General features: G+C 35.9%; 17 protein-coding genes and 4 long non-coding RNA genes across 28 annotated transcripts; 9 read left to right on the forward strand and 12 right to left on the reverse strand.

Annotated features, from left to right (window-relative positions):
• Positions 1-879: 879 nt before the first annotated feature.
• On the reverse strand, positions 880-3,322 carry CSP4 (chemosensory protein 4). The gene is made up of 3 exons (XM_028176683.2): positions 3,179-3,322; positions 1,788-1,979; positions 880-1,204 (listed from the first exon to the last, which is right to left on the reverse strand). The coding sequence occupies exons 2-3, from the start codon at positions 1,966-1,968 to the stop codon at positions 1,002-1,004; spliced, it is 384 nt and encodes a 127-aa protein (XP_028032484.2). The 5' UTR covers positions 1,969-1,979; positions 3,179-3,322; the 3' UTR covers positions 880-1,001.
• Positions 3,323-11,948: 8,626 nt separating this feature from the next.
• On the forward strand, positions 11,949-18,254 carry LOC149500838 (glutamyl-tRNA(Gln) amidotransferase subunit B, mitochondrial-like). 4 transcript variants are annotated; one of them, XM_089735533.1, is made up of 3 exons: positions 11,949-12,169; positions 12,389-12,578; positions 18,140-18,254. In XM_089735533.1, exons 1-2 carry the CDS (start codon positions 12,098-12,100, stop codon positions 12,527-12,529), a joined length of 213 nt encoding a protein of 70 aa, XP_089591659.1. In that variant the 5' UTR covers positions 11,949-12,097; the 3' UTR covers positions 12,530-12,578; positions 18,140-18,254. The 4 variants fall into 4 exon arrangements, with proteins under 4 accessions (XP_089591659.1, XP_089591658.1, XP_089591657.1 ...); XM_089735532.1 differs by lacking the exon at positions 18,140-18,254 and adding an exon at positions 12,977-13,480 and having other exon boundaries at positions 11,955-12,169; XM_089735531.1 differs by having other exon boundaries at positions 11,955-12,578.
• On the forward strand, positions 18,140-21,090 carry CSP10 (chemosensory protein 10). Of its 2 annotated transcripts, none has more exons than XM_028172417.2 (2): positions 18,140-18,266; positions 20,579-21,090. In XM_028172417.2, the coding sequence occupies exon 2, from the start codon at positions 20,586-20,588 to the stop codon at positions 20,970-20,972; it is 387 nt and encodes a 128-aa protein (XP_028028218.2). In that variant the 5' UTR covers positions 18,140-18,266; positions 20,579-20,585; the 3' UTR covers positions 20,973-21,090. The 2 variants fall into 2 exon arrangements, with proteins under 2 accessions (XP_028028218.2, XP_089591653.1); XM_089735527.1 differs by lacking the exon at positions 18,140-18,266 and adding an exon at positions 19,658-20,050.
• Positions 20,813-23,661, reverse strand: CSP11 (chemosensory protein 11). Of its 2 annotated transcripts, none has more exons than XM_028172454.2 (3): positions 23,253-23,661; positions 22,041-22,224; positions 20,813-21,674 (listed from the first exon to the last, which is right to left on the reverse strand). In XM_028172454.2, exons 2-3 carry the CDS (start codon positions 22,216-22,218, stop codon positions 21,487-21,489), a joined length of 366 nt encoding a protein of 121 aa, XP_028028255.1. In that variant the 5' UTR covers positions 22,219-22,224; positions 23,253-23,661; the 3' UTR covers positions 20,813-21,486. The 2 variants fall into 2 exon arrangements, with proteins under 2 accessions (XP_028028255.1, XP_089591655.1); XM_089735529.1 differs by having other exon boundaries at positions 22,041-22,236; positions 23,253-23,659.
• A 293-nt stretch (positions 23,662-23,954) lies between these two features.
• LOC114241522 (EF-hand domain-containing family member B) lies at positions 23,955-25,848 on the forward strand. The gene has a single exon (XM_028172376.2). It carries the CDS (start codon positions 24,037-24,039, stop codon positions 25,612-25,614), a length of 1,578 nt encoding a protein of 525 aa, XP_028028177.2. The 5' UTR covers positions 23,955-24,036; the 3' UTR covers positions 25,615-25,848.
• CSP13 (chemosensory protein 13) lies at positions 25,605-28,732 on the reverse strand. The gene is made up of 2 exons (XM_028172462.2): positions 28,488-28,732; positions 25,605-25,893 (listed from the first exon to the last, which is right to left on the reverse strand). The coding sequence occupies exons 1-2, from the start codon at positions 28,666-28,668 to the stop codon at positions 25,712-25,714; spliced, it is 363 nt and encodes a 120-aa protein (XP_028028263.1). The 5' UTR covers positions 28,669-28,732; the 3' UTR covers positions 25,605-25,711.
• A 212-nt stretch (positions 28,733-28,944) lies between these two features.
• On the reverse strand, positions 28,945-33,827 carry CSP14 (chemosensory protein 14). 2 transcript variants are annotated; one of them, XM_028172429.2, is made up of 3 exons: positions 33,674-33,827; positions 32,348-32,547; positions 28,945-29,797 (listed from the first exon to the last, which is right to left on the reverse strand). In XM_028172429.2, the coding sequence occupies exons 2-3, from the start codon at positions 32,532-32,534 to the stop codon at positions 29,610-29,612; spliced, it is 375 nt and encodes a 124-aa protein (XP_028028230.2). In that variant the 5' UTR covers positions 32,535-32,547; positions 33,674-33,827; the 3' UTR covers positions 28,945-29,609. The 2 variants fall into 2 exon arrangements, with proteins under 2 accessions (XP_028028230.2, XP_028028238.2); XM_028172437.2 differs by having other exon boundaries at positions 32,348-32,553; positions 33,674-33,813.
• A 3,191-nt stretch (positions 33,828-37,018) lies between these two features.
• LOC114241545 (ejaculatory bulb-specific protein 3) lies at positions 37,019-41,189 on the forward strand. The gene is made up of 3 exons (XM_028172407.2): positions 37,019-37,159; positions 38,900-39,095; positions 40,887-41,189. Exons 2-3 carry the CDS (start codon positions 38,912-38,914, stop codon positions 41,072-41,074), a joined length of 372 nt encoding a protein of 123 aa, XP_028028208.2. The 5' UTR covers positions 37,019-37,159; positions 38,900-38,911; the 3' UTR covers positions 41,075-41,189.
• A 2,313-nt stretch (positions 41,190-43,502) lies between these two features.
• Positions 43,503-44,941, reverse strand: CSP6 (chemosensory protein 6). The gene is made up of 2 exons (XM_028176660.2): positions 44,767-44,941; positions 43,503-43,996 (listed from the first exon to the last, which is right to left on the reverse strand). Exons 1-2 carry the CDS (start codon positions 44,939-44,941, stop codon positions 43,812-43,814), a joined length of 360 nt encoding a protein of 119 aa, XP_028032461.2. The 3' UTR covers positions 43,503-43,811.
• A 3,233-nt stretch (positions 44,942-48,174) lies between these two features.
• Positions 48,175-52,265, reverse strand: CSP15 (chemosensory protein 15). The gene is made up of 2 exons (XM_089735528.1): positions 51,975-52,265; positions 48,175-48,359 (listed from the first exon to the last, which is right to left on the reverse strand). The coding sequence occupies exons 1-2, from the start codon at positions 52,189-52,191 to the stop codon at positions 48,175-48,177; spliced, it is 402 nt and encodes a 133-aa protein (XP_089591654.1). The 5' UTR covers positions 52,192-52,265.
• A 2,063-nt stretch (positions 52,266-54,328) lies between these two features.
• On the reverse strand, positions 54,329-58,803 carry CSP7 (chemosensory protein 7). Its single transcript, XM_028174563.2, has 3 exons — positions 58,649-58,803; positions 54,916-55,119; positions 54,329-54,603 (listed from the first exon to the last, which is right to left on the reverse strand). The coding sequence occupies exons 2-3, from the start codon at positions 55,097-55,099 to the stop codon at positions 54,419-54,421; spliced, it is 369 nt and encodes a 122-aa protein (XP_028030364.2). The 5' UTR covers positions 55,100-55,119; positions 58,649-58,803; the 3' UTR covers positions 54,329-54,418.
• A 1,714-nt stretch (positions 58,804-60,517) lies between these two features.
• On the reverse strand, positions 60,518-62,690 carry CSP8 (chemosensory protein 8). The gene is made up of 3 exons (XM_028173385.2): positions 62,532-62,690; positions 61,694-61,885; positions 60,518-60,895 (listed from the first exon to the last, which is right to left on the reverse strand). Exons 2-3 carry the CDS (start codon positions 61,878-61,880, stop codon positions 60,708-60,710), a joined length of 375 nt encoding a protein of 124 aa, XP_028029186.1. The 5' UTR covers positions 61,881-61,885; positions 62,532-62,690; the 3' UTR covers positions 60,518-60,707.
• Positions 62,691-63,986: 1,296 nt separating this feature from the next.
• Positions 63,987-69,832, forward strand: LOC149500840 (uncharacterized). The gene is made up of 7 exons (XR_016324735.1): positions 63,987-64,141; positions 65,547-65,598; positions 66,758-66,778; positions 67,360-67,389; positions 68,523-68,549; positions 69,601-69,621; positions 69,693-69,832. It is a non-coding gene; the product is annotated as an uncharacterized LOC149500840 (long non-coding RNA).
• Positions 69,833-71,996: 2,164 nt separating this feature from the next.
• Positions 71,997-72,868, forward strand: LOC114243192 (uncharacterized). Its single transcript, XM_028174596.2, has 2 exons — positions 71,997-72,180; positions 72,380-72,868. The coding sequence occupies exons 1-2, from the start codon at positions 72,139-72,141 to the stop codon at positions 72,734-72,736; spliced, it is 399 nt and encodes a 132-aa protein (XP_028030397.2). The 5' UTR covers positions 71,997-72,138; the 3' UTR covers positions 72,737-72,868.
• LOC114243203 (uncharacterized) lies at positions 72,856-76,797 on the reverse strand. The gene is made up of 2 exons (XM_028174607.2): positions 76,637-76,797; positions 72,856-73,550 (listed from the first exon to the last, which is right to left on the reverse strand). Exons 1-2 carry the CDS (start codon positions 76,667-76,669, stop codon positions 73,347-73,349), a joined length of 237 nt encoding a protein of 78 aa, XP_028030408.2. The 5' UTR covers positions 76,670-76,797; the 3' UTR covers positions 72,856-73,346.
• Positions 76,798-78,281: 1,484 nt separating this feature from the next.
• Positions 78,282-80,692, reverse strand: LOC149500841 (uncharacterized). The gene is made up of 2 exons (XR_016324734.1): positions 80,508-80,692; positions 78,282-79,171 (listed from the first exon to the last, which is right to left on the reverse strand). It is a non-coding gene; the product is annotated as an uncharacterized LOC149500841 (long non-coding RNA).
• A 452-nt stretch (positions 80,693-81,144) lies between these two features.
• Positions 81,145-82,652, forward strand: LOC114244725 (uncharacterized). Of its 2 annotated transcripts, none has more exons than XR_016324683.1 (2): positions 81,145-81,449; positions 82,292-82,652. It is a non-coding gene; the product is annotated as an uncharacterized LOC114244725 (long non-coding RNA). The 2 variants fall into 2 exon arrangements; XR_016324682.1 differs by having other exon boundaries at positions 81,159-81,446.
• A 7,957-nt stretch (positions 82,653-90,609) lies between these two features.
• Positions 90,610-92,957, forward strand: LOC114241479 (uncharacterized). Its single transcript, XM_028172319.2, has 2 exons — positions 90,610-91,010; positions 91,655-92,957. The coding sequence occupies exons 1-2, from the start codon at positions 90,996-90,998 to the stop codon at positions 92,036-92,038; spliced, it is 399 nt and encodes a 132-aa protein (XP_028028120.2). The 5' UTR covers positions 90,610-90,995; the 3' UTR covers positions 92,039-92,957.
• A 380-nt stretch (positions 92,958-93,337) lies between these two features.
• LOC114243516 (uncharacterized) lies at positions 93,338-94,228 on the forward strand. Its single transcript, XR_016324654.1, has 2 exons — positions 93,338-93,488; positions 93,814-94,228. It is a non-coding gene; the product is annotated as an uncharacterized LOC114243516 (long non-coding RNA).
• Positions 94,229-112,124: 17,896 nt separating this feature from the next.
• On the reverse strand, positions 112,125-113,304 carry LOC114243150 (uncharacterized). Its single transcript, XM_028174540.2, has 2 exons — positions 112,902-113,304; positions 112,125-112,790 (listed from the first exon to the last, which is right to left on the reverse strand). The coding sequence occupies exons 1-2, from the start codon at positions 112,923-112,925 to the stop codon at positions 112,233-112,235; spliced, it is 582 nt and encodes a 193-aa protein (XP_028030341.2). The 5' UTR covers positions 112,926-113,304; the 3' UTR covers positions 112,125-112,232.
• A 28-nt stretch (positions 113,305-113,332) lies between these two features.
• Positions 113,333-115,122, reverse strand: LOC114244701 (uncharacterized). The gene is made up of 2 exons (XM_089735497.1): positions 115,103-115,122; positions 113,333-114,636 (listed from the first exon to the last, which is right to left on the reverse strand). Exons 1-2 carry the CDS (start codon positions 115,120-115,122, stop codon positions 113,745-113,747), a joined length of 912 nt encoding a protein of 303 aa, XP_089591623.1. The 3' UTR covers positions 113,333-113,744.
• Positions 115,123-124,418: the final 9,296 nt, after the last annotated feature.

Below are 124,418 nucleotides of genomic sequence, written 5' to 3' on the forward strand. Positions count from 1 at the left end.
AACTGTTCCTGTATTGAGAAGTAATGTGATGACAATAATAAAGGCGAAACTAAATTCAAAATGTAAACCTTAACACTATATTTAACTAGTGGTCCAACAGCAGTCGAAATTCGACTATAATTAATTGAAATTATAATTATAAACATTATTATAGTTCTATTGACAAACACTATTATAGGTACTTCTATAATAAAATATAATCTATAACCGATTTCGCCAAACTACACTATAGATTTAATAAATAATATTAAAGTCAAACAATATTAGTCTATTCTCAATTTGACCACAGACTTTATACAATAACAAAAGTTTGACAATTGACAATAAACAAAGAGTATATTCATATGTATGTGTTATGTCAAATACATGGTGGTGTGTAATGTTTTTTTATTGATTTAATGTATTTCTATTGCATAATTTAAAAAAATATTAGCATTCTGCACTTCTTCTCTATATTCTCTATAAGTGTGGGAAATTTCATACTCGTCCGTCCGCGCAATTTTCGTAAAAAGGGGTACAAAGTTTTTGCTTTAGGTATTAATATATAGATAATAAAATGAATAATTGTACATACCTGTAAATTGTACATGTAAAACCTGAACTGAGTTAGAAAATCTAACCTTAAAACGTAATTATTTTATTTCACATTCGAGAGAATTTGAGTTCAATCCTCATTTCTTTCAATTCCTCCTTGTGTTTAATGTAGCCTAAAGACAATACAGAATAAATGCATACTTAAAGTGGCAACATAAGCTGATGGATTCAATACGTTGCTAATACGATTAGAATCCTTTCAGAACGGCGAAAATAAGTAGTTATTTGGAGCTTACCTGTGCGGGATAATGAAAGATCCGGAAAAAACAAACATAAAACGCAAAATGAATTAAGAAATTTATTTATTTAAAAAACGAAAAGTACAAAATCAGATTTCATAACAATAAAAAATTTAGGATTCCGTTGTTGAATTAAAATTCTAGTTAGTGTTCAACTTTATTGAAGTTTTATTCAGGGATGACGATGCCCTTGGCCTTAGCGCGGTCTTCGTACTTCTTCCTCCATTTGCCGTCGGGGTCGAAATGGGCTGTCAGCTCTTTCCAAATTTCCAGTTCATTCTTGATTAAATAATCAATAGTAGTTTCAGCGCCCTTTTCTTGGGCTTCAGTGCATTTCTCGCAACCAGTCTCTAGAGCTTCTTGAAGATGATCTAAACAAACAAAGTTGAATTTAGGTTTAATCCATAATAATTGATATGTGATATTATGTTAAAGGATTTTTTTTTGTACTTATAACAATAGAAGAAGTCAAATACGAAATATACTAAGCGTGCTTTAAGCTTTGACTGGTGGTAGGACCTCTTGTGAGTCCGCACGGGTAGGTACCACCACCCTGCCTATTTCACCCGTGAAGCAGTAATGCGTTTCGGTTTGTAGGGTGGGGCAGCTGTTGTAACTGTACTGAGACCTTAGAACTTATATCTCAAGGTGCGTGGCGCATTTACGTTGTAGATGTCTATGGGCTCCAGTAACCACTTAACACCAGGTGGGCTCATCTATGCAATAAAAAAAAAAGCCTGAAAAACCATCAGGGTACATTTTAGTGGGATTCCCAAAATAAAAACCTTGGAATTGATTTTGAAGACTCAATATCAACTGGACAGTCTAAAACGTAACCAAAGCTGTAAAATCCCTTACCCATAACGGAATTGAAAGAACAATAAACTTTATGTTTAAAGAAATAAAAGTCATTATTTCTTTTACAATATTCAGCTCTGATATCAAACAACAAACCTTTCAGTTCCTTCCCTTCGGGAGTACACTTGCCCTTGCCGAGCACGCAATCCATATACGACTCCAGGAGCCTCTTGTTCTCCAAAATTTCTTGCAAGTTAATTTTGTCATATTTGTTAGTGTACTTATCATCAGCAAGTACGGCCACGAGTACACAGCTCAAAACTATAAGGACCTTCATGGTTGATGATCCTGCAAGAAAATTCATTTTCTGTTATCAAACTTACATAAATTGGTTATTTCAGTTTTCGCCCTCCAATGTGTTATGGGTGGTAGGATATGTCGTGAGCTCACATGGGTCGACCACCACCGTTTTTCGTATTTCTGCTGCGAATCCAATACGAGCTTAAAGGTAGGCTAGCCATTAATCCAATACGTGCAGACTTATTCAAGCGAAGCTTCGTTTGGGACCGCGGACCTGACGGATATATTATTGCTATGCCATCTATATTTTTTTATGTTTTATGAAGGTTATTTTTAGGAATTTTTTGAGATTGTTTATATAATAATATTTATTTTTCTACCACCATTCAACTCGCTACAGGAACAGCGTTCATTAGAGTGACGGTGACCATTGACTGGTTATCACTAAACCATAATCGTAAGTTCGTCTGTCCTCAAAGGCAATAAAAAAAGCGTTTGTCGCCACTGCGTTTTGTACGGTTGGCACAGACTCTATCCTAATCTAAGGCCGCCTTTGATCTAAATTAGGCGACATTCACTGTAAGTTTTTTATTCACCGCTTAATGTTAAGTTGGCTGCAAGCTGGCCTTCTACAGCAGCAGCAAGCTATTAAGAATAGATGCGAGAAAGAATAGATTTTTATTTTTCAAAAGCTTTAAACCCAATCTGGGACGAAAGATAGACAATTATAAAAGTTTGTAAACGACATATCTAAGCTAAATGATAAGAGGCAAAACCAAAGTCTAAGACCGTCCCCGATACGTCAACGACAGGTAATTTGCAATATCATCAAAAGAGCATATTATTTATCTTGGAGTTCTACGTAGACCAATCTGCTAGTCTCAATACCACAGGATTGATATCATAGAGGTGTACCTACGTCAGCTTGAAGAACCCAATAAGAAATAGTATAAAATCGGGACTAGTGGCGTTTTATCAATCGATGATCTAAGCCCACGTAGAGTTTTGGGGTTTACAAAACCGTGCGACTACGCTGGACATTGAAATAAATTAATCCACATAATCTCACCACCAAATGATATACTATAAACAATAAATAGCCAAAAAAAACTCACATACGAATAACATTATTAAAAATTTCACGAACACTAATTAACAAAAACAATGCAATGTTAAATTTATAATGTATAAATATTTACTTCATTCACAATTAAAACAAGAAAATTTTATGCAATTCAGTCACCTACCTGCTCAGCACGTAAGTGATTCCAGTGGTCTGCAGTGTCTTATGATGTTGAATGTAATGATATACCAGTATTTATAGTCGTCAGCGATGTGTTCAAAGCATCTAATTTGCTAGGTCGGTTCATTATTTCATCTGTCTTCGATGCATAAAAACCTTTTCGCATACAGGTTGGTTAAAAAGGTAAGCAGATAATGTTTTTTGTTTTTGTTCGTATTAATTTTTGTTGTCTTTTTTGACTTTGTTTCGGAATAGAATGAAATATATAATAAATAAAAGCATTAGTAAGCTAACTTTTAGGATGGCAATTAACTATTAGCACTCGATTAGAGAAATTAATGAGCATTGCAACAGGCTTAGTTGCAAAACTGATTTTTGTTTTAAGAATTTCTTTTGGATTATCTTCGATGATATTCGGAATCTTTGATGACATTCGCAATAAGACTTACACATATTTTTTCAGATTTGACAAACAAACTTATTTGGTAAAAATTTGGCTACCTTATTATTATTATTTTTTATTTTTATTTAAAGAAATATTCATGAAAGTTCTTCGTAATATAACTCATAGTTTCTCTACAGATTTTTTTAAGTTTCTTATGTGATATAAATGATATAAAAAATTAATATAAAAAATGTTTATTCGAAACATGTTCTTTGTTTATAATGCATAAGTAATTCCTGAAGTATTCAAGCCGATCTATACCGCTAAAGAATCCCTTCCCATTTAATCCTCTGTGACCATTTTTAGCATTGGTAATAGCATGCTACTATTTATCTGAGGACACAATGCCCTCTAGAGGTCATACGTATTTAATATTTTTAAATTGAGATTGTTGAAAAAATCACATAAAAACTAATACAAGTTTTGCAGGTTTTTTACATCAGCTTTGTGATAACGAGTAGGAATCTCGGGGATTCAGGCATTCATTGACGCCAACATAGATGTACCATTTCTATGATAAGCGAACCATATTGTGAGCACGTAGAGGAATGTAAGAGGTAACCTATTTCTGACGGGAAAAAATCACGCGTCCATTTTGATGGATCGTAATTATTCAATGTTATTGAAACTACGGGCCTTTGGATGGTGGTGTTCGCATTTGAGCTAGTCTATTTCGTACCTAATCGCTAGTAGCCTCGAGAAGCTATTCCAGCAACGCACGATGTGCTAGGTGAGCTCGTGGAGCTCAACCTGGGAGGACTTGTTAATACTAGCCTAGCAAGAACCGTGGGCTGTGTTTCCTTTTTTTTAATCGCTTAGATGAGATTTTTGTGAGTTTAATTTTTATTACATGATATTATACCTTCACCGTGGAAGTCTTTCGTGAACAATTTTTAAGTACTAAGTACATATTTTATTAGAAAAATTGGTACATACATACATGCGGGAATTGAACACAGGCACAGTTTCATCGCTTGATACGAATATCTTATGTCTTATCCTTTAGGCCACGACAACTTTAGAGTTTATAGCCTAAGTTGTATATCGAACTCTTCATCGCATTCGACAAGTTCAAAAGGACGACCGGTGCCTGAAGTGCCTAAAAACACCAAAAATGGATGGCGCTTAGGGCGACGGCGGCTTTGTTTCCCTCCATCGCCTGGGTCGGGTATATTAGCCATGGTCTCATTCTTCTTGGGAAAAAAAACAGAACAAGAAAGCAAACAAAAGCAGGAAATAACAAAACTGAAACAAGGCAGAAAGATGTTGGAAGCCCAGTTAGTTCAAATATAGACTTGAACATCTATAGTGGGTGAATATAAAAAAAAGAAATGTCTAACAGTGTTTAAAAGCACGCAGTATAGTGGACGTAGTAGTAGAGGATTTTGTTATAATCTCATTTTATTTTAAAATAAATAATATTTACGAACATCCTGTGTATAAAAAATAAAAATATTATGGGGAAACACAACAACATTACGAGTTCTTCCGTTTTCCATGACCATTTATTAAATTTCTTGAAACCGCGTTTACGTCATTTACAGTTTTTGTGGTTTGTTTTTTTTACTAATTTTGCTTTCCTGCAAACTCGGAGATAAAGTTAAGCGCAAGGTTATAATGGAATTAAAAAACAAAGAAAATGTATGTAGATTGCTTGATACTCGCGAGCCAATTAGCTTCAGTTTTACTGACTACACTTTTTTTATTTATGATAAATTAATAGGATTATAGCCTTGTGACGTGATTGTTCATGTTGACCACTAAACCTTCATGAATTAAGATCGATCAAGCTATGCTTTAAGGGGGCATCTTTTCAACGGAGTTGAGTAGAGACAGAGAAGAGTTCACAGCTCAGTTTCCGGGTCAAGTAGACATCTTAACTGAAATACCGTCTATCAAAGTCATTGGGAATAGAATAACGCCTGTCCTACCTACATAAATACCGACCCCCCTACCTAACGCACTTTATATTTGAGCGCATGTTTGTGGCAGAATAGTACCACCCAATGCAGTCTCAGCTGTACCTTTGTGAGTTTTATCACATGATATTATCCTTTAGTTAATCTTGTTTAAAAGTGGTAGAACATAGTCGCAAGGGAATACCCGATTTGAAGCTCATTACAAAACTTCAACTACATCTGGGCAAGCATTGTACATTATTCCAGAGGTTTCCGGTAGTATGGGTGAGCTCAAAAATGACGACGATTAGCTTCTTCTCCATCGCTCCCTCATTGCTGAGGATCGTGACTCCGTTTCAGCTTGTCGACTGCCAGTCGGTGCACAAGATATATTTTGGTCCTATTCGACGATTAGCACTATAGTAAAAATAAGAAAAAGGGTCCAGGCAAAGTTCCTCAGAATGCTTCACTTCATATAGTATGCAGAGATACCCAAGTCTCTCCACAATCGCTACGGCTCCAATTTAGCAAAGACACTGGGATCCCTGCTGATTCGATCAGCTCGTTTCTAAAGAAATCATTTATTTATTTATTGCTTAGATGTGTGGACAAGCTCACAGCCCACCTGGTGCTAAGTGGTTAATGGAGCACATAGAAATCTACAAGGTAAATGCGCCACCCATCTTGGGATATAAGTTCTAAGTTCTCAGTATAGTTACAAAGGCTGTCCAAGCCTTCAAACCGAAACGCATTACTGCTTCACGGCAGAAATAGGCAGGGCGGTGGTACCTACCCGTGCGGACTCACAAGAGATCCCACCACGAGTAATTACGCAAATTATAATTTTACGGGTTTGATGCTTATTACACGATGTTATTCCTTCACCGTTGAAGTCAATCGTGATCATTTGTTAACTACGTATTATATTTCATTAGAAATATTAGTACCCGCCTGCGGGATACGAACACCGTTGCATCGCCCCATACGAATGCATCTGACGTCTTATCCTTCAGGCCACGACGACTTCAAGAGTTAAAGAGTCAAGAGTCAAATAGAAGCTGGGATTTGGTAGCCCTGCTACAGAAGTGAGAGTAGAGCGCCACGAGCGATAGGACCTACGCTTTAGTCTAGTATGAAGCACCCACTCGCTCTACCGGACCCCTAATATTTTAAGGCCGTTATGGCTTCTAAGCGATGTCCAAACTGAACCTTGCTTAACAAATCGAACCCGGGGATCTCGGTATATATTAAAAATTTTTAATGTGAGCAAAAAAAATTAATGATGATGTGTTTTTCATGTGTAGGAGTAACGACGTGTAACTTAATGTGTCTGTTTACGTACTTCATTTGAATCGTTTCATATTTCATTTCCTATTGAAGTTAGTTCGTCTTCAATATGATGTTTAGTGACTAATGGTTTCGATTTCTTCTTTGGTATACCAAAAAAAATTATATTATTATAGTAAATCTATATATACCTAGTCAGGTCATAAGTATTGTCACACAGTAAAAACTTTTCTTTTAGAATGCTGGCCACAAAAAAGTTTATTGAATTCGAATTTCGAGTTGTTCATGAAAATAAAAATGTATACTTTTAGAATTTTACTCATTTTTAAATATGGAGTGGACGCTTAAAGAAGACCGTGTTGCAGTTATTGCGTTGCATCGTTGCGGTTACGCGCCAATTCAAATTTTTAACATACTGAAAAATTTGAATATAACCAAAAGATTCGTTTATCGTACCATCAAACGATACAATGAAGACTCTAGTGTAGATGACAGGTCAAGAAGTGGTCGCCCTCGGTCTGTTAGGACTCCAGCAGTGATAAAAGCTGTGAAGGCGCGAATTCAAAGAAATCCCGAACGTAAGCAGAAACTGTTGGCCCTTCAGATGGGGTTAAGCAGAACCACGGTGAAAAGGGTGTTAAATGAAGATTTAGGGCTTCGGGCATATCGAAGAAAAACAGGACATCGTTTGAATGCTCGTCTAATGGACCTGAGACTGAAGAGATGCCGCGCTTTGTTGAAGCGGTACGCGGGAAAAAAATATCGGGAAATTCTTTTTTCGGATGAAAAAATTTTTACCGTAGAAGAGAGCTACAACAAACAAAATGATAAGGTGTACGCACACAGTAGTGAAGAAACGAGCAACCGTATTCCGCGTGTCCAACGAGGTCATTTTCCATCCTCGTTCATGGTATGGTTGGGAGTTTCTTATTGGGGCTTAACAGAGGTACGTTTTTGTGAGAAAGGTGTAAAAACGAATGCAGTTGTGTATCAAAATACAGTCCTGACGAACCTTGTGGAACCTGTTTCTCATACCATGTTCAATAACAGGCACTGGGTATTCCAACAAGATTCGGCGCCAGCTCATAGAGCGAAGAGCACACAAGACTGGCTGGCGGCGCGTGAGATCGACTTCATCCGGCACGAAGACTGGCCCTCCTCCAGTCCAGATTTGAATCCGTTAGATTACAAGATATGGCAACACTTGGAGGAAAAGGCGTGCTCAAAGCCTCATCCCAATTTGGAGTCACTCAAGACATCCTTGATTAAGGCAGCCGCCGATATTGACATGGACCTCGTTCGTGCTGCGATAGACGACTGGCCGCGCAGATTGAAGGCCTGTATTCAAAATCACGGAGGTCATTTTGAATAAACTTCAGTGTCATAAGAATCTATGTTTTGTTAAGTTCATTTTGGTATATTAATGGTTACATAATGAATAAACTTGTTTCAATTATTTTACATTAAACATGTGACAGAATTTATGACCTGACTATGTATATATATATATATATATATATATTGTAAATCTATAGAATATAACATGTTATATATTTCAATAAAACTTTTAAATAATATGTACTTAAAAAAATTGCTTTGTTATTGATAATTACAAGAACGCAGTTTTTGGAAGTTGAGTTTGTACATGTCTCTCATTTTTTAAATTATGTTCGAAAAATCTCGACGTAAGAGATGTGATGTTAAAATCGTTGTTTTGATTATATTTGGGCTTAAAATTGGCTTATATGAAGGATCTTGTGGAATTAATAAATTTTCGTAAATATATAGAGTCTTTTGGGTAGATACCACGCAGCCTACCGGGACCGAACAGATGGAATATTCTGATTTGAATAATGCAACTTAGCCAATAAACAAAGCAATTATGTTTTGAACCCCATTGTAATATTAATTATGTTGGCTTTGAACACAATTAACGTAAAAACCCAAATGGGTATTCATACAGCAACAAAAGATCATTATTTATATCACTGAGTAGAGACAAAATAAAAAAATTAAAAATTATCCGTGACATTAATCTGCCACAGAGAGACGCAAGCAGAACTAGAAGCGACAACCGTGTTTTGCCAATTTTTCCGTGCACTCAATTGTGTAATGTAATGTGTATGTAATTGATTTTATGTTAATACGACGCAAACGATATTTGTCGATAACATAGCCATTACAGATTAAATAATATATAAGCTATCTATGCCAAAATTATAAATACAGGCGAATAGTCAAAACTATCTACATACTCGATCCTGTAGACCAAATGATAAACAGTCGACGTCGCCCAAAACACGTCATTATGAGTCCCCCCGATCCATGATGCTTTTAGGTACCACAAACACCGATCACCGTCCTCGTCGAACCCGTCGCTTGCGACGAAGGGCTCGACGAGCGAATGAACCCACAGACACAGCCCACTGAGTTTCTCGCCGGATCTTCTCAGTGGGTCGCATTTCCGATCCGGCGATAGATTCTGCGAAGCACTGCTCTTGCTAGGGTCAGTGTTAGCATCACTCCGGTTTAAGCCCCGTGAGCTCACCTACTAGCTAAGTTACGCTGAAATAGCCTCTCAAGGCTATCAGCTAAGGTAGCAAAAAAAAAACTATCTACACACAAATCGTTAGGTTCTAAAAATCAAAATATAGCTCCATATAGAATGGATCGATGGTGCAATAGTTAGCGCACCTGACAGTTGCGCCGAGAGTCGCGGGTTCGATGCCCACATCAGGCAAATATCCATATGATGAACAGGTTTGTTAGCTTTTGTCTGGGTGTTTATTATGCATATATGTATATATTTAAATTGAATACAACATATGCAACTGTCAGTACAACTGGTATTAGAGCGTCCTGTGAACCCGCACGTGTGGATTCCACTACCCTCCATAGTCCTGTCCCGAAGCAGTAATGCGTTTGAAGGGTGATGCAACCGCTGTGCGATAGAACTGAGGCTTAAAACTTAAGTATCAAGGTGGGTGGCGACAATTACGTTTTTGATATCTATTTGTTCCCTAACCACTCAATACAAGGTGAGTCATGTGCGCGTTCACCTAAGTTATATAAAATATGTTCGGGACTACAACAAACTACTTCCAGTAAAACAGGTTCATTCTCCCCAGGTTAGAGCCCCGTGAGCTCACCTATTCGCTCGGTTGCGGAGGCATAACGCTCTAAGATTACTATAATAATATAGTCTAGTTGTAAAACAATAAATAAAAAATTAAAACAGGTTCGAGACTACAACACATCTTACTTCCCGTACAACTTACTTACCTTACCCTTACTATCTGCATTGGAGTGTACGAGACCGAATTGATTGGGTCGATTTTCGAATAAGTGTCTTGTTTTAATTTTATTAATGGGTGATTGATTTATTAATGGCCTATTCCTGCCGTGAAGCAGTAACGCATTTCGGTTTGAAGTGTGGAGCAGCCGTTGTAACTATACTTGAGATCTTAGAACTTATATCTCAAGGTGGGTAGCGCATTTACGTTGTAGATGTTTATGGGCTCCAGTAACTACTTAAAACCAGGTGGGCAGTGAGCTCGTCCACCAATCAGAGCAAAAAAAAAAGATCTTACGGCTCACCCAGTTTTAAGTGGTTAATGGAGCCCATTAACCTCATAACGTGAATTTTGACTCTCAGTTTGAAACACGAAGTCGAAGTTTCCGGTGTATTATCTAATATGGATCCCACTCGACAAAACAACATGCATGTCGGCTTTGCTTTAGAAGTAGGCAATAACCTACCGGTGCGAGTGCGACTTCGCGAGACGCCCTATAATCATGTACACGGCATAACGCATTATCAAACCAATTAATTGATATCCCTTATTACTCCTTCACTCAAGGTATAATTTAGTTCTTTATATTAAAATTCTGCATTTGAGTCTACATGATTGTTTTATACCTAAGTGATATTATCAAGTTATTTTAGTCTAGCAAAAAGATTTACGTAACCTTGTTTTTATGACTTGCAGTCAAAACAAGTTTCGTCATCTTCAGCCCCTTTGTAGGTACTCACTGCAGCGTAGACTTCTTCTATATATATTTATATTAAGATATATAGCATAATGTTATGTGTTTTATAGCTTAATGTTAACTTTAAAATTAAAAATATATATTATATAACAAGTATAAAAGTTTTTATTAAACGTAATCCTAATTTATCAACTGCATAATAAATAGAGGAATTGTTCCTGTAGCCGACACGACAAAGTAATTTACGTATACAGAAAATTATTAAATTACTAGCTGACCCGGCAGACTTCGTAGTGCCTCAATCGATAAATAAAAGACCTAAACTTTTGTATAAAATAAACGTAAAACAAACAAAATTGCTATTTTTATTTAGTTCCGAGCATTTTCATATTTATCTACCTTTTAAACTTTCTCTGGACTTTCACAAATAATTTAAGAGTAAAATTAGCCAAATCAGTCCAGCCGTTCTCGAGTTTTAGCGACATTAACGAACAGCAATTAATTTATATATATACCTATATAGAAGATTAAATCAAACTAACCAACTAACCAGCCTACTAGAAAACCTAAACTTAAGCGAAGATATGCGTCTGAAGCATTCGTTTCGTGAAAGCTTGGACTTCTGTTAAGACTATTAGGGCAAGTTCACAGTCCAGCTGATTTTAAGCAGTTACCGAAGCCAATAGAAATCAGAATGTGAACGCTGCCACCTACCTTGAGACATGAGATCAGTCTCAATTGCACTTACTGTATATTGGCGGCTCTAACCTTCAAACCGGTTTACATGACTGCTTCACGATAAAAATAGAGATAGAAATAGAAAAAGTGCCGTCTGTGGCACCTATTCTACCACAATAATTGTGCACAATAAATAATAAATTCCAAAATGTACATTTTCATTCGCAATTCTCAATGTTAACATTTCAAGAATCATGATTACAAAATAATTTGTGTTATTTTGGCGAGATAGCATCAAACTACACAATTCACAACTAAAGAGATATGTTTCTTAATTTAAAGTATTTTTTCGACTTAATAACACGTTTTTATTGTCATTTTATTGTTTCTGACGTTCCGAATTCTTTACAATTTTCGTGGTCACACGCCGGTGTGAACTGAATCAGTCATGTTGATAATGCCCAGCCCTCCTTGACCACGAAAACTGTAACTGTATTCTAAAATTCGATTTAATTAAGTCTACTACTCGCTAAACCGAAGGTAATAAATACTAAATATGTTTGTCTTAAACTAAAGCTTGATCGCATATGTAATTGCACTTGAATGGAAAAATCTTGCATACATAATGAAGTCCGTTGCTGACGTAGTTGGTGTATTAGTGTTATTAAAGTTTTACCGTGAACCCGTCATAAAAATGGTGCGGCAATGAATTTATTTTACTTGTTTTTCTTAAAATACATTAGTGGTATCACATTATTTTGTTTTTTTTTCGGACGAGATAAACAATAGTTATGATTGTTTTTTGCTTTATTGCGTATAATATTTTTCTTGTTTTACAATGCCATTGTTTTAATTGAAGGCGATATTAAAATCACACAAAAATGCTAGGTAATTGAAATGATTTTGTATTTACCAGGGTTTTGCGGGCTACAGATTAAGAACATCGGTTCAATTAGAGGCGTCGCCGGCGCTGTTCGATACGAAATCGAACGCCAGAAAAACGTGCTTGAGAATGGAGGTCGTATCATCAACGAAACGCGAGCTTGGGACGCCGTAGGCAGAGCCACCATACCAATGAGGGACAAAGAAGTTGTACAAGACTATAGGTGAGGATTTAAGTATGTGAATCTATTCTCAGTCATTGCGATAAACCTTTTTGCCGATTGTCACAGAGTAATAGTGGGGTCCAATGCGACTGTTTTCCTATTATTAGAATATTAAATTTTTTTTTATTGTTTAGATGGGTGGACGAGCTCACAGCCCACCTGATATTAAGTGGTTACTGGAGCCCATAGACATCCACAACGTAAATGCGCCACCCACCTTGAGATATAAGTTCTAAGGTCTCAAGTATAATAATTGTAATAGGTACTTCGAATTGATATAGAACCTTCATGGTTTGAGATTTTTGAGTGAAACTTTTTTCAAATGGTACCTATGAGGTTCTTCTTTTAAAAAATGTGCAACATTCGATTATCGACTTTCAGTTGTTTTTCTTATTCAGCTTAGACAAGAAATATGGATACTTCGAAAATTCGAGTGATTTTTGAATACGAGTTCCGACGCGGAACTAACGCTGCAGAAACAGCTCGCAATATCGGTGTTGCATTTAGAGAGGGGACTGCTAATGAACGCACCGTGCGATTTTGGTTTGAACGCTTTCGAGATGGAAATTTTGATTTGAAGAACGATTCACGTAGAAGACCGCCCACACATGTGAATAACAATGAATTGAAAGACATGGTGGAAGCCGATCCGAGCCAAACTAACCAAGAATTAGCGGCATGTTTTAACGTTACCTTACCAACAATATTGCCTTATTTGCGTCAAATTAATAAAATAAAAAACATGAAAAATGGGCGCCCCATGATTTGACTGATCTGCAGAAAGAAGCGCGTGTTGAAGCTTGTGTTGCATTGTTGAATCGATACAGAAATGAAGGAATATTGGATCGAATTGTGACATATGATGGAAAGTTAAGAGTTAAAAGATAAGACTTAAGAGCTGTGTGAACTGGTTCACACAGCTCTTAAGTCTTATCTTTCTTATCTCGCAATTAATTATCAAGTAAAAAGCTTATCTAAAGATTTCTTAATCACGCAATTCAACTTAAAACAGTTGGTGAATGACGACGACAAAGCATAGTGAAAATGATATGTGAATGTATTATATACCCGTAGTCATATGAATCATGCCATCAATCCAATATAATTAGTTCGGTCCAGCCCTTTTCAGCAGATACGATTAGAAGGCAATATTCAACTATAGGTAACTATAGGTATCACTGGTGGTAGGACCTCTTGGGAGTCCGCACGGGTAGGTACCACCACCCCGCCTATTTCCGCCGTGAAGCAGTAATGCGTTTCGGTTCGAAGGGTGGGGTAGCCGTTGTAACTATACTGAGATCTTAGAACTTATATCTCGAGGTGGGTGGCGCATTTACGTTGTAGATGTCTATGGGCTCCAGTAACCACTTAACACCAGGTGGGCTGTGAGCTCGTCTATCCATCTAACCAATAAAAAAAAAAAGGTATGGCTACTTATAATCTGCCTTAGTAGTAAGATCTTTACTTAGTAGTAATTAAATTACGTCTTTTTTCCAATCGCGAACTTAGGATCCCTAAAAATTGACGTCAGACCGACGACCTGTTAAAAAGCTGTAGGTAAAATTAGTTAAATTACATCAGAAACACAATGGTTGTGCGGTGGAGAACATGACGAAAATATATATTATAAATGAAAAAAAATATTTTTATATGAAAGAAAAATACAGCGTACATCAAAAATACTAAGCCATAAAACGAAAAACAAGCTACATATGTTAGTAAAGGTCTAGTTGGCGAGAACGACTAAGACAAAATACGTAATGTGTATAATAATATGATAATAATTTTCGGTCATTGAAACCTCTACTAACCTTGGTTGTTTTTTTTTACTTTTTAGTTACCATTATTAATTCACTTAGAATTTTGGTTTCATTTGTAAAAGTATTTTATTTTGTTTCACACTTTTTACTTATTTTATTGTATGTAAAGAAAAAAATGTGTGTTCCATAGTATTATAGAAGACAATGAATAAATATTAATCAACAATTTCTTTTTTCCCGGGTACCAAATTGAAATAATACATGTTACGTCACCCCTACAAATTAATAAAATCTAATAACATCTCATTCGTTGAAATCTCTCAAAAGCTGTAGAGCATCCAAAAGAATTATTTTTGTATTTCACGGATCACAGTCAATATTTAACTTGTAATTTGATTGTTACTTGTGTTACACGTATACAACGATCTTTTTTTTTAGCTAACTCAAACAGGGAATTGACAGAATAGGAATATTTATACTATGGAAATTCTTTATACGTGATACGTGAAGCAAAAACTTTGTATCCCTTTTTACGAAAATTGCGCGGACGGAGAAGTATGAAATTTTCCACACTTATAGAGAAGAAGTGCACAATGCTAATATTTTTTTAAAATAATGCATGAAAGATACATTAAATCAATAAAGAAAACATTACACACACTACATACCATGTATTTGACGCACACACGCATGCATACTATTTATTGTCAAACTTTTGTTCTTGACGTCTGTTGTCAAATTGAGAATAGATTAAATATTGTTTGTCTTTGTTAATATTTTTATAGTGTAGTCTTGGCCAAATTTGTGATTATAGAAGTATAAAACACAATCATAATAGTATACCAACTATTCCAATTAATTATAGTCGAATTTCGACTACTGTGGGACTTCTAGTTCTTTATAAAATGTCAATGTTAGGTTAGGTTGCTTTCAAAATGTTTTATGGTTACAATAATAAATAAAATGCTTCCGTATTTTACTCATATTTTATTCAGAAAATATACCTTAAAACACTGAACCGTTCCTTTTAATTTACTATGTAAATTTAATAAATACAGGTAAGAACAAGTAAATCCGTTCAAAACCAAACAAAAAATTGTATTATGTAATTCGTAAACAAACAAGTGAAAATATAACGTGAATTAGTTCCAAATGAATATCAATATGAAATGATAATGAATTTTCACTAATAAAGCTATATGTAATCGTCAATCAATCGCTAATTGCCGAGCGTGTCATTGTCATATCGCTGAGGGAAAATAACGAGAAAATATTCCACTACTGAATACGCAGAACATGATTGACGACGTGCTTATGGCTATTGCATAAACCTGCGTATTCTAATGATAACTATGAAGTTCATTGATACAAAACGTTTTTAGAAAACATTTAAAAAAATTGTGTTGTAACTATATTTTAACAATTTTACTTTTTACCAGGTTTTTATTAAGTCAATTTCACATATCTCTTTTCCGAAGGAATTTTGTATATTATTTCGAATATAACTTACTGACGGCTTTGAAATTTTGAACATCAGAATTAGAAAGCATAATACATGGATAAATGTTTTTTATTATTGTTTCAAAAATATCGTATTGCTTAAACAATTATCCAAAGAAGTGGTAACATTTTCAGAGTTTATGTGTGTGAGTTTGTTTATTCCATCATAACTTTTAATTGTTTAAAATGATTTGTATGTATGAAGTATTATTAGAATCCTAAAATCATCGCGGGTGACAGTGTCTATACATTTTGTTTTAACTGGGATATATTTTGATAGTTTGCCAGTCGTGTTTATATAGCCTTATTTATTCAATAGAAGTGTATGTGTTAGGTATATTTGACTGACCTCTTTCTGAATTCGATGTAAATTCTTTTCTTTATAAAATAATTTGGATGGATGTTAAGTATCGAGCTTAGAGTATAGAACGCTTTTAATTCTGGTAGCGTATAAATAGTATTTTGTGTTCATGACTAAATTTTAAACAACCAATTATTGTTTATGCTGACGAAGAGAATTTGAAACATTTCCGCTGTATAATATTAATTCATTAATGCAAAAATGGAAGGTTGACTGAATAAAATGACCTTTCCTGGAGTTTCACTTGCCTTGCGATTATTATTGTGCTAATAGCATAACAAGCTTAAACCCTGATCTCTCTCACACATATTTTTATGTCTGATGGTATACACATAATGTTTAACAATATCTGGTTTTTTTTTTATTGCTTAGATGGGTGGAGGACCTCACAGCCCACCTGGTTAAGTGGTTACTGGAGCCCATAGACATCTACAACGTAAATGCCGCCACCCACCTTGAGATATGAGTTCTAAGGTCTCAGTATAGTTACAACGGCTACCCCACCCTTCAAACCGAAACGCATTACTGCTTCACGGCAGAAATAAGCAGGGCGGTGGTACCCATCCGCGCGGACTCACAAGAGGTCCTACCACCAGTAATTACGCAAATTATAATTTTGCGGGTTTGATTTTTATTACACGATGTTATTCCTTCACCGTGGAAGTCAATCGTGAACAGTACGTCTATATCTTAGGACCGCTTTCTATTCTAAAAGACACACAGACAAGTACAAGAAGACAGACAAGAAGAAGAAGAAGAACAAGAAAACAGACAAGAAGAACACACTTAAGCCGCGAAATGATTTTCTTAAAATTACTTCCAATCAAAAATAACGTCTACTAGAAGATCATACTTTTGATTTATTAACATATTTTGTCAGTCGACATAAAGTAATTTATGACAGCTACAAGCTCTGTGGCTATAAGCGCAGAAGCAATAAATAATTAAATTTATTAAAAAACAAAAACAAAGTTAATAAAATGACACAAAGTTAAGAAAATAAATAATTTACATAATACCTCCTTTGTATTAAACATTGGCTTGATTGACTCTGTGGTGCAGTACTTGGCGCCCCTTATTGTTCCGCCAAAGGGTCGTGGATTCGATTCCGACATGGGGCAAACATTCGTGTGATGAACATGTTTGTTTGCCCTTCGTCTAGGTGCTTATTATCTATATATGTATATACTTAAACGTATATAGGTATGTATGTTAATTCTTGGTATCCTTAACACAGGGATTCCTAATTTAAGGCCGAATAACCATGCGTGATTTGTTACCAGTTATTATTATTCTTATCATTTTTATTACCCTATTAAATTTAACATGGCGTCACACGATTATATCTATATGGTTATGGTTTAAACATTTCGAGGAAAACTTTAGTAGGAAAACTAATCAGGAAACAGCACATGACTTTGGGCTTTAAACAAAGACGGTACATTAGTACTTTGTTAGATCGTTACATTTGTTTAAAGGTCTCAGTAGGTAATGTTTCTTCAATTTGAATAGTTTTTTTTGCCTTTGTAGGTCACTGCTTCATCTCGTGACTGGTCCCTGTCGCCCATAGACATTACCAATAGCATGAACACGATCAAGCCGCTACCTAAGTTCATGTCTGCAGTAATTTTAAGTAGAATTGCAAGCATAAAAAAAATTATAATGAAATAAGACGCAACTAAGTAATGATTCAAAATTAATGAAATACACGTAAATTTATTAAATTTTAAATTTCATAATCACATCAAGGTAAAATTTGCAACAAAAAAAAATTCACTGTGTAATACCTTGGATCCTTCGAAATTGATGGCGTGCCATGACTAACTTACCGTTCTTTACCATTCATTATATTTCTGTGTCGTAAATTGTGACATCACAGAGAACGAACAGGACCAATTAAGTACCTAATCTTCCGCGTACTATTGTCTTTCATCCTATAGATCAATTTAAATGGCGTCACAATACCAGCCTCAATAAATGTGCAGTATAAAAACTCCCATAGCCAGTGCAATAGGCGTCACAGCCCAGCGAAGGGTCTAAGAGTGCTCACGGGATAAATAATTAACAGTAAGTGATTATTGTTCACCGAACTTTATTAATATTTTTATTAGCTTCTGCGATACTTGTTTAAAATTAAATATTGCTTTTCCTCATTTCCTCATAGTTGGCTGTTTTTTTTTTTCTAATTTCGCTTTTGTAGTTAAAATGGAAGACCTACAGTTTTTAGATAGAAAATTCGTATGATCAAGGTCGTAGTTGCTTTGAATTTAAAACTATTAAATTACATTGTTTTAACAAATAGAAAACGATTTCCCAATTCCAAATCTTAGCCAAAAAATTTATATTCAACTACTTATTGTCAAACTTCAATTACTGGAATGTCTGTAATTGTAAGTTCATATTTAAAAAAATAAGTTTAATAAGTCGTTATACTAGCATCCAATGCAGTTTTTCATTTCATGAAAGTTTATGAAAGCTACAGCATTAATAGTTCATCTGCGCAGAGCAGCTTACTACATAAACTGGGTCTCTCTCTCTTAGCCACCACTATGTGGCGTTAGAGTCTTCTCACCAAGTTCTTGTCGCTCGCTCTTTATAACATGTCATTCAATCATGTTGGGGTGCCATCTGTATTTAATTTTAATCTTCATTATCTCTTCTACTCCAGCGATTGTTAATTCTTTAATATTTATGGCTAGTCCACTACCACCGAAGATAACTAACGTTATGAACTATGCCAATGACCTTCATTCTGTGTAAACCAATTTGACCTCTAAATTTTCGACGCATTTAAACTTATACTTTTATTCGCATAGTAACTAATTAAAACTTATTATTTCTAACGAAAAATTATAATTTAATGTACATTTAATTTCCTTCACATCCGTTTATGATATTCTCAAATAAGTGTGAATTTTGTATTCAATGGTATTAAATTCACAAAATATTTTGTGTGTTTTAATTGGAAGTACGACTTTAAATTTTAATGTAATTTTAAATTTAATTATTAATTCACAAATTCTGTGTCTGTTATTGATTTTGTTTGTTATTTGATATTCTTTGAATTAAGATAATACAAAAAAAACCATCAGTAATTTCTTTCTTTCTCATGAGTTAATTTTATCTAAATTCAATAAAAAAACGCAATTGAACATATCGTAATCGGACTATCGTAACTACAGAAAAAATCTTAAAACATCAAATATTTCAGTTCAATTTACCATTACTTCACCCTAAGGCATAGGAGTATCTACAAACTCAAAGCTTAGAATATTTCACTTGGTTTTTTAATTTTTTTTATTGCTTAGATGTGTGGACGAGCTCACAGCCCACCTGGTGTTAAGTGGTTACTGGAGCCCATAAAAATCTACAACGTAAATGCGCCACACACCTTGAGATATAAGTTCTAAGGTCTCAGTATAGCTACAACGGCTGCCCCACCTTTCAAACCGAAACGCATTACTGCTTCACGGCAGAAATAGGCGGGGCGGTGGTACCTACCCGTGCGGACTCATCCGTGCTTCGAGTATCTTGTTCAAATTGAGATCGAGGATCCAAAAAAACTTTTCATTTACTCAAATTCATATAGATAAATAAATTTATATCACAAGTAATATCTCAAAACTAACCTAAAACGTAACTAAACTTTCAGTTCCCATTATATGTATTTCCATTATTAGGTCGTCAAAGATCATTATCATTTCGTAAGCAAACAAAGCTGTTCGCGTATGCAAACACCGTAAAGGTTTCTATTTCTTATAATAGCCACAGCGGGCGCAACAATAAACAATGGACAATCAAAATAATTATAAGAATATCAACACTGGCAAGTCGCGACCAGTAACTACAAGGTACAAGAAAAACGCTTCCCATCTATTGTTAACTTATTGTGCAATCTGTTTATCAAAACTTTATTGATGTCAAACTAATGTTCATTGTTTACTCAAACAATTATCTAACAGGTACTTTTCTCAGGGATCTATTATATACACATAAACCTTATATTGCAATAGGTTGTTAAGTGGTATTTAGATTTAAATTTGATTGGGAGACGAGATTATATTTATTACTAGTTGACCCGGCAGACTTCGTAGTGCCTCAATCGATAAATAAAATATCTAAGCTTTTGCATAAAATAAACTTAAAACATACAATAGGGATCCGTCCGACGGGGACACATCAAAGGGAATAGAAAATTATTATTTTTATTCAATTCCAAGCATTTTCATATTTATCTACCTTTTAAACCTTCTCTGGACTTCCACAAATAATTCAAGACCAAAATTAGCCAAATCGGTTCAGCCGTTCTTGAATTTTAGCGAGACTAACGAACAGCAATTCATTTTTATATATATATTCAAAGAATCATTTTATTACAGACCTACAATGAAAATACTGATCATAGTAGTGATGGCATGTGTGGCGGTCACTTGGGCGCGTCCAGAATCGACCTATACTGATAAATGGGATAACATGAACGTCGATGAGATCCTCGAGTCCAACCGACTCATGAAAGGTTACGTCGACTGTCTCCTAGACAAAGGTCGTTGCACTCCAGACGGTAAAGCCTTAAAGGAAACTCTTCCTGATGCTCTTGAACATGAGTGTGTTAAGTGTACTGGGAAACAGAAGTCGGGAGCTGACAAAGTCATTAGACATTTGGTAAATAAACGGCCGGACTTATGGAAGGAGTTGGCTGTTAAATATGATCCCGACAACATCTACCAAGCGAGATACAAAGACAAAATCGATGCCGTCAAAGGCTCCGCTTAGAACGAAGCTTAGATGCACATTTTGGCACGTGGATCGAATTAAAACTGCAGCTTTAATGACATAGTATTAGTAAAAAAAGCTTTAATTGGATTTTCTTTAATAAAACATATTTCAACTATTCCTGTTTTAACTTTTACTTTTAATTACAAAAATAAAGTGTGAAAACATACAAATACAAAAATACGATCTAAAAACGTTTAGGGCTTTCGTTTAAAACCGAAAGACACCAGCAATCATCATTATGAAAGTTATGAAAAAAATTATTAAGCACGAGGTAGGTCTAAGACAAAGGCTTTTTTATTTAAATCTATGATCTATGAAAATCTGACAAAACATGCTATGAGTCTTAATTAATTGAACTTAAAATATCTAAAGTTTCACTCAATTATGACGAAACTAAGATTTTTTTTTTATTGCCCCTGTAGTCAGACGACCATACGGCCCACCTGATGGTGAGTGGTTACCATTGCTCATGGATCTCACCAATGCCAGGGGCAGAGCCAAGCCGCTAAAGTTAGTCGTCTTCGTTAATGAATTTATCGAAAGATGGTCTAAATTTTCTGTCCTTGTCATATTTGTTAACAAGCTCCTCCCACGCTTCGGGATGGCGTTCGATAACAGCTTTAATCACTGTCTTAATCAACTGCTTTTGTTTTGGCGAGCATTTCCCGCAAGTTGTTTCCAGAGCTTCGGGTATCACTTCTGGAATAACAATAATCAAAATTAAATAATTATAATTAATATTGTTATAATTTACACTAGTTTATGAAATGAAATTTATATTCATTTTCATTTACAGTTACTCGCGTGTAACTCATGATTCAGGTACGATATATTACACACCTCTGAATACTGAATCATCATAAGTTCGAGACTTGGCACTATATAGTTATTAGTATATAGTTATAAATCAGTTCATGTTATCGTAGTCACGTTTTGCTGCAATCGTAGCTATGAAATCACTCTCAATCAATCGGCCAAATCGGTTAAACAAAATTATTTAGGAAGCTATAATAAATATAACTAGATTGAATAAAATCGATTTAGAATAAAGTGTAAATAGCCTACTTTTAAATTCCTTGGCATCTGGGGTACACGGTCCTTTGTCAAGAAAGCAATTGGTGTAGCTTTGTAAAATTCGATCATTTTCCACTAATGGCTTGACATCAAAATCGTCATAACGGGAACTATAAAACTCCGCTGACACCATAGCCATTCCAACTAGAAGAAAACTAGTGAGTTTCATTTTTACCTGAAATTGTACCTAAAAATTTTTTGTTAATTAAGTCTAAATTAAAACGATAACAAAAAAAAAATATATTATAGAACGTAATTATCATTACTTCTCGCACTCGTTACTCCTATGTTTGATAGTAATGATCTAATTTAAACATTACTTTTTACCAGTGTTATATAAAAGCCCGCACGGGAGCTATCACCAACCTCCTGAGACCGATCATGGTATTCCGGAGTAAGCGGAGTAAGGAATAAGAAAGCCATTTTGTCGATGTAATTCAGACTTGATCCTTCGGATTGATTTACCCATCGGAGCTATTGTATGCATATAGCTCTTTACATGGCATTGCTGAAGTCCAGGGGCGACGGTAACCACTCACCATCAGGTGGGCCGTATGCTCGTCTGCCTACAAAGGCAATAAAAAATATGGATTGATAATTTCAAAGAATCAATAAAAAGTGTAAAATCTTAATTGTCAAGAGTTGGAGAAGCGTATTATTCCACTCCACTTCGACAATATTTCGCGTCTAAATTTTAAAAAGCCAGTGAAACCGCCGGACGTGAACATAAATGTTTCATTTAAAAAAATCACCTTTTTTTTGCTTCCACTAAGTTTATTCGCAATCCGATGACTTGTAGGTAACCTATTTTGCGTGAGGTTCAAATATTCATTCTTACGATCTAATGAATATCTTATCTCAAACTATGAGTAGATTCCTAAATAAAAGTAATCGAGTATTGAGTTATGAAAGTTTATTTGATAAACGAATGAACCACTTTTCTGCTATTTTTGCTTAACAAAATTAATGTCTATGCTATAGGTACTGTGTTCGCTATGACAAGTTCTTCTTCAAATTAGGCAATAGCAGCAATAGACTGACCTGCTAGCTGTATCCCTGGTATTGCTTACTTTTATAAACGACGGTGACCTGAGCCGTCTACTCTGTTTATTAAGTGACAATAAAAAATGTAGACATTACTGGTATGTAATTAAAAGTTGGTTTTATTCTTTGTAAATACAAAAATAATAAAATTGGACTTACAGACAATACAATATAGGACCAAAAATATAGGTAGAATAAAATTCTATTATATCCCCATAAAACACAAAATATTCAACGGGAGGCACTAAGTCTATTCCTAATCCTTCCTTGTTGGAAATGAGCTTAAGAGATATTTTCCACTGTTTTATAAAGTTTTTCCCGTCATTATTGTTTAGTGATACAAACATACATGCAGCAATTACATTCGTGAGCACAATTCTAATGTGTACATTACTGAATTAACTACTACTGGTTTGTCAAGATGATTCATGTGATGTCTTCCTTTGTTTGAACAATAGCAGACATAAATTACTGGATTTGTTGTAAACAGTGAATTCAATGTTAAATTTGTAATTGTCTTTTGTGAACCCTGTTTCTTTTCTATTACTCTTGACAGCTAGACAGCTCATCTAGTGTTATGTTGTATAGTGTACATACATACATATGTATGTACACTATAACGTGAATCAACTTCATTAGAATGTAGGGCAGGCTACTACAAGAATAAGCAAGCTAGATGATGTGAACTGCGTCGGGCAAACACGAGGGTGCGTTAAAAAGTTTCCGCAATCCAAAAATTGCAACCAAAAATTTTTTGACATTAAACCTTCTTTTAAGTACTTTTATGGAATTTGACAATTAATGAAATTTCAATAATTTCTGAATTTTGATAGTTTTCATTCTTATCAAATACACAGTTTTTCGTAATTTAGCTTTTAAACATTATTAAGTAAATTTATGACTTGTTTTATCTAATTTATACGTTTTTTTATTTATTTATAAAATGCCTGTGGATTGCCAAAGATCAACTTCTGGGGGGAAAGGTAACCAAGGTATGTTTATTGAAAGAGATCCAAGGATATGTTCAGCCGGCCTTCCTACTGCACAGCCTGATGACCGTGTTGGTGATTCACTAGAACATTATTTACTAAAAGATGAAACAGATGCACTTTTAAGTGATGCCATATTACCACTTAAAAAGTCATTTCCTTTACCACCTCTGCGACATCCAGTTCCACCTGATTGTTTTGCCGGTCCATTCTGTAATGTAGCAAAAATTGTAAATCCGCCTATCACAACAAAATTTCAAACCCTCGTTGAAGATTTAAAAAATACCATTTATTCTTCATACTGGAAAAGCCCTTTGGGCCAAGTAAAAGATTCAGTACCAATGTTACCTGAAGGCTTCGATGGCACTACCACATTTGGCAAGAAAACACCGGACCATGGACGTTTGTACGAAATAGTTATGCCAAAAGAGCCTTGCTCTGATACAGAAATTTCTAAGCAACCTGGAATACAAAAAAATCGGAAATATTGTTCACCTCCATACAGATCTGATGTTATATATGGGCATAGAACTTTAGTAGATAAACGGGGAACTTATGCGAGATGTTGTTTAACGGATGATAGGGTCGCACAAGGAGCAGCAAATAGAACTATCATAAATAGTATACAATCTAATTTTCAAGATATAAATCAGCCTAGAATAGGGACTGTATTGGCCCCTTGTGACAATATTGTTTGTGTTCCAAAAGGGTATTCTTTTGGGAAAATAAAAAAACCTGACAATTTGGCTGAATGTCTTACACCTTGCCAAATAAATCCAAACTTAAATATTATCAGAAAATGTTTAAAACATTTGAACACTTTACGTAAATGCTTGTCAACTAGATTTTTACCCACGTTTTTCCAGCAGTTTTATTTAAGCTTAAAATATTTTGATGGAACCAAATCAGGATGGATACCAAAAAATATAGTCTATGAATGCTGTGGAGAGAAACTAATCAGATTTGATCCATCTCTTATAGAGCCCTTGCTGTACATGTGGCAGGCCTTTAACGGTGAATACATTGAATACAAAACATTTGTTTATCTTATTAACTACAGAGAACCGTTGCCTGATTTACCCAAAATACCAGATCTTCCTGCTGAATGCTTGGATTTTCGTACAACTTATTCCGAAATGGTCAAAGCTGGAAAGACACCAGATCCTAGCCCTATGGCAGGACTTCCTTCTGGTAGATATTTCGACATGGACGATCCCGTAACACCTGAACGATATTGCAAAGCAGACAGATCATGCCTACCACAAGAATCAGATGTCAAGTCTTGCATTAGTCCAAGTGTGCTTACATTATTCCATGTTAGTCACAGGGATATGTTTCAGAAAAGAGATCCTAAAGTAATACGAAAAGTTTTTGAGGCAACCGGAGAAGTTTTCAGTGATGATGAATTCCATACTATTTGGAAGATAGCTGAGAAATATCACTCAAAAGGATGGGTTTGCATAGAATCATTTCGTCGAGCAATGGATATACATAAGTTGGACAATGACAATAAAATGACTGATTCTAATTAATAATTTTATTCACTGTAATACACATGTGCATAAAAAATCAGATATTACCTAATCCAAATGAATATATCTATTAAACAACTGAAATACTGTTTTTTATTTAAGACTCAAGAAAATCTTTGAAAGAAGTTTGATATTTTCCTTGAGGGTCGTAAAAAGTAATGAACTCGTCCCATAACTCCGGGTGTGTCTTCTTAATTCCTTGCGCAAGTTGTTTCGCCATCTGCTTCTGTTTATCAGTACATTTCGCACAATGGGTCTCCAAAGCTTCTGGGATTTTATCTAAAAAATAAACGGGTATTAAGTTTTTTTATTGCGCATGAAATAGCTCACGATACCCTTGGGGTTTAGTAACAATCGGAGTGTATAGACATCAATTGCCTAAATGCCACTACTCAACTTAAGACATGAGGCTTAAGTCTCAATTTAAGTCGGAATAGAAAAAGTGGTCACACCTACACGTGCGGACAAGATGCCCTACCACTAGTAACTACGCAACAGTAAACAGTAAAATATGATTTTTGTCTTTTATAATTATTCCTCCATCCAGTCATTTGTGAACATTAATTACGTATGTATTTAATTATAAAAATGTATACTAGTCTGCGGCATTTAACATATATCGCTCTATACAAGTACACACGGCGTCTTATCCTTTATGCCACGATGACGTCAAAACTTGTTTTCGAACAAAACGAAATGCAAGAGTTACTTTCACCATACCAAGTGAAATCTCTCTAGCATGTAGTGTATTTTTATAGTTTATTTATTTAGAATATATTTGAACATGTTCACCTAGCGATATTTTATCGCGTTTTTTGATAGTAGAAAGACCCTTTTTCCAAAAAATATTTTTATTAATGATGTTTTTTAATAATTGTAAAATCACTGATGTACTTTTTACTCTGTCAATAAGTCTATTATGTCAAATAAATAACTAAATTTTAGACATAAGTCTTTGAAGTAAACTAGCTACAATTTTCATTTATTTGTATGAATTACAACATTCTGATATAATTAATTAATTAGGTAAAATGTTAAAAAAACAATGCCAAACTTCGAGTGGGGGCCAAGGAAACTTCGGTTTATTTATCGATAGGCAACCAAAAATTTTTGCAGCTGGTAAAACAAGTAGACATTCAGATAAAATTCAAGATTGTATAAAAAAATACGGCTTACAGGATGAAGTAGAAGCTCTTCAACGTGACACAATATTTCCTCAACAAAAAACAAAACGTCTACCACCTTTACGACATCCACCAAAATTAGATATGCGGAATGCTGGTCCTTTCAGTGAAGCAGCCCAGCTTATAAATCCACCAGTCAAAACAAAATTTCAAACGCTCGTTGAGGACTTTAAAAATACAGCTTATAATTCTTACTGGAGAAAAGAGGTTGGTACAATTCCGGATCCAACTCCAATGCTACCAGAAGGTTATGACATTTACAAGAATGCACTCGGCGAAAAAGTTCCATTACGTGAACGACTTTATGATGTTGTTTTACCGTCAGAGCCTGTAACTGATATTATAAACTCAACAAAAGGTCCAGGGGTTCAAACCAATCGAAAATATTGCCGACCAGCTTACGACCATAAAAAAACTTATGGGAAATATTCAAACAAAACTAGCTATGAATCAGGAGTAAAACGATGTCTTACTGATGAAAAAATCCTTGAGGGAAGTGCTTTAAGAAGACCACTTAACTATATTCATGCCGATTTTGTGAAGGCTAACAGAGCCTGTCTAGGAACATATTCTGCACCGAATGAAAATATTAAATGTGTTCCTGAGAATTTTACCTTTGGTAAAACCGAACCTACGTCGGATAAAACTCAAGAGTGGTCGTCAATGTGCGATATTAATCCAAAAAATGAGCTTATAAGGAAATGTCTTGGTCATTTAAACACTTTGCGGAAATGCCTTTCTAAGCGCTACGATTCCAATTTTTTTAGAGATATCAATTTAAGATTGAAATATTTAGATAAGACTAAAACTGGATGGCTTCCCAAGGAAGTCGTTTATAATTATTGTAGAACTAAGCTCATACGATTTGATCCATATTTCGTTGAACCGTTATTAAGAATATGGAAAGCTTTTGACAGTGAAAATATAGAATATAAAAAATTTGTAAACATTATCAATTATCAAAAGCCGTCTCCTGAACTCCCAAAGATACAACTTTTCTCAAGAGACTGTTTAGATTTTCGTACAACTTATACAGATATGATAAGCTATGAGCATCAAAATACGTCGTCGATGGCAGGAGTTCCATCAGGAAGATATATTGATTTAGATTTTCCGGTAACGCCGGCAGGATACTGCAAAGCAGATAGATTCCACCTTCCCGAAGAATCTTGTATGAAAGCCTGTTTGAATTCATCTGTGCTCTCTCATTTTGGAATAAGTCATCGTGACATGTACACAAAACGCGATAAGGATGTCGTCAGAAAAGTTTTTGAAGCAGCAGGGGAAAAATTTACAGATGAAAATTTCAATGAGATTTGGAACGAAGCTAAGAGATGTCATAGTCAAGGAGAAGTGTGTCTTCAATCGTTTCGAAATGCCCTAAATAATTTTAACTGTCCTAAAATAGATAGAACATACCGTTAGCTTAGAGTATAATTTAGTAGATTTGAAACGAATAATTTAGTTTAAAAAAAAATTTATATATATATTTTGACTGCAATGGTTTGAAGGGCGGATAGGAGAACCATTGTATAGTAAAATTGAGGCTTCGGCCACATGTCTCAAATTGGATGACGGCGTTCGCGTTATTATGTTATGTTACGTTATGATGTCTATGGGCAGCAGCGACCACTTAACACCAAGCTGTATTAATACTAGTAATGCATTAAAAAATATAAATCTGATTACCTTTAATTTTCTTCAATTCTGCAGTGCAGGGCCCTTGATTCAGTAAACACTTAGTGTACGACTTAAGAAGCCTTTCGTTACTCAAGACTTCAGAAGCATCAAAGCTGTCATCGATTGGTTCGTATTTGTCTTGAGCCAGTACGGCTAAGAATAAGCCAAGAAAAACCAATAGCAATTTCATATTGAAATTTAGCACAAGATTTCCTAGTAGTATAAGCGATGCAGGTTCCAAACAATATGATTGCAAAATGATCCGGTCCTGTATTTATATTAAAATGCAAAGATTCCAAGTATGATTCTCAGAAAGGAAGGATCATATTTAATACATATATATCTATAACACTAATTGCCAAGCTGAGCTGACGTTACAGATAAATATGAACATTATTGGCATCTCAATAGTATTACAAGTTCTCGAATGACTTACAATTTATTAAACTGATTGCAAGGAAAAACATTTAAGTTTATTACTGTATTTATTCTTAGTAAATAACAATTACGAATAATTTAAAAATAAATGCGTTAATTAGTCTATTTGTTGATGTGAATTACATATGATCGTAGTTGAGTTTGCATATTACTTACAGTTACATTACGAATCCGATTTGGTGTTTTCGTTCATATGTCAAAACATTGGTCTTCTTTAACTACGAAGTTGCCGTTTAGTATACAGAAAGTTAATCATTGTTTTATAAATATTTTTTTATTGATATCAATCAAAATATAATATCCATGATTGGTGACCAGCGAAGGGGTAATTATTCAATAGTCTTCTTGAAAAAGTCTGGCGTATAAGAGCCGACAAACTCTAGGCATTTTGCGTACTACCTCTTGGGTATTGAATTTCTTCCTTGCCAAAAATTCGTATTCTATGGAATATTATAATCGTGTCCACATTTATGAAAAAGATATAAATGCTGTGAAAACAAAACACCAATCAATAAACAAATGACTGACTGAATTTGAAAATAGAATTCCATGTTTTTCCAAGAATATTCATTACAATTTAATGCCAGTCAAATATAATTAATAAGTTTCAAATGGCCAGTATTGTAATACGGCAACTTCATAGAAAAATATGTATTATTATAACTATATACCTAAATCTAGGAGCATGGACCCCTAAAGGCCTGTGGCTAAAAATGTATACAGTAATTCTCTATTAGATCTTGACGGATCGTATTTGTCGAGTAGTTCCAGGAAGCTTGGTTCGCTCCTGGCCCTGATCGCTAGAAGTAGTGTCCGGAAAGCTGCCTTCTGCTTATTAGAGCACCGCGCACAAGCTGTTGGCAATGCCTCCGGAAGAGCACCTAAATTTAAAAGAATAAAATTAAATTATTATTATTATTACTATATAAGTATATTACAATGGTAGTTAATAAACGAGCTATTATCCCACCTGATTAAGTACTTAACAGTTATAGATTTGATAAGATGGATTTCGTAAACGTCACTTTAAGATATAATTTCTGAGGCATTGAAATATGGTCACTATTTTATTATAACTGAAATGCATTAAGTAAATTAACTGTATATCTTTTTTTTTTCTTTATATCTCGAGGCCCAGGTTTTATCGGGCCCATCTGTTCCAAAATAGACTTAATTTTTTTTTATCGCCCTTGTAGGCAGATGAGCATACGGTCTACCCGATGGTGAGTGGTTACCGTCGCCCATGGGCTTCAGCAATGCCAGGGGCAGATCCAAGCCGCTGCCTACTTAAATTCCATTAAAATGAACAGCTAAATACTTTTGCGGTTCATGTTAATGGAATTATATATTATATATCCCAATATTACATATCCATCTACATATACCTATATAATAAACTCTTAAAGGATTGATCAATTCCAGTTCTAATAGAAATTTTCTGAAATTCTCATATTAAGGTCATCACTTTGCCTAATTGTTGCCTATGACATTGTACTATACAATTTAGATTTAAGCTCCGTGTGTCTAGGTGGGTCGACATTCACAACGTGATGTCTATGTATTACGATAAATGAGCCATGAGCTCTATATAAAACAGAAATAAAAATTATCTAAAATAATTTCACTACCCAAAACAATGTGTCTGTTAACCGTGGCTAATTATATCGAAGAGTGAAAGGAAAGGGTATATGGTTTAAGCGACATTTTCGCAACTTTACAAGAGAGAGCTTTAAAGTTCAAAATTTGGATAAAAATATAAAAACAAAACTTCCTCAGCTATTTGAATGCAGTTAACTTAATTGAAGTCCAATTAAAAACGTTGAACTGTTGATGGTAATACAAAAAAAAACGCAACTTTAATTACAAAGATAAATATCGCGTATTAAGCGAAATATCGTTTAAACCAAATAGCCTTTAACCCCTCGATATACTGGTTATTTATTTTGCTTTTCTTTAGCTGATGGTCTAGAGAGACCATATCAACGTCACCGGGCTAGTGGGTGAGCTCACGGGGCTCAAACCTGACGATGTTGCTAACATGAACCCTAACAAGAGCCGCGCTTCGCAAAATCTACCACCGGATCGGAAACGCGACCCACTGAGAAGATCCGGCGAGAAACTCAGTGGGCTGTGTCTGTGGGCTAATTTACTCGCGGAGCCCTTCGTCGCAAGCGACGGGTTCGACGAGAATGATGACCGGTTCTTGGGGTACCTAAAAGCACTCTTAGTGGATCGGGAGGATCCGAGATAACGTGTTTTAGGCGACGTCGATTGTTTACCGTTTGGTCCGCAAGATCGGCAATGTAGGCAACCAGCGGCCACAATGAGAGGGTTCTCGTATTGTGCCGCTTTGTCGAAATGGCGCATTGATGCCGACTGTTGATACTTTATTTGCTATAGTATATGAAACAATCTAACATATTTCATTTTTGTAACGTCAATCCCGAAAATGAGTTTTTATGTTTAACTCAAAGAGCCTTCCTCTCTGTCAAATAGACTAAAACTAATATTTTTGAAGCGCCGCTATATTTATGAATCTAATTCATATCTCATCCACGGTTGGTGTGTCTCGTCGAATATCTAGTAACGTTTAATTGGAACCTATTTTCCACTACACACATTATTTATTATAGAATACGCAACACTATTAATTGGAAATTATTTTCAAAACAATAGACAGGTTAATAAGGTTTCATTTTAATGTGTGCTAATTACAGTTGACACTCAAGGTAAGGCGGTGCAACACAATTATCCGTCTAGATAATTCGAAAAGTATTATAGGCTTTGTATGATCCATATTAGTTTGCTTTTTCGGTGCGCGCTTAGTGTTATGTTATTACCAGAGTCCATAGACTTTACAAGGTGAATGCCTCTACCCACCTTGAGACATGAGGTCGGACTCCCCAATAAATTGTATAAGAGCTATTCCAATCGGAACGCATGACAGCTTTGCCATACATATAGACATGTCGAATACCGCCACTTGATCGTCTCAGCGTGTCGCGATTCCGATCCGTTAGTAGATTCATTCGCGAAGCAACTACTCTTGAGTTGTTAGGTCTCCTTTGGAGGCGCTCGGGTAGCTTTTAGCAAACCCAACCCCAAACTTATATCTCAAGGTGGGTGGCGCATATACGTTATAGATGTCTATGGGCTCCAGTAACCACTTAACAATAGGTGGGCTGTGAGTTCGTCCACCCATATAAGCAATAAAAAAAATCCTGGCTGAGCCTTAACTCGCCCACCTGCCCTGGTAAAACTAGAAAGGCCTCCGGGCCACCAGTAATCTCTCAAACATAAAAAAAAAAATACCGCCCCTAATTACGCGAAGCTTGTAAGGCTTTTTCTTTTATCACCAAACTGTTTGAACGTGGGAGTCGCTCGCGAACACGCTCATATTATTTGAATATTTTAAAAGTAAACAAACGTACGCTTGAAGGTTTTTCCATCTTTCGTGCACGGTCCCCTGTCCATGACGCATTTAAAATAACCGAGCAGGATCCGGTCGTTTTGTAAGATAGCGTTGATGTTGATATTGTCGTTTCTGGGATAGCTCTGCTGCCGGGAGCTTGATACCACCACCGTCAGCACCAACACGCAGAACAGCGAACTCTTCATGTTGTTGTTTATGCTGTAACTAAGATGAAGGGAGATTAGACATGGACCTTTCAATATACTCCACTTACTGGTGGTAGGACCTCATGTGAGTCCGCACGGGTAGGTACCACCACCACCCCGCTTATTTCTGCCGTGAAGCAGTAATGCGTTTCGGCTTGAAGGGTGGGGCAGCCGCTGTAACTATACTGAGACCTTAGAACTTATATCTCAAGGTGGGTGGCGCATTTACCAGGCTCCAGTAACCACTTAACACCAGGTGGGCTGTGAGCTCGTCTACCTATCTAAGCAATAAAAGAAATTAAAAAAAACACCATCCAGTATCTACGTATAGATGTCAAAGCGACGGGGTGAGGAGTTGATTGAATGTGATCACGCGTAGAATTTAAAATCTCATCTGGGGACGGCCTTCAGTTTGAAATTCTGCTTCTCTTATAGGTGATAAATTAACTAGAGATTAAATATTTAAATTACTTTCTTCGATTGGTCTAAAATCCCGATTTATTTTTATAATCAATGCCCACTGACTCATAAATAAAATTTGGCCTTTAGTGCACCTGTCTCTGTATAACAAAAAGCGATTGACAGCGTCATAACTGTGCCCCTACCATTTCTGATGTCAATAAGCGATCGTGACCACTTACCACCGAGTGGAATGCTTGCGATAGAAAAAATAGAAAGTTACAAACAGACAAAGAACACACGATATTCTAAACTGGTCGTTAAGGTAGGTCTGATCGAACTGTAAAAAATCACGTTCCATATTAATCATTCAAAACAGTTAAAAAAATGTTATAATTACAACATACGATACGACACGATTCAATTTAAAATGACAAAATTAAATATGGTCACGATTAAAAAATAATATCACAATTTTTTAAGATATCTAATAAATAAAGAATAAAATTAATCGAGTTGACAGTGACTAGTACTAAGGAAAGTTATAGCCGAATTCAATTCTCCGAATATCCTAGCAGACAACAGATAGCACAATAACTTTAAGGTGACAACAAAATTGGTCCTCACAAAGGCTGATTGAAATATTTACATACAGAAAACATAAGAACAACACAAGTATACTGCCGCACTGAGTGTTTTAACGTTCGAACGACACTTTCACGTAATAATTTCTAACTTACTCACAAAGAAAGTATGCGGAAGACCTCCGAGGTCGGCTGGCACCGTCGGTATGGTCGTTTCTCGGTTAAACTGTAGGGTGCAAGCATTTCTCAAACCAGTCTCCGGCGCCTTGAGGTCGATGTAACGGACCGCATACAAACAAGCCAGGAAATAAAGAAAGCAGCGTGGTCGCCTAACAACATGCAACGCGGGTTTTTGTTCCTTTTACCTCATATCGGATACTAGTTTGAAGCGCGTATTCCGATTTATGCTGAGACTTTTGAGCAAAAAGGCAGACAATTTGTTTTCACTCATTAATTTGCAGATAAATATCGCGCGCTGTAACATGAAAGAGAATACTTTAAACATTTATTATTATTTTTATTTTTATTGTTTAGATGGGTGGATGAGCTCACAGCCCACCTGATGTTAAGTGGTTACTGGAGCCCATAAACATCTACAACGTAAATGCGCTACCCACCTTGAGACATAAGTTCTAAGGTCTCAGTATAGCTACAACGGCTGCCCCGCCCTTCAAACCGAAACGCATTACTGCTTCAGCGCAGAAATAGGCAGGGTGGTGGTACCTACCCGTGCGGACTCACAAGATATCCTACCACCAGTAATTATCCTATACTATCTTTGAAACTAAGATATGTATCGCTAGATTATGAATAATATATGAATAATATTTTGCGGCTCTCAAAGACTCTTGTTATACCTATAGTCTGACCTTAAATGCAAACGTGATTAAGCTTGTTAAGAATAATATGTTGTTATGAAATGTGAATAATATGGAACAACATGTTCCGTAGTCAAAAAAGATCCCTTCAGCATTACTCGGAACCGGGTACAGAACTCTATGGGTTTGATGCTAGCTTGATCAATTTTTTCTCAAACTGATGACGCCGTGGTGACGCAATACCACGGCTCTACCTCACTCGAGTAGAGTTGAGAAGTAATAGGTTGACTAAAAATACCAAACTCGAGTAAGTTTGGGAGGAATTCTCGAGCGACATCGTATGAGTAAAGAGTGGAGGAATATTTGACGAAACGTCTAAAGATACGGGCATAAATACGTCATTATCCATATGTTCATATGTGCAGATGAAAAAAAAGTATATTAGAAAAAGTCATAGTAATCTTCATAAATAAACATCATTTAAAATAGTAATAATGAAGAAATCGGACTACCTTGTATCTGTACCAATAGAGCTCCATCATGAAACATTAAATCGAAAAGGCGAAAAAAAAGTACATATAAATGTTTCTTATTGACAAACGTAATCTATAACTGTTCTTTATTTATGTGTAGAAAAGTGTGTCACGATTGCTTGCAGGCCAAAAACGGTAAATTTAAAACGTTTAATTGCTGTAGGATAGTTATTGTAGAGGTTCTGATGTATTAACAGTGTGTGCAAAATATTTGGTATACAATAATGAAATTATAAGAAATCAAAAGTAAAATACGTACAATCAAGATATCGAGGAAAACATTCTGCTTAATATGCGACGTTTATCTTTGTAATTATTATTAAAGATGCGTTTTACTTTGTATTGGTATCGAGAGTTCGATGTTTTTAATTCAACTGCAATTGAATTTACTCCATTCAAATAGCTGAAGAAGTTTATTGTTTTCCAAATTTTAAGCTTTAAATGGCTCTCCATGAAAGTTGCAAAATTAAACCTTAAGCCTTTCAAATAGATTTAATGTTTAACATTATTTACTTTTAATAAATAAACCCAATTAAATTTAGAATTAATTCAAAACATACTTAAATCACACGTCAAGTAGAACTAATATGTAGAGACGTTACCTGCCTAATTACTATTATCAGACATAGCTTTATCTCTCAATGCCTTTTAACTGGTAATGGGGTATTTTAGGACGGCATATGGTTGATACCACCATCTTACTAATAGCGTAAAGAACGCATTCCATTTTTATGTGTTGGATAGAGGTTATTCCAAGACAGTTGATTCCACCGGATATCTCAGGGCGGACGACCACAATTGTGTGTTCAGTATTGACTGCCGTATACATAAAGCACCGTAAAAAAATGCGATCAATAAACAAACAATGGTAGGAGTAAGCCGTATATTAAATTATTAGTATTATTTTGCAAGCTAGTACAGAGTGAAAATTAAAATGAATCATAATTCAAGGTTAATTGTTATAGAAAAATCAAGAGTATCTATTACTTTTTTTTTACTTTTCTTAGTGTTAAAAGTACTTTCTTCTGTAGATAGGTAGACGAGCTACGACTCATTCAGTGTGTTATAGTTTCTGAAGCCCATGACAAACATAACTTTAACACCGCGACCCACTTACAGAAACGATGTCAAATTCCGAACGGATGTCTCATCCTACAAACCGAAAAGTCTAATTGCCTGTTGGTAAAAATAGCCAAGAAGATTAGTGCCTTAATTTCGTATTCGTTAAATGTCACTTATATTAATTCAGTTGTATCGAATACTTTATGGATTTCATGATAATAGTCGTCTGTAAAAGAATTTTCAATATTGTGTTCACAATCTCGCAAAAACCGAAGAAAGATCTAGAATCATCATTAAAGTTTACCTACCATTAAAAAAATACGGGCTCACAATCAGCGTTTAAATCCCTTCTTCCAAGAAAATACCCTAGAACTTTTGTTATTAATTTGAAGTTGATGTGTTTATCCTATATAAGTTATTTTAATAGAAACAAGAATTTGTAAGTATGAAGAGGCTCGGTAGTACTAACCTATTTCAAATTCGCTCCTTCTATCATTCAATTTGCAATCGCTCAGGTCAATATTTGACAAAGACGATTTCATAAGGCGCTTCAAGAAAAAGTATAAATGTTTGTCTTGAATTAAAATATGCAAGCCTTACTTACTTTAACAACGTTATCTAGGCTTACGTTTTCCCTTATCTCAAACTGTCATTGTCATGATTATAAACATCGGCAGCGCCAGGGGTAGCCAATTTGCTGCCTACCGCTAAGTTCTATTTTAGAGCACCGTATTAATTTTAGCTTCTCGTAGTACTGGGGGAAAACAGAAAAATAAAGATAAGTCAAGAGCTTGATGGTATGTGGCAAAACTTATTCTAGAAACGCGGTGTGGGTGAGTACAATATTTCCAAGTAGCGGTCCGAAAGCGTTCTTGTGATACAAATAAAATGCAAATAAATATGCGACGAATTCAATATACAATTACCTTATTATTTCTCACTAAATGAAAACAATCAGAAAAATAGACTGAATGCCATAATTAACATTTTGAATTTTGTTAAAATTTTACCGGAAGTGAATACAATTTATTCATAATTTCGGTGTAGTTATATAGATAATGACATTAATGACGAATGCTATATTTATAAAACGAAACCATTATATTTTCTGTTTTAATGATATTATAATAATTGTAGATTTCCTTTTGTCATATCAATATAAATACTGTGTCCGAGCCGATGAAAATATAGTATTTTGTGGCCGCCGGTATCCGATTTACTACATTTTGGTGAGGGTAACATTCAGAATATATTTTTAAAAAGCTTATACTTATATATATCAAATAAACTAATAACAAAATAAAGCAACTCGTCGATGATTTTTGTCATCAGGAATTTTATACCATTTATGATTTTTTGCACTGTATCGAATATATTATTATTTTTAAGCCACTCTTGTTGTGTTTAATTCACAAAACGGTAAAACATCCTCTCCCGGTCCATTTTACAAGAGGACGTCTTAACACTAAAATCTTTTGCACACATTATTGCAAAATCCAACAAACTCACATCACTTTTTTGCCACTGGTGCTATTTTCGAATCTTCTCTGGTACCTCCAACCACAAGCAGCGTTCTCTATGCACATTTATATAGTCTGTGGTAGAGAGACAGAAAGCCCGCCAAAACTAAAACATGTAAATGCACTCTCCATATTCTAATTGTACAATGTTGTTGAATAATAGTAATTGTAGAGTTAACCGACAAAGGGAAGATCTTCCACTGAGCGAGTGATATTGCTCGGTAGACCGACGGTCCAATGTTGTTCGGAACTTGTATATTATATGAAAGGTTATCTTGTAAATTTCGTAAGCGAGATTCACGCGTCTGTCAAATTTTAATAACTTGTGTTGAATGATGGTTACCGCTATAGTAATAATAATTGCACTCCTTAATAAAATATCGATATTTATGTGGTATGTCGACACCCCTAAATAATTTCAAGTCACACCATGCCTTGATGTTTTTCGATTTCGTCAGTTGTTTATATCTCCAACACTTAGATCCAACTCTTTCACTGCCTTATAAACTTGTCTCTTCATCTTTAAAACCGATGCAGAATTGAAAATATGGTCATTTTTGATTGCTTGAATGATTGAATGATGTCACGGCGTTAAGGGAACGTATAGACAATGTAAGATTAATGTCGCGATCCTCCTTGAACCACAAGGTCGACGTCTCAATTCTATTTAGTAAGGGCTCAGCTTAAATAAAATTTATTGATATTATTAATCTAAGAGTTACTTGAACTTAAGGCCTTGTTGCCTTTCAAAGCGAAACGCATGACTGATTCATGACGTAAATATATATGCAGGATGTAGATACCTACCCATGCCTGTTTACAATACGCCATACCACTAATACTCCCAGAGCGCTACTTCTCGTTCTTCGATAAATCCCTTAATCACCTTTTACAACAGTCACGGGAAGAGTTTGGGTGGTACTATTCTAGACAGCGACCTTTTAATTATTATATTAATTACCAACTATTCGTATAAGTCGTCGTGGCTTAAAGGATAAGATGTCCGGTACAATCGTATCTAGCGATGCAACGGTGTTTGAATCCCGCAGGCGGGTGGGTACCTACCAATTTTTCGAATGAAACATGTACGTAGCAAATGTTCACGATTGACTTCCACGGTGAAGGAATAACATCGTGTAATAAAAATCAAACCCGCAAAATTATAATTTGCGTAATTACTGGTGGTAGGACCTCTTGTGAGTCCGCACGGGTAAGATACCACCACCCTGCGTATTTCTGCCGTGAAGCAGTAATGCGTTTCGGTTTGAAGGGTGGGGTAGCCGTTGTAACTATACTTGATACTTTAGAACTTATATCTCAAGATGGGTGGCGCATTTACGTTGTAGATGTCTATGGGCTCCGGTAATCACGTAACAGCAGGTGGGCCGTGAGTTCGTCTACCCATCTTAGCAATAAATAAAAAAATATTACAAATTATTATTTTTTTAGCAACCAAAGAACATGAACAATCTCCTAATAGCGATTTTTGCTTTGACGCTTCCATTTTCGACATGGTGCTATGACGAGAAATATGACAAGATCGATGTAGACAAGATATTGAGTGATGACAAGCTGTTCACGGACTACATTAACTGTATGTTAGATAAAGGACCGTGTGAAGTCGAGTATTCGTCGGAATTCAAAGGTAAATTTCATCAAACTATATATGTCGACTATCTTATCTTGTCTTTGGAGATTATTTAGTTCTTTGTTTTTTATAGCTTAGATGGGTAGACGAGCTCACAGCCCACCTGATGTTAAGTGGTTACTGGAGCCCATAGATATCTACAACGTAAATGCACCACCCACCTTGTGGAGAGATAAGTTCTAAGATCTCAAGTATAGTTACAACGGCTGCCCCACCCTTCAAACCGAAACGCATTACTGCTTCACGGCAGAAATACGCAGGGCAAATAACGATACATACATATAGATAATGCAGCAAAACTGTCATTTGATAAATTTTTTGAGTCGATATTTATGTTATATATGTCAATAGATAACCACGTCTATTACATTTGTGTGATAGTTAATTATTAACATATCCACTGTCCAAAATATGTTTAATGTTTTTAGAAAAGTGTTTTCTTAATTATTTTGTTTGTTCTAATTTCGAGCGCTTTAAACATAATACTTATTTAGTTCCACATACAAACAATCATTATACAAACAATACACCATGCGACATTAAATTTACGTTTCATAAAAATATCCAAACGGTTTCAAATGTATTCAATGCTACACACTTAAATTACAGATTAATTACAATACGTATTAGGTTTCTTTCTTAATTGATTAATGACATTAGCACTGATTGCTTCAAAGTTCAAAGGCCTATCTCGAATTCCTTCGTAATTAACTAATACTAGAGGTCCCGCAGTAGTCGAAATTCGACTATAATTAATGGGAATTGAAGTTTGTACACTATTATTTTATACTACTATAATCACAAATTTCGGCAAGAGTACACTATAAAAAATATTAACTAAGACAAACCATATTCTATTCTCAATTTGACAACAGACGTCCAGACTAAAAGTTTGACAATAAATAGTATGCATGCGTGTGTGCGTCAAATACATGGTATGTAGTGTGTGTAATGTTTTGTTTATTGATTTAATGTATCTTATATGCATTATTTAAAAAAAATATTAGCATTGTGCACTTCTTCTCTATATTCTCTATAATTGTGAAAAATTTCATACTCCTCCGTCTGCGCAATTTTCGTAAAAAGGGATACAAAGTTTTTGCTTCACGTATTAATTAACTAATATATTAACTACTATTACAAACACATTTAATTACACATACACATGTATATTTATACACATTAATACAGAAGGGTACAATCTAAAGAAGTAATGTTTTATAATATATTTTTAATGCTACATCAGTTGATTTTAATTTGCGTAAACTTTTTTCATGATATTGATTGACTTCTAATAGTTCCTAGACTAGGCATAGTATTAACACTACTGGAATCTGGAATATAAATAGTTCGTAAAGTATAATTTTTCTCTTCTTCGAAATACGTATATTTATGCTGCAATGCAGACGTACGTATTTTTTTTATTACTTAGATGGGTGGACGAGCTCACAGCCCACCCGGTGTTAAGTGTTTACTGGAGCCCATAGACATCTACAGCGTAAATGCGCCACGCACCTTAAGATATAAGTTCTAAGGTCTCAAGTATAGTTACAACGGCTGCCCCACCCTTCAAACCGAAACTCATTACTGCTTCACGGCAGAAATAGGCTGGGTGGTGGTACCTACCCGCGCGGTGGTACCTACCTCGCAAGAGGTCCTACCACCAATATGAAGCTTTTTCCTACCATTAGGAATGCTAAAAATTTACCTATTTTCAGTAACAATACCCAGGATTCGAAAAAATCAAAAATTTAAAATGTAATTATTAACAATTGACACTGTTTTTAGAACTGCTGCCCGAAGTGATAGCGACATCGTGTGCCAAATGTACACCAATCCAAAAAACAGGTTTAAGGAAAACCGTTAAAGCGCTGAGCGTCAAGAAACCTGATGATTTTAGTCAATTCAGAGCTAAGTATGACCCTAAAGGGGAATACGAAAAGCAATTCGCCGCTTTTGTTGTGGCAACAGATTAAATTGAAACCAATAGTAGAATTTCGAAACAACAGACTGGCAAATGAAAACGGATTTTCGACTAGCACTATGGGGAGCATTACAGATTAATAAACATTTTCTTTGTCGTAATGATTACTTGTATTGTATTATTAAGCCCTAAACCTGAATCCTACTTGTTTCCATTGTGACACGATTAAAACAAAATTACAAAACTATATGCTACTAAAGCCCCCTAAGACTGAATTAGAAACTACAGACGTAAGGGCTAGCAGCCTTTGTCTCAGACTGCAGGTTCGTAAAATATGAGAACCTGAAAAGATAAATATTGAATGCTGTTACTTTTTTTCTCTCTACCCCTGGGGACGTAGAGCTATTTCCTGATACGCCCTGACGGGTAGGACGTGTAGGTGAAATACTCCCACGACTATTGGGATACTTGGGATCGACATTATGAGCGATGTCCAATTTCTGAGTCATTTTTGACTGGTGGTAGGACCTCTTGTGGTTCGCACGGGTGGGTACCACAACCCTGCCTATTTCTGTCGTGAAGTAGTAATGCATTTCGGTTTGAAGGGTGGGGCAGCCGTTGTAACTATACTGAGACCTTAGAACTTATATCTCAAGGTGGGTGGAGCATTTACGTTGTATCATGCCTATGGGCTCTAGTAACCACCTAATACCAGGTGGGGTGTGAGAATGTCCAACCGTCAAAGCAATAAAAAAACTAAAATGTGGTGTCGTGGGACACCAGGTAGGAACGAAGTTCCTTCGGCTAATGTAGAATCGACACAATTTGCAAAAAAAAGAAGGATAAAGAGAAAGGTATTATACACTACTCGCTTGTGTATACGACTGTCGCGCTCGCGCCTGCGCACGTCTCATTTAACGGTTTTATTCCACGCACTTTTTTCCACGGATTTTTTCTTACGGTTTTACTATCACATTTTTTCAGTTCGGTCGCGCAGCAAAATCCCTATCCCCTCCAAGCCTGCCGTAAGGAACTTCGTTCCAAAAAAAGATTTGGAGGGCAAACTCAAGTTGGCATCCATAATACTGGGAGTCCTCAACAGAGCGAAGCGGTACTTCACGCCTGGACAAAGACTTTAGCTTTTCAAAGCACAAGTCCGGCCTCGCGTGGAGTACTGCTCCCACCTGTGAACCAGGGCTCCCAAATACCAGCTACTTCCATTTGACTCCATACAGAAGAGAAACTTTTAGATTGTCGATAATCCCATTCTCAGGGATGGTTTGGAACTTGTGGGTTTGCGGAGGTTTATCTGTATTTTGTACCGTATGGTCAATGGGGAATACTCCGAGGAATTGTTTGAAATGATCACTCAAACTCAGTGGACTGTGTCTATGGGCTAGTTTGCTTGTCGAACTTTTGGTCGTAATCGACGAGTTCAACTAGGACAGTGACCGGTGCGTTACCTGCAGATAGGCATATGCGCAGACAATCTTTTTCTTTTTTCAAATAATTCAATAATGCCGGCTTTCAAATTCCGCAGGCAGGTACCAGTGTTTACAATAAAACACGTAATTAGCAGGATTTCATAATTTCCACGAATGAATAATAAATATCGTGTAATAAAAATAAAGCTTGCAAAATTTTGAATTTCCATAATTATTTAGTGGTGATACATGTTATGAGTTCGCAGGGATAACCACTGCTATTCTGTCCCTTTCTGACATCAATTAGTCATACCTTGTAGCTTGAGAAAGACTTTGACCTTATATTTTAATTGGTATACTGGCTCTGTTAATCACTTAAAAACTATATGGACTAAAAATCGTTTTCAGTAGGTAGTGATTGTATTTAGAAAGTTTTAAAACGATTCATCTGCTTCAAATGCTTACCTTAAGACCAAACCAAAACGAATTCAAGTAAACCGAACTTAATTGCAGTCTAATGATTTCACAGTTTCATTGCATAATAAATACAAAACGATTGAGCGATATTAAAGATTATATGATAGTATTGGGTAATGTGAAATCTTACATCACTGTAAGTTAGCTGCGCTGCGCAACCGCACCTGGTCTCGATGTCTGACCCAATAACCCACATATCACAGCCATACAAAGCATTGTACTTCAATAAAATCTCTTTGATTTTAAGATATATATGGACTTGCTGAAGTATGCCGATGGCTTGACAACTCTGAGTGATGAGTCTTGAGTGAACTAACAACCTGATCGAATTTGCTGCTTTGTTCATTTTAATGCAATGATGCCATGAACATAAATGCGAAACTTTTATCTTTCACTTCATTTTGTGAATATGCAATCCAAGATTGATGCACGTGTCCAGCCTCTATTTTAATACGTTTTCGGGTCTATCTGACATTCATTTTTGTATTAATGAATATCATGACAAACCTAACTTAAATATTAATGTTCCTAAACTCCAATCCTAAAATGTTCTTATCTTTAAAAGAAAAAAACTATAAAAATATTTAAAGTAGATATTTAATGTATACAATATCAGTCAATATCTTTGTCCGTTCAACAATAAATAAAAAGTATTATAAACTCCAGTTTCCTTCCACTTTTATAGCTTACGTACTCAAAGAATTTTGTTTATCACAATTGATTAGAACAACATATTTGCTTAAACTTATCTATGAATAACAAAAACAGTTGTGAAATAGAGAGCATCGTAAAACATGTAAGAAGTGAACAATATAAATGAAACAGTTACTAAGCCTATGCATCCCCACATAAGTGTGGCCTAAACCAAAATAACTTATTAATAAATATTTAGCTTCCTAGGAGGAATTTGTCGAAATCAGCACGGTGTTTTCCCGAAGGATCATGTTTCTTCACAAGTTTTTCCCATTCCGTGGAATGTTTCTGCTGTATAACCTTAATCACTTTCCTGACGTTGGCCTTCTGTTTTTCTGTGCACTTCCCGCAGTTGGTGGCAATGGTGTCGGGTAAGGCTTCTGAAATATTTAAAAACCGTTTAAATCTAATTTATAAACTAAAATGCTTGGGTTTTGGAAACATTTTCCTGTTGGTTTTTAAAGATCATTTAAATTTATTTATTTCTTCGTCGGCACCAAGCCTAAATTCTATAGGCATAAATTCATGGCAATAAATTAAAAATTGTATTTAGACATGTGCAAAAATTACCAAATAGGAAAACATTAAAAACCGGCCTTTTAAAGCGATTTTAAAACTCTTGCAAAGGTAAAATTGGGGTATACAAAATTTTGCAATTTAGCTTTAATTAAAAGTTGTCTTAGAGTTAATAACAAGTAAATACACACACGTCCTGCTGACGAAACACAGATGCAGTATGGCGGTGTTGATGTAACATTTCAAGATATCCTTGTTTGTATAACCGTGACCCTCTTTCACAAATATATTTTCTGCGGTTTTTTGTTTGTACTTATAAGTTTGTTCCATCGTGGCATTGTATAAAATTAAAACTTTTATATAAACATAAATAAATACCTTCTTAACAACAAATGCTAAGATCTGCCTTGGTTATTTTTCAGTGCTTGCTCATAAAAGGAAGAACATACAAACAAAATATTAGTCACGAGTAATTCAATGTACAACCAATTATTGTTTATATTTAGGAACATTTCTGATACGGATTATCTTTGATACTACGGTTGCGATAGATTCCAGAAGCACCGAGCTAGCATTAATTATCTGGTTTTTGAACAATTGTATAATATTTACGTTACTTTGGGGATTTACTCACTTTTGAAGTCGGAGGCTTCAGGTGTACACCGGCCTTTGTCTAGGAAACAATTTATATAGGCTTTTAACAATCTATCGCTTGTGACGATTGGCTCTACGTCAAAGTTTTCGTATTTTGAGAGATCAGCGGCAAGACAGGCGGCCAACAGACAGGACAAAACTATTACGCTCTTCATGATGACAAATTACTTCTGAAATCAATAACGAAATTGCTCAAACACCGATCAATCTTTCAACGTACACGACAAAACAAGGAATGAAGACACAATGTGAATATCGGACTAAGAAATCTCGTTAACACATCGTCTCCAGGGACGTTGGACCAATGTGAAATGTGAAGTGAATTTTAATCACACTATTAGGTATTACCAGTTTGAATAATTAATTTTAATGTTTCCATTAGTCATCAAATATTAATTAAAATTTCAGTGTGTCTTAAAAACATCAGATTAACAATTTTCTTGGCCATGAGGTTCCTCAAAAAATTAATATTTTATAAATCAACCAATCTCACTGAAACATCACTAGAAATAGTATACACACAATTCACTTCTGATCTAACACTTGATGCAATACGAATGCAGTTAGTTCAATCACCCACCTTTTACTCTGTATAATATACTTAGGGAACTAGCTGTGACCGAAAGCGACAGTGGTTTATATTGACGTCGGTATACCACTACCAACCTTTGTTGGTACATGGGTCAGTTACAAAACATTTAACTTTCGACTTTTTCGTGGACATAATAAGAATCGTATTGGAAAAATATTGATCCGGCCAGACTGCATCGTTAGCAAAGCATTTCTTACAGGTCATAAGCAAAGCATGTTGTAGTTTGCTGAACGTTAACGCGAAAATTGAGCAACAACGGAATTGCCATTATTAGCTCGTTAAGGAAAAAGTGAAAATATTTTGAATGCTTAAAAACGCCATGACTAATGGCATATGGCTTAATATTTTCACCAAGAGATAAAAAATCAGGTCGAATATGGAACACAATATTTTTTAGATTAATTTGTGATTGATTGTGATGATCGCCTTTTTAAACAATGCCTCTTCCGTGCTCAAGAAACATATATAACCAAAGTCGATTCTAAGTTCGGGTTTCAGAATGTATTTTACATAGACAGTTTTAAAAAACTCTATCTTCGATTCACTCACAACTAATTTCCAAACATATATTATTAATAAAACTTATATCAGTGGTTCAGGAAACCATTGAAAAAGGTTTGTAAATATATTTTTAAACAAATAATATTTATTATTATGTTTATAATTTACGGTGTTCTTTTAAAATAAAGTTTTCATTAATACTTTAAAAAAGATAATAATATACTAAAATTATCATTCGGATAATATTTTCGAAAATTACATGAGTATTTGAATATTAAAAAAATCATTCTATTTTTCTCGATTCATTGATCGTAACATGAATAAGCAAGGAAATGACTTGACAAAGGAGTTCGTCAACGTTTAATTGTTTTTCGAATACAATAAATCATGCACTGAATTCATAAGTATTTACCTCTTACCTATAGATACATCATGTTCACCTTATTGTGAAGTAAAATTTATTATTTTAAGAGAACTGCTTTTATATTTTGATTGACAATGTTAAAAATATTTCGGCAAAAAGATCTAATATTTTAATTATGGTCTGTCAGTGAGAAGCTACGACTATGCAACTATATTCCGGTTCGTACTATTTGATGTAATTCCTACTTCCCTATCTATTTATTTCATCTATTAAAAACCTAGTTACGCTCCGCTATGACAGCGCTAATTCTATGAAAAACACCCATCTTTTCAAACTACACTTTTCGTTGAATGTCCATGATAAAAAGTAAACATTTTCACAACACAAAAAGTGTCCAGTTAAAATCAAATGCTGTGTAAAGTTTTAGCATCAATCCGTAAAGTACGCTCAGAGATTTGTGGAAACAAACACACGGAACCTATTTTTATATTCTATATCATCCTTTTTTCTATATCATATATCACCTATATTCCATATCACACTTTTAATTTTACTACAAGTAAAATTTACAGATTGCCAATTTCATTCGAAGAATTTAAAACTAAAAAATAATTTAGATTAATAACATAAAGGGGATTGCCCACTCTCCATAGTGTGCTAGGCCCAAGATGGACATCAAATATTACTATAAAAATGTACTGATTCAAATTCTTAAATGTATTGGATATCTAAAAAATATATTGAAATTGACGCCACTATTATAAAAAATATAATAAAAATAAAAACTCGTTTTGAGGTTAATTTTCTATATAAATAAGTGTCGGATTGTGAGATACTTCAAGAACTTTTCTTTTCTTAATGTTTAAGATGTTCCTAATTTATTTTTATCCAATAGGGTATAAAAACACACTTAATTCTTTAAATATCTATATTTTCTTCATCTTCATACACAATTAGTATCATCTAAAAATAGCAAAGGAGAGCATATACACGGTTTTAAATCTCGGTCAGGGTAAAACCACAATTCACACAATGTTTTTTAGTCGTAGTATGAAACGTTATTGATAAAAGTAAAATAAATCGAAGAAAAATCAAAACACATCCATTTTGTACGCAAGCACAACACCACAAGCAGCAAGCGAAGTGTCAGTCAGTCAGATTAAATTCAGTGTTGTCAGTATAAAGAAAAATAATTACATGAAATTCATATATCGATTATTTTTTTAAATAACCGATAATTGATTTATATCTTAATCTTTTTTTACGAGTACACATTATTTTTTATGTTTTTGTTTTTGTTGTACATATTTAAATAACAATACTAGTAAAGTTTTTTTTATTGCTTAGATGGGTGGGCGAGCTCACAGCCACCCTGGTGTTGCTAAGTGGTTACTCGAGCCCACACACATCTACAACGTAAATGCGCCACCCACCTTGAGATATAAGTTCTAAGGTCTCAAGTATAGTTACATGTTAAAGTCCAATGGGTATGTCTTCGATGTTATTTTATGTGCATAAAATCCATTAAAATCGTTTGATTAATGATAATACTTAAAATGATTTATTTATATGTTTTATTTATATACTCAAAATATTTACTTCATACGTAAAAGGATTTGAAGCTGGCAATATTTTTCCCGCAAAAATAAAAATCCTTGTTTTTTCAATAGAGTTACTTTTTTTAAACTACTTATTGTAAACTATAGTGGCGCTTATTTGCAAGAAAGTAAATGCATATTTATTTATGACAAAATTAATGCACTAAGTATTTTTTCTATAATCTATTGTCCGCTTTGGGCCGAAAATGGGCCATCCCCTTTAATTTGCTAAGCATAGATAATAATATTCTAAGCTTAATGTGTTTTTGAGTTATGTTTAATAATACGGTTCCAGAACAATGCTTACCTTAATTTAAAGATTGTTCTTGATGATCATGCGTTAGTGATTACTTTTTCAAAGGCGTCATAATATTTGCTTTCAGGATCAAATTTTCTTCTGAGTTCCATGAACGTCTCAGGGAAGTATCTTCTGAAAGCATTAAACGTCTTCCTGGCGAATCGCTTTTGCGTCGGAGTACATTTGGCGCATGCTGTAGTAATCACTTCAGGCATGACTTCTAAAATTGAATAGTAATTATGTAATCATTAATGTGTTGCTAAGATTATTTCGTGACACTTAAGCAATTGTTTTGTTTTACAATGGAAAAGATACCCGAGGCGTTTATTTTAGTAATGTAGCTGATTTGAGATTTGATAAAATCTTTCTACGCAGATAAGCAAAATTCCAAATTCTTTCCTAGTTCAAACACCAAAGTAATTTATAAGGAAAAACTTTTTAATACTTGACCAATATTTAAATATAAAACCTATTTTGTCGAGGGTTTAAAAAACATACTGGTAGCTTCAAAATACTTGGAGGGACTGTGTGAAAGAGGATATGCGGGAGAAGGATGTGAGTGCAGAGATTAAGAATGAAAAAAGAATGGGAAAATAAGACATTCTGTGCCGAACCGACATGTGGGATAAGGGCAAGATGAAGAAGGATTAGTTACAAAAGTTTTTTCGTTATCTTATATGGCTGTGACCACATGGTATCATCCTTAAAAGGAAATAATTCCCTTCAAATACATACTGTAAAATAATGAAAGCATTGATTTTATAAATAAAAACGTTTTATTTTCTTTTTTAAACACATTTTCTAATTGTATTTTACTTGTGAACACATTTTACAGGATGGAAACATTAAATAACATTTTTTAGAAGTAGGTCACTGACCTCGTCGAAAATTATACCATCCGAAAAATCGGAAATATGGCGATGTGCGATAGTTGTTACCAATCTAAGCGACTGATAGCTTGCGATTTCCATGCAAAGAGAATAATAATCCAATACTTTTTCGCCTACCCCTTCCGCCCATCCTTATATCCCAGAAATCGACACCACATTACGCTTACTGTGTTGGAATTCTAAGTAAAAGACACGCTTACGTATCATGTTTTGAGCTATAGATCTATTGCCCTGATTCATTTCAATAAAATTAAATCAGGTAACTCATTCCATACTAAAACTCTACAGAGCTTATACAGAAATTGTAAAATTGCTGCTGCTAAGTATACTGTTAGTACGCAGTAGTTGGCCTAGAATCTGATTAGTTCAAGGGCTACGCCAGCATTCGTAACATTCTATGTAGGTATTTATCTAGAAGCTGGAAACAGACAAAATAGAATTTTTTAATTTTTTTTATATCCTGGTGATGTATATGATATCTACCGTATGCCTAGTCATTTATTTTACATAGAGGTTAGTTAGTTTTATTTATTTCGGTCTATATTATGAGCTATTGAACGTAAAACAAATTTTTTTATATTTTTCCTACCTATGCTGATAGCCTTCATAGGCTATTTCAGCTTTGCCTTAACATATAGGTGAGCACACGGGGCTCAAACCAGAGTGTTGCTAACACTGACCCTAACAAGAGCAGTGCTTCGCAGAATCTACCACCGCATCGGAAACGCGACCCACTGAGAAGATCCGGCGAGAAACTCAGTGGGCAAAAACTATTAAGCTATGTTAACCAAGATTAAAGCTTCACAAAAAAACAGGCCTTTGTTTTGCGAATAAATTAGTTGTAGGTAAATTTTACATGGAAGAATTTTACAATTTCCTATGAAGTTGCCATTTTACAACGCAGCATTTGAAATACCATTTTGGTATAATTGGCAATAAATACTAAATTCAAATTATCTTTATTAAAAACACATGAAATTATATTTTCAAATTCAATCACTTGCGTAATGATTAGTGTTTGTGTTTTCACTATATTTGTATCTTTTTCATCAATATGGACATGGTAAAAATATGACAAGTGATAACAACAGAATACGAATTCCATTGCGGTAGCAATGCCGCACAAACGACTCACAACCTCATGACGTGTACAGGGTAAATACTATAAATGAATGCATTGCTCGTTATTGGTTTGAACTCTTCCGACATGGACATTTTAATCAAACAATGAACCCCGAGGTCGCCACAAAACTATTGTCAACAACAATGAATTATAGACGATAATGGAAGGAAAACGAAAATGAATCTATAGCTGAGCTTCCTGTTTACAACGTGACCATTACAACAATATTGACCTATTTGCGTCAAATTGGTAAGGTAAAAAACTTGAAATGTGGGTGCTGCACAAACTGAATGACCGCCTGCGCGATTAACGCGTTAAGCTAGGCCTTACGTTTCTTAACAGCCACAAGGGATTTTAAGCCGCATTGTCCCTTCGAAGAAAAAAAAATTCAATTGTAAGTGGTTTTCATGTCGCTTAGATCCTGGTTCTGCTCTTAGGCAATGCCTCAAACGAAATCTTATCCATAGAAAATACATGGCCACTGTTTGGCCGTCTAGTATCGGTATAAATCATAACAGCATTGTAACCAAATGGAACCAGTATTAAATTTACTGCGGATGTGCACTTTAAAAAACTGGATACAATAATGAAGAAGCTCACGAATCTCCAATTAGCCTTGCTTAATCACTTCGCCTTTTCGCATTATAAGTGTACAATTTCCAAAAACATTCGAAATTGAGTTAATATGCAGAATATTTTAGTATCACCAGTATTTTTCTAATAAATACTGTCAAAAGAGCGTAGTTTAGTTTTTTTTTTTAGTTCTTTAAAGGCAAAAAATGTAACTGGTACAAAATAAAAAATTAATGTTGCAAAAATTATTAATATTAAAAATATCACATGTTAAACCTTTAAAACATTCTCCTGTAAAATTAGTAAGTTTTGAGATTATACAGTTTTAATGCGAGAAGACGACTTGTTCCCGTCGCTTCTACACGCAACGCTCGACCTCATAAGGCACAACAGATGGTCTCAAACCTACAAGAGCTAGGTTGGACAACTTCTTGGAAAATATTCAATACCCGAGAGGCAGTACAAAATGCCTCTGAAGAGTTTGTTAAGTACACCGGAATTCTTCAAGAAGGATATTGAAATTACCAATGCTGCGCTAGCAGAGAGGCATGGGTACCTACATATTTAGTTTTGTAGAAGAAAATTTTATCCAAAAAAGGAGTTTAGCTTTTTGTATATTAACGGCAAGTAAAGACTTAATACTTATAATAAAATGTTAGGAGATAACTAGTTATTTTTTGGTTCATTGCCGACTTTTGTTCTGCTTTGTTTTTGATTTTACCTCCTACTTAGAAAAACATACGGAAAAGACCATCATCGTAGAGCTTACGTGAAAAAACTTCGTAGGTACTAATTTAAGTAGTTGTTTTGAATTATGTTTAGAATTTTGTATAATTAAGGCTGTTGTTCTATTTAATGAATCAGTTGCCATCAAAAATCTCGTATAATAAATAGCCCGCAATTGTTTTCTTAACATTTTTAGCATGCAATCAATATGAAGATATGTAATGTTTATATGTTATGTATCATTAAAATAAAAAAATCATGTATCATGATGTGGTACAAAAATAAGTAGTTGACAGAATAAAAGAAACTCGACAGCAATTTAAATCTTGTTTTATCAAAGAAATATTTTAAATATCTAGTCCTAAAATTATTTCTTTCCGCGGTTAGGCTACATGATACATATCTAATTTTGTAATTAAAACACAGAAAAGACAAAATGAAGAGAGAGTACATAGAGTCATTTAATTTGAGACATAAAACTTTATGCAGTGTATATTGCAGGAAAAAACATTTAATTACTTACGTTTAAACAGTCTTCCTATAGGCGTACAAGGTCCTTTACCCAAAAAACAATCCAAATATTTTTTCAATAGCCTCGGGTTCTGTACCAAATGATCGATATCATAATAATCGTACCTCGAATCGTAATATTTCTGATTCAGGGCATAAGGTAAAAATATTAAACATAAGAATAACACAGATTTACTAATCCTACACTTTGAATAAAAGTTCTCGATCATGATCGTAATGTGTTCACCAATCAATTGATCTCATAATAGACGTAAAGCAAATGGCGTTATCTGTTTAAATGCTGGGATTTAAAACATTCGCATTGTTTGACCTTCAATAATATTTACAAGGAAGACGATTCACAAAAAAATCAAGTGCTTTTTTAATGTCCGGAACGTTCCATTACACACATACATATTTGAAATTAACATAGCTGTCGGGTAATTAAGTTACCTGCAATTACTATTATTTTAATTCTAAGTTGCATCATACGTGACTTGCCAAGCGTGACGATTTAATGTCTTTCTTATACATATTTGCGGTACTCTAAAAAACTTACTAATATAATTTGGGTTTAATTATAACCAATCATAGTATTTTTTCGTCGAAAAAACAAAGAAAAACTTATTTAAAGCAAAGCGGAAAGTTATTTATTATAAATGTAATGTTTGTAAGCTTTTCGTTGGCATAATATGAAAATTTTAAATTTTCTAAAAACAGCGGAAATAATTGTGCTATGCGTCTTCCTAGTGTATTTACCTAATGTAATAATATTACTGACAGTAATCGCAGCGAAAACAGGATTGTATCGGAAACGTAGCTACCTATACGAGTTATTTTTTTTTTTTATTGCCCTTGTAGGCAGACGAGCATACGGCCCACCTGATGGTGAGTGGTTATCGTCGCCCATGGACTTCAGCAATGCGAGAGCACTCCCCATGGAACATACGGTACAAAATACAGAGGGAACCAAAGTCCCTCCGCAGAGGTTCCAAACGATACCATATAATACATACATATATGTGTGTTTCAGTAGGAGCACTTACTTATATGGAAAAATACTTCCTTCATGTGAGTGTCGTCAGTGCATAGAAAAACTAAAGTACTGGAAACGACGGAAATAATAAAGTGACAATAAAAACGCGATATTAAACGGTAAAAGTTTTCCCGAAATTATTTGTAGCGTGATTCAAATTGTTGGTAGAATTTGTTTTCTCTTCACCGATAGATGTCATTACACTACTTACACTCAAGTCATGTAGAAATTATGCTAATTCCTAGCTGTGTCCGACCGGCGATTAGCTTGCAAGTTCTAGTGGTACACAAAATATACAATGAGGTAAAATCAAAGAAACCTAAACAATTCTGTGTTCAATACAGATCTGAAGCTGTGTCAAATCTTTGTTTGCTTGATGCTTTTTTAAACATAACAGTTAATTGTGACTGGTATCAGATCATAAAGGATTAATAAAATTAAAAAGTGAAGAAATCTTAGTTCGGTTTTGACTCACACATTCAAACATCCAAACATTACCAACACGGCGACTTTGCGATATAATGATTAGACGGCGTTTAATTAAAATCTTTGTAAATTTGAGCACTAATTCGTCGTATTCTAGATTTTATTTATTTATTTAGACGGTTTTAAAATATTGAGCAAGGTATTTTTTTAATTCCTCATCAAGTATATTTACTAAATCGTTTATTTCTTGGAGTAAGCCCATGAGAGAGTTAAAGACTCGCTTTTGTCCAGCAGTGGACGATTGTGGGCTGATAAATATCAAAGCATAAATCTATTTTAAGTCTATATAATAACAATATATATGTATAATAATATGTTTACCTATAAGATGGATGTTTGCAAACTGCATGTTAACAATGTTTTGAGAGTGTTAGGTTGTTTTTATAGTCATCATTTGACGTACTTGAGGAAAAACCATATTTAGATACAGTGTACTAAACAATTATACAAACACTGTTTAAAGCTTGAAATCGAACAAGTTTTTAAGTTAGTCAGATAATAACTAGAAAATAGTGAGTTCCATTGTCACACAAAAGAGCTTAGTACGTTTTTTCATTTTTTTAAATTTACTTCATTGATGAGAAATGTTGACCTTCTACAAAAACTATTCCAAACCAAAAAATAAAAATGAAAACGTAACAAAAATAACTAGAATGGCGTAATTTACTGTTAAATAATACACTAATGTCATTTAAATGAATAATTACGTTAAAAAAAACCTAAATTATACATACTTAGATCGTTGTTTAAATAAAATTGAAATGAAGAATTCGTAAAATTGAAAAATATATTTATTACATAATCTGGTTCTATGTAGTATTTTGATTACCAAAATAAAAACGACATTAAGCATAGAAACAAATTTAATTAAGGTACAAATTATTCATATCGGCGAGCAAATTCAAAACAGCGGGGAAGATTACAAATTGATTTCCTTAAGAATTAGCGACGGCGGATAACAGAGCATCGAAATGCTTTCCTTGGGGATCGTATTTAGTTTTGAAGGCTTCGTATTCTTGAGGCAGCTTGTCCTTGACGACTTCAAGGAACCGTTTGAATAGATGTTTCTGGGCTGGAGTGCATTTGCCACATGCTTCTGCCACAGCTTCAGGAATGTCCTCTGAAGTAAGATTAAATATATTAAACGTATAATAAAACCGAACAACACAACGTGCCATAGGACAGTATATATAATATTGTCCATATTCTATTATGAAATTATCTCTCTCAGCCATCATTAATGCTGTTTTTTAATGATGGATTTAATTAACTACATTAATTTGAATATACGTAAAATAATAATGTATCTATTTTAGGTTAAATTGGTAGCAAATATGTGTTTGACTACTAATATCCAAACAATACATGTGGTGTTAAATTCTCAGAGTATTGTTTTAATTGTTAATTCTATTAGGCTAAGGGCAGTACTCACTTTTGAAATCCCCGGAAACAGCGTCGCAAGGGGATGTTTCTAAGAAGCATCCAATAAAGGCCTTCAGAGAATCAATATTTCCCACCAAAGCTTCAATATCCAGATCGTCATTTTCCGCGCTATATGTCTCTTTACAGTAGACAGCAGCGAACAGTGCAAAACACAGCACGTAGAAACCCTTCATCGCGAATTGTAGTCTCCAATCTGTGTACGAAATTAAAAGATTTGACTTTAAAAACCCGTCCGGGCGACCTTAAAACCTAGTTTGTGAGGCTTGGGTATAACGACTATTGACTTTTGAAGTCGTCGTGGCCTAACGAATAAGACGTCCGGTGCATTCGTGTTGAGCGATGCACCGGTGTTCGAATCTCAGGCGGGTACCAATTTTTCTAATGAAATACGTACTCAACAAATGTTCACGATTGACTTCCACGGTGAAGGAATAACATCGTGTTATAAAAATCAAACCCGCCAAATTATAATTTGCGTAATTACTGGTGGTAGGACCTCTTGTGAGTCCGCGCGGGTAGGTACCACCACCCTGCCTATTTTTGCCGCGAAGCAGTAATGCGTTTCGGTTTGAAGTGTGGTGCATCCGTTGTAACTCTACTTGAGACCTTAGAACTTATATCTCAAGGCGGGTGGCGCATTTACGGTATAGATGTCTATGGGCTCCAGTAACCACTTAACACCAGGTGGGCTATGAGCTCATTCATACATCTAAGCAATAAAAAAAAATTAAAAAAAAACATATCTGTGTTTATAAGAGCATAATATCCAATCAAGTTTGGTTCAAAAACTGAAATAAGAACTGTAACTTTTTTTTTTGCTTCATTTGCAATTTTTTATTCGCATTGATTGATTTACATGCGTCGTCCGATAATAATTTTTATCGGGTGGGCTTCTCAGCCCAGACTCTCGTCTGAGAGCTTAACATCATCTACTTTAAAAAAAACAACATGAACGTGACATGAAAATCAAGTATTCTCAATAATGCATAAAGCAATTAGTGAATCACAAAAAACTGCTGTACTGTGAACTGGCATCTGTTTATTTGATGTTCATGCTGACAGTTCTTCATTTAAAATACTGTTTATCAGATAGGTAGCACTTTGAGGTTGGGAATCCCAAGCTCGCAGTAGTTCAATCCAAATATTGACAAAGAACTTGTTAACCGTCCAAATATAATTCAACAGAAAATTTGTCACGTAATTTTTAAACTGAGTTCAAACGTTTGGAACGCAGTTATTTGTTATTAACATTTTTATTTTACAGAATAAATGTAGACTATTATTTAACTTAAGAGAAGTAAAAGTTTGCAGCTAAGCTACTTGAATTTCGGTTTACCAGCAAAGTAACGCATACAGAGGAAAGTAAAAAATAAATTTATTAGCTACAATAAATACAAAAAACCAGAAAATTGTGCAATACAAAGATAAATTTAAATAAAGTACAAAGTATTAGTCAAGACGCAATGTACTTAAATTGTATTGTACTAAAACCTTTGAGTAAAAACGAATATATGATGCGATTAAAATCTAGAAGAAGTAACAGAAAATCGCAATTCCAAGCCCAATGAAGCAAACATAGGTTACTTGCAACGTAATCGATTATACAACTCTGGGCCAACTGACTACAACTAATTTTATCTGTAAATAAAACATTTCGCAATTACTTAAACAAACCGTGACTAAATGTCTTGAATGTCAAGCTAGATTTGAATTAGGTAGGAAGATCGGGCCACCAATAACAGTTCCGTGCTGCAAAAAACGCTAGAACTATCGAGACGATTCTAGAACTATCGATATTGAATATAAGACATATGCAGGGCAACTCTTCAATTTTTTTGTGTTCACGAATTTAAAATAGCAAAAGCGATTTAAAGCAAAGAAGATTTAAATAAAGGATAAATGCTATATACGTGGATTGAAATGAATATTTTTTGTTTACCGCCAGATTTATAGGCTAGGTGGTGCGATGACCTCCGCACAGTGGCCGGCAAGAAGTGGATGAGGAGAGCCGCAGACCGGGCTCAGTGGTGTGGATTGGGAGAGGCCTATGTCCAGCAGTGGACGACTGTGGGCTGTTGATGATGATGATGATGATGATGTAGTTAAGATAAAATAAAGACACTGACGTTTTTAATAATTGTCAAACAGGAAACGCAGATGATGCTATATCGGTGTACTGTATATTGACAACAGGGAAGAACTTCCACCGAGCGGTGTTGTTACTCCAAAAAATGACGATCCGAATATTGTCAGTCAGTTTTTATTGCCTACCTATCTAGCAGTGATCTTGAGGGGATATCGTGGACGTATCTTCACTGATGAACGAGCTCACGGGACTCAGCCTGGGAGAGTTGCCAACGTCTGCCCTAACAAGAGCAGTGCTTTGTTGAATCTATAACCAGATCATGATACCACTAAAAAGATTGATTGCCCAAAAATTTTATATTTATGCAAGTTTATGTTGTTAATATGTCTAGTGAGATTCCGGTTTTTGCCGGATTTCTTCCATTCCATGCTATCATGTAAATTCCATAGACTACGGACTATGAACCATGAGCTCTCATCCACCTACTAAATCTAAACAAAAATATATGAACTAATAACAAAAAAGAAAACGATTAATAAAATACCCGTATATCATTTATCTAATCTAATTCAAGAGTCTTCTGTTTTTAGTCATTAATAACAAAAAGTTTATGAATTTTAACACACCGTAATTACCAAAAAATTTATACATTTAATTGAAAATCACGTACACACACAGAAACGTGATGATATAATCAAATTCTAAAATGATCTCTTTTTGTGTTCGAACGGAATACAAATTATATTATAAGCGTATAGAGTTAATGATGCAAATGACCTTAACTAACTTTGATTAACTAAAGCAACCACGGAACGGTGCGGTTTTGCTCGCGACGTGGCGAGTGCCTGACTAAACTAAAATTAATGAGTTCAACACAAGGCATTGTTAGTTCAGATGAAACCGATTACTACGAATTGTTCTCCCTTTTCTGTTATGTCTTCTTCTTCTTCCTCTTATCCCACGCTATATGAGATTGGCGCAGCAAATCCTATTATCATACAGCATAAAGATTTGGCATGTGTTCTAAGACCGGGCACCTGCTGACAACTCTTCTTGCATTAAATCTTCATATAGGTATCCATTGTAAAGTGCCATCCCTATGCCAGAGACCCTTGTCTGTTTCATTGTCTTCATCCGTTTTTGAGTTCTATTATTTACGTATTAGTAATCTAACTCACTAACACAACAGCCCGATGACAACAAGCAACCGGATAAGAACTCGGAAAGCGTCAGGGAATGGAGAGCCTTATGATAATATCATCACTTCCAATCATCAAGCTAATTTCACTGAGCCAATTATTCTCATTAAATTTCCGATATCATAGATACTTATCGTGATGAAATCTGTTCAGGGTGGTCATTGAGCGATAACATTATGTATTTACGTGAAGCTAGCGCCTAAGTCGCCATCGTGTGCTAATCAGAAAACAGCACCAATAAGCCTCTGTGTCGAGCAGTGGAATGTACGCTAATAAACTTTTTTTTGTGATATGATACTCTTTCTTGTATAATCGTGATTTTTAGACGAGATGAATGAAGAAGAAAATCATCCGAAAGAATGCGAATATTTTCAACTCAGTCAAGTCAAGTTGCAAGTCAAGGCTACCAATATAAAAAAATAACAAAACAGACTTACTGATTCGGAAGATTATTCTATACTCTGCACACGCCGAGCTCTTAAACCAGAATGGAAATGAAATAACAATCAAAGTCACGACGCAATCTCACATTAAGCATTCGTATGAAATTAAAAATAATATTTTAACATAACGACAGCGTTGGGAGTGATAGTTACAAAGAGCTTATCAACAAACAAACATAAATGACCGAGGAAAGTTACACACTATCAGCAATATAAAGTCGTTTTAATTAAGTTTAACAAAATATTCTGTCGTATATTTTGTATATAAATAAAATAATAGCAGTCTGTCTCAATTAGAGGGTTTTTTTATTTTTTTTATTGCTTAGATGGTTGGACGAGCTCACAGCCCACCTAAGGAGTAAAGTGGTTACTGGAGCCCATAGACATCTACAACGTAAATGCGCCACCCGTCTTGAGATATAGTTACAACGGCTGCCCCGCCCTTCAAACCGAAACGCATTACTGCTTCACGGCAGAAATAGGCAGGGTGGTGGTACCTACCCGCGCGGACACACAAGAGGTCCTACCACCAGTTGACAAGAGGTCCTACCACCAGTTGACAAGAGGTCCTACCACCAGTTGAGTGGGTGAATCGAATTATTGTAGAAAACATGTTATTTTTTTATTATTGCTTAGATAGGTGGACGAGCTCACAGCTGGTGCTTAAGTGGTTACTGGAGCCCATAGACATCTACAGCGTAAATGCGCCACCCACCTGGAGATATAAGTTCTAAGGTCTCAAGTATAGTTACAACGGCTGCCCCACCCTTCAAACCGAAACGCATTACTGCTTCACGGTAGAAATAGGCAGGGTGGTGGTACCCACCCGCGCGGACTATAAGAGGTCCTGCCACCGGTAATTTCAATTTTTTTAACTATGTTTTAGTAAATGCTCATAGACAGATGACACGTGATGTGATCGAGGCTTTGTGTGGTGGAAATCCTATCTTTCGTTGACCCATTTAAATAGCTCACAACAGAAGTAGGGAAAGCGGTGGGCACTTGCATATCATTCAACATTCTTATATACCTTACTCACAGGTGGGGTGAAGCCTTGGAGAGCAAGGGCGAGGCTCTCGCTGTGAGCCTTGATATCGCGAAGGCCTTCGACGGGGTCTGGCATAGGGCACTTTTGTCGAAACTATCATCTTACGGAATCCCCGAGAGACTCTGCAAGTGGATCGCTAGCTTTTTGGACAGGCGGAGCATCACGGTCGTTCTAGACGATGTCTGCTCCGATACCATGACCATTAACGCTGGCGTTCCACAAGGCTCGGTGCTCTCCCCCACGCTTTTCATCCTGTATATCAATGACATGCTATCTATTGATGGCATGCATTGCTATGCGGCTCCAGTAACCACTTAACACCAGGTGGGCTGTGAGCTCGTCCAGCTATCTAAGCAATAAACAATATAACAAAATCATGGGACGTATGCTCATTCGAGATGACCCATCCACTAGTTTCACCACAGCTCCCACCACCAGGCCGACTTCAAACTACCTGTAGCTCTATTTTCTCAGGCCTAATAATATTTATGTCTAAAGATACGACAGAGAGTATTGCTTTTGTTATGCTTTAATTATCAGTAACTACCGGCATCGTATCACCACCTTGCTTACTTCTGTCGCATTAGCCCATTTGTTTGAAGCGTACAACAGTCGTTATGCTATTGCTGCATTCACGTTATGATGTATATGAGCTCTGAAAATCATTTAACACCAGGTGGGCCATGAGCTCATGCAATAGCCTATGCAAAAAATTACAATATGGCAGAAGCCAACCTATTTGTATTCAAATTTATTGACTGCCAACCATGTTCATCAGAGGGCACAAACTTAAATACTAAATATCAAAGATCACGTAAGTCTACGTAGTTTTATTTTGTTCAATAAATTAACATATAACATCCTTAACTCTATATCCTTTAATATACTAATGTGATGTTGCAACAATACATTTTAGCGCACGTTTGCTTCAAAGAACCCATTCAAAGTATCATGGCAATGTTTCATAGCGAGCTTTGTTATTTAGTTTCGTGTAGGCATTCCTCTTTAGTCCGTGGCGTTGATGAAAGCAGTAAATTCCTGTTTGTATTGGCCCTTGGGGTCCTCCTTTATGGCAAGCTCTTCCCACAGGTCAGGCAGTTTAGTCTGGAAAGCCTTTACCACTGTACGGATCAGATGACGCTGTTTCGGGTTGCATTTGGCGCATTTAGTTCTAAGCGCCTCGGGGATTCTTTCTGTGAACACACACATTTACGTATTGTTATGATACTATCAGGAGTAATTTTCTCTCAATCGTGTCACTCTTGACAGAGTGGTCGTGATCGTCATGTAGTGTTGGAAGGGGCAGACTTGAGGCGTCTCAAGATGTCCTGCCATTTCTCTCTGCTCGAGGCCATTCTACTGCACTCATTAAAGGGACCTAAATGGAAATCTACTCCCGACCAGGAGTGATACCACATTAATAATAATGACTTGTAAGCTCGCCCGGATATGTATATATATTTTGCGTATTTATGCGGCGAAGCAGTAATGCTTTCCAGCGTAAAGAAATGGCCGACAGCACAAATACAGCGCAGATGAGACTTCAAACAGTTATCTCAAGATGAGTGGCGACAATGTCCTTGGGCACAGCTAACAATTAATAAAAAAGGAACTTTCACAGAAAAAAAGGTTTTTAATGAATGTATGTCTAATGAATCACATGCTTATAATACTGTTTAAACTCTAGTTTTCTTTTCGTTTGTTAGTTTTATTGAGATCTCTCTCACTACGCTATCATTTTTATCCAGTACATAAAGAGATCACATCTAAAAGTGGTCACAAATAACATTAGATACTTATAATATAAGAGAGCTCCTTAAAATTAGAAATGCTTAATTTCAATAGTTGGAATCGTGGATAATCGATCAATTGATTCTAATTTAACTATACAGAAAAGGATGTTTTTATCTTCATCATTTCTCGACATCGGTAAACTGATAAGAGTTAAGAACAGAATAACAAAAAATAAATATTGTAACTTATCAACTTACTCTTAAATTCTGTTCCTTCGGCGGTACAGGGGCCTTGGTCGAGGAAGCACTTGGCATAGTTCTTCAAGAGGCGCAAGTTGCCCACCAGCTGCTCAACGTCAAAATTATCATATTGACTGCTGTAGTATTCTTCCGGTCGGCAAACAACGACCGATACTAACGCGCATAAAATCAGGATCGTCTTCATGTTTACTAAAATTAAAATAAACTGTGATTATAGTATACAATAAAAATAAATAAATAAATGTAGATAATTTGCAAAAAGAGAGCATAGCTGATCTTGAATTTTAGTTGATATTATTCGCAATCCAGGTCTGTTAAGTTGTAGTTTGTTAGTTATACATACTTTCACGTCTGCTACTATTCAATCGATAATAATTAAATTTTACATTCATTTTGTAATGGGTACAAAAAAGGTCAAAATACTATTCCCAAGAGATTGCTTTCTTCGGTATTCGTGTTAATATGTGTTACATGACAATCCTAAAGACAATGTATGAAAACTGATCTAAGCTATAATACTCGAGGCAAATTTTAATACGGTATAATTTATATTCCTTTAATTTAATAACGTTTAATAAAATAACAACTAATAAACTAAAAATAACGTTTGATAAATACCAAAATAGTTCATTCACTAGACAAGGAGCGCTTAAAATTATTATATTCGCACACAACAGTGCCAATAATTTTTTTACAAATTGTTTCACTTTTTGGATGTCGAACGACTGGAAATACTATACTAATCAATAACTTCGACTGTATAGAATTTTACTCAATGAAAGGCCCAATCTAGTAGATCTTCAATCTTATGAAAAAGTAATGTGCATCGACGTACCTGTCAACCTGTGTCTTGTATTCCAGTTAAACTTGAACTATTCATTTCAAAAGACTGGAGATCTTTTATATGGATTGTAAATGAGAAAAAAAAATGAATCATCGTACGTGTATATCCATATTTAGCGGCATCTATCAGAGACATCAAAACCAAAGTGCTGACGCTAAGATATTGGAACTTGCGAACAGAACATGTAAACAAGAGTGTCACTGGTTTCATTAAAACGTACGTGATAATTTGTTGTACAACATTTACATGAACCTTGTTCCGATATGACAGCAATTATACAATGCATTGCTTACATCACAAATTTTTATGGACTTATGTTGACTGGCACAGGTCAGTACTACCACACAAACTATTCTGATTCATATAGTATGAAATTTCTTACTTCGTTGAGACTTCTACTTCATAATTCGACCAGCCTCGTACCCTTCCGATTTAAAAAGAAAGAAAGAAATCCTTTATTCGCCAAGCATAGTGAAAATAAGTTATTACATAAGTTAAAAGCAGCGTGTATGCTTTGTCATTATTTGACATGTGCAAGATATTATAATATTATATAATTTACCATTCATTCATCCATAATTCAACTAATAATTAAAAAAAACATTTATTTTCAATGTCGTCCCTAAGAAAATCATTTATGTGATAATAATTTTCACTAATAAGATTATCTTTTAGTTTTTTCTTAAAATGAAAATCGGTTAAGTCTCTTAATTTCTTTGGTAGTTTATTAAATATCCTAACGCTCATGCTTAGTATACTATTAGTCTTTAATGTAGTTTTGGATTTTGGAAAACATAGTCTTCCAAACATAAATTTTAAACTACAATATTATACTTCACGCTACTCTGAATATCAAGCTTCATAAAAAAAGAGCCATGGTGTACATATATTCAAATCCCACGATTATTTCCGTGCTCAAGGAAAATCGTTTTTCGTTGAATTGACTTTCGGGCTAACTATCACGAATTACATCATGTCAGTTGTTCAAACAGTAAATTATGGGTATTTATAAATATCAGAATAACACCATGCCCATTGCCCGCTTATGTATTCTGGAAGTAGTGAATCCTAACCCACAGACACAGCCCACTGAGTTTCTCGCCGGATCTTCTCAGTGGGTCGCGTTTCCGACCCGGTGGTAGATTCTGCGAAGCACTGCTCTTGCTAGGGTCAGTGTTAGCAATTCTCCGGTTTGAGCCCCGTGAGCTCACCTACACAAGCTAGGGTAAGCTGAAATAACCTCTCCAGGCTATCAGCATAGATAAAAAAAAAAAAACAAAGCTAATTATAAATTCGCTTGATTAGATTACAAAGGTTGCTTAGTTATCAATGTGTGAGGACCGATCTAACAATCAGAACCATTGTTAAGAGACTGTTTACATTTTATATATCATGTTTTTTTTAAATTGAGTTAAACGTAATACGTTTCTTAAAATTTTGTTATCAATTTCGAAACAATTATATGGGTACACCGGGGTTATCCGCCGGCTTAAGACTCATATAAATGTTTGAGAGGCTACCAAAAGTTATCAAATATTAAGCCAGCAGCACGAAGTAATAATCAATTTCCTGTTTTAAGAATAGAAATCATGAAATTTACGGTAAGCTGTTTCTTTTCAATACTTCTTCTTCTTCCTAGCATTTTCTCGGTCTAGTACCAGTGTCCGTTTTCCTACTTAAACTCCTCCACTTTGTCCGGTAACCTTCGGGCTGATGTTATTCGCGTCCATATCCACCTTTACGACATCTAACCAGCATTTCTTGGGCCTACCCCGCAGACTTTCCTGCAGCCTGTCTGCTACGTCATGAACTCCAATGCTGCCTTTTCAATACTTGTTTAATAAAATTGAACGTGTACATTGTGGGCGGCCAATTCGCTTCTGCTAAAAACACTTGGCTCATACGACAAAACAACGAATTGATTAAGGATTTTTTTACAAATTAGGTATTAGTAGATATTTATCTTCTTGCATATATTATTAGAATTTATTGGTATTTTGTGTACATTCGTCGTTCATCCCTTTAAGTTAATTATATACGGTGCGAGATTTTTTTTGAGTTGTATTTAGTGACTTACTGATTAGTTGTTAATCTACTTAACTACTACTAAGTATACTTATATAATATTATAAAGAGGAAATATTTGTTTGTTTGTTTGTTTGTTTTGAATAGGCTCCGAAACTACTGAACCAATTTGAAAGATTCTTTCATTGTTTAGGAGCTACAGTATTCCCGAGTGACATAGGCTATAATCTTTTTTGGAAAAATTAGGGATCTTTACTAAAACTCCAATAATGTAACCCAAGGAGTAAAAAAATTACCTAAAATATTCTTTACATCGCGTGTCCTGCGAAAACTATTGATGATAAAATAAAATAATGTACTACGACTTTGTAGAACTCATTATTAATTACAAAAAGTGTCACGACAGCAAATGTCTAACTATTGTAGTTATGCCGCAAAGTATTCTTTTATTTAAAAAATAAAACAACGTCAAATACGTTGAAATTTTTGTTAAAGACCCGAGCGGAGCCGGAGCGGGCCGCTAGTTTTTAATATTGTCACTCAATTTAGGGAAAGGTTTAAAGAATGTTGGGAAATTCAAGCTTCGTTATCATAAGAGGATCTGTGATTTAAAAAAACTCTGTAATGACTGTATGACTGTAAAAAAACTCTGTAATGACTGAAAACTCTGTAAATGTTTTACTGGTGGTAGGACCTCTTGTGAGTCCGCGCGGTTAGGTACCACCACCCTGCCTATTTCTGCCGTGAAGCAGTAATGCGTTTCGGTTTGAAGGGTGGGGCAGGCGTTGTAACTATACTTGAGACCTTAGAACTTATATCTCAAGGTGGGTGGCGCATTTACGTCGTAGATTTCTATGGGCTCCAGTAATCACTTAAAACCAGGTGGGCTGTGAGCTCGTCTACCCAACTTAGCAATAAAAAAATAAAAAAAATATTTAATTTAGTAGCGTATTTCTTATTGAAAATCGTGTGTATTTCCAGATCGCTTTTGCACTGATCGCTATGTTTGCGATTGTAGCTGTCAACTCTCAAGGTAAGTAAATATATCTTGGCCGTACAATTAAGGTTAACTTGTTTAAGCATACTTAATACCTACACTGTAAGTCTTACTTACGTAATAAAAATATAGAAGTGATTGCAATTGTTCAGTATTAAGGTACTAAGGTTCTGCATTCGATGCTCTAGGCACTTCTATTTAAACTAGTGATCCCGCAGTAGTAGAAATTTGACTATAATTAATTGAAATTATAAGTTTGAACATCATTATGGTTCTATTATCAAAGACTTCTATAATCAAAAATTTCACCAAGGCTACGCTATAGACAAATAATACTAAAGATAAACAATATTAACCTATTCTAAATTTGACCACAGACTTCAAGCAATAACAAAAGTTTGACAATAAACAAAGAGTACCTATATATATATTATATGTGTGTGTGTCAAATACATGGTAGCGAGTGTAATGTTTTTTTTATTAGTTTAATGCATTATAAACGCATATATTTTTTTTAATATTAGCATCTGCACTCCTCTATAAGTGTGGGAAATTTCATACTCCTCCGTCCGCGCAATTTTCGTAAAAAGGGGTACAAAGTTTTTTCTTCACGTATTAATATTATATAGATATAAATAACCCTGTCATTTTACTATGTTTTTCGTTTCATTAGTGAAAAGGATAGTCAAAGATCAAGGTTGTTGGAAACATTTGGAGAGCATTGGCTGAGCCAATTCCCTTTGTCTTTCCATCGAATGAAAATTGTTGTTTCTTCTTTCTTTCTTTAATACATATTTACTGATTCAATCTACAAATAAACAATATTTTTTATTAAATGTATATTAAATACATGATGATCTGTAACAGGGACTTTTATTCTCTCGAACTGTCTTTGTCTGATGATAAAATCTACCAAACTTGTACTATTGTACTGTGGGCAATTTACTTATATTCTAAACTGGTAAACAACAACTTATTCAAAAATATGTAGTTTACATTATACCTATGTAATGTTACGATGTCAATATCAAAATCGATATGATCATAAGCAACATTTAAATTATGTAAAAAAAATCCCTCTAAAGTTCTTTCAAAGTGAACTCTAAAGTAGACTCTTGAATAAAATTCACTTACTCCTTACTTCATTTATTGTTTATAAGTCGTTTTTTATAAATGAAATATTTTTTTGTTACAGAAAACGGCGTGGACAATCCCGGTAAGCATTCCAGAATTATATATAAATTGAGCAACTAGCTTTCACATTAATTAATAACCGATTTTACAGGTGGTAGGACCTCTTGTGAGTCCGCACTGGTAGGACCACCAGCCCGCCTATTTCTGCCGTGAAGCGGTAATGCGCTTCGGTTTGAAGGGTGAGGTAGCCGTTCTAACTATACAGAGACCTTAGAACTTATATCTCAAGGTGGGTGGGAAATTTAGGTTGTAGATTGTCTATGGGCTCCGGTGACCACTTAAAACCAGGTGGACTGTAAGCTCGTCCACCCATCTAAGCAATAAATAAATAAATAAAATACTACTTGCACTTAAATGCTAAGATCACCTAATCTATAATTTCAAACGAACCTAAATAAATTAGTTGAAATTGTTGTATTGTGAATGAATCTCCGAAATTTTGTAAATAATCAAAGATAATTTAAGCCGTAAAAATGCTTAATACACGGATAAATTTGCTTCTATCTCTCCTTTATACTTGAAGACAAAAGCAATAGTCTAACTCAATAATTCTTTCAATTACCTAAAAGGTAAAATAACAGTAAAGATGAATTTTTTTCTCAGATGGCGAAGTCGCCCCCGGCGCTGATCCAGGTAGGTTAGACTGAAAATTTTGTTTTGAACGTTTTATTATGGACGAAGACAACGTACTGGCTTTAAGTTAACCGCTTCCGATAGCCAAAACAAATCATGTTACTGTAAAGCATGATAAAATCTATCTATCTGTCTCTATATATAAAAATGAATTGCTATTTGTTAGTCTCGCTAAACTCGAGAACGGCTGGACCGATTTGGCTAATTTTGGTCTTGAATTATTCGTGGAAGTCCAGAGAAGGTTTAAAAGGTAGATAAATATGAAAATGTTCGGAATTATATAAAAACAAACAATTTTGTTTTTCTTTTGATGTGTCCCCTTGATGTGTCTTTTATTTATCGATTGAGGCACTACGAAGTCTGCCGGGTCAGCTAGTGCGAAATATAAGTAAAACCCTTTTACACAATGCGTGTAGTGTAATGCTTAATTCAAAATCAGTTGATGCGACGGGACAACGGTCTTGTAAGACGCACAGGGGCGTCAATGATAATTTCACGTTAGACTGCGTGGTGCGAAAAGTGAATTAGTTATTTATACATAGCAAATTAGTGATGTTATTCAAACAGTCGCAGGTTCGATTACGTTTTCTTTGGAAAATACAGTAATTTATTCTACACAGCTCGTATAACCAGTCTACACTTGTCCACTTATCTTGGTTTTTACCGGCAATTCTAAATAAAGTGCTACTGTATAAGTTTTTGATTTGATGTAGTACATCACTTTACTGGTGGTAGGACCTCTTGTGAGTCCGCACGGGTAGGTACCACCGCCCCGCCTATTTCTGGCGTGAAGCAGTAATGAGTTTCGGTTTAAAGGGTGGGGCAGCCGTTGTAACTATACTGAGACCTTAGAACTTATATCTCAAGGTGTGTGGCGCATTTACGCTGTAGATGTCTATGGGCTCCAGTAACCACTTAACACCAGGTGGGCTGTGAGCTCGTCCACACATCTAAGCAATAAAAAAATAAAAAAAATTAATATTTAGTTTAGTCTGTTCTATTGGTTGATTTTAAGCTTACAAATTAATGAATTTAACAATAACGTTACTAATGGTCAACTTTCAACAGTGTTACCGGTAATACTCATCAAATTTCTTCATCAAATTTAATTTAATTATTCTTTTTATTTGCAGTGAAAGTTGTGGATGAAAATCATGGCGGTAAGTGACGTGAAATAAAAATATATTCAAAATATGCCAGACTTTGAATGTTCAAATTCTTAGAAACCCTAAAAAAAGATTATATAGAATTTTTCGCGTTTCGTTAATAATTAACTACTAAAATAAGATATATTCAATAAATAAATACTCATTTAAAATGTACGCAAGTGCATAAATAAAAATATAATATAAAAATAAACGTCAAGCAAGCAAGACCTCATCCAATATTGATTCTTCTCTAACCCTTTGGCCTTTAACATCTTCAATTTGTTGTCTAAATTAGTTGCTTCTATAATACTAGAAAGATCTAAAATTTATCAGTTCTGAAATAATTTACTTTAGGTACCAAAACATTAAAAAATTACAGAAATAGTTTCAATAGTTTTCGTGCGATGCTCAAGCGAAAGAATAAACAAACCACACAACAAATTTTAGAATAATAATATGTATTTTTATTACTGTGTCATGAATTTACATAATAACACAAAAATAGCGATTGAGTGATCGATTTAACTTAAAAAATATATGGTGTCGTGGAACACCAGGTAGGAACGAAGTTCTTTCGGCTAATGTAGAATCGACACAATTTGCAAAAAATAAACGTGGCTATTCACGAGTAAAATGTATCTATAATGTGAGTATTCGCCACGTGCTTGTCCATGAATTCATGAGTATATCCTATGCATTGGCGGGGTGGAGTGGTAATAGAGAGAGAAGGGATGAGAGAACTAAAAGAAAGAAGGAGAAAGAGAAAGGTATTATACACTACTCGCTTGTGTATACGACTGTCGCGCCTGCGCACGTCTCATTTAACGGTTTTATTCCACGGACTTTTTCTTACGGTTTTACTATCACATTTTTTTCAGTTCGGTCGCGACGCAAAATCCCTATCTCCTCCAAGCCTACCGTAAGGAACTTCGTTCCAATAATTTACTCAAAATTCCCTAGACCTATATTTTAATTTAATATGTTATTGATCGTCTCACAACCCCCCATAAAAAGCTTTATTCGAAACATTTCAATAAAGTAAATTGTTTTTTTTTGTTTTCAGTTAACATTGTTGACGGCGAACGTAAGTTATACATAATATTCTTTTAAAACATTTCTTGTCTTACGAATTGTTAATTGATATTTTTATTTCAGCCGGTGGCCAGTACCGTGATGGCGGCGAAAAGTAAAGATATGTAATCTTATAAATGTGAGCCATTTGGCTTAACATTTGTTGGTTTAAATTAACATTTGTTAATTTAATACTATAATAAATAATAAATGATGTAAACATTTTTTGTTGTTTTATTTATCCTATTCTCACAGTTTTATAATGGTGGATAGAAACTCGTAGAATCCGAGTGAAGTTATCATTTGTTACTTTTTGTTTAAATACTTGAGGCTTATAGACAACCATTCGAAAAAATATCGGCATACAAATTGAGGGGCATCGAGCCGGATCTATTACCGCTACAGTGTTATAGAAAGGGCTACATAAACCACGCGTCTTTTATTTCTCAAGCCAAACAAAATTACACCTTATCACCTTAACATATGTGTTCTAAACAGTCACAATCTCTTTGTTAATCGACTTCAAGAATAGGCGGAGGCTCTCAATTGGATTGTATTTTATTATGCGTATAAGCTCAGATAGATAGATAGCTTTTCTAGATAAATCGATTCTAACCATTTATCTTTTTTATTAACTTGAAAGCTGGTGCTCTCATGCGGTGAAGTTTAACTTTTATCCATATCTGCTTATTTAAATGCAATTCATATTTAATTGATTTTGATTACATTGACGAAATTCTCATTATATTTTGATAAAGTCCATTTTTTTTGTTAAAATTGTGTATTACTACTACGTGAAGCAGTAATGCGATTCAGTTTGAAAGGTGGGGCAGCCGTTGTACTGTAAAAACTGATGAGATCTTACAACTCATGTCTCGAGGTTCGTAGCGGCATTTATGTTGCAGCTGTCTATGGGCTCCGGTTACCACTTAACACCAGGTAGTCTGTGAGCTCGTCCATCCAACTATACTATAAAAAAAAAATGAACTCGTGGCTTCTACTCAATACCAAATGCGCATATTAACGTGCAGTAATGAATAAAAAACAGCAGCCGTCCTCGAGGTAGCACACCGAGTCTGATTATAGGGTTGACCCCACTACTCTATCCTGGTTCTGACCCCGGAAAGAGATCAGACGTCGGGTGAAAGAGTCCAAGGGAAGTCATTTGGTGGATAGCGCCCTAAAATATCCTTGGACTCGGAGTCCGCTCCCAAATTCTAGGGACCGTCAACACCCACATACCCGCACGCCCCTTGGCGCGAAAAATTCATGCACTAGGCTCGGCTCCCTGTCCGAAACAAACATACTATAAGCTACCTTTAAGCGAAATTCCATTAAAATACGTTCAAAAACTTTTGCGTCTTTGGGTAAGAAACATTCAATGTTTCACATTTAAATTATTAAATAGTCTAAATTGGCACGAATAGACCAACTATCAGAGCTGGTGTCGAGCGTTTATCGATTTTAAGATATCGGGCTGAAATTTTAATTACATCAAAGTAACACTTACTTGCAGCCTACTTTAGGATACGTGTTGGTGTTTGCTTATGCGTTAAGATTCTGACTTAAAGAGAACATTTTTTACCGAGCGGAATGTAGCTTACATAATTATTGTAATCAAAGTTTGTCGTGTTTTGAAACTAAATATGAAGGCTTAAAGTGAAGATCAAACCTGAGATATGCGGACGACACCACAATCTTTGCATCTTCGCTCCATTCTGCCGATATCTTCAGCAGAATGGAGCATGAGAGCGGGCTGGTGGGACTCACTGTCAATAGGTCCAAAACAAAAGTCATGCTTATTGATAGGGAAGGACAACTCATTAGGACAGGCGAACTCTCGAACGTAGAATTTGTTGGAAAGTTTATCTACCTCGGATCTCTACTTACTGACCAGGGAGGAAGCGAACGGAAGATCAAGAGAAGGACTCAAATGGCCAAAGCTGCGATGAGCAAGCTTACACGTATTTGGCAGGACAGAAAAATCTCCAATGCTACCAAGATGAGACTAGTCCGGACGTTGGTTTTCTCGATTTTCCTCTATGGTGCAGAGTCGTGGATGATTCGAACAACAGAGCGGAAAAAAATAGAAGAGTTCGAGATGTGGTGTTGGCGAAGAATGATCCGCATACCGTGGACCACCAACAGAACAAACAAGTCTGTCCTCGAGCAACTTCGTATAGAAACGAGACTGTCGACGATTTGCTACCAGAAGGTTCTTGGTTACTTTGGTCATATTGCTCGGCGGACACCAGACAACCACCAGGCTACCTAATCCAACAAAGATTCTAATTATTGTTCAAATTAACAAGTCAAGGACTTTACAGGGATCATTCAATAATATCCCATTGTGCTCATTGAAGCGACTTGAATCAGTCCCAATGACATCACACACTAAAGAGATACAAGTTTGAACTGACACTAATTGAATACGACGCTAGTGGACCGATTCGCAGCGCCGACTGTTCCAATATAACCTCGTTTGCAGCACTCGTCTCACACACGCTGTTATAAAAAATATTGAATAAAAATGAGTGTTTATATCGGTGGTTTTATATGCGCTCTTGTATTGGTAAGTTATGAGAAAAATTTTGCTTAAAATTTGTTATTCGGTGAAAGGTCAGTTGTTAAACGGGTCCGCTTACAACGAAATTGCGTCACTTCTTTACTAACTTTGCTGATCGATCGCTTAATTTACGGCAAAAAGTGATTTAATATTTAATTTAACAAGATTCCGTAGATAAGTTAAATTAGCGTGCCGTTTCTTTCAGGCCGCACTGGTCATCGTTTGGATAGCCTACTGCATGTTCATAAGAGAACGTGCGAAGTCAGAAGACCTTCAATACACAATATCCGACATACAGCACCGGAACTATCTATTCTCTCAAGAGCAAGAAACTCCGGTGAAAGAAAAGAAACTGGCTGCGGGAATTTTCGTGTTGCCTTCGCGCCATAAGCAAACCGAGGACGATTACCGCAACAGACCGGATTACCCTGAGAGTCCGCTGCCGATATCACAGCCGAGCACAGGGAAATTAATAGAAATCCTTAATGAGGATCCTAATGTTCATTACATGGACGGTATATGCGAAGGCAGTTCTAGAACGCCCCATCACAGCGATGTATAATGAAGCAATTAATATAACAACTCACACAATGGCACATGAATTGTACTTGTTATCTACACCTTTCGAGATTATTACGTCTGAAATGTACTTTTAAAACGTTTTTAATAAAATAATAAAAATTACAAATAACAATCGTTTAATTATTTTATTCATTAAATCAATAGATATTAATTTTATGCGATTGAGTAATTTAAAAAAATATATGATTCACTCATTAAATTCAAGCTATTGCACAGACAAGGAAAAATGTGTGGTTTATACATGTTTATACCTAATACAAAGATATCGTGAGCAAATTGAAAGAATGAGTACCATTATACGTTCTTGAATATTAAACGTAGGTAAATTCAGTAAAATATTAAATTAAAAGACAATAAAATACGATAAATATAATAATAATATTAAACACATTCAAACTGTTCACATGAGACAACAGCCTTAAAATATCATCGCGGGGGAAGAATGTGTACGGAAACAATTATTACTATGTATTTTGATCTAAAATATGTTTGTTTCGATTAATTAATAAAATTTGGTGATCCCAAAGACACAATTCATCCACAACGATATTGCTGTTGTAATTATTAGGTGTTGATATCAATTAAACCGGTTATTGCGTCAAGCTCTTAACACTATCTGCCATTTTATCGATGACACTCTTTTCTGTTGGCTTGAATACGTGAACGACCGCATCGCCAGCATCGCTTAGGGTCTTCACGACTTCGCTCCAGGCATTCTTCATGGATTCCATAACATCACGTTTCTCTATATTCCTCGTTTCTGATGGAAAAGCTACTGCCACAACAGCGATATACTGGAAATATACAATATAGATTTTCGCAGAAACTACCTGCCTTTATTACTATCTCAAAACAATTCTGCATCAGTTTCTAGCGTGACTAATCTATACTAATATTATAAAGAGGAAAGATTTTTTTGTTTGTTTGTATTGAATAGGCTCCGAAATTACTGAACAGATTTGAAAAATTCTTTCACTGTTTGGAAACTACACTATTCCCGAGTGACAGGCTATAATATTTTTTAAAAAAAATTAGGGATCCTTACTAAAACTCCAATAATGTAAAAAAAATAGATAAAATAATGTACTACGACTTTGTAGAACACATTATTATTTACAAAAAGTGTCACGACAGCCTATGTTTAAATATTATAGTTATGCCGCAATAAGTGTTCTTTTATTTTAAAAAATAAAACAATGTCGTTGAAATTTTTGTTAAAGACCCGAGCAGAGCCTGAGCGAGCCGCTAGTATAACAATAAAATTCATACATCGACCTGATGTCTCAAGGTGACGTTGCCCTAATTCTTTGATAAACAAAAATAGAAAATTAATCAACTAAAGGAACTTTTTTCCACTCGTACCCGATCTATAAATCTAAATTTTTAATAGATATTAATGAATATAATAGGTTGGAGAAAAAGTCTTTTCGCATTATAGTATGTATGAACTTGTAATAAAATCTCTTTGGCTATACTATTTGTATCTGGCTGGTTTTGATATAACTAAAAGTTAAAATTTTAAAGAAGATAATTCCAAATTGAAATTAAGAAAATGTGTGATTTTTATTTATTTTTCGTACTATCAAGATGAGTGATGCTAATGAAGAAATTCGATACATTTTAAAATTTTACTACAAAAAAGTTAAAAATGCAAGGCATGCCGCGAAAAAACTTTGTGATGTTTATGGACCTAGTGCAGTATCTGTGAGAGTAGCACAAATTTGGTTTAAGCGTTTTCAATCCGGAAATTTTGATGTTAAAGATGCACGTCGTTCTGGTCGCCCTATTACGGATAAAATGGATGCCATTTTTGAAAAAGTGGAGCAAAATCGGCATATCAGTAGTTACGACGTAGCTAAAGAACTGAGAATCGACCACAAAACAGTCTTGGCGCATTTGAAAAAAACTGGATACACAAAAAAGCTCGATATTTGGGTACCTCACGAGCTCACTGAAAGAAACCTAATGAACTGTGTACTCATTTGTGATTCGTTATTACGACGTAATGAAACCGAACCATTTTTGAAGAAGCTGATAACTGGGGATGAAAAGTGGATCACGTACGACAAGAACGTGCGAAAAAGGTCGTGGTCAAAGGCCGTTCAGGCTTCACAGACTGTGGCGAAACCCGGGTTAACTCGCAACAAGGTGATGCTGTGTGTGTGGTGGGATTGGAAGGGCATTATTCATTATGAGCTGCTACCACCAGGTAGGACCATCGATTCTGAACTCTACTGCGAACAACTGATGAGATTAAAGCAAGAAGATGAGAGAAAGCGGCCGGAATCAATCAACAGAAGGGGTGTGGTTTTTCATCATGATAACGCTAGATCTCACGCATGCTTAGCCACTCAGCAAACATAAGAGAGTTTGGTTGGGTGGTTGTAATGCATCCTGTAGTACATCCTGTAGTGCACCTTCAGATTTCCACCTGTTTCTGTCCTTCCGAATTATTTAGGCAGTGTCAGGTTAACATCACGAGAAGACTGCCAAAACCAATTGTCGCGGTATTTTGATCAGAAGCCCTAAAATTTCTATAGCAATGGGATCATGTCACTACCTACAAGATGGCAAAAAGTTATCGAACAAAATGGTACCTACATATTTTAGTCAAATGTAAATAAACTATAATAAAAATGTTGTGAATTTTCTTAAAAAATTCGAAGAAACTTCTTCCCCAATCTATTATTTTGTTACTCGAATCGAAAATATTAAATAGGAATTTAAAATTTGCATACCCATATTGATTTCATTACAGCACCAAATAAACGCTAATCTCTACCATAATAAGCCTTGCTTAGAAACGAAAAAGAAGAAGAGAAGGAAATTAAAATAACCCTTTTAAAAGGCTAGGACAGTTTCAATTAGACTAAAAAAAATCTTGATATCATAAATAGTGACTGCTTCGCAAGAGAAATAATCAGGGCGCTTGTAGCCGTCCTGGTGAAGAGGCAAAACCCTTCGAGCCGCCAACAAGCCCATCAGTCGAGAATAAAAGCGGTGACATCAACATTATCAACATTAATGCAATTTCAATAGGACGAGAGCTCTCTTTTTTTTAGCCTATGCTGATAGCCTTGAGAGGCTATATGAGCGTCATCCTAGCGTGTAGATGAGCTCTCGGGGCTCAAACCGGAGGTGTTGCTAGCAAGAGCAGTGCTTCACAGAATCTACCACCGGGTCGAAAACGTGACCCACTGAGAAGATCCAGCGAGAAACTCAGTGGGCTATGACTGTGGGTTAGAGCTCTCCAAACACTAGTCGAAAAAGCACGACGGTGCTAAATTTAATGATTCTCAACAATACTCTTATAAATAATACTGTTTAGTTTATGATAAAAAAAATACTTTTAAGTTTTAATCTAACTTTTATTATTTTTTGTTTACAATTTTTTACGTTTTTAATTATTGGTTCTTTATATTAATAGTGGGCACTGGATCTGTGCATGCAGCCCATGTCAGCTCCCAATTGAGAGCATTAGGTCATGTTTCATTTCATTATACGATACTTTTATTTCCTATTCAAGTTTATCCAGATGTAAGCTTAGTACGTACATATATACATAGAAAAAATAATACCGTACAGAAACCGGTCTGGGACACCGGTTCTGTATCCGGTACATTTTTCAGTAATAAAAGGCTCTTATTTAAATAAAAGGTATTATTAATATAAAGCTACATCGTGCATTTTATATACATACTAAATTTCTTCAAATGGGCAGCTTTGCCTAAAAAAATACCTATATCTACATACTAAAAACATATCTTCCTATCATATTATCATGAAGTACATCGTAAAACGAAATCTGATTTAAGAGAACACCTTTCTGAACTAAACCTATAGCCTATTTCATACTTTAACAAAATGATTAGATACTTACAAGACAACAGAGAAGTAGCAATCTAAAATCCATTTCAACAGAAACAATTAGCGTGACAACGGCTCCAAAAAAGATAGGCTTTGGAAAATGTAGACTAATGTCTGGACAGTTTGAACTTCTGTCTCCTACTGGACAAGGGGACACAAAGGAACGACAGGAAGGCATGATTTTAGTTCGGCCACGCACATGTGACGAATCAGCCGAGGATACGAAATTACCGGGGACAATGAATAATGAAACATCAGGGCTGTGCTGACATTGTACTCAATAATATTTATAGTCTCATTTATAATACTCACACAGTGCTATTAATATTTAAGGATGTACCGAAAAACTTTAATTTGAATTTTTATATAATTAATCGAAAATCAAATATCATAATATCCGTGTAAGAAACAGTAACATTTTTCATATTGTTTTCTGTTATTTTTGTAACAAAAAACACAAGAGTGAAGCGAAGTTTTTCAATTATTAGAAACACTATAAATTTTTTTTTAAATAAATTCTCATATCCATTATAATATAAAAAAATTACAGATATCTGCATACCTACGTCATTATTTTTTGGTTAGGACATGTCTGTAGTTTTTTTATAGTTATATATACATCAGTACTGTTAATAATATAGTAATATTATTAACAGTTTCCAAGAACTATGCAGTGAATCTGCTAAATCCAAATACACGTTTTTCTGCAAAACCTTAATAAATTAGTATTGTGTTAACGTGAGTATTGAATGTATTGCCCATGCACGATTTGCTGAGTAAGCTGACCAAATCGAACAATATTCGTTGGAGAATGACACGAAATACTGTGACCCTAATTTTAAGTAAATAACAAAAAAATAAAAAATTGCGAAATTATTAAATTCCAGTTTTTGTTGGCTTACTTGGTTAAATGAGCGGCTACCAGATGCATTAAGCACAATAATATCAAATATACCTTACACCTTCAAAAGTGAGGTTTAAGTTTCAATTTCAATGAAATTCTTTATTTTGTTGCGACTGCAACACGTGGAATAGTGTTAGTAACCAATGCAGAATCAACTTTCACTGAAATGTTCTTTTGCATTGCACAATAACGAAGCAGGCAACAATAACAAAGTGATTAAAAATGCATGAGGTAATATATTGATGTATTCCCAAGATCAATCACATAACGTGATACTAAGAAAAAGGGAACGAACGCATTGCCGACGGCCCTAATTTGAAAAGTGACTATTTTTGATACCATATTTTTAATACCTTTTAACAAGACCTCACAAAACTAACTTAAAGCAAAGATGCAAGGATCATTTGTGCAGTAATCTGTAACACACAAATCAAACGATAATTTACAAGTAAAATGAAATTTAAGAATGCATATTATAATAAAGACAAAAAGTCCGAGTTTGTTTCGCCCGCTCTTCCCAGAACTGTGGTTCATTCTGGAAACAGTTATAGAGTCTATTAGTATTCAAGGGTAACCTGATAAATGAAATCCATTTTTAAATCAATAACTGATTATTATTTTTAAAACAATTAAAATTCTCTTTAAATTGAAACGTCAAGAATTGACTATAAAAAAATATGATACAAATTTACAAAGCAACAAAATTTTCTTTCAAGAAATTCCAATTAAATTAATAATAGTACTACACTAATGATCATCATCTATAGTGTCTGTTTTTATGTTAAATATGAAGCTACAAAAACGCAAACGCACACACTAAGTCAAATCAATCAAGAATATATCGGCGCTATTTTTGGTCACCGCGTGAATTGGGTAATGGGCGTTCACCGGCGGAGGTGACAACTGTACTTCAATTCAACAATAACAAAATGATTATCGGAACTGATTTATGTACCCATATATACTGGTTTGATGTAGCCACAATTTCAGCGTTGTAACAACCAAAATAACTGATTCAATAAATAATAATATTTAAAGAGCGATAGTATTTTATTAATATAAAACTAATTAAAATGATAAATCAAACGATTTTACAAAAAAATATAAAATCGTTTTTTATTGTAATTCGCTTAACATGGAAACTTTCGTGGATGTAAATAATTACCTAATTTTTATACTGTTAACCTCAACCTCTTCGGTCTCATCCTAATAACCCTATACCTATCCGGCAGCAATGGAACACAAATCTAAAATAATAAAAACGGTACACTAACGTCTTACTGGCCATTGTAATATAAGAAGTGATGTATAAAATACATAAGCTATAATAATTATTATAAATTACACATTCCTTTCCTTCTCTATTAATTATCGATTAGTTCAATAACATTTTTTTTAAAAGAGTTTACACAAAATCATTAATTGCCTATTTTAGTTCTATTTAACTTAATCAAATCCTAAATTACTCTGGAGCCACCTTCCAGCCTTGCTGAAGACGGACTTCATGCTCGTTCCAGCACTCTGAGCAGTCGACATTACTTTACTGCCAAACTCCTTCATGGTATCAAGAAAACCTCTCCACGTCTGTCGTTTTCTTCGTTCAGACGCTGAATCGACCGGGAATATTACTTGCAAGAAGATAACCTAATGAACAATTACATCTATATATTAATACGTGAAGCAAAAACGTTGTACCTCTTTTTACGAAAACTGCGTGGACGGAGGAGTATGAAATTTTCCACACGTATAGAGAATGTATAGAAGGAGTGCAGAATGTTAATTTTTTTTAATTACGCATAAAAATACATTAAATGAATAAAAAAAAACATTACACACACTACCATTTTTTTGGACACACACACGCATGCATACTATTTGTTTACTGTGAAGCTTTTCTTATTGCTGTGGTCCAATTGAGAATAGATTAAATATTGTTTATCTTTATTAATATTTGTCTAAAATGTAGTCTTGGCGAAACCTGTGAATAAAGAAGTATGATATTATTTGACAATAGAATCACAATAGTGTACAAACTTATAATTTCAATTAATTATAGTCGAATTTCGACTACCGGAGGACTACCAGTTTTTTTTAATAGTCAGGAAAAACTTTTTTAACTTAAGTTATTTATTTATGTTTTTTAAGGCTCCGCATCGCATTTATTAAATTCGGACGATGAAAAAATAAGAAAATTAATGCGGACAAAGCTATGTGCTTCTAAAGAGGTAAAAAAATATCTCGATATAATGTTTAAAAACTAAAAAAAAAAACAATGAAATTCGTTTTGAGCATATATGTAGTTCTAAGATATTATAAAGATGCGCGTTCTACAATATCTTCTTATATAGTGTAAAAATACTACTTTATTATTCGCTTTGTATATAACCTCTAATATATAAAATTCTCGTGTCACAATGTTCGTTCCCATACTCCTCTGAAACCGCTTGACCGATTCTCATGAAATTTTTTATGCATATTCAGTAAGCCTGAGAATCGGCTACTATCTATTTTTCATACCCCTAAGTGATTAGGGTTGTCCACCCCTAACATATTTTTTTTATTTGGACATTTTTTTTTGTTATAATGAGGTATTATGTGGTTGAATGAGGTTTTGTTATTTTTATTATATATTCCCTCATCGTTCACAGCACTACATACCTCTTTCACTCATTTACCACATCCTTACACACTTACCATAAGTTAGTTTTTTTTCTACACTAGAAATTCCCTAGAAATCTTATATATGGAAAAACAATGTTTGCCGGGTCAGCTAGTAATCAATATATTTTTAAAATGATACCAACTGATTACCATGTACAGAAACGCAAAACATCTAATCCACTATTATTTATTAACTAACAGTATCAAATAACATAAAATTAAATATAATATTAATACGTATCAAAAAAAAAACATTATTACGAAATATATATATAAATCTGAATATTTATAATCACTGAATAATAAAAATTATAATTACCAAAGCTAGTAAGGTTATCACACTGCGACTCATGTCTTGATTTCTCGATAATTCACATAAAGAAACTGAACGACGCCGTATGTACCTAATAAACGTTTTTCCCTCAATCAAATACCTCTTTAGTCACGTAATTGTGTGACATATCTTAAATATACTACTGATCAAATTAGCTGCAGATGTCAGCTATCTAGATCTACGAAGATAGCTTGTGTGGACAAGAGCAATCATCAAGAGAATTAAATTTATTTTAGTACTAGCGACCCGCCCTCCTTCGCTTAGGAAACTGTAATTTATTATTGATTTTTCCACTATTTAATGGATGTTATTATACATATAAACCTTCCTCTTCAATCAATCTATCTATTAAAAAAACCGCATCAAAATCCGTTGCGTAGTTTTAAAGATTTAAGCATACATAGGGACAGACAGATACAGGGACAGAGAAAGCGACTTTGTTTTATACTATGTAGTGATAATGTAAATTGTAATGATAACATTCTTATTCTACATGTCCACCAAGACGCTAAGGAAACCGGTTTTATGGAGTCGCAGACACCAGATGCCACCTTCTGTAAATATATGCAGGACGGTGAACCAAAAAAAATATCAATTTAAACAGAGCACACACTCTGAGACGACAAAAAGGTGTTCGCCTTATCACTCAATGAAATCTAAATACACCAACTTTAATTTAGGTTTTGTTCGGCGTATCAGACTTTATTTGTAATATAAGAAGTTATTTTATTATTGGGAAAGGTGATTGACATTTGGAGTACCAGCCCATAAACTTGATAATTACAGTGCATTTCCGATAACGCGGTACGAGTACAATTACGAATATTTTTTCGGAAACAGTTCACGATAGGACGAGGTATAAATTGCACAGGTGCTTCTTTTCCTACAAAAATTCTTCAACTAATTACGAAGATGAGGACTCAGGTAGCAGTATTTTAACTTAAAAATTTCTATTAAAATTTATAAAAAATATGAGTGCGATTTATCTACTGATTGCTTTCTACTCCATCCTAACCAAATTAATATTAATATTAGAACAAATTAATATTCATAACTAGCTGACCCGGCAGACTTCGTAGTGCCTCAATCGAGAAATACCTAAACTTTTGTATAAAATAAACTTAAAACAAACAAAAGGAATCCGTGCGACGGGGGACACATCAAATTGTAATTTTTATTTAATTCCGAGCATTTTCATATTTATCTTTACCTTTTAAACCTTCTCTGGACTTCCACAAATAGTTTAAGACCAAAATTAGTCAAATCGGTCCAGCCGTTCTCGAGTTTTAGCGAAACTAACGAACAGCAATTCATTTATATATATATAGATAACTCCCCAAAGAAGCCGCTAACAATGTGGACCACTGAAAAAATCTTAACCTGCATTCTACCTCCCTTCTTACTATAATAGTTTCCATAATTCCAAACATAATTTGTGTCTCGTACAATATAGCTCTAGAATAAATTCTTCTCCTTGACTTTGTCTTTCTTGAAAGACTGTTTGAAGGTTGAAATTCAAATAATTGATGATTAATAATAAAATAATAATAATAAATGATCGACTTTGCCACAACAGTGGATAGTGTATCATGTTTGGTATTTGTGACGTCACTGCGTGTATTCTCAAATAATATAATAATTAATGTTTTATCATAACTTATATTATTAGTCAATCAATAATTATTTAACTTTTACTAACTTACATGAAAGAATTGTTAAGTACCGAAAAAAATACAATAAGGCTTAAACATGTTTTATTGATGTTTCAGATATTTGTGTTAATATTTGTTGTCGGTTTGATCATTCCACACAATGGTCTGCCTGCTGAGGAAACTAATGACGCTTCTGATACTTCATCGCAACCAACACCTGAAGAGGATGGACATGCAGGGGAAGGTACAACAGAGGGCAACACTCAAGGTGGTGTAATGGATAATTTGGGACAAGTTTTAGACGTCAACGGTCTGGTGCACTGGTTTGAAGATGTTTCATCGTGGCTTAATAGATTTCCAAATATATTACAGGCTTCTAAAAAATAATGTGTTTCGTACATGTTTATGGCTATTATCATTATTTAAACGAACAAAGTACGACATTCAATTTTTTATTTAATACATCACTACAGTTACATGTATTTGCCTATGAATTATCACATTCACCTGCGCTGAAAAAATCTGACAAAAATACATCAATTATAATCGATTACTATTTTATCGAAACAACGGACCGTAAGTTGGTTTGACCTTTGCCATTGATCAGCTTACAAGCTATTTAAAAACGGAACATCGAAAATTGTTGTATTTTTTTGTAATAAGAATAATGGATTCTTAAAGTTTAACAGTTAATTTTATTTATTTTATTTCGAATAAAGAAAAATAACACAACACATTTATTGTGAAACAGAATAAATCTACCTAAACTCGCTTTTTTTTTCTAATTATTTATTACACTACATTTGTTTATTTATATCGGCGGACTTACTGCCTACAGCATTCTCTCCCAGTCAACCAAAGGTAGTGTAGAGTAAATAATGGTAGATAAACACATACAAACATACAAACACAATAATGCATACCTACTATACATAAGTAATATATAATAATAGTTTATACAATATTCAAAGGAATATATTAACAAAAACTTAACAAATTCCGCTAACTTTTCCAACAGCATTCGCCGAACCCTTAACTTATTATATTTTCCTCGAGCTCAGTGGTCGACTCACTGGATTTCCAGCCCGAGATCAGGGAAAGATGCCTCACTTCTGCCACTACTGAAATTCGAGTTACCTGAACACCCTCCTTTTTTTTTATTACTGCCCTTGTAGGCAGTCGAGCATACGGCCCACCTGATGGTGAGTGGTTACCGTCGCCCATGGACTTCAGCAATGCCAGGGGCAGAGCCAAGCCGCTGCCTACCGCTTAATACTCTCCACAAGCCTCGTTTGAAGAAGGGCATGTCATAGCGCTCGGGAAACACCGTGGAGGGGAGCTCATTCCATAGCCGGATGATACGTGACAAAAAATACCTCTGGAAACGCACTGTGGATGACCGCAGTGGCTCCAGGTAGTATGGATGAACTCTACTCCGGTGGCGGGCGGTGCGATGGTAAAAACGAGATGCCGGTATCATCTCGAATAATTCCTCAGAGCACTCCCCATGGAACATACGGTACAAAATACAGAGGGAACCGAAGTCCCTCCGCAGACCCAGAGGTTTAACTCCTAATTTAAATCAATAATTTATCCTTAAATTTGCATATTATAAAATTTAAACATCCAAAATATGTTGAAACCTAATAGATTTTGAGAAAATTAATATATTCGAAATTATACATAGCTTAGCGAAATCGCTTACAAATACTTAATTAATAACTATAACAATTAATCATAACCATTTGCTGATCCAAGTATAATTTCAATAATTTGATATCTCATGAGTTTAGCGGGCATCGTGGTATTACAACAAACATCACAAACAAACCATCGAATTTTATTAATACGATACATTCCGTTGTATCAGTAATACACAATGCCTGACATTATCCATCCAGTAGAATAGAATTAGATTTTCATGCAAATTTAACATTGTTTTTTCCATTATTAGGGTCACAACCTACCATCTGTCAAAGACACTAAGTAATTAACTGTGTTCTTTAGGTCATGGAAATAACACTTAAATTCACAGTCATATCTTGGAATACATAACAACATTGTTATGAGAAAAATATACTCAACAAGTATACACACACAAACGGCAGGGAATTTCCAAAATAATTTAGGTTAGCATTTTTCACAAACTTTGTATTTTAGTGCTTTGAAAATCTGGAAAACTAGCTACCCGCCCTCGCTTCGCTTCGGAAACATTAAAACTTGAAACCAAAAAATAAAAATTTAAAAAAATAATAGAAAACGTAGCCTATGTTCATCAGGGACAATGTCGGCTTCTAATGGAAAAAGAATTTTTCAAATCGGTCCAGTAGTTTCGGAGCCTATTCGAAACAAACAAACAAATCTTTCCTCTTTATAATATTAGTATAGATAATATGCAAACCAAATTTAGATGTACGTACCTACTTAGAACAAGAAATTTGTAGTGATCGAACTTAAATTTTAATTAAATTATTTATCAAATCCGGTACAGAGAAAGCATCTGTTCCGCAATACTGTTTTGTATGTTAATTCAAAAATTCATAAAGGATTTGCTATTTCCAATGCCTACTTTACAAAAACGTAATTAATCCAAATGCCAAAATGCTTTTGATATCATTCAGGGTGCAACATTCCCGATCCTGCGGAAAGAATGGAAAGCAGTCGACGTCGCCCAAAACACGTCATTTCGGATCCTCCCGATCCACTAACAGTGCTTTTAGGTACTTCAAGCACCGGTCACCGTTCTCGTTGAACCCGTCGCTTGCGACGAAGGGCTCGACGAGTAAATTAACCCTCAGACACAGCCCACTGAGTTTCTCGCCGGATCTTCTCAGTGGGTCGCGTTTCCGATCCACTGGTAGATTCTGCGAAGCACGGCTCTTGCTAGGGTTCGATTTAGCAACGTCGTCAGGTTTGAGCCCCGTGAGCTCACCTACTAGTTAAGGTTACGCTGTAATAGCCTCTCAAGGCTACCAGCTTAGGTAGAAAAAAAAAAAGGGTGCTATATGTAAATGCGATGTAATCCAAATTTAAGAAATTGTTCACAAGACATGCTCTGACAGACTTAAATATTTTTTATGAATACTATGCCTAACCCCAAAATTAATAATAAACTGCAACAATGTAAAAAATATAAAACAACTTTAGACTACACGATTAATACAATGTAACTTATATTTCCAACGATAATTTTAGGTTAATTACACGAAAATTCACTATTTAAGTCTTGCTGCCTAATGAAGGTTCACTTGACAAATTTAAATAGTAGGTAATGCACAGACATGGTACACAAAATTGCAGTATTATTATTACTGAGTTTTGTAAAAGCTGATTTTAAGCAGAGTTGGAAGGATAATCGGTGGCGACCAATAATCGCACATTACCTTAATGGAAAAGTTCAAGGCAATGAACAGGTTTATTGCGAAAAGTATTACAAACCACAAGTTACTAGTTATGTTCCTGCGATTTACACATTACCCCACCACGGATATGGAAATATGATAAGTCATTATCCAGAAAACAATATCTATTTCAATAAAAAACAAGAAAAACCCGCAAACGGCTACTTTAAGCAATGGTAAAAGTTTTTAATTACTATCAATTAAGATTACTAGAAAAAGATAATGTATTGTAAGTTAATTATGTAACATCAATGTCATCTGAGTATTAGATAACCAATATGTTTTTATAGAAAATGGAGAATAAATATTATGTATACAAAACATTTTTTATGAATACATTTTCTGGTAGCAATTACACATGTTTATATTCAGCTATTTTACACGTTCAGGCGCTACACAATAAAACCAATTTTAGTATCATGATAATTCATTAGCTAAAACTAGTTTAGTCTAATTAAATTCTATTAAAACGTTCTTTATAATTTTAGTTGTTGGTGCAATGGCACATTTGAACATTTGAGGATTATGAACTATTAGACTACTTACGATTTCGAGTTAAGAATAAACAGTCTAATAATACAACTGTTATGATATTCCGGACGGTTTTCTAGAATAACTTCTGAACGATCAGAATTTAATGATATTTTTCAGAATGTTTGCTTTATTTCAACCTTAGAAATAATATTTCTTTTTAATTTGTAAAGACCATCTTTTCGTTATATTTTATTTATTTTTGACAAAAGTCTTTTTTGTGAACTCTTTAAGCTTCTAGCAGATGGCGGTGTAAATTAGCTTATCAATTGGGGAAGCTATCTAATAGATGGCGCTGTATTCAAAATCTTAACATTTCATTTGTACTTTTGTAAATAAATGTTTTTTCAATCGATCGCGGCTAATTTCTTTCCTCAGATAATTCTTGTCCACCGAATAGGTTCGCTCTTGGTTCGCTCGATAAGACTACCCAAGTACATAACTTATACAATAAAATGTTTTAAATTTGTGTTTTTTTTTCTATTTTATTGGTCTACGGACCAATTAATTCATGAATTTATATTAATAAATTAATTTAATGGGCTAAGATTTAGGCAATAGTACATGATATTGGCCGTAACTTAAGAATTTTAATAAACTGATAGGGCTAGTGTAAACATCTTTATTCTATGTATTCATTTCCAACCTTCATGATACTGGAAATAATTGATATTCTGAGTTATTCCAAGATTTAATTGCATGTTGATTTCCTTATATACCACTATATATGTAGACAATTAAAATTTCAACTACCGACGATGTGCTGAATATTGAATGGTATTATACTGTAGTAAAATCGTGGCTTCTTCAACTCCGAAGAGGTAGTGTGTTGCAACATAAAAGCTAGTACGGTAGTTACACCAGAAAGTTGAGGTTTCAACCATATATATTTTATGTAGCGGCAACCATATCCCAATGCGTATGTCTATTATGACTGTCTGGTAATCAATTAATACTAGATTGGGCGTGAGCTCAACTAGTCATCTCTAGCAACTGATTAGTTGCTGTTATTGCCACAGTTTTTTATTTTTTTAAAAGGCTTGGATTCTTCGGTTGACAGCAGCGTACAGACATCTCGTGCTGTGACTCTTGTCGGTATGGAAACCCGGTCAATTCTACGCATACAACTTTGTGATCTCCGCATAAAACTCAAGAGCCATTTTGCCCCAACCACTGTTGCCCTACAGCGGACCTCCTCAAATCGAGTTAATCATTTAAAGAAACTCTAAATATAGAAAACTTAGCAAATCTTAAACATCTTCTTTGTCTTCTTTGTTGTATCAATTTTGTCAGAGCTGTCGTGTCTTGGCGGTTCTTTACACGAGTGTACCAAGCTTCTCACCACAAACCGGGAGAAGTGGCGATTGCTGGTGAGGCACATAACATCTGCCCATAGCAATGATAATGAATGACGCTTATACAAACACAATACAAATATAGTTTTTTTTTATTGCCCTTGTAGGCAGACGAGCATACGGCCCACCTGATGGTGAGTGGTTACCGTCGCCCATGGACTTCAGCAATGCCAGGGGCAGAGCCAAGCCGCTGCCTACCGCTTAATACTCTCCACAAGCCTCTTTTAAAGAAGGACATGTCATAGCGCTCGGGAAACACCGTGGAGGGGAGCTCATTCCATAGCCGGATGGTACGTGGCAAAAAAGACCTCTGGAAACGCACTGTCGATGACCGCAGTGGCTCCAGGTAGTGTGGATGAACTCTACTCCGGTGGCGGGCGGTGCGATGGTTTTATTATGAGATTAACGTAAGAAACCGCGTCTCAGTTTTGGAACTAGCCGAACAATTAAATTAATGAATCTATTGTAGGCGACAACAACAAAAAACACGAGTGGGCTTTTTTGCTCGTACGCTGTTCATTTACCTTACAACAAACGGAATATACGTAATTAGGTTTTTAACTTCACGGAACATAAAATATAATTGTAAAATAAAATCACCATATTTGAACGAAAACAGTGAAGTAAGGCAAATATATTTTTAAAACTGTTACTGATTTACTGGTGGTAGGAGCTCTTCTGAGTCCGCACGGGTAGGTGCCACCACCCTGCCTATTTCTGCCTTGAGGCAGTAATGCGTTTCGGATTGAAGGGTGGGGCAGCCGTTGTAACTATACTGAGACCTTAGAACTTATATCTCAAGGTGGGTGGCGCATTTACGTTGTAGTTGTCCATTGGCTCCAGTAACCACTGAACACCAGGGGTGGGCTGTGAGCTCGTCCACTCATCTAAGCAAAAAAAAGCGCTAGTAATGCCGATACACTGGCCATTGGAAGGCCATTGCTGAATATATGAAAATCAGTAGTTTGTTAAAACTGCCGCACGCCATTGATATTTCGTTTGATCGTACTGTGATGAAAACCTTAATACTACTGCTCATTTGTTTTTTCCTACCTATTCTAGTGACCTCAAGAGGTCGTACAAGATTCATTGAGCGAGGGTAATGCTCACAACAACTGTACAACGCATTGATATAGATAAACACTCGGGAAAATCGAAAAACGTGGGTGGCGCATTTACGTTGTAGTTGTCCATTGGCTCCAGTAACCACTTAACACCAGGTAGGCTGTGAGCTCGTCCAACCATCTAAGCAATAAAAAAAAATAAAAAATAAAAAAGTATCATCACAGACTCGATTGATCGTATTAGTTTTATTTAAAACAAACTCTCTACAAGACTACATTACTACACTACATTATTACTAATACATTAAAGCTAATTGAAAAGCGAAATACATATCACATTTCCATAAACCAAATCCTTTCTCAGAGCTTTGGACAAATACATATTTCTTTGTTGTTGCTGTAATTTTGTTTGGGAGCTACGGTTTTCAAAAATATTCCGATAAGACAAAAGTGATTGCAAAATTGGTTATTTTATTTTTCAATCAGACTCAAACAAAGCACCTTTCATACTGAGACACGACATTGCGGCAAAAATAGAGAGGATGATAATGCTATCCGGATATACCTACACTGTACTTACCGTATATTAGGTATACGTAATAGACGCATTCAGCTGCCTGCAACAAGAAGCCTCTCGGATTGGCCTTCGTGTGAGCCACGAGAAGACAGAGTATCTTCACATGCGTCGATACAAAAACATAAGAAAGAAGCGAAAAGACCTAGTTGTGGGAAATACGAGGTACAAAGGAGTGGCCAAATTCCGATACCCTGGCTGCACTGTAACAGACACCAATAACAGGGAAGACGAAATCGAAATACGTGTACAAAATACCCGACGATGCAGTGCAGCCCTACATCCGGTTCTCTCTTCGAAATTACTAAGCAGGCGCACCAAGATTCGGATATACAAGACTATAGTCAGACCGACCTTATTGTACGGATGTGAAGCATGGACGCTTACGCAGAAAGAAGAGACTTCTCGTGACGGAGCGAAAGTTACTGAGAAAAATACTAGGACCAGTTCAGAAAGATGACGGCTCTTGGCACGTCCGAAAAAATAAGGATGGGGAGAGACTTTTTGGTGAGCCATATATTCTGGGGGCTCGCATGGCTTGGGCATGTAGTGCGTAAGAAGCAGGATCGGGCTGTAACCAAAAATTTTAGTGGCAAAACTTATGAAAATTTTCTTCGTGATGATTTCACATCATTGCTGCTTGATGTGCTACTTACATTGAGAAGGGAGATGATTTTCAAGCATGACGGCTGCCTAGCCCATTTCCGCCGAGGAGTACGAGATTTGCTCGACCGAAATTATCCCCAGCGTTGGTTTGGCCGGCAAGGTGTCCTGATTTGACACTAAGTAATGTTGAAGAGCTCATGCAAAAATTTTTAAGCGCAGTGCACAAATAAAAGAAACTTTAACATCCCGTGTTACTAAGACCGAAAATGGAAGAGACTACGGTAATGAGAGTATTAAGAACCGTGGCTCCCATTTTGAGCAGGATTTGTAATTTTATATTTTGAATAAATAATGTGAAGATTCAGCCGATTTTCATTTCTTTCCCATTAAAAAAGTTTACGTATCCAAAAACTACTGATGTTCTGTATGTTTCTTTCTAGCTAATAACTTTTTGATTTTAAAAACTACTGTAATATTTCGTACCATTTTAAACAGCTAATGAAATGGGGCAATTATTTTAGTAATTTGTACGACATGTTCCATACAATTTTTTTAAATAAATTCAGTATGAAGAGGCTTTATAAAAATTCTTTTATTGAACTCTAGCGACTTTACGTTCATAAAATAAAGTTTAAGAGTGTTACTACAACTTATAGTTATTTAGAGGAAATGTGGAGATGTTAGATATCAGATCATGCTCAGAAATAGGATCAAACTGGGACATTCACTTACGAGCACTTTTTTTTGCCTAAAATCGGTATTTAAAAATAAAAGCACAAAAACTTGAATATCTCAAAAAGTAATTACTATCGGCTAGGGTCCATAATGACAAAATCTATTGCAAATAATCTCTACTTTTACCCCTCCAAAGGAATGTATCGAATTTCAGGTAACCCTGTATATTAATATACAAGAATTGCTCGTTTAAAGGTTTAAGATACAGATGCGAATTCGGGTCTTGTTTGGACTTTATTGAACAATATCTAATCGGCTTTAATCGAACGACTTCTACTAAAATTATTTTCTTATTGAAGTTACATATTACTCGATCCTTGAATGACGGTAACAACTTAATATTTGAAGAAGCCTGCTCATCTGCCTGAGTTAACGTCAAAACTAAATATGTCCCAAACTTATTTAGTAATTTTGAGAAACGCCATCATTTAAACTAATAATTAACATATCAACAGTGAAAAATACAGTAAACATAGTACCTTCTGGTATATAAGCTGAGATTTTTCTAGATATGACACAATTTAAGCCTTCTTCAAACGAATCGATCGATTAAATATGATGGCATCAAAGGTATGTACTATTTTTGTCCTTATTGAAAGCTATTTTTCACTATACGGCTTATAATTTAAAAATTCCTATTTTTTTTTTTTTTTTATTGCTTAGATGGATGGACGAGCTCACAGCCCACCTGGTGTTAAGTGGTTACTGGAGCCCATAGACATCTACAACGTAAATGCGCCACCCACCTCGAGATATAAGTTCTAAGATCTCAGGTATAGTTACAACGGCTACCCCACTCTTCGAACCGAAACGCATTACTGCTTCACGGCGGAAATAGGTGGGGTGGTGGTACCTACCCGTGCGGACTCACAAGAGGTCCTACCACCGGTGAATATTCAAACTTAAAATATCAGAACAATCGAACGACGAACGAATATTTGGAAAAAAATAAACTTAATTGAATGATCACGAATCTCAGTAGGAAGTAATTTACCACAAACAATTAAATTAATTTACTATCCGCATTGTCTATATCCACATATTATGCATTTTTTATATTTTTATTTATTTTATTTTCCTAGGTCCTTTAAACCTAATATTTATTAGCAATGTTTTATTTTCACAAGAGCACTGCGATTATAAAATGCAAAGTAAATAACACCAGCGTGCTGACGATACATGCGCACATTTAAAATTTTGGCAACTGTTTTCAGATTTTGTTTATCTGCGCTCTTGTGCTAGCTGCCATGATTAGCACAACCATAGCTCAAGGAGGCTTCGGCAGTAGCAAGGGTGGATTTGATGGACGGGGTGGGCGTGGGCAGGGTGGTTTCGGTGATCGAGGTGGTTTCGGCGGTCAGAGCGGGCGTGGCCAGGGTGGATTTGGTGGACAGGGTGGGCGTGGCCAGGGTGGTTTCGGTGGTCAGGGCGGGCGTGATCAGGGTGGTTTTGGCGGTCAAGGAGGATTCGGTGGCAACCAAGGTGGCTTTGGTGGTCAAAGAGGATTCGGTGGCAACCAAGGTGGTTTTGGTGGTCAAAGAGGATTCGGTAGCAACCAAGGAGGTTTTGGTAGACAAGTTGGCTTCGCTAGGAATTAAGATAAATTCCCGGTGTCCGTATAATAGTTCAAACCAAAAAAATACCACCACCACATATTGCACAATGAGAATAAAATCAAATTAATAAAAAAAACCTAAATCTAAGTCTAACTTAAAATGTCATAAATAGCAATTTTTTGTTTAAACAAAAGATCATAATCTTACTTATATCTTAGTGTCCTAAAACAGATATTACCTAAAATCTCGAACATGTAAGCACTCTTACTTTAGAAGTCCTTTCACTTTGTCACAAACAAAACCATTGTCATACTTAGTAGTCTTACTTACACTTTTACTATTATTTTGCGATATTAACTGTGCCTGATATATGTACGTACTATTTACTGTCACTTTTACAATTATTATTAAACATAATATTCTATCCAATTTCTTGTTTTAATTATTATTAAAGAAAGGTCAAAAAGTATAAAGATCTGAACTGATATGTATTCAAGACTAAAAAAATACCTACGATAAAAATTTAACAAGTTAGAAATTCTTCCTACCGTCACAATCTTACTAAATACAGGTAGCTCTAGATTTAATTTTTATCACAATTCCAGCAAATGAACAACTCTGTCGCCGATGCTTTTAACAATGCACAACTTAACACAAAACGAAGTGACAGTCAACATTCAAAAATCAATTTTTAGAGATCTTTGCAGATTTTTCTATTTAATTTAATTAATTTAACCTTCAATCTAAAAATAAAATTAGACATCAATGTATAATTCAATTATTTCATCAAAACAAAATATACAGTGTTGTCGATACCCATAGAAGGCGACTAAAGTATACAATGGTAAAACCACGCTAAATCTAACATCTTCGTGTTTGTGTATCAAATTATTAGTCGACGCTTCTCAAAGTTACGGATAAGATAACTATAAAATTTTCCGATGACATTACAGTGCTTGACAAGTTGAATGATAAATTCCTTGCACAACACTAAATAATACTTACGTACTTCCAACACTAACACATTAACATTTAATTATAATTTTTCGAAAAATGCAGAATGCAGAAGTCTATTGGCAATACAGTAATAATTTGAATGCCATTCGTAACTTATTTATTCGAGGATTTAAACATAATCACTGAAAAATAAAAACTTTATGTACCATTTTTACATAGTAACTATTACTTACTATCACTTTCATCATTACTTCCGTGGCCTTTTATGCCAAGCCGAAAAAGAACACAATAAAACCCATTTGAATAAGCTGAAGAGGTCATGGCAACATTTATTAAGATCGTTGTAAAAAATTTAAGAATAACCGGCCTTTAGGTTTTTTTCTCGGAAACTGGATATAATCTGTAATTTCCCAAATACGCATATACTACATAGGGGCTTCAGCAGTCAATATATAAACAGATTGAATACGCAGACACTACCAGGTTATCTTCACGTGTAGTTGAGAACATTGTTTTAATAATGGCAATTAACAAAGTGAGTAAATTTATATTCACATATTAATCGGATTTCCCTTTAAGTTTATTTGTATTTTTCAAAATTATTATATTATTATTTTCATGTAGCGCCAAAAACAAATATTTACATTAGCGGAATGACAGTGGATGTTCGAAACATTTTGCTTAATAATTTATTACCATTTATTTGTAAGATTATTATTACGAGCATTATTTGATTCGTTGAAAGAAAAAAGAAGTGAGAATAAAAATGTAAATATCTAAATCAAAATCAAAACTTTTGCTATTGAAGCCATGCACACACTGCGCAATAAAATATTTAAACAAACAAAATTATGTTTCAGAGCATCCTGGTTTTTGTCGTTTTGGCGATTACATTGCTGGCGCTAGTCTCTGGTCAGTTTGGAGGACCGGGTGGTTATGGTGGATTCGGCGGTGGCAGACCTGGTTTTGGTGGGGGATTTGGCGGTAGAGGACCTGGCTTCGGTGGAGGATTCGGTCAAGGCTTCGGCGGCTATGGACCTAGAGGATTCGGAAATGGAGGATACGGAGGATTTGGTGGATTCGGAGGCGGCTTCGGACCGGGCTTTGGAGGATACGGACGCTAATAATGACACAATCCTATCATAGCAAACAAATTATTATAAAAGTTTATTGAATTCCATCTCATACAGTTGGATCAGAAAATTGATTTAAAGTTACACGTGCATTAGCTAGGAATTGTGAAAAGAGCTGCAAGAATAAATTACTAAAGTACAACGCTAATTTTGATCCTCTAACAATTGAATTATTTTCCAGTAATGGATCAACGTTTGGATTCTCTTTTGGTACACTTGGTGTATTTGGTGGAAGTTCATTTTCTACAACGGGAGCAACAGCCGGAAATGCAGGACGTTCCACCAGATTTAAATAGTTATTCACTGGAACCGCACGTGATATATCTGTGTAGAATCCAGAAGGCCCTTTTTCCTCTTTTGTTGTGGGTATTATCACAAAATTTGATGGTAAAGGTGGTTCTAAAGGAACAGGAATAACAGCTGAAGACATAGTTTCAATACTGTCATCAATTTGCAGTCTTGAAACGTCTTCATTTATTAAAATGGTTTTCATTGGCCCAGCCGGTGTTGGAGGTAAAGGACTAATGGTGGGCATTGGCGGCGGTTGTAACGAAGTCTTCATAGTCATTGTTGGCTCTTCTTCTTCAATCAATTCTCTCTTCTGTATGGCGTGTTTAACTCCAAATCTACCAAAAGGGGACCATTTCTCTGTTATGAATGACAACGGCTTCTTAGGCAAAGGTATAAATGAGATATCAAATCCTTTTTTGATACTTATTCCTTTAAATAACGGCTTCCCGATTGTAATGAAATAACATTGAATGACAAAATAAGACACCATGATCTGCAAGGAATCTAAAATTAGGTTTACGAACAACATAATGCGAGAATGTCTATAGATTTTTGAATAAAAATATTAGTACCTGATACAGTTTTGACATGCTGCTAGCACAACTGAAGTTCAATTAAAGAAGTAGCACTTTGGCGATCACTATAAATAATCAATGAAATGAATGCAACCGGCAATTTAAGATCTTAGAACAATTAAATGACCTCAAAATCCAGCACGCTATGGTTTTTCATGGCACGGATGCTTACCTTGTTTCAAGTTTAACAATACTGTGATGACATCATTTAGTACAAGAATTATATTGTAATACTATATAAAGACAATAAAGTGTTTGAAAAATGCAAATAATAATCTGTTAACTAGAAAAATAAGGTGAAATTTGTAATACTTTGCGGCTCTAACATTATTCCACTTTACATTGTCTCGAGAAACTCGTCGTTCATTACAGACTAATAATAAATACAGACGATGGCTGCATACAAAAAATATCGAAAGCCATCACCTATTTTTCGATTACGAACTGAATAATGAATGAAAGGAAAATTGTGTTTGTTTCATTTTAATTTTAGCTATTATATTATTCTATTTGCTCATTTTAGGTGACCTTGAAACAAATCCTTAAGAAAATACGGTCAAAACACTATCGTGAAATTTCGTTTTCAAAGATTCTTGAATAAGTTATGAATTCAATTCATTAGTGCCAAGATTGTGCAGGACTCAACAACAAAAACTTTGGGATAAACGAAATCTTAATATACCGCATCAAAATCCGTTGCGTAGTTTTAAAGATTTAAGCATACATAGGGATAGACAGATATAGGGACAGAGAAAGCAATTTTATTTTATACCATGTAGTTTATTGAAAATGTATGATTGTTTTCCGATTTTGAATACCCCATCCTTGACAATAACTCTACTAAAAAAATAGAAGGTCGATCGGTCAATCGAAAAAATACTTTGTTTTCTGATGACTTTTTTTCGATTACAACCCAACGTACTTAAAGTGAGTAAACTTGTACAAAAATCAACAACAATTTAATGTGTTACGTAAATATAGACAGACATCATCGCTTTTTTTGTGTTTCCAAGAACGTGGTATACGCGTTAATTGCAATTTCAATAAATTATTTAAGAGAAAGTTTAGGTAAATATTGCTAGAAACTAAAAACGCTCAGAGACTTCCGTTGACACAACGCTCCTAGCACGGGACAGCAAACAATATCGTAAATTAATTTGCATAATAATATGAATAATACTAATATTATAAACCTGAAGAGTTTGTTTGTTTGAACGCGCTAATCTTAGGAACTACTGCTCTGATTTGAAAAATTCTTTCAGTGTTAGATAGCCCATTTATCGAAGAAGGCTATATAACATCACGCTAAGACCAATACAAGCGAAGCACCAATAAAAATTTTTTCCAAATCAGGGTTTTTTCCCCTTTTGAGAGCTTCCGCTGCGTAATCTGCAGAAACGGTTAAAGTTTCACTAAAATAATGTATGACAGAAATGTTTCCCTTTAAAAGATCTAAAAAAAAGTCCGCGACAGCATTTGTCTATATGTTAAGGTTGGCTCACTATAACGTTTTTTATGCTAACCAAATTTGTTCTAAAATAAAGCATTATTTGGGAACTATTCCACGCGGACGAAGTCGCGGGCAAAAGCTAGTGCATAATGTTTGTATGCGTTGTCCGATTTATGTAATGAATCTATAAAGCTCATCACGGAAGGAATCGGCACTAATTCTTTGAGTCGAAAAAAATTATTCTGGAATTGTAATGAACTCCTTACTGCCGATAATGAATGAAAACTTATACATAACGTCTGGACAAAGACTGCGCTGCTAACTGTACATGTTTCTGAGTCTGAGTAACAGTCGCCACTTAAGATAATCTCGTGTTCCTTCGACAGCTACAAGAGAAAATAATTAACTATGCAGAAATATTTACGTCCGTAAATAATAATGAAAATTAGTGTAGTGATAATATGAAGTTGAGTTCGACGATTATATTTTTCTGATATTTTCGCACAGCACGCAATGTAACATACAAATTATCAGATCACCGAATCGATCATGAGCTTTTAGGTAGGTATTACCTAAAAATAATGGATATCTACCTGCGGTATTCAAACATCGTCATAGTCCAATCGACCGACACAACGAAATCGGGCATCTTATCAAGTAATTGATTTATTTAAAAAATCTCACCATTATGGAGTATAATAAAAATTATAACCACAATTTACAATACATCGACGATACATTATTAATACATATGATAATTAAGACATACAACCTTAATTTATAATAAAATTAAATATAGAATAACCACATTAAATAAACTAATATTTAGATAGGCAGCAGCTTGGTTCTGCCCCGGGCATTGCTGACGTCCATGGGCGACGGTAACTGCTCATCATCAGGTGTTCGTTTGCCAACAAAAACTATAAAAAAATATGGTAAAACAAACAATATCACACATAAGTATGATATAAAAAATCCGACTAACACAAAAAAATTAAAGTGTGCATGATATTTTATTAAAAAACACACACAGATTCCAAGCAATTATACAGTGGGTAAAAGAGACCCAGTTACATAGTATTATGCCATAACCAATGGAAAGTAGTGTGGGGATAGCTTCATCGAAGAAGCGACCAGCACAGTTAAGTGGAAGTGGTGACAAGTGACTGTCATTTCCGATATTCCTTGCACGTAGCTTACAACATTCAAAAAGTGATAAAAAAGATTTTTAATAAACTCTTATTCATTCAACAAAAATGTTAAAACTATAATTTTGTGATAAATAAGAAAGTTTTTTTTCTTCGGATGGGTAAATTATCGTACATTACGCAGGCTTAAATTGGTTTCTTTTGAGGATTTTTTTGAAGGTAAGGCTAAGAACGATTTTCAAATATTTTGAACACAAACATACTTAAGTACTGATATGATAATAAAATAATTAAAGCTACTTCTACGAATGACGTCCCTGACCTCGAAAACTGTAAAAAATCTAAACTTATAAAATAAACTCGAAATTGAACCGTACGTGAACTCACGTGCTCAACCTGAAAGAATTGCTAACACTACTTATGCGTAGCAAGAGCAATGTTCTACCGGATCGGAATCGCGACCCACTGAGAGGATTCGACGAGTTAGCGGTGGCCACGATAAAAGAGATATAACTAGAGCGAACCTCAACGCTTTTTAAGAGTAAATATTATATTTTAATTAATATTTTTTTTACTGTATATGGATAGATGAGTATAGTAGACAATGTAGACTAGGCTAGACTGGAAGCTGTGATTTTTTAAAAATTGACTATTATATAGATAATATACTTGTATATATTTGTATATAGATAATGCTCAAAATAAAGTTTGATGATAGAGAAGATCTTGTAGCTGCAGTAGTAACTTCGTCGATTACAAACACGTATCTTCTAAGAATTTTTCAAATCGGTCCAGTAGTTTCGGAGCCTATTCGAAACAAACAAACAAACAAATCTTTCCTCTTTATAATATTAGTATAGATTTCAAAATAATAATGTTGAGCTCTCATAATTGTGTGCCCACTATAAGTCTAAGAAGCAATAATACTGTCATCTTTTGTGTTTTGTTTTATCATTTTGGGTTTTATTAGCTTCACATAGCTCTTGTTTTTTAATATAAAGTTTCCTGCGCGTTACAAAGGCGATGGTAATCTTAACTCTGATACTACTTATTTTTATAATAACCCTTTTTATAGTGACCCTAATTACCATGAACAATAAATTAATTTCCAGTTATTATCTTTGAACGTGTCCTTAATTAAAATACTAATGAATTAATTATTTATAATTAAGACATTTAAAAATAAACAAATGAACTTGACGTTAAATTTTTTGAAATAAATTACTAATTAAAATAATACCTAACAATACAACAAAGTATTTTTTATAATGAAATAAAACAGAACATTTCAATCTAAACTGTGGATAATAGAGAAAGTCAGAAAGTAAAATACGTTATTTAAAAATGCATGCAAAAAGATCTCTAAAACCAAAAAAAAAACGAACATTACTACACTTTAAATTTACAAAGTCAAATAAACTCATTATCTCAATTTAATTTAATTTTAATTAGATTCTTAATTCAATAATTTATATTACTAAAAAAATCGCACACACCTGTTAGATCATTAAATTTGACGTGTAGTTCTTTTCAATGAATATAGTTTCTCAATTTTTCAAAGTGGCTTAAAATTAAAATAAAACCAGTATGTATAAAATGTATAAATATATATAGATCATACACGTAACTTCATCCTCAAAGTTTGAAATTAAGAAACCTTCCAGTCAAATACAACTAAAATATGCATAAAATTTTATTATTGCCCTTGTAGGCATTCGAACCCGTATTCACCTTATTGTGAGTGAGTATCCTCCTGAGTAACCGTTGTTCATTGACGTCATCAATGCCAGAGACAGAGAAATGACGCTGCCCACCGCTGAAAAAAAAAAAAAAAAAAAAAAAAAAATCTCTTTAGCTAATACTAGCGACCCGCCCTCGCTTCGCTTCGGAAACATTAAAACACATGAAACCAAAAAAAATTAATAAATAAAAAATTAAAAAAAGTAGCCTATGTTCATCAGGGACAATGTCGGCTTCTTATGGAAAAATAATTTTTCAAATCGGTCCAGTAGTTTCGGAGCCTATTCGAAACAAACAAACAAACAAATCTTTCCTCTTTATAATATTATTACTAGCGACCCGCCCTCGCTTCGCTTCGGAAACATTAAAACACACATGAAACAAACAAAAAAAATTAAAAAAAAATTAAAAAAGTAGCCTATGTTCATCAGGGACAATGTCGGCTTCTAATGGTAAAAGAATTTATCAAATCGGTCCAGTAGTTTCGGAGCCTATTCGAAACAAACAAACAAACAAATCTTTCCTCTTTATAATATTAGTATAGAAGTATAGACTACTCTTTAGTTAATATACACTACAATACGATGTATTGTGTTTCGATGAGTTCCTGCACCGGATCACAGCCGAGCCGACGGCAGAGTGCCACCATTGTGGTTGCGACTTGGACACGGCAGAGCATACGCTAGTCGCCTGCCCCGCATGGGAGGGGTGGCGCCGTGTCCTCGTCGCAAAAATAGGAACCGACTTGTCGTTGCCGAGAGTTGTGGCATCGATGCTCGGCGACGACGAGTCGTGGAAGGCGATGCTCGACTTCTGCGAGTGCACCATCTCGCAAAAAGAGGCGGCGGGGCGCGTGAGAGACGCACAATCCCGCCGCCGTCGAGCGGGGGCCACGGAGGCGGATCTCGCTCAAGCCCTGGCCCTCTAAGTGTTTCGGGTCCACCTCACATGTCGGTCTGGGGACCGGCGAGGGGGCCTAAGAAGACGACGTGCAAGCTGCTCTGCACACGTTTTACGCAAGAGAATCCGGGTGATGGAAGGCTGACTATCCTCGACCCACGCTGGTTCTGGGCCAGCGGGGTATTCCGTAGGATAGCTCACTCTAACCGGTGCCATCTAGGAGGGCTTCGGACAGCCTGCCGACTGAGAGGGCACGACGTCGACGACCGCTAGTCCGGCGTCCCGAGGGGGAGGGTGATGGGAGAGATGTGCTCCGCACTAAGCGCTTTCCACCTTTTGACTTTTCATTTGTTCTGCGAGGTTTGGACGTTGGTTGTTGAGCGACAGGAGGTTTTAGTCAGTTCGACTCTGACATACCCCGCCCGCCATCCCCAGTGAAGGGCGGAAGTCCGGCGATTTCCTCCTGAACAAAAAAAAAACGATGTATTGTGGCCAGTATTTTAGTCCTGTTGTGGGATTCGTCTAATCATGCATTGCGATTTATAAGGTAGGACAGCTGTTTTATAATACAATGAAAACTTAGACTTCATGTCTCAAGTTGGGTAACAACATCACGGCGGCCTACACATGGACATCACCTGTGGGCTCCAGCATCCACTTCACGTCAGTTGAATCGTCCACTCATAGAGTACAGCAAAATAAAGCCTAAACACTTTTTTTTTATTGCCTAGATGCGTGGACGAGCTCACAGTCCACCTGGTGTTAAGTGATTACCGGAGCCCATAGACATCTACAACGTAAATGCGCCACCCACCTTGAGATATAAGTTCTAATGTCTCGGTATAGTTACAACGGCTGCTCCGCCCTTCAAACCGAAACGCATTACTGCTTCACGGCAGAAATAGGCGGGGCGGTGGTACCTACCCGTGCGGACTCACAAGAGGTCCTACGACCTGTAAGTGCATGTACGAAAGCAAGAACCTGTGCCGCATTACAAGTCATATATAAAAGATACATACATAAAAGATCTCACAATGAAATGTATCAGTTCGCTTTATTACATAATCGAACTTCTTATGAAAACTACAGACCATTTTCTGAGAATAATTTAGCATATAAATACTAGAAAGCGCCTTGTGAAAGGAATCTTTAAAAAGTCATAAAGTAATCAAGCGGTAATCGGCCGAAGTCTCATTAGTATTACTGTTACGTTTTCTTCGAACACAACAGCTTTAAGTATCAAACAATTTAACCGACAGGAATTTTACATTTTTCTTTTGTAACATACCGTGCACGCAATGGATCTCACTTAGAATCAATGATGTCGGGTGGATTATTGGTGATAGGACCTCATGTGAGTCCGCATGGGTAGGTACCACCACCGCGCCTATTTCTGTCGTGAAGCAATAATGCGTTTCGGCTTGAAGGGTGGGGCAGCCGTTGTAACTATACTGAGACCTTACCACTTATATCTCAAGGTGAGTGGCGCACTTATGTTGTAAATGTCTATGGGCTCCAGTAACCACTTAACACCAGGTGGGCTGTGAGCTCGTCTACCCATCTAACCTACCAATAAAAAAAATGGTATCCCAGGACTCGAGAGAGCGCAACGAGCATCTCCCAAAAACTTTAGTTTTATACTGCAGGCTCACAAAGCATAAAAACTTAATAAAATAACAGGTACTTAACTTAGTCATAGATGTTTGTTGTCTATTTAGGATACTGTAGTCGTTTCTTGGCGTTTTGTCTTCGAAAGCAGTCCTCTTACACCCTACCTACTTAACTAACTAACAAATGTACGGTAAGACATTTAAAAGGACTGCTTCGAACATTGAACACTCCCAAAGAGATTTCAGATGATAGATACTTAAATACCCACCGAGTTTCTCGCCGGATCTTCTGTGTGAGTCGCTATTCCGATCCGATCGGAATAGATCAAACACTGTTCCTGCCAGAGCCAGTGTTAGCAATTTCGTGAGCTCATCTACCGGTCCGTGGATAGTTGAATAGCCCTTTAGGCTTCTAGCGACTAGGTAGAAATAAAAAAACAAGCAAGGTATTGATGATTTAAGGCCCGAAATTGTTCTGAAAATTGCGGTTTCAATAAAAAATAATAAAAAACAGAGCTAATGTCTTTATCGCCTTACCTTTACCACCTTACCTTTATATACCAAATATTAATTATGAATTTATGTTCTTTACAGGAAAATTTCAATGGACCTTACAAAATTTCTGATTATTACCATTACCATAGTAATAATCCTGACTACTTGCGATGGCTTCAACCAAAACTGGTTACCAAGCTTTTTTGGGTCAAAGAAGGGAAGACGCAGCTTATCCGAAGTTATAACCAATTATCTGGACGAGGTGTTCCCTAAGGACGATAAAGAATCTAGAACTATGAAGCAGATTTTCATGATGCTGTCGGATGATGGAAGCAAAGATATGGACACTCAACTTGAAGGCATAGAGTTTTTGTTAGAATAGTATTAATAATATTGAAAAAAAATTGTTGACTGATAATTTAAATAGATATATGTATTTATTATTATACAAATTGCTTTTTTTTTTAAATTCTGAAGATGTATCTATTCTGAAGATGATGGTAAGTAGACGTGAAAATTTGCCTTGTTGAGTTATTTGCAGCTCAAATTTAAATCTCTATCCGATTAAACTCTATTGTTTGTTTATATGTGTTCCATGAGTTCGTATGCCCTTCATCTGTTTGAATTAAAACATTGTGTACTTACAACTACGGATGATACCGAGTACATCTATATATAGTTACATATATCACAATTTACCATCAACGTGTCATAGATGGCGCTCGAGCAATTTAAAAACATAACATTTTCATTCATTTGGAGATATTAACAGCTTAATTAATAAGTGTGCTGTTTATGTTTGTTTATGATTGAAAGTTTACTGGTGGCCCGAAGGCCTTTCCAGTTTCACCAGGACACGTGGGCGAGCAAAGGCTCAGCCAGGAGAGGTGGGATTTGCTAACAGCTACCCGAGCGCCTCCGAAGGAGACCTAACAGCTCAAGAGTAGCTGCTTCGCGAATGAATCTACTACCGGATCGGAATCGCGACCCGCTGAGAAGATCCGGCGAGAAACTCAGCGGGCTGATGCATGGGTTAGGTTGCACGTCGACCTCTTTGTCGAGTTCGACGAGTACGGTTACCGGGGTCCCTAAGCCTGCCCCTAGTATTAGAGCTGAAGGCATCTAATGCAAAGGTTATTGGATCTGATGGATCCGTAAGGACGTGTCTAGGGCGTCGACGGTGACTGGCTCCTGCATGATCAGGATTCGGGGAGTAGTCAGCGGCGGCAACGATAAGGCGATTATCATGACGCATAGCCTTATCGAAGTATCGTTCCGACGCTGACTTCATGTATTTCCGAATTGATTCGAGGCCCAGGTCGTCGTGTAGGTCAACGTTCCTCACGAACCACGGAGCCCCGACAGCTAACCTGCAAAAGCGGGATTGTAGGGATTGGAGGGTGTCTATGTGTGTGCGGGCCGCGTGAGCGAACACCACACTCGCGTAAGTCATGACGGGCCTTATGCAAGTTTTGTAAAGTGTCACCTTGTTCCGAAGGGACATTTTACTCCGCTTACAGATCATGGGGTAGAGTCTACCGAGAATAAACGCGGCACGGTCACGGACTGATTTTATATGCGGGCGGAATGTCATCGATGCATCCAGGGTAACGCCCAGGTACTTGACCTTCCTGGCCCAGGGTATGGGTTGTCTAAAGAGAGTAATCGGGGGTGTGAGATTCCTCCTCCTAATCCGGGAGGAAATCCGTGTGGAGCTTCCCCTCTGAAATAGCACCGCAGTACTTTTCGCTGGGTTGATGTCTATGCGCCATTTTCGGAACCACTGTCCTAGGGCTAGGGCTGCGCTCTGAAGCTTCTTCGTGATTAGGGACTTATTTCTACTAGAATAGTAAATAGTCGTGTCGTCGGCGAATAAAGCTAAATGGGTCGGCGGCGACCGGGGAATATCGTTGACGAATAAGCTAAATAGGAGGGGTGAGAGGACAGAGCCTTGCGGGACTCCAGCTGTGAGAGGTCGTGGGGAGGAGCGGGTTCCCTCGACTCGATATCGAAAAGAGCGGTTCGACAAGAAGTCTCGTATGATGAGCACGAGACTATCCGGCACGCCCATGTTGAATAGTTTGAAAATCAAACCATTGTGCCAGACTTTGTCGAACGCTTTTGCGACGTCGAAGAAGAGAGCTCCCGTGTATAACGGTTTTGGTCGATTAAGCCCCACAAGAATGTGCTCCGTGAGGCGGTGCACCTGTTGAACGCATGAGTGATTTGTACGGAATCCGAATTGTTCATCGATGAGAATGCCCTTGGATGAGACGAAATCTCTGAGGCGCTTGTAGAGCAGACGCTCATACAGCTTGCCTAGAGACATGAGGAGGCTAATCGGGCGGTAGCTCGTCGGATGATTTTTTGGTTTACCGGGTTTATGTATGCCGATAACGTCCGCTTCTTTCCACACCGCGGGAAAGATACAGTTCGCCATAGCGGCATTGAAAATAGATGCCAACATCACGATGAGTTGGACGGGTAGAAGTTTAATAACGCGGTTAGATATACCGTCGGAACCGGGAGCCTTGCGAGGACGTAGGTCTTTGATCAAGTCTTTAACTTCCATCGGGGTGACGGGTGGTAACGCATCCGAGGGTGGCAAGGAGGCTCTGCGTTCTACCTCACTGTCTACTAATTCTACATGAACAGGGTCCACGGATTGAGTGCTGGGCGTGCACTGGGTTTGCAATGTATCGGCCAGCAGCTCTGCTTTTTCGTCATCATCAAATGCCGCGAGTCGGCCTGAGGGGCCTACGAGAGGGGGCATAGTTACTACCGTATCCGATTTGAGAGTACGAGCTAAGCGGTAGTAAGACCTTTGGGAGGGCGCGAGTCCTTCTAAGAAATCAGACCATCTGGCATCTCGGACTTCGGCGATGCGAGACTTTACGTCGCGTTGTAGGGCACGCATTCGAGTACGATTATCCGCGGTAGGATACCTGTCGTAGGCCCGTATCGAGGCGTTCTTAGCTCTAAGGAGTTCCCTAATATCGTCGGACAATTTGAAGCGGTGAAGGAAGTCCTCCGCTACAACTTGTTTCGATGACCTATCTAATGTCGAGGTGATGTGTGATGTTAAGATGTCTATGGCTTCAGCGGTATCCTGAGGAGACGGGGTAGAGTCCGGGTTAAACGGGAGCGATGGTGGATCAGATTCAGCCAGGCTGATGCCCAGCGTGTGCCAATCCACCACAGTCCTCGTGACGGGAACGGAATCGGGAGCGCGACCGAGCTTCATAACGACGGGACGGTGGTCTGAATCTAACTCTGAAACTACTTCGATCGAGTGTAAGCGCAGAGTTACGTTTTTTAATAACGCTATGTCGAGTATATCCGGGCGATGTGCGATATTTAGCGGGTAGTGAGTCGGGGTTAACGGAGCGACGATATCGAAGGCGAGATCATCGACTAACGCGTCAAGCCGCCTGCCATTCGGGGTTGTGGTGTGTGAGTTCCACCTGATGTGTTTACAATTTAGGTCGCCCGCCAGAATGACAGAGCTCCCCATACCGAGCAGCACCTCGATATCACTGCTTAGAACGATCTTATCCGGTGGAAGATAAACGGACGCGATAACGATCGGCGCGTGTCCCGTCAGTGAGATTCGGCACACTGATGCTTCGATATTAGCGAGCGCGGGAGGATCGAGCGGGACGCAATGCAGGGCTCTTCTATAGTAAATGACGGTACCACCACCACGGGCAGAGAGCCTGTCGTTCCTGACCATGTTGTAGTTCGCGATTTTAGTGTCACGGCGCGCGGGCTTAAGTAGGGTCTCCTGCACTAAAAAGATATCAATTTGATGGTCACGCAAAAAGTCAGAAACCTGATCACGTTGATTTGCGAGACCGTAAGCGTTAAAAAATCCTATCGTTACGGATAGGGGCTTTATTCTACTTATATACGCCATTGATTACCGGCGGAGTGAGGGGAGGACGTACGTATTTAATGACGCGTTTACGTCGGCGTATTCTTGCACAACGGCGATAAAGTGTTGTGCAGTGGAGGCAGCGCGAATGGCGTCGCCCAAAGCGTTAACGCGCTCAAAGTTGATCGACTGAAAGAAGTCGATCGCTAAAGCGAGATTGTCGGACGCGGTCGGAGGGCAAGTCGCGGGAGAGGGACGAGTTGCGGGGGCGGGACGAATCGCGGAGGAGGGAGTGGTAACCGTGTTCGTGTACGGCAGCGGTTTCGCCCAAGCCGAGACACTGGGCACCGGCGCCGGAACGAACGCTGGCTTAGCCTGCGACACAGAGGGTGCCGAGGCTTTGATGTCTGGGCCGGAAGCTCGGAGGCGGTTTTGGCGGGCGACGCGGCGATTTATTTTCGGGGCTCGGGGGCATCCGCGGTAATTTGCGGGGTGACCCTGTGTACGACACAGGACGCAGCTAGGCGGTTCCGTCGCGGTTTTTTGATCGCGAGTGCAGAGGGCCGTGGCGTGATCTCCTAAACACTTGACGCATCGGGGGCGCGCGTGACAGTTACGGGAAGAATGCCCGTATAATTGGCAGTTATGGCACTGGCTAGGTGTGCCTTTCTTGTGTGGGGTTTCGACGGCGATTCCGGAAAGGCTACAGACCGTTCGGATGTTGAATATTTGCTTACCCTCGGGGGTAGGCTGGAGGGCGACGAGAACCATGTTATATGGCTCCCTTCCGCGACCTGTGTGCATGCGGTGTACGGAGTTAACCGGTAGGCCTTGTTCGAGAAGGTCGGCCTTGACTAGCTCGGCATCCAACTCTTTAGGGATGCCACGTATGACGGCACGGAGTTCGCGCTCCTCCTGGAGCGTATACGTGTGGAAACTTATACGCTCCTTACGGAGGTAAGAAGAGAGGGCCCTATGGTCGTCGGGTGTTCGAACCTTAATTTGAATGCCGTTCGCGAGGTTACGGGCATTCGTGAAGTTGATATTTTTGGCCTTAAGGGCCAGGGAAACTCGATCCCAAGCTGCCTTCTCTTGGAGGATTACCGGGGGAGGGGTCGGGGTTTTATTTTGTGCCACCGGACGCGGCGACGGAGTGGCACGGGCTGGAGGCGCAACGGGAGTCTGAGGGCGGGGGCGCGACGCGTTCGCGGCTTTGCTAATTTTAGCGGCCGCGGGAGCTCGAGACTCCGCGGCACGCTTCTTACCCTTTTGTACCAGGGTGAATCCATCCGTCGATGAGACGGGAGCGAGGTCGACCTCCATCTCCGAGTCAGAGTCGGAGGACGAGGAGGCGGGCGCAGGTGACCTACGAGCAGGTGTTTTGGAGGGCACGACGGAGGCTGCGGATGATCGCGCTGCTGGAACGGTGGCCACGGCGGACGACGCAGCAGTTTTACTCGCCAGTATAGGCGACGCGGGAACGGCAGGCACGACGGAGGCTGCGGTGCTCGATGCAGAAGCTTTGCACGCAGGTACAGGCGACGCAGGAGCAGCGAGCTCGGCGGAGTCCACGAGAGGGCTCGCGGTGTGATCGGCCTTGAAGGCCAGAAACTCTGAGGCGAGCTGTGGGTGGCGAAGTCGGAGGAATTCCGCGAATACAGCGTCCATGATCGCTGAGTGCCCAGGTGGGGCGGCCCCGGGTCTTGAAAACACTCGCCTTGCGGCGAGGCCCCAACTTCTCGGACCTGAGCGGTTCTATTGAACACAGGTGGCGATGCGGCACGATTACTACAGGACAAAGAAAAAACACAACAAAACGGAAATAACAAAAAGAAACAGAACAATTAAACACTTCCAGGAAAACAGTTTGTCGGCAGATGTACCACAAACACAGGCCGCGCGAACAATGGCCGGGCTAACAAAAGCCAGGCGAACAAAGACCGGGCGATCGAGTGGTCGATGAGCACGTCCGCACGTGACGGGTGCCTCTATCGGAATGAATAAGTGTGCTATGTATGTCAACGGCGAAGCATGATCTTGATACTCACATTTTTATGAATTAAAAACTTTCATATATTACATTTCGTATATATTCTGTTTCAAATTTTTTATGTTCCATATTATTAGTAAAGTTCTTTAATACGCAGATGGAAATCGAATCATATGAAACCTTTCCGTGAGGGCACTACAACCTGGAACGCAGAATCGATGCGGTTAAGTACGTGATTTTTCTGGATTAATAAACTTTTTTATAATTCTGCATAAATGTATAATCACTAGATGAGTTCGTCCACTTGTCTGGATAAATTAACGCCAGTTATTCGCTAAAAACAATTACCAAAAAAACAAGAAAAAAAATTTCGGAAATTTCTATTTCTTAATTAGATTTTGAAATGAAAAAACAATTACATTTACAAAATCAAAGAAAGAACGAATTAAATTAGAACAGTTTTTAAATCTTTAATCACCTACACCATTTATAATAGCAAATCAACGATGAAAAACATTCAGATAAAAGGAGCTAAGTACAGCTACCGAAGAAATATATTAAGTTTCTTTTATTATTTAAACATCTAATATATAAAATGAAATAGAAGCAACATCTATACTTTACCTACATAATTATGTATGTGCAAATATAAAATACTCTAAATTTGTATTCAAATACCTCGATTTAAATTATTAATTTAATCATAAAATTGTTTATTGTAGTTTGTATTGGAATATTAGTCATCTTAATCTTCGGACCTAAACGCGCAAATGCTTCGTGGCAAACATCGACAGAAAGATAGTTCTGGACATAGTCAAGTAACGTGCGTAACTATGGTAAGATCACAGATACTACCACGGTTTACTCTTTAATGCACTCCCGATTCTGCGGACACAATGGAAAGCAGTCGACGTCGCCCAAAACACGTCATTTCGGATCCACCCGATCCACTAACGGTGCTTTTAGGCACCTCAAGCACCGGTCATCGTTCTCGTGGAGCCCGTCGCTTGCAACGAAGGGCTCGACGAGTGAATTAACCCACAGACACAGCCCACTGAGGTTCTTCGCCGAATCAATGGATCGCGTTTCCAATCCGGTGGTAGATTCTGCGAAGCACGGCTCTTGCTAGGGTTCGTGTTAGCAACGTCGTCAGGTCTGAGCCCCGCGAGCTCACCTACTAGTTACGGTTACGCTGAAATAGCCTCTCAAGACTATCAGCTTAGGCAGGAAAAGAAAAAAAAAAACTTCCATGTTTTATGCATTGCGATCTGCTTTTTTAGCGTAGCCCACCGACTGCCAGTAGCCTCATGGCACTATTCTGGCTTCACTGAATGTAGGCTCACTTGGCTCAGTCTTGGAGAATTTGCTAACATCTGCCCTAACAAGAATAGTTCTTCGCTGAATCTACCACCAGATCGGAATCGCGACCCACTTAGAAGAATCGATGAGAAACTCAATAGGTACAATCTTACTACCATGTCTCCATGAACTGAATAAAGTTAATAAGAAATATCGCGCATTAAATATTATTAAATAATATTATTAACATGTCAGAATATATTAATAAAATTATTCTCGATTTCGTATATGGGCCCCTTCGTAAAAACACCACTGTCTACTAATTTGTGCTGTATATTTTATTTTATCAAACGTTGACTGCAAATTTTAAATATTTTGTAGTGATCTTTTCCGATGCAAGCTTTCACACCTTCCCTCTGAGTTTATACGTGCTATTCGTGTACCTGCTACTACTATAATAAATAAAAAATTAGATTATTCTATGTGATCGGTCTATATGATATCTATATGATTCGAAAAATTTAAGACCTTTTCTGTTTTAGGTCTTCATAATCCGAATGAAAATTAAAAAAATAACGAATAATAAACAATCACGTATATGTTTGAATTTTTATGCCTAGATGCGTACAAGCCTACGGCCCACTTGTTGTTGAGTTTACGGTACCACTCGTATCACGCATAAAACCTTTTATGGAAACTCGATCATCACGATTTGCATAAAAAGGTGTGGTTGTTGCTCGTGGCTCGGAAATGATAGTAATAAATCAGAAAAAAAATGCCAAGCGCGAATACGCAATTATATCACAGATTATACAATTTTGAAACAAGAAACTCGACAAACTCGTTTATCTACCTGTAACCAAAATTTAAATTAGTATACGGAGTCACGTTTAGTTGAAAAACAAAAGTTAATGGTTTAATGTTGGGTGCCCGACTGGCATGAGACTCTCGGGTTGTCAGTTCCGGTAACGACCGGGGACGCGTGTTTGCTGTTTCAAAGTCTGGCGTATTAAGTGTATAATCTTTTTTTTTATGATTGAAGGATTGCTGGTGGCCCGGAGGCCTTTCCAGTTTCACCAGGACACGTGGGCGAGCAAAGGCTCAGCCAGAAGGGGTGGGATTTGCTAACAGCTGCCCAGCGCCTCCGAAGGAGACCTAACAGCTCAATAGCAGCTGCTTCGTGAATGAATCTACTACCGGATCGGAATCGCGACCCGCTGAGAAGATCCGGCGAGAAACTCAGCGAGCTGATTTATGGGTTAGATTGCACGTCGAACTCTTTGTCGAGTTCGACGAGTACGGTTACCGGGGTCCCTAAGCCTGCTCCTAGTGTTAGAGCTGAAGGCGTCTAATGCAAAGATTATTGGATCTGATGGATCCGTAAGGACGTGGTGTATAATCTATGGTCTGGCGCACTCATAGGGGGTGCAAACTGCAAATGGTGCAATAGATGCGCGGGCGCGGACAGCGCGGCGTGGATCATCGCGGCACGGACCTGAGTCACAATCCCTTTGGCTACTGTTGCCCCGCGAAACGAAAGGCTGCGTTACAATGGTTCTTCGACACCTTACCTTCCTGTTTATGCAACATTATATGTCATTTGCAATTTTCGACTCCAGGTGAATGTTCTGTTTCTCAGGCAATCCGTTTACGCAAGGTACGACCACGGCTTCATTCCTACTAAATTTCATTTAAAAACGTGTCATTATCATCATTCTCGAGATATTTTTGCAAAATCAGACGATTTTGCTGCATGAAAACAAGTTCATTTCATTTTCTTTCATTCATTTCCTTTTATAGGGATTCAACTTCTTGCAATGAATTCTTTTTAATTACCTATTTATTATATACGAAAACTCTTAGTCAGCTGCTACTATTTATTTTGGAATGGAAAATATTTGAGTGAGGTTAAACGAGTAAGTTAAAAAATTAAGCTGTAGGAAGCTAGTTTGTATGACTTGCAGTCTCATCACTATTATATTCATTTCTGGTTACATGTGATGTGAAGTCAGCTCTTAGAGCGAAAAGGTATTGCAACGTAAAAAAAGATTCTGAATTTAAATTTCGGTACTTTATATGATGATTAATGATTACTTCTAAACTATCATAATACCAAGATATGAGTATATATAAATGAATATATATATTCACATTAATAATAATATATGTACATATAAAGATTTTATTTACATTTTTAATTGTAGCACGCAACGAAAATCTTTTGATTAATTTGTTTTTTCATCAATTTACACGCTAAAGTCTTTGTGGTCTTAAGCATTTAATGCTAGCTAATATCTCGATGGAACTATACGAATTTGTCGAAATTCAGACCCCGCAAGCAAATTATATTTAAAAAAACTAACTACTTATCTAAAACACGTTGACTTCACATATTTATCTATTGATTTATTTGAAAAATTTCGAAGCCTTTTTGCTTTAGTTCGAAATTTTATTTCTTATTAAGTAACATATAAATAATGTTCAAAGTTTAAACAGTGTAATAAAATGCTATAACCCAATATATTCAAATACTACTGACACATCTCTTCTATTATAATTTTCTCCTAATTATGTAATTTAGATTCATACATTTTCATAAAGCATTTGCAGATCCGCTCTGATGTTTTAAACAAGTTTATGTCAATAGGACAATTAATTCATTCGAATTTGTTTAAAAAATAGATTTTATTTTATTAAAAACAGGATCTCTCGTCATGACTTGTTTGTTTTTTAGTCCTAAAATATATATATGTCCTTGATTTTCGTTCAATTACCTATATCTGTTTACACACAACCCGATCGCGTACTTCAACACATCTCGTTATTGCTTCACCAAATCGTTTTGTCGTATGACTATTGATAATTTTCAGTCGTTTTATGTCTTGAAAGGCATCATTTTTCTCACTCGACGGTTCTTTTTGCGTTTCAATTTTATGATCCTCATACTGAACATCATCTTGAGTGTTTGGAAGATTTTTCCACGTTGCCGGTGGCCTTCGGGAGTTCGTAAAGGGGCCGGTCTGGTATCCGCATTCAAGTCTACCCCCTCGCAATCTACAACCTCCATGCAAATCTACAATATTCTCTTTCGTTTTGGGCGATCCAACATTTCGATTATATCCACAAAGAACTCTGTCGTCCACGATTTTACAACGACTACTGTCAAAATCATAAGGGCAGCATCGACTTTTCAACTTTTGCCCGTTGCTGTTCTCAATAGATTTATAGTGACTCGTATTTCGCTGAATCTGTTGTTTGTCATTTTGATTGTTATATTCAATGCCCTCAGTAGAAATTCTAGCTGCTGCCGTTTTCGCGGTAAATATTATTATCTGAAAACGTTTTGTTTCTAAAATGGCAGTCCGCTAAACTTGTAAGTACGTGTATCAAAAAATTTAAACATACAAATCATTAAATTGAATATAAAAACGAAGGGAACTAACCGTGAATATCCGACAGTATCTCATGTTGCTTATCGCAAAGTTATGAGTTTCAATTAACGTTGGAATAACGTACAGCCAGCATAAATATTTTGTTTCTTTCGATTGAATTACATTATAAGCGTTACATATGCGTTACGATTTAAATGTCAAGTTATTTTCAATTAATTTATTTCCCATTTTCATCTCGTCACCACATTAATGATGCCTATATTAATCTAAGCCTAAAGCGTGTTAAAATTACGTCATAGACACAAGTCCATAAGAAACGATAAAAGGAAATGTTCCAACGTGTGGTTATCTTTGCTTGGCAGAAAGAAATGCTTTCTTCTTATTCCAGCTACTTAGTAATTTAATTAGTTTTGAATTTTACTAAAGATTGATGGGTGTGCGTTAAAAAAAATTAAGCGCAAATTAAGCGCAAAAATTATCAAGCACGAAAGGGTAGACCGTCTACCATTATCTGTCGTAGATACAGGTTAAAGTAAAATCATATTAAAATAGACTAAGGTCTTTTGAATGAAAATAAAACATAATAAGCAATATTTACATATAAATGTATGTTTTATACTCCGAAACAACAGGACCGATTCCAATGAAATCTTCAAGAGGTTTCTTGAAAATCACCCTCTGGAGTGACCTTGTGAAGTTTGGTAGCAATAGACTTAAAGTCAAATCATATATCGGCCAGCAAAGCAGACCGAGTTTGACTAGTTAAGTATAATTCTAGACACGTAAATAACGATAAAGCGTAAATCATCAGTATTACTTTAAAGATCAATTCCTTTTCCTATATACGTATCTCATAAACAAAATCTAAAAATGCTTATAGCGAATTTTGTAGTCTCAAAAAGAAAATTTTACAGCATCTCCGATCGTACTTTTGAATTCGCTTATTTTTGAAAGTCCTGGAAACAGTGTCATATATTTCTTTTTCCGAGTTTTCTCGTAATTTTGCAAGATTTTATTTAACTCCTCCTTGCTTAACTTTTTACTTCGAAGTCTTTGTAGGCTAACCATCGCAGTTTGTGATATTTTTCCTTTTTTGTAATCTGCAATCACTTTCTGTAGGATTTTCTCTTTAGAAGTACTGAGAGAGTGCTTTCTTTTCAATTCGTTAACATTTAACAATTTAAGTGATATCTTACTTTTCATTTTTTGTTCCTTATATGCATCCAACATACTGTTTATTCGATCCTTATCTAATTTTTTAAAATTGAACTTAGATTTATCCGATAAACCGGCCGAAGAGAGATTGCCTTTCTTATAATCTTCTACCATTTGTTCCAATAAAGTTCCTCTCGATCCCTTTATTGAAAACTTCTTCTTCAAATCTTCAGCTTCTAAGCCTTCTATTAAATCTAAATGACTCAAAGAAATGTTGAGTTTCGACAGCTTTTTATGATTCTTAAAAATTGTTAGGACAGACAAGTTTTTAATTTGGTTTGAAAGTTTCTTCTCCGGAAAATAATCTTTGATCGCATCAAAATTAACGTCGGCTGTTTCGAATTCCTCGAGATTGATCTTGGGAGGTCCAAAGAGCTTCCTTCTGATACGCCTTTTTATTCGTCTGCAAAACCAATTACAAATGCCAAGAACGCATCTAGTGCAACAATTCTTTTTACGTTTACGTTGTTTTCTCTTTCTCGTTTGTGTTTGTGTTTGTTTTGTAGCTCTCTTTTTAGCTTTTAAGCCTTCTAGAAATTTAAGAGTAAATAAGTGTAGATATGGCTTTACTCTTTTTAAGTCATGATAAAAATTTATTCGATAGAATCAAAAACAAAAACTTACTTTTCCTCCAAAATCCACACATTTTTTTTTTGTTTTGCCAGTTCAGTCAGAGCTGATCGCTTACGTTATCATTCCGTGTTTTTTAGTTATTCTTATGGTCTCAGTAGTAACATGTGGATGTTTTGTTTTCAGTAAATTTATTTCAAACATATTGATATTCTTGAAAGTTTATTTGCGACATCTGGTTTCTGGTAAACTTATTACAAATATAATAAATAGCAATCCATATTATTCGGCCGTTGAAACCATACGTTTTTGACAGATCGTTATCAAACTGGCGATGGCAGTTTGAAATGCCATTAGTAGTAAAAATAGTTGCCATCAAAAGTAATCATTATGTCAATATAAAATAGATTTTATATTTTTAAGCCAAACTGTTACGCAACGGAACGTAATGTTTTTTTACAAGTCACATCACGCTGTAATAAGCCATATCTAAAAGTCTTTATTTTTTTAGTAATACCTAGTCAGGTCATAAGTATTGTCACACAGTAAAAACTTTTCTTTTAGAATGCTGGCCATAAAAAAGTTTATTGAATTCGAATTTCGAATTGTTCATGAAAATAAAAATAGTATACTTTTAGAATTTTACTCATTTTTAAATATGGAGTGGACGCTTAAAGAAGACCGTGTTGCAGTTATTGCGTTGCATCGTTGCGGTTACGCGCCAATTCAAATTTTTAACATACTGAAAAATTTGAATATAACCAAAAGATTCGTTTATCGTACCATCAAACGATACAATGAAGACTCTAGTGTAGATGACAGGTCAAGAAGTGGTCGCCCTCGGTCTGTTAGGACTCCAGCAGTGATAATATAATTTATTGAGGACCGATTAGTATATTGTTTAGGATATCTTTTATTATTTTCCTTATTAATGGTAAGTAAAGATTTACTTTTGTATAATTAAATTCTATTGTTAGTTGTGTAGTTTTTTTATTGAACAACCATTAAAAAGTATAATCCGTAAGCTATTCATGAGTCTGCAAGATGATAAGTTCCCATAACTAATCACTCATCCCACAAGTAACAGACGTCAGAATCGCGTTCTCCCGACAGCCGAATTTATAATTGATTCATTTTGTCAAATTTGACATAAGCGTATATTATGGCGCATTAAAAACTCTTCTGGGTACATTAAATCAGTAATGATTTAAAACTAACAAAGTCTGTTTAATGTTGTGAGATGATTTAGCAATGCAAAGTATCTGACTCGATAAGAAACTACGTATTTTTTATAATTAATTTAACTCAAAACGTTTGACCTCGCATTTTTATTGTCATTATATTTTTTTCTGAAGTTTCTAATGATTTACAGTTTTTATGATCACGGATAACTGCCAGTTGATGTTTATAATACTTTACAGTTTTCATAGTCACGGAAGACTGTCAGTGAACTGTAAAGTGGATACTGTTAAAATAGTTTTAATTACCATTTGTCTACGACTAGCAAATACTGCGTCGTTTTTTTTTAAGCTATTGCATAGCTTTTATCGCGGCGACCGAATCATGAAATTCCGTAACGAAAAAAACCTTACACCCCTCACTCCGCCTACCATGTAGCTCGCATTCAACACATTCACACGTTGCGCTTGTGTAGTGTTTGTGAATAAGCGCGTGGCGTGACGTCACACTGCATGCGCATCATGAAAAGTCTGCCCATCTCTCTCTCGCGAGGTCTAGCTTATGAGTGTGAAGGGGACAGTTAAGGTTTTGCTTTTATTAATCTATACTAATATTATAAAGAGGAAAGATTTGTTTGTTTCGAATAGGCTCCGAAACTACTGGACCGATTTGAAAAATTCTTTTTCCATTAGAAGCCGACATTGTCCCTGATGAACATAGGCTACTTTTTTTTTTTTTTGGTTTCATGTGTGTTTTAATGTTTCCGAAGCGAAGCGAGGGCGGGTCGCTAGTGTTTAATATAGCGTGATCTTGTTTTATTATTGTTTTAATATTAAATTATCATTGTCTAATTATAATTGCATAAATTGATAAAAAATGCTATGCAATAGCTTTACCGCGGCAGTTCCCGCGTGCCACACGTTTTCTTTGTTTTACACTTTCATCGTTAAATAAACTTAAATATTTAATTAGAAAAGACATTTTTACATTAAGTAATTAGTAGAAACATGAAAATGTCATTCATTTTATTTGCACCCACTACTCGCTCGTTCCATATGAATTATTAAAGAACAATAAAATTATCCAATCTCAAAGTCACTTATTATACTATGAGCGTTCAATTCAAATTAATTTATCGGTAAGTTAAACTCTTTTTTACAGTGACTTTAATAGGTAGACGAACAAGCACACGGCCAATGTAGAATGGTTATCGATGCTCATGAACTTGATGGTATCATGATCATGAAGTCCCGATGATCGAAAATATCCCCTAAATCGGTCATTAAATTAATTACCCTCCTATGTCTTGAACTTTCGAACTTAAATATAATTTAACAAACAATCTTTAATCATTTAATTATATTTTAATAATTTAAAGATTTCATTTTATGTATCTCATTACAGGTGCATAATTTTTTATTTTACATTACTTACAATTAAATGCGCGCCAAAACTCTCATATATAGAACTAGATGTAGTTCCACTGCAAACTAATGATCTCGAGAACGATGTACTCAAACCTGTCAACATCAAAATCTTAAGGGATAACCTGAGTACCTTCTTAGTTAAAAATAGGACATGTGGTTATGATTTCGATGAAAGTAAATGCAAAAATCTGAATAACGTAATAGTATGTGGTTACAACAAAAACATTGGTGACTTCAATGATGAGAAACATATCACGGAGATGGCTAATGGATGTCGTTCTCGTGGAGATAGAGTAGAATGTGGATACGTTATTGGTCCCTTCAAAAATCCAAGACGACCTCCTGCTAACGACATAGACAGTAATGACGCTGATAAAAGTAAAATAACAAACGTACAGAGAAGACAGACAAGCACGAGAACTCAAAAAATAGTTAATGGGATAAATAAACAAGATAGCACTACAAAATTACATTCAGATAATATATTGAGGATTGCCTATAAACATAGAGTGAAAAAACAAGTGAATACTACTCCAGCGGTGGCATCATTAACATGGAACGGAACACTATTGCGAGTGTCAGATTTGTTAAGAAATTTAAATGCCTTCAGAAACAACGTCAACGTCTCAGCTGAGAAATTACTGGAACTGACGGAAACAACAACATTGAAAACGGTTGAAGAACTTACTTCCAAGTCACCTATATACTCTCTTTCTGTGAATCCAAAAAGATCTTGTGTAGAGAAAGACGATCGAATCGTATGTTTTTTATTGAGAGAAAAGTGAGTTCTCGTTTCTCGTCCAGTATTTTAATTATTGACTCGTTGTCTTCATTTGTAATTTGTCCCGCGAAAACTGTTTTAGGGTTCAGTTAGTAAGTCTGTGCTCTAGTAAAATTTATAATTTAAACAGTTTCTTACTCCCTGGCGTAATCCAATATTTATTTATATGAAAAAAATGAATATGACCTATATTTCAATATTATAATTGAAGTTAGCCAAACAAGACGTTTATTTAGGGATTGCAACATTCCACACCCAGTACATTCCATACCTAATACGTCAAAATGCATTTAAAAACGCTACTCATCAACTTTATGAGCTTACATAAGCGAAAAAGCAAATTCCACTGGCGTTTAATATTTTATTCACACATAATAAATACATGTCGATGCACTCGTGTAGAATCGCTTAGATAGCACGGGCGTCGATAGACAGATACTCGTATATTCACACTGTTTCCATAAATGCTGTAGTCCGTTCTTTTTTAAATATCGGCTGACGATCCTCCCTCGATTTCATCGTAATTTTTTTTTTATTGCTTAGATGAGTGGACGAGCTCACAGCACACCTGGTGTTAAGTGGTTGCTGTAGCCCATAGAGATCGACAACGTAAATGCGCCACCCACCTTGAGATATAAGTTCTAAGGTCTCAAGTATAGTTACAACGGCTGTCCCACCCGTGACCCTTCAAACCGAAACGCATTACTGCTTCACGGCAGAAATAGGCGGTGTGGTAGTACCTACCCGTGCGGACTCACAAGAGGTTCTACCACCAGTAAAAAAAATTATATGAAAATGCCAATTTTTTGCACGATCTAACTGCATTTCGTGTATATAAACTAATGTATGCTCGTAATTGCTCAGACTTGCCTGTGTCCCACCTAGATTAATTAAATGAATTCACAGAAACGAAAATAAATCAAGCTATTGAAATATTAAGGATACGTACACGGGTTGTCAATTTTAAGAGCTATCGTAAATATTATTGTCCACCTAGGTTTGCACTTGTGAAAAATTAGAGAGTCTGTACCACTAACACGTTAAACATTTAGATGATCATTCTTTGAAATAATCATTCTTTGAGATAAAGATTGAGCTCTCCAGTTTCATTGTAAAATGGCCTGATGGACCTTGGACCTAATGGACGCGTCTAAATAAATTCATGCTTGGCCTCTTACCAATATGATTTTAGTATCTTCTTAAAACATTTGGTGAAAGAAACATAAGCCCATAGATGTTACTGGCGGTAAGTAGACAAAAGAACAAAAAATCTTAAGTTATCGTGAGTTGTAGACATGATTAAAACAACTTCTATGGTTTATTATGAGTTTATGGTATTAATTTTCTTATTATTGATATTTGTTCTTTCTTTCTAATAAGGTGTTATTACTCGTCATTTGAATATTATATAAATAAGTTCTTTAATTTTATAAAATTTATTTATTGAACCTTAGGTTTCTGTGTACTCAGAATTATTGTTATTTTGGTTTGTATGTGCAGAGCGTGGACTGTAATTTGTGCTGGTCGCTTCAATAATTAGATATATTCAGAGAGAAGGTTATTTTTATTTTATTTTAATGTAGTTACAACACGTGCAGCGTACGACCTGAATTTTTGATTGACTTACAATGACTGTGTTGTCAAAATGTATAATTCTATTTCAAAATTCAAAAAATAGTTATACAAACTTCATGTTTAGAATTGCTCTAAACATGTATTCCCCCAAAAAACTGTGAGCTTTTGAGTACATAACATATATCAACACCATCATTAACAGCCTATTTTAGTCCACTTTTGGATAAAGGCCTCTCCCATGGTGCGTCATCCATATACATAAACACCCTAAAATAGTTCTAAGCTAGTCAAATTCTAATATTCCGATGACGATTACATTATTCGTATGTTATGATGATCATTTGAAACAGAAACCAGTCTGAATAAATCAGTAGACTCCGAAGACACCTAACCGCTAATCTTAATTTTTATTCGACTGGTAATCCTTGAAATGGTAGTTGTTATAATACGTATTTATTTTATTTTATTTGTGTCATAATTAGAATGACCTCGGAGTTTTTAACAAATCTAGGATAGTTGACGTACAATGACAGCCGCCTAGTAGGGTCATAAATTCTAGCACATAATTTTTCTATACCAGTATGTACAAATAAGAATAAACTGACTTAAAATGACCATTAATAATATGTATGAACCTAAGAACGAGCTCACAGCCTACCTGGTGCTAAGTGGTTACTGGAGCCCATAGACATCTACAACGTAAATGCGCCACCCACCCTGAGATATAAGTTCTAAGGTCTCAAGTATAGTTACAACGGCTGCCCCACCCTTCAAACCGAAACGCATAACTGCTTCACGGCAGAAATAGGTAGGTGGTACCTACCCGTGCGGACTCACAAGAGGTAGACCTTACTTCCCTATGCTTAGTAAAATAATGCCTTTTTAATCATACATCGTTATTTGTTTAGAGATCATTACGATGCTTTAGAACTTTAGAGCAATTGTTATTGTTGTTGTAGTCCTAGGGTACCCCGCTGGTAAATAGGGCCCTCACAAGTTGTCTTCACTTGACCTTGTCTTGCGCTTGGTACTTGACATCACTCCAGATCATTTCGGCAGTCCTCATCACGGTCTCCACGGTGTGTCGCCAAGTGTACAGGGCGACCAGGTCTTCTCCTGCCACGCGGTTGCCACTCAAACGCTTTAGTTGGGAAAAAATGTATTTCACAAATTTAAGTTCCCCTAGTTATATGTGCTCTGTGAGGAAATCAATAAAACATCTATATGACGTCGACATGCCCTTCGTTGTGCGGTGCGCTCATCACTCCCGTACAAACAAAAACCTACCTGGCTGTACCAGTGCTCGTTGATCTCTCCTGATAAAACTGGAAAGGGTTCCGGGCCACCAGTGATCCTTCCTTCACAAAAACACAAACAAACAGCCTAGAATACGAACTATAAAAACACACGCAATCTATTTTAATTTGATTTAATATGATATTTGAATTATTGTATCACTCTCACAAGGCACTCTTCACAGGTTAGTGCTATTTTCTAAAGTGATTTATGTGATCAATTCACACCAACGAGGGTTCAATGTACATTTGAGAAAGAGGATGAGGCTTGGTAAAACCAGTCTCCTAAAAAGCACATTGAACTTAAATCACGTCTAAGTGCTATTTTAGGATTTCATATTACATCCTGGACGCTACGCAGGTTCCATTTTTACTCGACAATTGAAATTTTATTTGAACTTAATTTATGAATTCGGCTGTTTGATTTGCATTTTCTAAATTTAATTTTAAAACGTGATTATTTGAAAAGTTCTCGTTTAAATTTCGAGTCAATCCGCAAAAATCTGACAAACTAATAGTTTCATAAAATATTGCTATATTTGCGTAGCATACAACAAAATATATTTATACATTTCTTACATTTATAAAGTACAGCTCAAGCCCGACCCGTTTTGCTGGCCAATTTTGGTTTGGCTTTGAACACATCGACTTTTATATATAGGGAAATTAAAATTTTTAATTGACAAATAAAAAATAAGGGTTGATCGTAGAAGTGTGAAAATGTAGGGTTGTATGTATTTTTGTATACTGTATCATAAAAAAACAAAAACAAAATTTTTTGTCTAAAAAATAAAAATTTAGGGGTGGACCCACCCTTAACATTTAGGGGGATGAAAAATAGATGCTGTCCGATTCTGCACCCTGGCCGATATGCACGCTAAGATTCACGAAAATCAGTCGCCGTTTCGGAGGAGTTCAATCACGCACACCGTGACACGAGAATTTTATATATTAGAGATACAGACTACGCACGTTGGAGTTTGGTTTTCCCACACTAGCCAATACTAGCATCGATGAGGGATCCAGTGGGGGAGGGTGTTCCAGTTTAAAAGAAAGCTATGATTTTAATGAATCTGAGTCGTCGCGTCTCGAGTTAGTTTTTTTTTTTTATTGCTTAGGTGGGTGGTGGTGGTAAGTGGTTACTGGAGCCCATAGACATCTACAATGTAAATGCGCCACCCACCTCGAGATATAAGTTCTAAGATCTCAGTATAGTTACAACGGCTGCCCCACCCTTCGAACCGAAACGCATTACTGCTTCACGGCGGAAAATAGGCGGGGTGGTGGTACCTACCCGTGCGGACTCCCAAGAGGTCCTACCACCAGTGATTACGCAAATTATAACTTTGCGGGTTTCATTTTTATTACACGATGTTATTCCTTCACCGTGGAAGTCAATCGTGAACATTAAAATTTGTTGAGTACGTATTTCATTAGAAAAATTGGTACCCGCCTGCGGGATTCGCACACCGGTGCATCGCTACATACGAATGCACCGGACGTCTTATCCTTTAGGCCACAACGACTTCAACTTTACGATATCGTTCATTACAAATCATTTACGATATTTTTAACTTCAGTACTATTTACTTTAAGTAATCGAGTTAGGTGTTAAGCCTGATTGTTTTTGACCTCGTTTGGCTAACTACGTTAAAAATAAACCATTAAAGTTAAATGACATAATTGGTAGTTAGACGATAGTTACAAAGCCTTGGAATTAGAATATAAATAAGTTTTGAACAAGCAGAAAATAAAATTAAAATCGTTAATTAAACCAAATTTAGGTTGTTTACTTTTAAAATGTATTAAGTTAATCAAAGTCATACTCATTTAATGAGGCCATCAAAACCGGAACAGTTATACTTTTAATGTATTAAGTTAATTAATTGGTATAAATTATTTATTACTCAATTTTTTCTTCAAGTTTAACTTTTGAATTGACTCCTTGATATAAATATTTTAATTTGAATCATATTTAATTACGGAATAATATAAAATTAATAATAACAGAAGAGAGTTGATTGTGATTTCAAAACTGAATTTCAAAACACCAGTGCCATAATTGTCATGAATGGAAATTAAGCTATGCTATACTATTGATCACTATTACAAAAATAAGGGTATTTTTTCTTTTGCCTGTGTTTAAAATGTCAATGTTACTGCAGCAATATTATTTGTATCCTATTCACCAATTAGATTAAAGAATAAATTTATGCTGTGAAAAGCTTATTAATGATGGTGACACTTGCTCCTTTTTTTTTTCGGGCCGGGGTCCGGACCTCCTACGAGGTCCCCGCGCCTAGGGGGCGCGCGGGGTATGTGGGACTTGACGATCTGCAAGGTGTTGGGAATAGACCACGGGCCCAAGGAATTTTAGGGCCCTACCGCACTAAGCGACTCCCCTGTACTCTTACACCCGACGTCCTATCTCCGTCCAGGGTCAGAACCCGGTCAGAGTAGGGGGGTTCCCGCGGTCAACACTACAACTAGACACGCGGCGCCACACTTGCTCCTAACTCAACCCCAACTCGTCAATCGCTCTTTGTTCTGATTGTTCCACGATATTTGCAAGATCTTACAAATTCTGCTCGGTAAACTATTGTAACGATACAAATGTTACAGCTAGAAACTATTCGTCATCTTGCGTACTCGGCAATCCTAGCTTCCATTATCATTATTTTTTTTCAGAATAAGATAGTGTCCATGAAGAGAAAACACAATTTTGTTAATGAAAAATGACTACTACTTAAATTTACCACCGGAAAAATGTTTTCATAGTCCATTCAGATTTCCAGATCTCTATCGCATAATCAATCTTCCCTCGAGATGTTGGAAACTTACGCACGGTCAGAATAAATAAATCGTTTCAATTATTATTTAACTATTTAAGAGGTGTTGCAATTTTTGGATAACAAAACGGCAATTTTATGCACCAATAATTCTTTTTTTTTTATTGCCTTTGTAGGCAGACGAGCGTAGGGCCCACCTGATGGTAAGTGGTTACCGTCGCCCATGGACTTCAGCAATGCCAGGAGCAGAGCCAAGCCGCTGCCTACTGCTTAATACTCTCCACAAGCCTCGTTTGAAGAAGGACATGTCATAGCGCTCGGGAAACACCGTGGAGGGGAGCTCATTCCATAGCCGGATGGTACGTGACAAAAAAGACCTCTGGAAACGCACTGTGGATGACCGCAGTGGCTCCAGGTAGTATGGATGAACTCTACTCCGGTGGCGGGCGGTGCGATGGTAAAAACGAGACGATGGTATCATCTCGAACAATTCCTCATTCAACAATTTCTTAATAATTCATTTCCAAAACTAAATTGTAGGAATGATACCTACTCGTATTGTAAAATACAAAATCGCATGCGTTCGCATAAAGTATCTCGTGCAGAATGAAACAAAAACGTACAAAAAAAATCTATAGAAAAGAACGTAAAATTGTTTGTACAAATCCACGTGTAAAATCCGTATCTCCACTGATAGAAAATTTAATTTGTCACAGTTAAGCTTAATGAGTGTTTTC

The sequence above is a fragment of the Bombyx mandarina genome, chromosome 19 (genome assembly GCF_030267445.1).
Source record: "Bombyx mandarina strain Sakado chromosome 19, ASM3026744v2".
Taxonomy (NCBI): Eukaryota; Metazoa; Arthropoda; class Insecta; order Lepidoptera; family Bombycidae; genus Bombyx; species Bombyx mandarina.

Bases quoted from the DNA above. Each gene is read 5' to 3' on its own strand.
- CSP8 (XM_028173385.2), bottom strand. From the start codon at position 61,880: ATGAAGACGATCCTGATTTTATGCGCGTTAGTATCGGTCGTTGTTTGC. The intron at 60,896-61,693 runs GTAAGTTGATAA...GTGTGTTCACAG, and splicing joins CGAAGGAACAGAATTTAAGA to AAAGAATCCCCGAGGCGCTT.
- LOC114241545 (XM_028172407.2), top strand. From the start codon at position 38,912: ATGAACAATCTCCTAATAGCGATTTTTGCTTTGACGCTTCCATTTTCG. The intron at 39,096-40,886 runs GTAAATTTCATC...CACTGTTTTTAG, and splicing joins GTATTCGTCGGAATTCAAAG to AACTGCTGCCCGAAGTGATA.
- LOC114243192 (XM_028174596.2), top strand. From the start codon at position 72,139: ATGAGTGTTTATATCGGTGGTTTTATATGCGCTCTTGTATTG. The intron at 72,181-72,379 runs GTAAGTTATGAG...CGTTTCTTTCAG, and splicing joins TTATATGCGCTCTTGTATTG to GCCGCACTGGTCATCGTTTG.
- LOC114241522 (XM_028172376.2), top strand. From the start codon at position 24,037: ATGCCTGTGGATTGCCAAAGATCAACTTCTGGGGGGAAAGGTAACCAA.
- CSP6 (XM_028176660.2), bottom strand. From the start codon at position 44,941: ATGAAGAGCGTAATAGTTTTGTCCTGTCTGTTGGCCGCCTGTCTTGCC. The intron at 43,997-44,766 runs GTGAGTAAATCC...TAAATATTTCAG, and splicing joins TGAAGCCTCCGACTTCAAAA to AAGCCTTACCCGACACCATT.
- CSP13 (XM_028172462.2), bottom strand. From the start codon at position 28,668: ATGAAATTGCTATTGGTTTTTCTTGGCTTATTCTTAGCCGTACTGGCT. The intron at 25,894-28,487 runs GTAATCAGATTT...TTTATTTTTTAG, and splicing joins AGAATTGAAGAAAATTAAAG to ATAAAATCCCAGAAGCTTTG.
- LOC149500838 (XM_089735530.1), top strand. From the start codon at position 12,370: ATGATTTTGTATTTACCAGGGTTTTGCGGGCTACAGATTAAGAACATC. The intron at 12,579-12,976 runs GTGAGGATTTAA...TTTCTTATTCAG, and splicing joins GAAGTTGTACAAGACTATAG to CTTAGACAAGAAATATGGAT.
- CSP15 (XM_089735528.1), bottom strand. From the start codon at position 52,191: ATGATCGAGAACTTTTATTCAAAGTGTAGGATTAGTAAATCTGTGTTA. The intron at 48,360-51,974 runs GTAAGTAATTAA...ATTCAATTTTAG, and splicing joins TATAGGAAGACTGTTTAAAC to AAGTCATGCCTGAAGTGATT.
- CSP11 (XM_028172454.2), bottom strand. From the start codon at position 22,218: ATGAAACTCACTAGTTTTCTTCTAGTTGGAATGGCTATGGTGTCAGCG. The intron at 21,675-22,040 runs GTAGGCTATTTA...TTGTTATTCCAG, and splicing joins AGATGCCAAGGAATTTAAAA to AAGTGATACCCGAAGCTCTG.
- CSP4 (XM_028176683.2), bottom strand. From the start codon at position 1,968: ATGAAGGTCCTTATAGTTTTGAGCTGTGTACTCGTGGCCGTACTTGCT. The intron at 1,205-1,787 runs GTTTGTTGTTTG...TTGTTTGTTTAG, and splicing joins CGAAGGGAAGGAACTGAAAG to ATCATCTTCAAGAAGCTCTA.
- LOC114243203 (XM_028174607.2), bottom strand. From the start codon at position 76,669: ATGGATTTTAGATTGCTACTTCTCTGTTGTCTT. The intron at 73,551-76,636 runs GTAAGTATCTAA...GTATATTTCCAG, and splicing joins TGCTACTTCTCTGTTGTCTT to TATATCGCTGTTGTGGCAGT.
- CSP7 (XM_028174563.2), bottom strand. From the start codon at position 55,099: ATGAAGGGTTTCTACGTGCTGTGTTTTGCACTGTTCGCTGCTGTCTAC. The intron at 54,604-54,915 runs GTGAGTACTGCC...ATCTTACTTCAG, and splicing joins TGTTTCCGGGGATTTCAAAA to AGGACATTCCTGAAGCTGTG.
- LOC114244701 (XM_089735497.1), bottom strand. From the start codon at position 115,122: ATGGCTTATTACAGCGTGAT. The intron at 114,637-115,102 runs GTGACTTGTAAA...TGACTTAAAAAG, and splicing joins ATGGCTTATTACAGCGTGAT to AGTAAAGCCATATCTACACT.
- CSP14 (XM_028172429.2), bottom strand. From the start codon at position 32,534: ATGAAGAGTTCGCTGTTCTGCGTGTTGGTGCTGACGGTGGTGGTATCA. The intron at 29,798-32,347 runs GTACGTTTGTTT...TTTTAAATTTAG, and splicing joins AGATGGAAAAACCTTCAAGC to GTGCTCTTCCGGAGGCATTG.
- CSP10 (XM_089735527.1), top strand. From the start codon at position 19,989: ATGGACAATCAAAATAATTATAAGAATATCAACACTGGCAAGTCGCGA. The intron at 20,051-20,578 runs GTACAAGAAAAA...ATTTTATTACAG, and splicing joins TCGCGACCAGTAACTACAAG to ACCTACAATGAAAATACTGA.
- LOC114243150 (XM_028174540.2), bottom strand. From the start codon at position 112,925: ATGAGATACTGTCGGATATTCACG. The intron at 112,791-112,901 runs GTTAGTTCCCTT...AAACGTTTTCAG, and splicing joins GATACTGTCGGATATTCACG to ATAATAATATTTACCGCGAA.